The sequence below is a fragment of the Symphalangus syndactylus genome, chromosome 6, assembly GCF_028878055.3.
Source record: "Symphalangus syndactylus isolate Jambi chromosome 6, NHGRI_mSymSyn1-v2.1_pri, whole genome shotgun sequence".
NCBI classification, from domain to species: Eukaryota; Metazoa; Chordata; class Mammalia; order Primates; family Hylobatidae; genus Symphalangus; species Symphalangus syndactylus.
Window position 1 is genome coordinate 139,905,811 of NC_072428.2, and position 144,179 is coordinate 140,049,989.

A 144,179-nucleotide genomic window follows, 5' to 3' on the forward strand; every position below is an offset into this window, starting at 1 on the left:
CTAGTTCTTAAAAGGGAGAAGAGGTATGGCCTGAAAGCCAAGGAGCAAGGGAGATGCTAACTCTAACTGCGTTATTTTTTTGGAGACAGGGTCTTCCTTGGTCACCCAGGCTGGAGTGCAGTGGTGCAATCATGGCTTACTGCAGCCTCGACCTCCTGGGCTCAAGCGATCCTCCTGCTTCAGCCTCCAGAGCAGCTGGGACCACAGGTGTGCGCCACCACGCCCTGCCCCCAACCCCATTTTCTGTCCCTGGGGTGCATGGGGTGTGGGATAAGAAACAGTCCCCACTGGAGAGAGATTATTTAATCCTCATCCTACTCCCCAAGACCTTTACCGTTATGATCTTCCTTCTACAGACCAGGAACCTGAAGTACTTGGGGGAGGAGGTCACTTGCTCAAGTTCAGGCAGTTAGGAAGGGCAATGCAGAGGTTTGAACCGTGCCTGCACCTGTGAAGTTTAGAAACCATTATCACATTCCCCCAGGGGAATAGTCTAGGCTCTGAGTTCCAGTTTCTCCCTCTGAGGCAGTGGTCCCCAGGCACTGGCAGCAACGTGCGGCTGCTGGGGTAGGAGGCAGGTGCCTGCAGAGACTGTGCCTTCCCCTTGGTGCAGGCGCAGTGGGCAGCCTGCATGTTGCTGCTCTTGTGTCCGACTCCTTGGGGTTCTATTCTGGAGACAGAGCTCAGTGGACTCACAAGATGGTCACTTTCTTCTGTTGAGTCCCTGAGTTTATTTGATGAAATCCAGAACTGAAGTTCCTGGAATAAGTCATCTTACCACCAGTGTTTTGAATTAACGAACTCAAATGTCATTTCCTCCCACCCAAACATTTCTCTTTAGACATACAAGGATGAAGATGAAGAGAAAAAGCCAGGCCATACGCTGGGCTGTGGTGCAGATAACATTCTGTGTCCGGGGTGCTTGTTCGAATGTCCTATTTGGACGAGCTATTTGTGGGGCATAAGCAGAGAACCCAGACACAGATGACTTGGGAGGGGGCTCAGGACGGTGCAGTTTCTCCAGACACTCCTGGCTGTGCCATTGCTCTGCCCACTGGGAACAGTTTATATGATTCTCAGATAAGAACCATATCAGCAGAGAAGCCAAAAAGGAGATACGACCCTTGTTTCATTGTCCCTTGGTTCCAATTTCCTCAGGGGATTGGGCTACTCTAAACTTTTCTTGAAGTGAACAAGTCTTGAGATACATTTTTTTTTTTTGAGGTGGGGGGTCTCTCTCTGTTGCCCAGACTGGAGTGCAGTGGTGCAAACACAGCTCACTGCAACCTCAACCTCCTGGGCTCAAGTGATCCTCCCACCTCAGCCTCCCAAGTAGCTGGGACTACAGGCATGCACCACCACACCCAGCTAATTTTTTATTTTTTGTAGAGATGGGGTCTTGCTATTATACCCAGGCTGGTCTGGAACTCCAGAGTTCAAGTGATTTTCCTGCCTCAGCCTCCCAAAGAGTAGGAATTAGAGGCGTGAGCCACTGTGCTGGGTCATGAATATTTTTTTAAATGACATGCATTCCAAAACAGTTTCACAGGGCTATAAGGAAAAGAAGAAAATTAGGCAACTATTTTGTATACTGCTTATAAAACAATACCGTTGATTTTCCTTCCTAGGTGTAATTAACTTTTGAGTGGGAAAGCTTGTATTCCCACTTTGAAAATTCTATTCAAAGTCGAGGACAGTCAAGTACCTCACATTCTAGAGAGAACATCAACAGTCCTCTTGGCAGTTATTGAAAAGGGACAGACCAACTCTGTCACCCCACTCTCCCTTCATCAGCCCACACTCAATACCAATACCAGTCTGGAGTGCATACTTGGAAGACTTGGAGGGGGAAAAGGAGTGAGAAGGAGGGGCTGTTGGAACCTTGAGCTGTGGGGAAGAGAGGCTTTGCTTAGGTGCTGGGGTGACTCCGGCTCCCGCTTCAGCCCTGTGTCTGGGCCTGCTCCATGGTGGTGCTGAGGCCCTTCTGTTGCCTGTGAAGCTGGACTATGAGAATGTTGTCTTTCTTGTGACTCCCTTTTCCAAAGATCTTGAAGTTCAACAGGACACACAAGTCCTAGAACATTTAAAAACATAAGTAAATCCCCCTCCTCCTCCCACCTGGAGAATTTAGAATCTTCATGCCAAATTCTGGAGGCAATGGTCTTCAGATCTGCTTGGCTGTGGCCAAACTACAGGGTGTCATGGAGAAACATAGTCTGGTGGGAGGGGGCAGATGACGAAAGCAGAAGGCAGGAAAGACAAAGACTTCTTGGTGTTATCTTCCATGGTGAGTGTGCAGTTTCCATATTCTCCAGCTATGAACTTGAACTCAGTGGGAGAAATCTCCCAACAAGGTGTTATGTGGGTGGTGGTTGAGTAGGGGTGGGTTGGTTGCTGTGAACTGTCTGAGACTCTCCTGTCTCCCATTGGAGAAATGGGACTTGAAGAGGTGAAGCAAATTTCCCTAGATGACTTGGGAACATTGGGTTGTGGGGAGTTGGGTTTGAACTTGGACATTCAGTTTTGAATCCACGTGCTCATAGAAGGGTAGAGAAGGCTCTAGGGCATGAGAATCAATTACTCAGCAGAGAAGGGAAAGGGAGAAGATTTCACAAATTCCTGCCCTTCTGAGTTGATTTCAGTCCTATCTGGGTAATAGACATCATTATGGTTAATATTTGTCTCTGATTGGTCATCCTTGTTTTGATTCCCCCTAAATTAAGGATTCAAGGGCAAGTAGTTTATTTGAGAGTGGATCCCAAGAAACCCTGGTGGGGGAGTGGGAAAGTAAGAAAGAGAGGAGGCCACTGGAGGGTGACTGGTGAGCTCATTTCCACTTTGGGCCACTGAGATTGATCCTGCTGGGGATTGATCCACCTGGCAGGTGCGTCTCAGATGCCAACCATGGAGCAAGAACACAGGGGTGTTCTTTCCATCTGGCCTTGGTGGCAGCATCTCCCAGGGGCACTGTGTCCCTGGTGCTCTGGTCTGTGGAGGGTCATAGGTGCTCTTGTTAAGCATCTGTGTGCATGTAGACGAGAGTGCTTGGGAGGGATAGGGGGCGGCATCAAGGACATCTGCAAACCTTAGGCAGCTGGAGGATGGCCAGGTGGCTGCCTCTCTGTAGCTCGTGTCCTGAAATGTCTTTCTGTGCCCACTTATTTGTGCTCGACCTTGGGCCGCAAGTTTCTGGATAGTTACAGGGGGTGGCTCCAGTCACCCTGTTGGATTATCTCACCCCTGTCCAACCCCTGATCTTTATTGTGGACCAGGCTATAGACAGATCTTCATCAGCTGCCCCTGACAGTCTTCTGTGCAGACACCTTCCTGTGGAAAAGTTGGTCTCTGGTCACTGTTTCAAGTCTCTGCTGCAGCCACAGCTTTCTTATCTCTCACTTTGGGGATCTCAGGAAACGAGACACCAGGAGGTGTCTGCTGTACAAAATCCTATTTGCTCAAGTCACCTGCATATCTCAGCTCATGTTTCTTAATCATTTTTCTGATTCTAAAAAGTCCATGACAAAACTTCGATAGGAACACAGTTCTAGCATTTGGGATTGGAGGAAGAAGTGTATTCAGCATTCTGCCTTCTTCCCGATTCTGTGAGCTTAGACCTGCTTCCACTTTCAATCTCTCTCATTGCAGGCCGAAGAGGACTGGCCTTTCAGTGGCCCTCGTGGAGCGGTAGGAAGCTGAGCTGGACTCTCTGCCACATCGTTCGGTTCCCACAACAGCCTGGTAGGTCGGGGTAGTCACTTCCATTTGGGAGATGAGGAAGTCGAAGGAGAGAGCTAGAGTGAGTCAGAACTTAAGGCTGATCACAAATTGGATGAGTAATTGAGATAACTAGGATGGCCCCTAGCTAAGGCTGCAGGCAATGCCCCAAGGAGACAGTCACCTTTTTGTTACGATTTTCCAGGGTGTGATAGGACTTAGGAGGATGGTGTGTCTGTCCCTAGGACTGTAGGTTGTTCTGCAGAAAAACAAAATTTTAAGGACTTTTTCTTTATGCATATGCCTCAGGTAGGCATCATGTGGGCCTTGGCAATAGGACCTAGGAAGGAGACTCCCCTGTTCCCAGGCCTGCTGCTCCTACTCAGGAGGCTGAAGGTTCCCCACCCCGACTAACCACAGAGTCAGACGCATTCTTCGTAATACACCTTCCTCCCAACCCCCCAGCTTCCCTCTTTGTCACTGAAGTCATAGACTTTTTTTTTTGAAGAATTATCAACCTAAATAACAAACAGAAGCGATTCTCCAAAGATGATGAATTTATTTGGAAATGAGCAGCGTGATTGTGATGTGGAGTGCCCGTGCCACGGCAGCCGTGGGTGCATCCAGGAAGCTGAGGCAAGGGGAAGCTTTTAAGGGCACGAGGAAGACTGGGTGTGGTGACTCAGACCTTAATCCCAGCACTTTGGGAGGCTGAGCCAGGTGGATCTCTTGAGGTCCAGAGTTCAAGACCAGCCTGACAAACATGGTAAAACCCCATTTCTACTGAAAATACAAAATTAGCTGGGCATGATGGCACATGCCTGTAATTCCAGCTACTTGCGAGGCTGAGGCAGGAGAATCGCTTGAACTTGGGAGGCAGAGGTTGCAGTGAGTCAAGATCGTACCATTGCACTCTAGCCTGGGCAACAAGAGTGAAACTCGGTCTCAAAAAAATAAAGGCAAAAGGAGGAGTGCACAGGAGTTGTTGAGTTGTTTTTGAACAAAGAGAACATTGGTTACTGGGGCTCAGGAGTTGAGGTCGGTTTCTTAGTGGAGACGGCATGTGAGGTGCCTCCTGTGGCAGGCTGCAGTTTGGAAAGCCCTTGGAAATAGTCCTTATTACAGGCATATGTGTGTCACAGCCTTCAGAGAGTCTTTGTAATAGTTCTTTTTTTTTTTCCTTTTCTTTTTAGAAATGAGGTGTTGCCTTGTCGCCCAGGCTGGAGTGCAGCAACGTGATCATAGTTTACTGCAGCCTGGGCTCAACTCCTGGGCTCCAGTGATCCTCCCGCCTCAGCCCCGCAAGTAGCTGGGACCATAGGTGCGAGCCACTGTGTTTGGCTGTAATTGTTCTTATTGTAGGCGCATGTGCATGAGGACCCTCCCTTCTTAGGCTCCTGACTCTACTTTGCTTGGGTTTGACACAAGTGACTCCATCTTGAAATGGACAACTGGCACAGAATAGAGCATTTCAAGGGTAGATTAGATGGCAACTTAAAAAAAAGGTAAAGAAAAATTAAAGAAAAAATTAAAGGTAAGGAAAAATTTACACTTTCTAGGAACTTCAGGAAGGAAGGGAAACATGAGACCAAGAAAGAGAAGTGGTTATCAGAAACTAAACTGCATGAGGCTTGTGAGGTTTCTCATGTTCCTCCTGGAACTTCCTCATAGTCTGTATTCTGCCATCTACTCTGGGGTCATGAGGGAAAGGGCCCCTCTCCTTTCGTGGCCTAGAAAGTGTGGCTCTGAGCCATTCTTTGGGCTGAGGTAGGTGTCTGGGGTGCTGGTGGGGGCAGCCAGGCCCTGTCTTCCTGGGTACCTCTTGCTGCTTGTCAGCAGGCCCTGCCCTCCATACCATGAGGGATTGAAGGATTGACTCCAATTCTTTCCTGCCCTCCATTCATACCCATGCCATTGTTCATCTTGGGTGGACTGTATTTCTCTGCCCATTGAGTTTGGGTTTGGTCTTGTGACTTGCTTTGGCCACTAGAATGGGGCAAAGTGAGAGGGCTCCCGTTCTCAGCCTGCCTCTTCTAAGACCCTGCAGGCTTCTGCTGGCCTCCTAGGTTTCTGCCCTTGCCTGGGGGGTTTCCCTGGTTGACTTTGTTTCCTTCTACTTGGTACCTGAAATGAAGACACGTGGGACAAAGCCACTCCAGCTGACCTAGAGATCAACAAGATGAAGCCAGTGGACCCACAGATGACTGAGAAATGTGTTTATTGCTGTATCTGTGGATGTCAATTTTTGTGGTTGTTTGCTGTATGTCACTATTTTGGCAATAGCTATGTATTCCCTTTTCCTTCTTCTCTGTACTCTAGTCTGAATTAATGCCTCTTTATTTCATCTCATTTCCCATTGCTTTTCACTTTATTACAAAAGTATTGCAATTTATGCACTAAAGCAGAAAAGAAGGGTGGAATCCCCATAATTCCATACTCTTCTGTGAATACACTGGTGTCCAGACTGTTGGAATATATTCATTTATTCTCTCTTCATATGTACATTTAAAAGATGAATCAATTCTTTTTCTTTTTAAAAAGCAAATTGTTTCATTTAACAATACATGATAAATACACTTGGTGTTAGTGCTGTCCTCAGGGTTCCGTGGAGCGTTTTACAGCCTTCCTTTTAGCACCCTCCTAAAGATGTTGAAGGAGGCGGGTGATGGGGTCGCCTGACTCCTTCACCGGGAGCATCCTCACATCCATCTCTTTCACACATTGGGGTTTCACATGCGCGTTTATTTGCAAAACAGGGCTCTGCTACAAAAATCACCAGTTGAAAATTACCAATCTAAAAACTCCTTTGTATGTGTTTTAATGATATACCATGCAACATTATTATAACCAATGCCTTATTTGAAAATTTAGGTTGTTTTGGGTGTTATAACTAAAATCACATGCTTATGGCATATATTTGTGTATACTCTTAATTATTTCCTTACCATAAATTATTAGAAGGGGGCATATAATTTCTACAAGCGTAGGTATAAAATCCTGGCAGTAGAATTTCTAAAAGTGGAAAGCATATGTACACGTAAAGGCTGCTAAATTGCCAAAATAGCCTCCCAAAACCTTATCAGTTACTCTTCCACTGGCAGTGACGCCGGGTAGAACCTCTGACTGTTTGGCAAATGAACGTTTGTATCTTGTGGTTTTAAATTACTGTTCTTTACTAATTAAATGAGGCTATTTCTTCATATAGTTATTACCATTTGCATATCTTGTCTTGTGAATTTTTTGTTTATGTGCTTTGAGCATTTTTTTTTTTGACTAGGATGTCATCTTTTTCTCATTGATTTATAATACCACTTATATATGCTATGTTAGAAAGAGTGCTGGATTATAATTTGATGTATTAAGATGGTCTGGCTGGCATTACAGATTAGTAGAGAGTAGAGGATGAAATATTCAATAAGCAGTGCTAGGACAATTAATTATTTATATGAAAAAATAAAATTTTATATATATAATTTTTTTAATTATAAGTTTTATAATTATAAATAATAAAAATAAGAACACTCTGTCGCTCAGGCTGGAGTGCAGTGGTGCGGTCTTGACTCACTGCAACCCCCACCTCCCAGGTTCAAGTGATTCTCCCAGCTTAGCCTCTTGAGTAGCTGGTAGGTGTGCCCCACCATGCCCCACTAATTTTTTGTATAGAGAGGGGGTTTTACCCTGTTGGCCAGGCTGATCCCGAACTCCTGACCTCAAGTGATTCACCCACTTCGGCCTCCCAAAGTGCTTGGATTACAGGCATGAGCCACCGGGCCTGGCCATAAAATTACATTTTTATCTCACTCTATTCACAAAAAATTCCACTGTGAAAAAAAAATAAAGCTTCCAGAAGAAATACGATGAAGATTTTCAGTTTTTAAGGTACACACAAAAAGCACAAATCATAAGAAAATATTGATAATTTGTGCCAGATCAAAGTTCTGTATAACAGAAGACATTATAAACTACATCAAAATACAAGCCACAGACTTTGAAAAGACATCTGCAAAGCATAAAATAGTGAATTATTAGCACAGATGCTCCTTAATTTATGAAAGGATTATGTCCTGATAAACTCATTGTAAGTTGAAAATATAAATGGAAAAGGCATTTAATATATCTAACCTATGGAACATCATAGCTTAGCCTAGCCTACCTTAAACATGCTCAGAACAACCACCTGAGCCTATAGTTGGGAAATAGTCATCTAACGCAAAGCCTATTTTATAATAAAGTATTGAAAAATCTCATGGAATTTATGAAATACTGTGGAGCGTTATGAGAAAGTATTGTACCGCGTATTGCTAGCCTGGAAAAAGATCAAAATTGAAAATTCAAAGTACAGTTTATACTAAATGCATATCACTTTCTACTATTGCAAAGTTGAAAAATTGTAAGTCAAACAATCGTAAGTGTAAGTCAGGGACTATCTGTACATAGAACATAGAAAAATGGATGCGGTGGCTCACGCCTATAATCCCAGCACTCTGGGAGGCCGAGGTGGGAGGACTGCTTGAGCTCAGGAGTTTGAGATCAGCCTGGGCAACATGGCGAAAGCTCATCTTACAAAAAAATACAAAAATTAGCTGAGCATGGTGGTGCAAGCCTGTGGTCACAGCTACCTGGGAGATTGAGTTGAGAGGATCACCTGAGCCCAAGAGGCTGAGGCTGCAATGATCTGAGATTGCACTACTGCACACTAGCCTGGGCAGCAGAATGAGATCTTGTCTCAAAAATAAAAAAGAAGAACATATAAACATGTGGAACACAAAATATAGGATATAAGAAACATACAGCATATCAAATGCCTATAACTTAATAAGGAATGGGCAGACAACCCAATAAAAAATTGGGCAAAGGATACGAACAGGCAAGACACAGAAGACATTTAAACATTTAAAGGATGCTCAGCCTCACAGCTAATCAAACAATCTGATACCATCTCACACCCACCAGTCTGGCAATAAAGTCTGATAATACCAATTATTGGTGAAGATGTAGAGAAATGATAACTATCAACCACTGTCAAACAGAAATGTAAGTTTTTATAAACAAGACAGCAATGTGATAATATCCAGTGAATTTAGAAATGTGCATTCCCTAGGACAAAGACATTTAATTTTACAGTATGGACTCCAGGGGAACTCTCATCTGTATTTGTGTTAACTGTAACCTTATTTGTAGTAGCAAAAATTGGAAGCAGCCTGTAGGTTCATCACTGGAAGGGTATATAAAGGGCTACAGCTGTATCTGAAATATTTTCACTTAAAAAATCTGGAGCAAAATGACAAACTGCTTAGACTTAATGAGCTGGGTGTTGAGTACATGGGTTATTTCCCATGCTTGTTCACGCACTGTGCAATATCTTGTTTTAAAAAGATGATATTGTATTAGGAACCCAAGAGTACCCCGATCCAGCTCCAGACCACAGTCAATCCTCCTTATTTTGTCTAGGCTGACCCTGGGGCTGGAACCTGTGGCACCTTCAAAAAGAGTGATGTGGAGGGTAGAAAGAAGGGTCACCTGTGGCAGGAATTGCAGAGCAGTAGGAAAATGGCCATAGGGAAGTCTCATTTGTTTTATGACAGTTTTGAGATATAATTCACATGCCACAAAATTCAACCATTTAAAGTGTACAAGTCAATGGTTTTTAGTATATTCACAGATATGTGCAACCCAGCACCACATTCCACCTCATAACATTTCTATCGCCTTATACAGAAACTCTGTACCTTAAGGATCCCTCTTCATCCTCCCATCTCCTCCCAGCTCTAAGCAACCACTCATCTACTTTCTGTCGCTATAGATTTGACTAATCTGAACATTTGAAGTAAATGGAATCATATAATAGGTGGCCTCATGTTTTCAAGGTTCATCCATGTTGGATCATGTATCAGTACTTCATCCCTTTTTAGGGCCAAATAATATCCTCTTGTATGGAAATACTGCATTTTGTTTATCCATTTATCAGTTGATATTGAGTTGTTTCCACTTTTTGCCTACTATAAATAATGCTGCTACAAACATGCATGTGGTAGTTTTTGAGTAGACATGTTTTCCTTTCTTTTGGGTAAATACGTAGGAATGTCATTGCTGGATCATTTGATTATGTTTCACTATATGAGGAACTGCTAGACTGTTTTCCAAAGTGACCGCACAATTTTACATTCCCACCAGCGATGTATGAAGATTCTAATTTCTCCACATCCTCACCTCTTCCACATTCTCCCAATCCTCACTCTCTTGTTATCTGAACTTTCTGATTACAGCCATGCTTGTGGGTATGAAGTCATGTTCTCTTTTGGTTTTGATTTGCATTTCCTTTATGACTAATGATGTTACACATCTTTTCATGTGCTTATTGGCTATTTGTGTGACTTCTTTGGAGAAATGACTATCCATATCATTTTCCCATTTTAAAAAATTGGGTAATTTGTCTTTTCATTGTTGAGTCATAACATTTCTTTATATAGTCTGGACACAAGTCCCTTATGAGATACATGATTTTCAAATGTTTCTCCCATTCCATGGGTTGTATTTTCAGTTTTTAAGTAGTGTCTTTTGAAGTACAAAAGTTTTGATTTTGATAAAGCCCAATTTATCTATTTTTTCTTTTGTTGCTCATGCTTTTGATGTCATATCTAAGAACCTATTGTCAAATCCAATCATGAAGATTTGCCCCTATGTTTTCTAAAAGTTGTATAGTTTTAGCTCTAATGTTTAGGTCTTTGATCCATCTTAATTTTTGTATATGGTGTGAAGTGAGAGTTCAATGTCATTATTTTATATGTGGCTATCCCATTATTTCAGTATGATTTGTTGAAAAGACTATGTTTTCCCCCATTGAATGGTTTTGGCACTCTTGTTGAAAATTAATTGACCATATATGTGAGGGTTTATTTCTGGACTCTCAGCTCTATTGTACTGATTTATATGTTTACCCTTATCTCAGTGTCACACTGTCTAGATTACTGCTGCTTTGTAGTAAGTTTGGCAGTCAGGAAGTATGAATCCTCCAGTTTGTTCTTTTGTAAGAGTATTTTGGCTAGTGTAGGTCCCTTGAATTTTTATATGAATTTTAGAATTAGCTTGTCAACTTCTACAAAGAAGCCACCTGGGATTCTAATAGGGCTTTCTTGAATGTATAGATCAATTTTGGGAGTATTGCCATATTAACAGTCTTAAGTTTTTTTGATCCATGAATATGGTATATTTTTCATTTATTTAGACCTTTAATTCTTTCAACTATGTTTTATAGTCTTTAAAGTATAAATTTTAAACTTTTATTAAATTTATTTCTCCTGTTCTTTTTGGTGCTATTATAAATGGAATTGTTTCAACTTTATTTTCAGATTGTGCATTGTTTTGAGATATAATTGATTCTGTATATTGACCTTGTATCCTGTAAGCTTGATGAAATTATTTATTAATTCTAATAGTTTTATTTAGTAGATTCCTTAGGATTTTCTGTGTAGAAAATTTCTATGTAATCTGTGAATAGAGATAGTTTTATTTCTTCCTTTCAAATATGGATGCCTTTTTTTTGTGTGTGTGTGCTCAATTGCCCTGGCTAGAATATCTACTTAATGCTGAATAGATGTGGCAAAAACAGTCACCCTTGGCTTGTGTCTAATCTTGAGGGAAAGCATCCAATCTTTGACTATTAAGTATAATTTTACCTGTGTGTTTTTTGGTAGATTCCTTGTATCACATTGAGGAAGTCTCCTTCCATTCCTAGTTTATGAAATGTTTCATTACAAAAATCATTAGATTTTGTCAAATATTTGTTCTGTATCTGTTGAGATGATTATGCGTGTCTGTGTGTGTGTGTTCTTAGAAGTCTTTTGATATGGTGTATTACATTAATTGATTTTCAGATGTTAAACCAACCTTGCATTCCTGGGGTAATTCCCACTTTTTCATGGTGTATAATTCTTTTTCTATATTTATGGATTTGGTATGCTAGCATTTTATTGAGGACTTTTGCATCCACACATCTATATTCATTAGAGATATTTGTTGTTCCCTTCCCTTCCCCTTCTCCTTCTCCTTCCCCTTCCTCTTCCTCTTCCCCTTACCCCTTGCAGGTCTTCAGGAGCGCCTCTCACCAGTCCTTGGTCCCGGCCCATTGGCCTCTTGGGTCTGCCTTTCTTTTCAGCTTCCACAGGGAGCTTGGGGTGTGGGAATCTGCTCTGAGGCCCCTGTGCTGCCTGCCCAGGATCCCTGGGGAGCCACTTCTCTCAGGGGTCTCCCCAGCACCTTTGCTGTGCTGCTGGGAAGTGGGATGCGGCCCCTTCTCTCAGGGCTTCCTGGCCTGCCTCTCACTTGCCTTTCTCCTTCCATCAGGTATGTGGGTAGCAGGAAGGGGAAACTCTGGGGCCTGAGGGTACCCTCTACCTTCATCTTCCTGGCCATGTGTGTTCTCATATCCCCTCCTCCAGCCATCTCTCTGAGGCTGATGCTGTTGGAAACAAGGTCAAGGCACCTCTCAGGCCTTTTCTTCTTCTGATTCTATCCCTCTCTTCCAGCAAAGAGCAGGGGACTGCTAGTGCCTACATGGGAGGGCAGGGCCACCAGGGCAACAGTGTTGTGTGTGTGGGTGGAAGCCTCAACACAGCACTCGGCCGCACAGTGAGCTATCTACTGTGATGAACCCCAGCAAGGAGGGAGGAATGTGGCCACGAGCGATGCCTGGATTGCTGCTTGATTTTTCTAACACTTTCCTACTTCTCACCTGCAGATGAAGAAGCAGCAGAAAAAAATGGAAGCCATTTTGGTTAACAGATCACATCTTAGCAGTTGGCAGTGTAAGAAGGGGAAGGATCCACTGGTCAGAAATGGAGATTGAGGAGAAGCTGAGAGCACGGAGGGCTTCAGGGGAGATCCTGTCCTTTGGAAAAGCAGGCAGTTTGCACTCGTGGTAGATGAGTGGGGAGGCCGCTCAGTCTCTCTGCCCCTTTGCACATGCTGCACCCGTTTCCATTTTGATGTCGTGGAGAGCTCCCCCAGGCACGGGCTGTGTGAAAGCATTTAAAAGTTTGGGGGCATGGCTGGGGGTCCCCACATGAGGGGTGCTGTGTAGGCTCCCATCTTTCCTGCCGGTGATGCTGGGAGCCAATAGCACTGGCTCCTGACGTGGGGACTTGCCCTGTGCCATGACGTGGGGACTCGCCCTGTGCCCTGCACCCCGGTTCCTGCTGGTTCTGTGCATTCTGGACCCATTTCCTTTCCAGGGTCCGCAACTGCTTCCGACACGATCACTGTTTTGGCTGCGGTCACAGCTTCATCTGCTTCAGCTCCGAGATTTTCTCAGATCAGAGAGCACAGGGAAGCTGGGAGGAGTCCTCCTAGATGGGTAAGGACGGTATTTTTAGCAGCAGTTCTGGGGACCCTCCTTGATCAGCCTGCACTTCCGCCCTGGGTTGAGGGGAGCATTTCCAGCGAGGGGGTGAAGAGGTGAGAGCAGCTGGGGAGAGCCAGGGGCTGAGGGCCCCTTGCTTTCTGAAGCGTGGCGTTATCACGGGTGCTGAAGGAGACACAAGGTGGCTGGGTGATCAGTCTCTGCCCTGGAATCTTTGTGTTCAGCCCATGTCGTCTTCTCAGGAGTGATGGAAGCTCCCACTGGAGAACACTTTCTGGTCTTGAGCCCCCCAATCTCTTGATCCCTATGGCAGTGAGCCCCGACTCTTGCTCTGGTCGCCACTGGATCATCTGTGGGTGTTGGCAGGAACCTGAAGGTGTTGGAAGGGGTTGAGGGTAACACGTAGCCTGTGCTATAATATGTGGGGGAATGTCCACAGGAGACGGGATGGAAGAGAGAGAAGAGGACGCCCCTGCTTCCAGGGGCAAGTGGGCACAACCAGAGGATGGGACAATGTTCCCCTGGAGAATGGCCCAGGCTCTATCTAGACCTGGCTGGTCCCAGCCCCAGGCTTGTCCTAGGTCCTTGGCATCCATGCTGGTAGCAACCCCAGGGCCACCCTCAACGTCTCATGACTTCTACCCTTCTCTGGCCCCTGTAGAAATTATGTTCAAGAGAAAACACCAGGGGGTCACAATGGTAACAACAATAACACCACCACCTGTTCCCGGTGGATGTGAGGCTGTCATGGAGAAAGCAGATCTCCTGAAGGGGCCTCAGCTGAGAAAGGGCTAGAATTTCCTGTGTGGGTTGTGGGGAGTGACTATGGAATTCAGAGGCAGAGCGGAATCTACTTGGGCTATTGTGGCAGGAACCTAGACTCCAGAGGGACCCCGGTTAGGCTCTCAGAGGAGAAGGAGCCCCGGAAAGGGGCCAAGGAACAGGCCTTTGTCCCCAAGGCTGGAGCCACAGGCTCTGTTTCCCTGGCCAGAGGCAAGGGGGGCCCTTTGGGGTCTCATGGTCTCATCGTTCAGGTGGCCTCTTCTCTCTTAGGCCTCTTCCTCCAGATCCCCACTCACCCCACAGGGCACAGCCCCATGTGTGGAGTCGGCCTTGACTCTGCCATTCAGTCTCCCTGCCCAGAGCCGGCTGCACCGGTTGTCATTCCCCAGTCCCGCTTCCCGCAGGCCGCTACCCAGATACTGATGCTGTGGCATCCACCACCACATAGGGGACCCTGGGCAATGCGTTAGTGCTTGACAGACATTGGGTCCTCCGGTCCCCCTCCAGTGCAATGAGCTAACAGTTCTATCCCCATCACACAGATGACAAAACTGGGAGGCAGCATGGTTTAGGAGCTTGTGCAAGTTCACACAGGGCATGATTGATGGGGCTGGGATTCAGATGCAGGTAGGACACTGCCTTATCTCAGGCTCTGCTGCTCCCCAGACTTCTTGGCCCTGAGGCTCCTTTCGAGGTTACAGAACTCTCTTGAATGTCTCTGTTGGCTGCAGCCAGCCAATTAATTACCCTGCATGAATGGGGACTATGGGTGACAGTTTCCTCTGTCCCAAGTTCTGGCTGAAGTCTCCATTCTATTGGATTAGGGGCCAGATGCCTGAGGACCTGCAGGAGGCCAGGGCTGCATGCTGAACGAGAACTTTACCTGGGCCACCAAGTCCTTCTGAGCACAGGTGCTGCTCCCTGCAGTCAGGACATGCTGGCCGGGGTCTCTGACCTTCACCTGGAATGCTCCTGGAAGCCCCTGTGTGACAATCTCCACCACAGTGAGCTGCAGCCTCACAGGCCTTGTGTCATTTCCCGCTATAGGACCAGGGAACCAGGCTGACCAGAAGACCTACGAGGAGAAATAGAAAGCTGGGGAGGTTGAAGTGGAAAGCCAGGTGTCCATTTCTCTGCCTGCAGAATGAGTCCCCAGGGAGCCCAGTGGCCATGGCAAGGTGTCAGGGGCCCCGTCACAGCTGTGGGAAGGCCACATAGGGGGCAGCTGTGGGCATGGGGCCAGAGCCCAGGAAGCTGTGGCTCTGGGGGAGGGTTTGTGCCCCTGGGATGTCTGAATGCAGCTCTGGGGTGGGGCCAGTCTGGGCCTGGAGCTCCTGCAGGCTGGTCTAGTGCCAGGCCCAGGGGAAGGCAGAGTCAGAGACTGCAGGACTTTGCTTCTGCTTGCTGTGTCCCCCGTGTCAGGAGCTGGCTCAGGACTGGTTGAATGTCCACATCAGAAGAGGGGCTTAAGCCATGAGGATTGAGGCTTCCCTCCAGACCTGAGTGGGTGGGGAGGAGGGAGGGTGAGGGCAATGGCCACACCTGCTCCATCCACTCCCTGGAATAAAGGAGTGGTGGTGTTTTCATTCCTCACTCACTCATTCTTCCATCCCTGGTGTGCCAGGCCCCGTTTTGGTGCTGGAATAGAGTCATAAGCAAGACAGACATAGTCCCCACCTTCAGAAAGCTTTTGTTTGGTGCAATGGTGTGGAAATGCATCTTGAATATTACAGAGGAACAATTTGGAGCGGAGCTCAAGTCATTCCAGAAACTCTCACTTTTTAAAAATTTCATTTTATTTTGTATTTTCGTATATATTTTTTGAGACAAGGTCTTGCTGTGTTACCCAGGCTGGGGTGCAGTGGTGCAATCATAGCTCACTACAGCCTATGCCTCCTGGGTTCAAGTGATCCTCCCACCTCAGCCTCCCAGGTAGCTGGGACCACAGGTGCATACCACCAAGCTCAGCTAATTTTAAAACTTTTTTTTGTAAAGATGGAGTATCTCTGTTTCCCAGGCTGGTCTTGAAATCCTGGCCTCAGGAGATCTTCCCTTCTTGGCCTCCAAAAGTGTTGGGATTACAGGTGTGAGCCAACACATCCAGCTGTCCTCACTTAAACAAATTTTTTTTTTTTTTTTTTTTTGAGACAGAGTCTCACTCTGTTGCCCAGGCTGGAGTACAGTGGTGTGATCTTGGCTCACTGCAACCTCCACCTCCTGGGTTCAAGTGATTCTCCTGCCTCAGCTACCTGAGTACCTGGGACTACAGGAGTGCCCCTTTAAGCCCGGCTAATTTTCTATTTTCAGTAGAGACAGGGTTTCACCATGTTGACCAGGCTGGTCTTGAACTACTGACATCAAGTGATCCACCTGCCTTGGCTTCCCAAAGTGCTGGGATTACAGACGTGAGCCACCGCACCCAATCCTCACTTTTTATAGGTGAAAAAATATGGAGAATTTGGGAAAATCCCAGGAAGAAGAACCAGTAATGAGGTGCTGGGAAAACCCTGCGATCATATGAAGTTGCCGTGGAATTTTACAGGAATTGCCCCTCCCTCTCTGTTTGGGTGATCCTTCTCCTTTGGTGGATTTTTTCATTTCAAAATCAGGTCTCTTGCCAGCTTTTAACTACCATTGACTCATAGTTTTTACCTTCACAAAGATGTTTGCTACCACTATCAATCACTCAGAGTTTAAGAACTTTCTATTTCCACTCCTGATTATTGTTTGTGGGCCTCTTGTGCCTGCCTATATCTCTCTAGAATCTTCCAGAAGCAACTTGACTCTTTTAAGCCTTTGCTGCCAGCTAAGAAGGTGAAGAAAAGTCACCGTTGCAATAAAAAGAGGGCACTTTGTCTTACTTGGCAATAAACCACCAGCAGCAGCAGCAGCAATAGCAGCACCCCCACCCCCACCAAACCCAAAACAAACAAGAAAAGAAAAAGAAGGCCGGGCGCAGTGGCTCACGCTTGTAATCCCAGCACTTTGGGAGGCCGAGGCGGGCGGATCACGAGGTCAGGAGATCGAGACCACAGTGAAACCCCGTCTCTACTAAAAATACAAAAAAAAATTAGCTGAGTGTGGTGGCGGGCGCCTGTAGTCCCAGCTACTCGGAGAGGCTGAGGCAGGAGAATGGTGTGAACCCGGGAGGCGGAGCTTGCAATGAGTCGAGATTGCGCCACTGCACTCCAGCCTGGGTGACAGAGCGAGACTCCGTCTCAAAAAAAAAAAGAAACCTGTAAGCAAAGCCTGGGGGAGCTGTGTTGAATGTAGGTACAGAGTGGGGTTGAGGGCTGCAGCTGGGCACAGGGTGCCTGCGCTCCAGCAAGAGTACAGGCTGGAAGAAAGTCATTCTTTATTATCTCATTGGCCCTTGGATGGTGTCGAGAAGATTTAGACATATTTTTATCCTCTTTATTTTTAGCTGTTTTCAGTGAGAGCATTGGCATGAAGAATCCTTGGGACACAGGAATCAATCAAGACCTTTGGATGCCCCTGCCTGCTCTGTCTCTAGAAGCCTCAAACCCAGCATCCCCAACGCCGATGTGCTCATCTCTAGCAAAACACCAGCCTCTCAGCCCTCTCTCCATAAAGGCCACTAGAAAGTACTGTGATGCCAGGCTGCTCCACATCCAGGCAGCCTGGGTGACCATTGCCCTTTATGAGAATCAGAAAAAGGTGTCTCCCGAGTAGTTGGAATTACAGGTGCATGCCACCATGCCTGGCTAATTTTTGTATTTTTAGTAGAGATGGAGTTTCACTATGTTGGCCAGGCTGCTCTTGAACTCCTGACCTCAAATGATCCACCTGACTTGGCCTCCCAAAGAGCTGGGATTACAGGAGAAGCTAAAAGTTTTAAAATAAGTATATTATTTCTGAATTACTATAACAAACATGGACTCCATTTGAACAAGATACTTGATTCCATCAAAAAATTGTCAAAATATACAAATATAGTCACAAGACACTTTACTACCATCTGCCAAAGCTGTAGTAAACACACACATTTTCCATCTTTGAAATGAAACAACGTATAATAATGTTTTCCAAAATAACAAAGATGTCTCTGCAGTGAACAGCACTCCCTTTGATGTGGCAACTGGGCCAATCGTGTTAACAACTGTGAATTCATCTTTTTTAAAAATTCTTTTATTGTTTGTTTTCTTTTCTTTTCCGAGACAGTCTCACTCGTGTCGCCCAGGCTGGAGTGCAGTGGTGCAATCTTGGCTCACTGCAAGCTCTGCCTCCCGGGTTCAAGCAATATCTCATGCCTCAGCCTCCTTAGTAGCTGGGATTACAGGCACGCGCCACCACACCCAGCTAATTTTTTGTATGTTTAGTAGAGGCGGGGTTTAACCATGTTGGTTAGGGTGGTTTTGAATTCCTGACCTCAGTTGATCCGCCGACCTCGGCCTCCCAAGGAAGTGCTGGGATTACAGGCATGAGCCACCAGGCCCGGCCTTATTGTTTCTATTTTCTAAATTTGTAATAAATCTGTTCCCCTTGCTGCTGTCTCTGTGTTAGTTCTCCTCGTTTCTAGCTTGGGTGCTGCAGCAGCCTCCGACTGGTCCTTCCTCCAGCCTGACTGCCTTTACCCGCACCTGCGGGGCTGTCTTAGGGTCCCGATGCCGGTGGCGTTTGCCATTCTCCGTCTGCCTGAGGCGTCCTCCCTCCGTCATCTGACAGGCAAATGTTTACAGCCCTTCAAGACTTAGGCATTACCTTTCCCGCGCGGCCTTCCCTTCACTGTGCCTTACAATCTTCTCCATGGCGGGACATAGTGAAACTCCGTTCTCTACCACTCCATCAGGACCTGCCACAGGAAATGGCGGGTTTACGGATTTGTTTATAAGTTTATTTCCCCAGTTGGTTGTTTTTCCATCTTGCGAGGTTTACATCGTCTCCTCTTCACTTGCGTGGCAGCCTGGACGCATCTCTATCACAGCGCATTACCTCGTTTCGTGACCACAGCGTGGTCCCTTCCCCATCCTCAGACTGAGTTAGGGCCGCTTGAGTCAGGGATTTGCCTTGCTAATCTTTGTGACCTCTGTGTCTCATACGGTGCTTGGTCCTGGTAGATTTCTCCTTGCTTGCATAACATGTTTCTTCCTGGCTTATTCGATTTCTGGAAGTCCAGAACTTCTCCCCAGTGTTTCACCTGCCTGCTGAATCAGGGCTCTCAGCCCGCTGGGGAGCATTTTGCTGCACTTGTCATTAGCCACAAAGCCACTAGGGGGCAGGGAGCCCCCATCCTTCCTAAGATCGGTGCCAAACCAGAACCTGGCAGCCCGCCTTCTGCACGGAAATCAGTTCTCTAAGAGCTGATTTGCTGAAGGATCATTTTGCAAAATGGTCAACTCAGCAAATAATCGACTTGCTGAATCTTTGAGGAGTTATTTGTAGCTTCAGTTTTACTCAGAGCAATCCCTGGATGCTTAATATTTCATTTAAGAATGAGCGAGCCTTTTCTTCTCTATTTTGGGGAAAGAGTTTCTTGCTGAGCCCCTGCCTCTGTTTGTACCCCAGCGGGGATGAACTGCAGTACCTGCCTTAGGGTTTTTGTCTTTTCATTATCATGAGTTGGTTTGATGTGCGTTGACCTACTGTAAAGGAAGGGTGGGGGTTCTTCCAAAATAGATCCTCTTTTAATGAGGAGGCAGGTGGAGTGGGACATGGGAAGGGCTTTGTCAGCTTTCCCCATCAACATGTGTCCTGTGTGTCCCCAAACCTCTTCTTGAGCCATCCCAGCATAACCAGGGTTTCCCTCAGGTTCATAACGAGGTAGAGCAGTCCTCAAGGCTGGCGCATGAAGACCAGTCCAGGGGGAAGGTTGATCCCTCAGGATGTGATAGGCTGACAGCAGCTCCCCAAAGCCTGTGGTTTTGACTACTGTAGAGACTTCATATCTGAAGCATGCCCCTCTACTTCAGCCACCTCCACTGCTCCTCCTTCTTCGGGGTCCCTTTGGAAAGCTCAGCACCACGTCAGACATTTGGAAAACTGACGTGAGCTCCAGTCCCTCGAGGCCCCAGCCTCTGCATTCTGTGAAGAGGGCCCTGCTGTGCAGAGCGCAGAGGGTCCCGCACTCACTTGGATGAACCTCGAGGGCATTCTGCTCAGTCTCAGAAGGGCAGACACTGTGGGACTCCACTCACATGAGTATCTGACGTTGTCAAAAATCATGGAAACAGGCCGGGCATGGTGGCTCACACCTGTAATCCCAGCACTTTGGGAGGCCAAGGAGGGGGATCACTTGAGGTCAGGAATTCAAGACCAGCCTGGCCAACATGGTGAAACCCGATTTCTACTAAAAATACAAATATTAGCCGTGTGTAGTGGTGGGAACCTGTAATCCCAGCTACTCTGGAGGCCGAGGCAGGAGAATCGTTTGAACTCGGGAGGTGGAGGTTGTAGTGAGCTGAGATCACACCATTGCACTCCAGCCTGGGAGACAGAGCAAGACTCTATCTCAAAAAAAAAAAAAAAAAATCACATAAACAGCAAGTAGAATGGTGGTTACCTGGGCTGGGGTTCGGGGAGGGGAGTTGGGGTGTAATGGGGAGAGTTTGGGTGCTGCAGGATGAAAAGTTCTGCAGATCTGGCACACAACCATGTGAATGTACTATCTACTGTGGGCTATACACTTAGAAATGGTTAAGATGGTACATTTAATGTTACATCATTTTTACCCCAGTAAACATGTTTTAAGAAGTCTTCCTCCGTGTTTGACTTCCTTATGAAGTAGAGACCAGGGAGTTTGGACACTATGTTCTTTCACAAAAGGGATTTCATTTTGTGAAATATTTGAAAGCATCGAAGTCTAGCATTTCACGTTTTGCAAGCTGGGGAAAGCATTCATTCCCTGAGAAGCAGCGTTGATCTGTCAGGCTCCGAGTTCCTCGGGTTGTGGGTTTTAGGGAAGGGAAGGGAAACGAGGAAGGACTTGTTAGAGGAAGTCCTGAAGGCCACTTCAGGGCACACAGAGGCCGGGAGCTGGCTTTGCTCAGAGCCGGTAGCGGCGCCACAATCTCTGTCTTCTCAGGAACAGGAACCGGCTTGACATCCTTTTCCTGCCCTATCCAAGCCCTGTTCTTTTTTTTTTTTTTTTTTTTTATTATACTTTAGGGTTTTAGGGTACATGTGCACAATGTGCAGGTTTGTTACATATGTATCCATGTGCCATGTTGATTTCCTGCACCCATTAACTCGTCATTTAGCATTAGGTGTATCTCCTAATGCTGTCCCTCCCCCCTCCCCCCACCCCACAACAATCCCAGGAGCGTGATGTTCCCCTTCCTGTGTCCATGAGTTCTCATTGTTCAATTCCCACCTATGAGTGAGAACATGCGGTGTTTGGTTTTTTCAAGCCCTGTTCTTGCGGCCCTTCTGAAGCTCAGCCTGGCTCCTGCCCCGGCGCCCCAGCCCCTGGCCAAGCCTCTGCTGTCATTTCTCCTCCCACCTCTCAGTCTGCAGCTGCTGGACGGGCCGGGCTCCTCAGTTTCTGCTGTGTTGTGACCCCACAAGGCGCTCAGCACCCAGGGAAGGCGGGTGTGTCCCTGATGCTGGCTCCTCCCTGAGCCCCGATGGCTCTTGACGTTCTGAGCCTGTGGCCTGCACACGGAACTTCCTCTCCGACTGCATTTATGCCTCTGCGGATGTGAAGGCTGTTTCTAGAAATCTCTTCCTTTGCAGAAACACCCGAAACCCTCCTGCCAGGAGGACCAGGGCCTGGGAAGAGGGTGGCTCTCCGGCCGTTCTCCCCTCACCCTTCTCGCCTTCCTCACAACCTGTGCCCTGGGGGACTAGCAGCTGCTTCCACCCAGGTGAGAGATCAAGGGATTGCGGAGCCTCGGAGACTGTGGGACGCCATGGGACAGGACCGCAGTGCATGTGTGACATGTGCACACGTGTGTAGATGTGCGTGCGCTGATGCATAGCTGTGGGGGAGGATGGGCTTGGCACCGGGGAGGCAGCCTGCTCAGCCATGGGAGAGGAGGCTGCCTGTGGGATTGAATCGCAGGGACCCTGGGAAGCTTTCCTCCTGATCCAAAGCGTGTCTCCCCAGCCTGCTGGGGAGTAGATTCGGCAGGACGGGGACAGAGGCACATTCCCAGACATCTGTGAGAGTGGCTGTCCTAAGAGAAGGCGTGTCGGGGAGTGGGTGTGAGCCCTGAAGAGGAGGAGGGCTGAGACTGGCAGAAGGGAGGAAGAAGCAGGCGGAAGGAGCCTGTCAGAAGCCCCATGAAGCTAGATGGTGCTGCAGAGCAGCCCCCAGGAGGAAGCCAGCGGAGCTCCTCCCGCAAAGCGGGGGGTGGGGGATGCTGATTTTTCCACGTCTGCTTTTCTGATCTTTCCTGCCCCTTGCACAGTTAGGATTCTGTGAACTGGGCATTGGAGGGGTCAAGACCTTACCAAAAGCAATATTTCACCTACATTTCAGCCAACCTGGTCCTCAGCAGTTAACCCCTTCTCTTCCTCTTGATGGTTGCCCTGCTGGGCTGGGCCTAAGATCTTCCCCACGCCGGGCTCTGGAGGCATCTCCGACCACCCTGCTCTGTAAGTGGGAACTGCGATTAGATGTGGGATGAATCCTCGCACGGCTGGACCCTGTGCTCAGATGCCTGAGTCCACGTTTGCCTTGGGCTGTTTCCTGAGAAGGAGGCGGAGGCTGCCTTTACAGTCTTCAGTGAGTTATAGGAAGAACGCTGTCTTTTTCTCTCAGTTGCTCTGCTGGGGTCTCCAGAGTGGCCTGGGAGATTGAGCAGAGGGAAATGTGGACTGGCAGAGCGTGAGGGAGGGTGAGTTTGGGTTCCTTTTTGTCCTTAAGTGCACTTTCCACATGCTGGGGTGAAGTGCTACCGGCTGGGAAGCTGTATGTGTGGCAGGAATGTGAATGTGTGTGTGCGTGTGTGTGTGCGCGTGTGCATGCATGTGTGTGCGTGTATGCATGTGTGCGTGTGTGTGTGCGTGTGTATGCATGTGTGTGCGTGTGTGTGTGCGTGTGTATGCATGTGTGTGTGCGTGTGTATGCATGTGCGTGTGCGTGTGAGTGTGTGTGTGTAGGTCCTGACATCATGTGGAGCTGCAGGCAGGAGTCCAGCCAAGACTCATCAGTTTGGTCATACTCTGCCTGGGAACCATGCAAGGCTGTGTCGCTTAATTGAGAAAGAAATTTCTTTCTTCTTCAGACCTGTGGGAGGCCTCTGCTTCCTTCAGCTTGCTGTTTACTCACTAGTGTCTTTTTTGCTTAAATTAATTTGCAGAGACATCTCACTTCACTTGCATATATATATATGTGTGTGTGTATGTGTGTGTGTGTGTATATGCAAGTGGAACTACAGGCACCCACCACCATGCCCGGCTAATTTTTGTACTTTTAATAAAGACGGGGATTTCATCATGTTGACCAGGCTGGTCTCGAACTCCGATCTCGAGGGATCTACCTGCCTTGGCCTCTGAAAGTGTTGGGGTTACAGGCATGAGCCACTGCACCCGGCCTCCCTCTCAGTTCTAAAAACGGTTTTTCTTCTTTTCTTCACATTTCTGTCTCTCCTGTGATCGTTCATTTGTTTACCTCCACGTATTAGGCATATACTACATGCCAGGCACAATGTTAGGGCCTGGGGACACAAAACAAAACAGGCATGTTTGGAGTTTTAGCACATGCTGTTATGGAGCTTTGTACTGAGGGTAGTACAGAGAACATTTAGACATTTAAAAATAAAATTAATAAATAATTATAAAATATAAATAATATCAGATAGAATCAATGTTATGAAGAAAATTGAGGAGAGAGAAGAGATAGGGCATCAGTGTGAGGGCTTCTCTCCATAGGGTGTATCTGGGTGAAAGATGCTCTTAGAAGACGCCCGGTGCTGATTAGGTTTGAACCCACCGGAAGTATTTTTCCCATGGTGGACCAGTTCTGAGGTTCTGAGGTGTTTGAGGCTGCAGTGGGCTCTGCCCCGTGCTGTGCAGCCATCAAGATGATTCCAGAGAGAGGCCTCTGTCAAGGCCCTTGTAGGCTTCGGCTCGCCCTTTTCGAAAGTGGGCCCTGCCACTGCCTTTACTACCTCCCTGGGTCATTCCCTGCAGTGAAGCCTCTCCCCTGAGTGCCACAGACCCCATTTTTTGAAAAGGTATGAACCACCAAATCGCTGCACAGAAAAAGGGCTTTCCCACTCTTCACTTTCTTTGGCGTATCTGCTGCATTTTGCTTGTTCTTCAAGTCAATAACCATCAACTCGGAAACAAGTATTTATCAGATCCTTTATGTTGTAGATACAGTGGTGAGAAAAACAGAGCAAGTCCTTATTCTCATGGAACTCACCTGTAGTTGTGGGAGACTAAAAAGCACTAAGCAAGTAAACACAGATGTGAAGGGTGGCAGTGGTGGGTGCTGGGTATGGGGCAGGGGTGCCAGTGGGGCATAGACGGGTGGACAGCTCTTAGGGTGGCAGTGGTGGGTGTTGGGTATGGGGCAGGGGTGCCAGTGGGGCACAGAGGAGTCACGACTCATAGGGTGGCAGTAGTGGGTGCTGGGTATGGGGCAGGGGTGCCAGTGAGGCACAGAGGAGTCACGACTCTTAGGGTGGCAGTGGTGGGTGCTGGGTATGGGGTGGGGGTGCCAGTGGGGCATAGAGGGGTGGACAGCTTAGGGTGGCAGTGGCGGGTGCTGGTATGGGGCGGGGGTGTCAGTGGGGCATGGACAGCTCTTTAATAGCTGGTGGAGGCTGGAGAGGGCCTCCTGTACCAAGGGAACAGTGTGATAGAGACCTAAGGGAAGTGCTCAGGCACATGTCTTGCACATGTCTGCAAGGGACAATGCCCCAGTTCAGATGAACAGCAAGCATGTTTGAAGTATAGTGCAGGCTGATGTGACTGCGGCACACAATGTGAGGGGAAGGGGGTAGGAGATGAGGTCAGAGAGCAGCTGGGCGCAAGGTAGGGTCTCGTGACCACTATAAAGGCTTTGTCTTTTACGTTGAATGGGTGGAGAGTCACTGGGGGGTTTTAGAATGAAGCGTGACATTACCTGTATCTTGTTTTAACAGGAGAGGAGAACTGTGGCTATTGATGGACAATAGACAGCTGGAGAAGGGTGGAAACAGGGGAGCAGTGTTAATATTACTGCAGAAGTCCAAAGAAGAGCTGATGACGAGTTCAGTCTGGAAAAGTCAGGAAAGGCTTGACATGGAGCCTCAGAGTCCTTGGGCTAAGTGATGGAGAATGGGTAGGAATGTTCCAGGCAGACAGGAGGATGGGGTGCAGGCAAGGGTGTGCTGGACCATCTGGGAAGCTGTAGCTAAGGTGTCAATGGAGAGATGGGGCCTTGACTGTGGAAGGTACCACAATAACAGGCTGCACATTCTTTTTGAGCCTACAGGAACACTTACAAAAATTTCACTGAGCCAAAAAGTAAATCTCAACCAGTGACAAATAGTTTATACAGACATTGTTCTCTGGCCACAATGCAGCATTTGAAACAACAAGGTAGTCGATGTCTCAATACATTTTTAAATTTAGTAATCACTTCTCTTACCTTTGGGTCAAAAAGAAATCATAATTGAAATTAGAACATATTTAAAACTGGTCAACAGGCCGGGCGCAGTGGCTCACGCCTGTAATCCCAGCACTTTGGGAGGCCGAGGCAGGCGGATCACCTGAGGTTGGGAGTTCGAGACCAGCCTGACCAACATGGAGAAACCCCGTCTCCACTAAAAATACAAAATTAGCCAGTGTGGTGGTGCATGCCTGTAGTCCCAGCCACTCAGGAGGCTGAGGCAGGAGAATCGCTTGAACCCGGGAGATGGAGGTGGCAGTGGGCTGAGATCATGCCATTGCACTCTAGCCTGGGCAACAAGAGCGAAATTCCGTCTCAAAAAAAAAAAAAAAAACCCAAAAACCAAAAAACTGGTCAACAAAAAAGAATGGAGGAAAAGACAACAAAAAATGGAGGGAAAGACAACAACAAAGCTATACATGCAATGTAATGGCATTCAGCATTTCAACAGGACTTAAAGAAATTGACAGCTGATTCTAAAAGTCCTATACCAGATTAAAGAGCTGAGAGGAGCCAAGACAGTTTGGAATAATAGCAAGGTGTTGGGAGTTGCTCAATCAGTTAACTAAGACTTATTTTAATGTTATACTAAAGTTACACTAATTAAGTAATATTGGCGTTTAGAAATGAAGATGTTCTGGTTCAGGAATACACTAAGAGTCCAATGGACAAAACAGAGAACCTAGGGATAGAACTGTGGACCTACGGGCACTTGGCATCTGATAGAATCATTGGAGAAAGCGTGGACTATTCAGTAAATGGTGCTGGGAAGCTTGGCTCTTCATGTGGGATCATTTAGGAATGCTCATTTTTAACTAAAGGTGGCTTAAACCAGAGCTTGTTAAATTTGAATGCTCACTAGAATAACCTGGGTCTTGTTAAATTGTAGATTCTGATTCAGTACATCTGGGGCAGGGTCTGATTCTGCAGTTCTAATGAGATCCCAGTTCTTGGCGATGTTGCTACTCTGTGAATTGCACTTTGATTAACAAGCTCTTGAATCATTAGAATATTAAGTGCTCATTTAACAAAGAGTTGGTCTCCGGGATGTTCTGGGAGCTCAGTGACAGCAGCAGAAATCCAGGTGCCTTTTATGTTTCTGCTTGGTGGCACAGGTTGACTTTTTGTTTTAATATTTGTGACCTTATTGCCCCATACTATCTGCCACAATTCCGGATATCACACTTCAATCCCATGCAAGAAGGGCGAGGAGATGACAACAGGAGCTGTCTACTTGAGTCTGTCTCTATCACCAAGGAAATAGTACTAATATTCCCAGAAGTTGCAAGCAGACTTTCATGTAACTGTCATCTGATAGAGCTGGGTCACATAGACAACCCTAGTTAGAAGGGAAGCTGGGAGAGAGATTGTATTAGTTTCCTATTGCTGCTGTAACAAATTGCCACAAACTTAGTGGCTAAAACCCCACCAATTTATTTTACAGTTCTGGAGGTCAAAAGTCCTGAAATCAAGGTTTTCTGGGCAGGAATGTGGTCCTTCTGCAGGTTCTATGGAATAATCCATTTCCTCACTTTTTCCAGCTTCTAGAAGCCACCTGCATCTCCTCGACTCCTGGCTCCTGCTCCTTCCCCTGTCTTTAAAGCTAGCAATGTGGCATCTTCAAGTCCCTCTGTCTCTGTAACGTCTGCCTCTGTCCTCACATCTTCTTCTCACTCTCACTTTCCTGCATCCCCGTTATAAGGACCCTCCTACAGACCACTGAGCCCACCTGGATGATCCAAGATTATCTGTCTCAAAATTCTTAATAACATTGGCAAAGTCCCTTTTACCATGTAAAGTAACACAGCCACAGATTCTGGGGATTAGCACGTGGACACCTTGGGCGACCATTCTGTCTACAACAGAAAGTACTTAGATCCCTCTCTCCAGCATTTATAGTGGGTGATGTGTAAAAGAGAAGGGGGTTAGTTTGTTTAGCCAATCAACAATGTCATTTTTTTCAATATGGAAAAATGATAAAATTAGTTGCCTACCTCATACTATACACAAAAGCAAATTCCAGAGAGATTAAAGTTCTAAATTGAGTGAGAAATATTTAGAAGAAAATAAAGAATATCTCTTTGATATCATGATGAAAAAAAGAATTTTTAAATTAAAAAATGCAAATATGCCGAGACCAGCTCGGTCGTGGAGACTCCAACCCAGTGGTGCTAGAGGAATGAAGACACAGACACAGAAACAGAGAGCAGAGTGGGATCGGGGGCTGATGGCCTTCATAGCTGAGAGCCTCGAACAGAGTTTCACTCACCTATTTATTGACAATAATCCCGTGATAAATATCTTTTCTGCAATTTATAGATTAACTAAAAGTATTCCTTATGGAGAACAAAGGGACAGGCTCTGGCTTGTTATCTGCAGCAGGAACATGTCCTTAAGGCACAGATCGCTCATGCCATGGTTTGTGGTTTAGGAACACTTTGAGTGATTTTCTGCCCTGGGTGGGCCAGATGTTCCTTGCCCTCATTCAGGTAAACCAGCAACCTCCAGTGTGTGTGTCATAGCCATCACGAGCATGTCACAGTGCTGCAAAGATCTTGTTTATGGCCAGTTTCTCATGGCCTGTTTCTGGACAGGCTTGGGGCCTGTTCCCAGCAACAATGCTTAAATTATGAAAGAAAGGGTTGATAAGAGTGGATTAAAATTTAGTGTTTTTGTGTGTATGACAAAAGACATATTTAGAAACCTAAAAATAGGCCACAGACTGTGAAAAGATCTATGAAATGTGTAGAATCAACAAAGGTTTAGTAACCAGAACATATACATCATTTCTACAAATCAATAAATTATACTAAATATCCATAGGGACAAATGGGAAAAGAATATTAACTAAAAATTCACAGAAGAGCCAGTCCAAATAACCAACAAGCACATGAAAAAATGTAAAACATAAACTCTGACAGCTGAAGACATTTGTGAAATACTGTTTTACCCCTATCAGATTGGCAAGATCTTGAAGGTCTGATGAGATTAAGGTCTGAAGAGATGCAGACATCCTGAGGCCAAAGCCCCAGCAAGCCCCACAGGCTCCATCTTGCTCACGGGCAGTTCTTTGAGCTGCACTCGGCCACTCTCCACTCCAGCTGCACTGCCTTCCCTGCTCCTTCCCCAGCAGGCCCTGGCCTTTGAACTTGCTGCTCCCTCTGCCTGCAACACTCTTTCCTCAGAGAGCCATATGCCTGGCTCCTTCACCTCCTCACCACTTCTGTCTTGCTCAGATGTAAGGCACTGAGCACTTTAGCACCTTTCCCGTGTGTGTTAGCCAGGGTTCTCTAGAGAAACAGAATGAATGGTGTGTGTGTGTGTGTGTGTGTGTGTGTGTAAGATACTTATTTGAGGAATTGGCCTACATGATTGTGGAGGCTTGGTGAGACCAAAATCTGATGGAGGAGGCTAGCAGGCTGGAGACTCAGGAAAGAATTGCAGTTTAGGTCCAAAGGCAACCTGCTGTAGAACCAGGAAGAGTCAATGTGGCAGATGAAGTCCAAAGGCCATCTGCCAAATGATTTCTTCTTGCTTGGGGCAGGTAAGCCTTTTATTCTAATCAGGTCCTCAATTGATTGGATGAGGCCCACCCTCACTAGAGAGGGCAATCTGCTTTACTCAGAGTCCACTGATTTTAATGTAAATCTTATCCCAAAACACCCTCACAGAAACATTCGGAATAACGTTTGCCTAACTATCTAGGCTCCATGACCCAGACAAACTGACTCATAAAATTAACCAGCACATGTCCTCACCTTATCCATCTGGAATCCATACACTTCTCCTTAAACTACACTTAATCTCCCAATTAAATACAATAACAAGATCATAAATCCGTCTAACACGGTACAACTGTCCTGCATACAACTGATACGCACTAATTCCTTCTCCAGAAAAAGAAATAAAGTCCTTTTATCCTTCTCTTTGATATCCTATAACTTAAGTACTATGATGTAAAGTTAACCATACTTAAATATTATAATATAAAATCAATACGTCTTATGTTACAAATTAGAGGGATAAGAGAGGGAAGAAAACAGAGATATTTTACACACACACATTCATTATAAAATAATGAGGAAATACTCATAACAATTATAACCTTCATTCCTGTAACTAGTCATGTGGTCATAACTGGTATTGATAACTGCCTCCTTTTACCACCCATGCTGTTTTCCCTTTACCATCATCAATGAGCTCAGCTGGTTGTGATTCTTTATCTGGGGAGGTGGAGGGTGACCCAGACCTTTATTCCTTAAAAATCTGAGTTATTGGTAGCCCTGCCTGAATTGGGTTGTTGTAATTTTCCATTGACTTTAATCACAGGATGTGGCTACACTAAGAGATGCTCTAAGGGATTTCTTGTATTCCATATTCTTTCTTACCTCCATTGTGGAGTAGTAGTCCAGTTTCCCCTTGGTAGTAAGGATCAATCACCCCACCCAATGCCAAAACTCCCTTCTTGAGCTGTTGATTGAGAGTCATGAGTAGCCCAAAGTGGCCAGGTGGCATTCTTAACTTCCAGTTCAATGGAGTGATTGTTGGTATCTCCAAGTGGAAGCATTGTTTTTTTTGGAATTAAGACCTCTAGGCCAGCATAAGGCCTTCAGGACGGGAAGCAAAAATGCTGCTAGTGGGTCACTAGGAGTAATAGTGAGTGGTACCACTCCTGTTTCTACCCCTTGATTCCTGGATCCATGAATCTTGGCTATGGGAGAAACAGCATCATATATTGGATGCTGATTCAGAGCATATGGAGTCTCCTGGAGAACATTGCCCTAGTCCTACAAGGTGGTATTGTCACGTAACTGGTGCTATAACTGAATCTTCAGAAGGCCATTCTACTTTTTTTATCAATTCAGCTCCTTCAGGATGGCAGGGAACATGGTAAGACCAGTGAATTCCATGAACATGGGCCCATTGCCTCACTTTATTTGCTGTGAAGTGAGTTCCTTGGAGTGAGTTCCTGTGAAGTAAGCCTGTATGGAACACCATGGCAATAGGTAAGGCATTATGTAAGCCCAAGGATGGTAGTTTTGGCAAAAGCATTGTGTGCAGGCAAGGCAAATCCATATTCAGAGTAAGTGTCTATTTTGATAAGAACAAAACACTCCCTCTTTCATGACTGAAGTGGTCCAATGAAATCAATCTGCCATAGGTAGCTTGCTGATAACCCTGGGGAATGGTGCCATATCAGGGACTTGGTTTTGGCCTCTGCTACTAGTAGATTGGGCACTCAGTGGTGGCCATAGCCAGATTGGCCTTAGTGAATGGAAGACCATGTTGCTGGGCCCATGTATAATCTCCACCTCTGTCATCATGGCCACATTTTTCATGAACATATTGGATGATGTCAGGGGGGCTGGGGGAAGAGGCTGACTGGAATCCACAGAATGGGTCATTTTATCCGTTTGATGATTATTTTAATAAAATCTTCCTCTGCTGAAGTCACCCTTTGGCAAGCATTCATATGAGACTAAATGTCTTCATGTTTTCTTCATGTTTTTCACCCAGTCTGAGAAGTCTATCCACATACTTCTTCCCAGACTTCCTTGTTACCAATTTTCTAATCATGTTTCTTCTAGGTCCTTGACCATCCAGCCAAACCAACGGCTACAGCCCATGAATTGGTATATAATTATATCTTGCCATATCTCCTTTCAAACAGAATGAACAACCAGGTACACTACTTAAAGTTCTGCCCATTGGGAGGATTTTCCTTGACTACTGTCAAGGAGATTATAAAGAACCTTCTTAAGGGTGGGGGAGATTACAAAGTACATTGATCAGTTAGGGTGGGGCAGAAACAAATCACAATGGTGGAATATCATCAGTTAAGGCTATTTTCACTTGTTTTGTGGATCTTCAGTTACTTCAGGCCATCTTGATGTATACGTGCAGGTCACAGTGGATATGCTGGCTTAGCTTGGGCTCAGAGGCCTGACACATTGTTCCTTTATTTTACTCTTATTGTTTATCCTTGAAATTTGTTGGTTTTCTGTAGTAACAACATTTGATTCCTTTGCCATTCTTATTTGTATATCTGCCCTACAAATGAGTTTTGTACTTTGTGCATTTTCATGGTGGTAGATACTCTCCTTTCACTTTCAGATGTGGGACTCCATTAAGCATTTCTTGTAGGGCTGGTCCCGTGGTAATAGATTACCTCAATTTTTGTTTGTATGGGAAAGGCTTTATTTCTCCATCATTTCTGAAGGATAGTGTTGCTGGGTATAGTATTCTTGGCCACATTTTTTTTTTTCCAGTACTTTGAATCTATCATCCCGTTCTCTCCTGACCTGCAAGGTTTCTGCTAATAAAACATGGTGTTAGTCTGATGGAGATTCCTTTATATGTGACTTGAGACTTTTCTCTTGCTGTTTTTAGAGTTCTCTTTTTGTCTTTGACTTTTGACAATTTGACTGCAATATGCTTCAGAGAAGACGTTTTTGGATTGAATCTATTTGAGAATCTTGAATTTCCTGTGTCTGAATGTCTATGTCTCCCACAATACTTTGGAAGTTTTCAGCTGTTATTTATTACATAGATTTTCTGTGACTTTTCCCATCTTGTATCTTTCTGGAACTCTCAAAATTCAAGTATTTGTTTACTTTATGGTGTCCCATATGTCATATAAGCTGTCTTTATTCTTCAAAAAGTTTTTTTATCCAGACTGAATTATTTAAAAAGACCTGCCTTCAAGTTCAGAAATTCTTTCTTCTGCTTGATCCAGTCTATTTTTGAAGCCCTTGGTTATATTTTTTTTATTTTGTTCATTGAATTATTCAGGTCCAGGATTTCCATTTGGTTCTTTTTTTTTTTATAATATCTATCTCTTTATTGAAATTCTCATTCAGATCATGAATTTTTTTTTGATTTATTTGTATTGTCAATCTGTGTTCTCTTTTATATTGTTGATGTTCCTTAAGATCATTATTTTGAATTCCTCTTCAAGCGTTCCAAGATTTTCTTTTCTTTGGGATCTGTTACTAGAGAATTATTGTGTTCCTTTGGAGATATTATGTTCCCTTGCTTTTTAATGTTTCTTGTGTTTTTGCACTATGTGCATCTGGTGTAACAGTTGCTTCTTTCAATTTTATACATTGGCTTTCATAGGGAAAGACTTTTTTCTGTGCATATATCTCTAGTGTTGATTGGGTAGGGTGCTTTGGCTTTGATTCTGGGTAGGTGCAGTCGTGTAGTCTTCATATTTCTTTGGCTGTAATCAATGTCAGTGATGTCTGCAAGTTCCTCAGTGGTTTAGCTTGTGGTGTTAATGAAGGCTGTGGTAAGATTTTCCTGGGGATAGAGATACCAAGTGGGCTCACCCTTGGGCTCTGGGTGACGCACATGAGCACTAGTATTGGTGACTATGGGCTATGTGGGTCAGTACTCAGTCCTCTGGGTGGCATATACAAACACTGATAGTGGCAGGTGGAGGACCCGAGTAGGCCAGTATTTGGGCTCCCAGGTGGTGTGTGTTGGCCACAGCAGCAGGTTTGGTGGGCCAGTCTTTGGGCCCCTGGATGATGTATGTGGCATTGGCAGTGCCAGTAGCAGTGGTGGGCCAGCCCTTAGACTCCCAAGTGGCATGCATGGGCCCTGGTGGTGGCAGTAGTGGGCTGGGCTGGCTGGAACCTGGGCCCCTGGGCAGTGTGTATGGGTGTCAGTGGCAGCAGTGATAGGCAGGGTAAAGTAAATTATTTTACTACTACTTGTTATTTTCAATATTTGGAGTAATTTCTAGGGTAAACTTTCCTCATACAGAGTTTACATTAGCTTCAGCTGGACACATAAGTATGATAAAAAGGAAAAGAACCTAAAATGCTCATTTACATGTAATAAAAACACTACAAATTGATACGATTCTTTGTAGACGGCAGATCACTTTCCAATCACCATTTTGCTTATTTTCCAACTTATTTTAAGGAATATGTTATTCTTATTTAATGAAAATATATTTTATGAGAGAAGTTATTGCCAGATGATGCAAATGTATGTGTGTATGAGGAAATTATGGGCTGAACATGGTGGCTCATGTCTGTAATCCCAAAACTTTGTGAGGCCAAAGCTGGAGGATTGCTTGAGGCCAGGAGTTTCAGACCTACCTGGGCAACATAGAGAGACCCCATCTCTACCAAAGATTTTAAAAAATTAGTTGGGTATGGTGGTGTGTGCCTGTAGTTCTAGATAATCTGGAGGTTGAGGCAGGAGATGACTTGAGCCCAGAAGGTCGAGGATGTAGTGAGCTGTGATCCCACCACTGCACAACAACCTGGGCAACAGAGATAGACCTTGTCTCTAAAACAGAAAAAAAAGAAAAGAAATTATATGCATATTTTAACAATTTATGTTAAATATGCTATTTACGTATGATGGAGCCATAGATGGAGCCAGATTTTTTTCTTTAAAATTTTCTAAATATACCAAATTCTTTAGAATAAACACCAAACTTCATAATCAGAAAAATATAAAGAATGAAGAGGTTATGGCACAGAGTGATCAGATAATGAGTGTAGCCACATTGTGAATTGGCAGCTAAGGGATCTTTGCCCTCTGCTGGAGCAGTTTTGATGGAGTGGTACCAATCTGTCCCCAGTGACTGATTCCTCCCTGGACTCCCACAACATTGTCCTCATGTGTGTCACATTCTTCTTATCTGCTTGCTGCATCTCTGCCTTTTATTTGTTGTTCTTCAGTCTTTTCATACAAGTGACAAAAAGGATGCTGCAGAAGGCTTGGTGGGAACAGGAAGGAACCCATCAAGCGGCAGAGACACTAGAAAGGGTGTGAAATAAGATGAATAACTTTCTGACTTCACCATGGACCATGGAGGCGTGGCCATCCGAGAGGGTGCTGTATGAAGGTTTCATAGGGAGAGCCACTCTCTTGTAGATCTGCATAGGTAAACCCTCATGGGTAAACCCCCAGGTGAGGGCATCATGGCCAGCTTTGCAGTCTCGGAAACTAAGTTTTTAAGGAGAGGAACACAGGATCCCAGGTGTAACCCTGTGTAGGAATCACAGCTAATTGCTGATGTGCCCTAAAGGGAAAACCTGTGATTATGGTAGAGGGGAGTTTTTTCCTCACAGCGACAGTTTTGCCATGAATTTCCAGGCCTCACTTGATTTCAGGTCAGGGTCTCTTGAGCAATCCAGAAGAAATTGTACAAGGCAGGATGACTAAACACTTATGGCAAATCAGCTCAAAACATATGTCAAATAAAGTGAGGCCTGAATAAATAAATACAGACGAGTAGCTCACTTGGCTGGAGCATACGGTGTGTTGAGGAGAGTGGCTACAAGTAGAGCTGACTCTGTGGGCTGGAAACAGATTGCAAAGAGCTTGGCACATTAGCTCAACAGTTTTGGGCTTGACTTGCCTGGCAGGTGGAAGCCTTTGTAGGGAGAATATTAAATCCAAGCAGCACTATCTACATACTGAAATCGTACCACTTTGCATTTAGGTAATATGTGGAAACTCGCAAGGTACTTTTCTCATTTGTCATCTCATTTGAGTTTTATAAAAATATCCTTGAAGTAGGTAATACCGCTTCTGTCTTATGGATTAGGACACTGAGACTCAGAATGGTTAGGTGGCCTCTACAGATCTCAGCTAATGGGTGCAGAGCAGAAGGTGAACCAGGTCAGAGTCCATGACCATGGCCATACCCACCACATCATGCTTCTCTGTTAACTTCACCTGGCACTGGGTGCATCACGAGTCCCACAAATGAAGTTTTCTAGTTTGTCTTCTGTGAGATTATTTTCAGAGTATCATGTATACCATATATTATATTTGCTTGTATGCTCTAGACATTACTACTTCATTGCATTTTATAGCGCAATGCTTCCCAAACTTGGCTACTCATTAGAATTACTGTGACATTTGATGAGTACAGATTTCTAGGATCCTTCCTTTGAGATTCTGATTTAATAGGTCTAGGTTGGGTCCCAGAGATCTGTATTTTTTAAACATCTGACCATTACTATTAATGATGAGATTTCCTTCAACTTTGAAACATGCTTACGTACTATGGTTTCTAACATATCTGACTCCTTGTGGTTCCTAATGGTAAAAAAAAAAAAAAATTTAAGGAACTAAAAGAGATCTCTAGGTTTGTCTCAGAGATGAGGGAACAGGAAGATCCTGGGAAAGTGTTTCTTGTCCTAATCTAGTCTGGGTCTAGAACTTCAGTAGCTCAAATTCATTGGTGGCAATTTGAGTCAAAAAGAGAATGTCTTTTCTTGCTGTTTTCCTGTCCACTCGGTGTGGGAGTTGAACATTAATGTGTTGCTTTCTGTCCCAACAGAACCAGCAGGAGCCTGTGTCAGGAAAGCATGTCAGAGCAGAGCTGCCAGATGTCCGAACTGCGGCTCCTCCTCCTGGGGAAATGCCGCTCGGGAAAAAGTGCCACAGGAAATGCCATTCTGGGCAAAGATGTGTTCAAGTCCAAGTTCAGTGATCAGATAGTGACCAAAATGTGCCAGAGAGAGAGTCAGATCCTGACAGAAAGGAAGGTTGTGGTCATTGACACCCCTGACCTTTTCTCCTCAATATCTTGTGCTGAAGACAAGCAACGCAACATCCAACGCTGCTTGGAGCTCTCTGCCCCCAGCCTCCATGCTCTACTCTTGGTAATTGCCATCGGCCATTTCACAAGGGAGGATGAGGAAACAGCCAAGGGCATCCAACAAGTGTTTGGAGCTGAAGCCAGGAGGCACATCATTATTATCTTCACTCGGAAGGATGATTTGGGGGATGACTTGCTGCAAGATTTCATTGAAAACAACAAACCTCTCAAGCAGTTGGTTCAAGACTGTGAGGGCCGATACTGCATTTTCAACAACAAGACCGACAGTAAGGATGAGCAGATCACCCAGGTGTCACAGCTCCTTCGCAAGGTTGAGTCTTTGGTGAACACGAACGGAGGACCCTATCATGTGAACTTCAAAACTGAAGGCAGCAGGTTTCAAGTAAGAATTTTGTTAATATCTTGAAAGATCTCTATGTTGCTGAACTAGTGGGATGAAAATGGGTACAAATAAATGAAATATTGCATTGTGTGATGGAACATGGGTTTTGTTTAATATGATATTTATACATAATTTGCAGGAATAAGAGGTATCAGATTGTAGGGTACTTTAAGTATCAGCCTAAGGACTTTAGGCTTTATTAGCAAATTAATGGACAAATTTAAGCCTTTATCTTACTTGGTCCCTCATATTATTCAACATACAATGATTTGTTAGACTCTCTCTTCCCCTGACTTCAACATAATTGCCCTCTCCTTGTTCATTTGTTTTTTTTTTTTCCGTCTTTTTCTGGCTATTCCAAAGATCACTGAGTTCTTCTCTAATCTCTGACCTCTAAAAATGAACATCCTTAGGGCTTGGATCTGGCCTTCCTCAATTCTTTGTACTCTCTTCTCAGATGATCCCACACTTTTATGGCATTGAGCTTCTTCTACTACTAACGGTTTTCAAATGAGTAGTAACTCTAGTCCAAATCTGTCCTCTGAGTTCTTCCTCCTTTACACAATGGCTGCTTGGGATCTCCACTTGTCTCTCTTATACTTTCTCACACTTAACATGTCCAAATTTTTGATTTTCTCTTTTAAATCTATAAGACTTCTCCTTCATGCTTCAGAAAAGGGCTGTGCTGTTCACCATGCTCTTTGTACCCACACCCCAGTGTCAGCTCTGCTACCCTGGTAGCTCTCCTTGGAGAGCCAAGAAATAATCAGGTCTTGCGGGATCAATATACCCAGAATCCACCTGCTTCTCTCCATCCCACTCCCACCACCTGGTCCAAGCCTACATCATTTCTTGCCTATCCTATTTTAACGTAATGATTTTCTCCTTATGTATTCTTGGGCTTTATCCCGCAATCCGTCTCACACATTACAGCCAGGGTGATATTTTATTTAAGCTTTTGATGTGAAAGGAAAGTGTATTTGTAACTAAGGAAGATACAAACATGCAGTCTTTTGCCTTAGAGGTGCTTACACTTCAACTGGAGTGGCTGATGCATAAGAAGCAAAGCGCTCCTGGCTGAGTGTGAGGGGGATGCTAGCACAGAGGATTCGGCAAGGGGAAGCCCCAGAGGGTGTACAGCAGGCACACACTGAGCTTGGGGGACATTCTGGTCAGAGAGAGGCTGCTCAGAGGGAAAAGTAATAAGCCCAAGCAGCATGGAAATAAGAGAGAAATCATTTACTGTATGCCCACTAAATTCCAGACAAAGACAGGCCGGGCGCGGTGGCTCACGCTTGTAATCCCAGCACTTTGGGAGGCCGAGGTGGGCGGATCACGAGGTCAGGAGATCGAGACCACGGTGAAACCCCGTCTCTACTAAAAATACAAAAAATTAGCCGGGCGTGGTGGCGGGCGCCTGTAGTCCCAGCTGCTCGGAGAGGCTGAGGCAGGAGAATGGAGTGAACCCGGGAGGCGGAGCTTGCAGTGAGCCGAGATCACGCCACTGCACTCCAGCCTGGGCGACAGAGCGAGACTCCGTCTCAAAAAAAAAAAAAAAAAATTCCAGACAAAGACATAAACTGATTAAGCCCTCATGACAACCCTATGGACAGATGCTCTACACATGAGGAAACTGAGGCTCAAGAGGGCTGAAGACACTTGCTCTCTTATCTCCTAGCCTGAGTGCTCCCTCCTCTGTGACAATCTGTCTTTTCCTTGAGGGCTGCATGGAACAGGGATGTTAATAGAGAGAAGAATGGGCGTGTAGTAAGTTTCCTACAATGAAACCCTCTTGTTTAACATGCTCCAGTGACTTCCTGCTAATCATAAGGTAAAGTTCAGAACCCTTAATTTGGCTTGACTCCTTGCCCTGTGCTCCACTGTCTATGCCTTGGTCCTGCTGGCCTTCCTGTTTGCCCCTGAGTTACACTCACATCCACTCCTGAGCCTCAAGCCTGCGATTCTCTCTGCACTGACACTTGCCCTCCCCACTCCCACCCTGTACCAGGTTTGCTTTTATTTCTCCATCTGCATCAGCTAAAAGTCACTTCCTTAGGGAGTCCTCCCTGACCATCCTGGCTCTCAGGCCTTGGAATGAGCCCTACAGCTTCCTTTCCTCATGGCAATGTCACCACCACATCAAGTGATTTCACTGGTTGTCTCCCTACCAACTCCATGAGGGCAGAAGAAATCATATCTGTTTTGTTGACTATAGCATCTTAGTTTTGTCTTCTGTAAAGCAGAGATAATAATCACATGTATGTCAGGAATTGCTGTGAGAATTAAATGAAATGCTTACAAAGTTGTTAACAAATGCTTGAAACTTGGTAGGTGTTCAGTAATGCTGTTATTATCATGATGATGAAAATTCCTGAGGATTAAATAAATTAAGAAATCATTAAGAACTTTAACAACCCAGAGACTGAGTTAGAGCCATACTTTTAGAACTCTATGCCCTGGAAATAAAAAAAAATTTGTACACATAAAGATATATGTACAAGAATAGTTAGCACAGCATCATTTGAAACAGTAAAACCAGAAATAACCTGAAGATTGATCAAGGAAAAGATGGTTGCATCAGTTACGCATGTCTGTACTATGGAATAAATTCTATCTACTTAAAGAATGACGTAGTTCTATCTATACTGACTTCTACAGATGTACAGAATGCATTAATAAGCAGATTGTAGAACAAATAACTTAATAAATCTCCATGTGTTCATGTATGCTTGTATGTATTTGCATGAACACAGAAAAAGATAGAAGGACATATACCAGTTAACAACTGTTACTTTTCTGGTGGAGTGGGAATGCAAAGATCATTAATTTTTATATTATGGACCTTTACTTCATAATAATCTTTTGAATTTAGAGAACACTAAAGAATTTGAACTGGGCTATGTAAGGTTAAAGAAATCTGATAATGACAGCTAAATGGAGAGGATGCAGGGAGAGGGATGGTTGAGGGTATCAATGATATTGGGCAAAGCCAGGCAAGAAAGCAGAGGGAAGGTTTCCTTGGCTGGCATGAAGATTTAACAAAGATAAGGTTAAAATGAAGTCTAGGAAGCTTCTAAGACTAGCAGGTTCATCAAGATTGGATATTGTTTTTTCACCTCCTTTCTTGATTCCACGACAATAAACATTTTGGAACTAAGTATAAGGATTCCCCAGGCAGGAGAAGGGGATGTCAGTTATGTGTTTGGTTCTCTATCCTGTTGTCTCCATTTGCCAGACTTGGGGGGGTGGGGGACGGGATTCCAAATTATACTGGACAATTAACCTCAGGTTAGAAGAAGCTTCCTTTCCATACTGGGAGCAGTGAGGGAAGGAGACGTCGGAAACATCACCTTCTCTGAGAACCAGTCATAGCAGCATCAGGGGATCTAAGGATCCACTGCCATTGTGGACAGGTCCACAAAGACCAACAAAGACCATGACCAGGGCCTTGATTTGACCACATCTGACTCAGCAGATCACTCTGAATTAATACTTCAATTTCCTTTTTTTTTTTTTTTTAGTTTGTGGAACATGAGGTTTTAGATCTGTGTGCACTATTTTGTTCCTTTATTTTCTAGGATTGTGTGAATGAAGCTGCATCTCAAGAGGGAGACAAGCCACATGGTAAGTTGATCTTTAAGAAACATTAAGCTCACACTTGTATTCTTTCGAATGCATTCTGCAGCCAAAGTGAAGCGGAAACATTATCCATATAAACCAGAATAAAAATTCACCCTGGGGACCTAGCTGAGGTTGGTTCCCACAACCTATCCCCTAGGAAACTCCCAACACTCGTGAGTAGGTATAGCACCAGCAAAGTTCCTGGACCCAGCGAGGGTGTCCTTGGACTTTTCTGAAGTGTTACAGAGCTGGGCTTGCCTCTTGTATCTTCTTTCCTAACTGAGACTCTTCTTTCTGGCCTTGGATCCGGCCCTGCCCAAGTTTTGACTCCTCTTAGGAAAGCAGAAATCACTCCTTCATGGACAACACCAATTTGGAGAATTCTCTGATGGGGTGCAGTATTCATGTGATGATTGCCAGTAATGATAGGTCCTGCACATCTGCATAAGTCAATATGTATAGATCTACCTCTTTCTGTATAGTAGATGCAGTTTGTTTCACAATGTGGACACACACAACAAATGGAACCATGCCTTTACTGATGGATTTGTAGGTTATTTCTGGGTCAGCCCTGTGCAAGCTCTGAGTATCCAGTCGTGAATAAGATAGACAAGATCCTTTTCCTCATGGAAATCCCCCAAATAATAAAATCATAATTTTAATAGTATTGATAATAATTGTAGCTGAGGCTGGGTGCAGTGGCTCATGCCTGTAATCCCAGCACTTTGGGAGGCCGAGGTGGGTGGATCACTTGATGCCAGGAGTTCAAGACCAGCTTGGCCAACATGGCAAAACCCTGTCTCTACTAAAAATACAAAAATTAGCCAGGCATGGTGGTGTGTGCCTGTCGTCTCAGCTACTTGGGAGGCTGAGACATGAGAATTACTTGAATCTGGGAGCGCAAGGTTGCAGTGAGCTGAGGTCATGCCACTGCACCCCAGTCTGGTCAACAGAGCAAGACCCTGTCTCAAAAAAAAAATTGCAGCTGACATTATGTCCTGGGAAATAACTTTTATATATATGTAATTCAATCTTCATAGCATATTCATATATAATCCTCTTAAAATACACAGTTCAATTCTTATAACAGTCTTGTAAAGAAGATGTCATGAGCCTCATCCTCATTTCACAGCTGAGTGCACTCAGCCAGAAATACGTGTACTCAGGCAGAAGGGTTTCAAAATTCTGGCAATGCCCTTTGGCCAAGACCCCAGGAACACATGTGTGACTGAACAAAAATGCGTTTATTGACCTGTGGCTGTGAGGGCCCAGCACACCATGGGGAGTCACGGGGCTGTCAGAAAGAGGGGGCAGGAAAGGACTTTTTATAGGATGTGGGCTCATGTTAGGTGATTTTGAGGAAGGTTCCAAGAAGTGGGACTTTGCTCCAGGATGGATGAGCTTAGGAAGTGGGGGGTAGTTCCACAATGAAGTGTTTGAATAATTCTTCTGTCTAAGGTGGCAAGGGTGGAGCGAGGCTAACGCTATCAGGAGGCAGCTGTCATCTATTTAGCCAGTGCAGGGGATGTTTGGGCAATGCTGTCATTTTTGTGTTCTCAGACATGATTATAGAGTGGTTGTGGTTGTGGAAGACTCGTGTCTGATTTTCGGTAATACTGTGGAAGAGAGACAGGAGGGTGCCATGGCCTTGCTGTGGAGGCCAGACCAGCTCCTGGCTCTCAAGGGCTACTTATTATCCCTTTTCACTCCTACTTTTAACAACTGCACTGTGTGGTCCCTCTAAATTGAAGAGAGTCCATATTTGAAATAAATATAAAATTATTATTTTGGTAAGAATAGAGGAAATACACATGGCAGCTAATTTTTACAGTTTTGCGGGGAGCAATTTAGGTGAAGGTCTCTTGAAGAAGTTGTATTTGCACAGGAACCTGAGTAGCCAGCAGGAGTTAGGGCAGGAGGCAAAGTGCTGTCATATGGGCAAAAGTCCTGAAGGCTGTAAAGGAGAGTGGGGGAGAGTGTGAGGGAGGGAGGGGCGCTTCCAGGCCTGACTCAAATTCCTCCTTAACTGTGAAGCCTTCCATGCACACTTCCGTGCTGGTCAGGTCCTAAGAGCTTCACAGGCACTGTTTTCTTTAGTCTTTTCAACCTCAACATGGGCATTAGATTCCCGTTCTACCAACACGGAAACAGATTCGCAAAGCAGTAAGTTTTCCAAGGCAATACAGCAAGGGCCTTTGATGCTGTGTCCATCCCACCTTCCCAACTTGCTGATCAGACCCTTCCCATGAAGGCTGTTGATGACTCAGCCTCAGAGAACGCTCCCTGCAGTTGCCAACTCTCCCTTTTGCTCAGTACATAGGTCTGGTGTTGATGCTGCCTCAGCCAGGGGATCTGTGGAGAGATAGTTGTAGGGTGCAGGTTTGCAGGTTTTTACAGCAATTTATTGAGGTACGATTTACACAGAGTAAAATGCACAAATCTTAAGCAAACAGCTTGATGCCTTTTTCTATATCTATACATATGGGATCCCCATCTAGATAAAGATATAGAGCATTTCCATCATCTTACAGATTCTTGCTGCCCCTCGCCAAAGAGAAACACTGTCCAGATTTCTATCAGCATAGATTAATTTGGTCTGTTCTTCAACTTCATATGGTAGAATCATATAGTATGCAGTTTTTGCGTCTTGCCTCTTTTACTTAGTGTGTTTTTTGAGATCCATCTATACTGCATATCACTAGTTCACTTTTTTTAAAAATTGCTGAGTGTATTTGATTTTATACCACCAAGGGGCATTTGAAAATCGGATTTTCCCTGCTCCTGCCTTAGCCCCTGGGCTTACCTTTAGTAAGTATTTACCTTTGGTAGGCCCCAGTATTTACCTTTGATAACAAAATGAGGGGAACCCTGAGGACCAAGACCAACGAAGGCCAAAGTTGGCATGTTCATGTTCCTGGGGAATCTTAAGCTCCATGAATATCTCTTAGTTCACTCCTGCCCCTGTTTGTGGCGTTCACCTTGATGGAGAGCTTCTGGCCAAGAGTAGAGTTCTACTGTTTACAGTGTTGTTGCCATTCTCTATACAAGTTGGCAGGGATGACAAATCATAAAACCTGCCCACATCCATATTCAACTGCAGGAAGAGACTCTGAACTTGTCTATTTGTCCCACAGGCCCAAGGGAGAGGCAGCTGCAGTCCACAGGACCCAAGCAGAATCCGGGGACATCAGAACTGACAGTCCTCCTTGTGGGGAGACGCGGTGCTGGAAAAAGTGCAGCAGGAAACAGCATTCTGGGGAGACGGGCCTTTCAGACCGGATTTAGTGAGCAATCAGTAACCCAGAGCTTCTTGTCTGAAAGCAGAAGCTGGAGAGAAAAGAAAGTTTCGATCATTGATACTCCGGACATCTCATCTTTAAAGAACATTGACTCAGAAGTTAGAAAACACATCTGTACAGGCCCCCATGCCTTCCTGCTGGTGACACCACTGGGCTTTTACACTAAGAATGATGAGGCAGTGCTGAGCACCATCCAAAGCAATTTTGGAGAAAAATTCTTTGAGTACATGATCATACTTCTTACCAGGAAAGAAGATTTAGGGGATCGGGATCTAGATACGTTCTTAAGAAACAGCAATAAAGCTCTCTATTGTCTCATCCAGAAGTGTAAAAACAGATATAGTGTCTTCAACTACCGGGCAACAGGAGAAGAAGAGCAAAGGCAGGTGGACGAGCTCCTGGAAAAGATTGAGAGCATGGTGCATCAGAATGGGAACAAGCATTGTGTTTTCAGAGAAAAAGGTAAAACTGTGAATAGAATATATATTTTTATATATATCATTTAAAAATAGGTATAAAATACACAAGAACATTTTGTTTTCTAAAGGGCATAGAGAAGATAAAAAGGACAGGTCTTATGTTCCTGTGTTAATCTGCTTAGGATGACAGCCTCCAGCTCTATCTATGTTACTGCAAAGGACAGGATTTCATTCTTTTTTATGGCTGCCTATTATTCTATGGTGTATATGTACCTGCACCTAAAATAAAAGTTGAAATGAAAAAGAAAAGAAGTAGAAACTGGCAGAAAAATAAAGGAAGGATAGGTCTGTTCTATGGACTAACTCTTTTCTCTTTCTTTGCTTCTCAAATTGTACTGAAGTTATAGCCTTTCCATGCACATTCTCTTGAACTGGTCTTTAATTTTTTCATGATCCTTACTATCTCTTCAACTGGATGGTGTGGGTGTCTTGAGGAAAAGAGCTGATGCTTTCCAACCCTTTGTTTCCCCACAGTGTACTGTTGCCCAGAGCTTGGCACACTGCTATCTACTACTTAAGAAGGACTCCTCATCCTCTTAGTGCTCCACGTTCAGTTGACCTATGCTGAGGTCCTTCCCATTCTTACTCATCCCGTTTTTTCTCCTGCTTCAAACATCCTCACCCAGGAAGGACATAAAACCCAAAGGAGCATATCTTCTTATTGAGACCTCCTATAGAAGTACAGATACTTGGGAAAGTCAGGAGAGGCTGTGTGTGGAAAGCCGAATTTGAAACAGGTTTTAGAGAATGAGCAGGGATTAAATGGCTGAGCAGAAAGTTGGAAGATATTCCAGAGAGTACGCCAACAATTTGAAGCAAAGAGGTAGGACTAAGCATGTCACTTGTTAGGGGACAAAAAAAGAATAATCTTGGTGGAGATGGGGGTTCACAGCTCTAAAGGACATCGTCCAAGAACATTGAAGATTAAGACATTGAACATTAAGAACATTGAATTAGAGAATACGGGATGGGGAGTGAGGCTGGATTTCAGAGGTACATGAGAACAACACCCTCTGTAGGTACAGAAGTAGGGACTGAAATCTATGACAAATGCAGGAGTGCTGGAAGATTAAGCTATTGTTCATCTGCTGAACATAACTTTGAAGTTGAAGTTTCAGCATAAACAGGTTAATAATTTCCCCTTGAAGGAAGAGCATGAGATGTGCTTTCTTCCTCCTTTGCATTGAAGTAGATATTAGCTATTTGATACGAAATTCATAATGGAAGAGAACTATGAAGAGACTTGAATGAGCACTGGACTGTCACAGTGCAAGTGCAAAAGCATAAGAACAATCTCCAAAGAACGCATATTGTAAGGTCTCTATGCGTCTGTAAATTCCATTTATAGGGAAATTCATTCTCTTTCTCCATCATGGACACCACACACCCAACAGTGTTAGTGGATATTAATTATTATAACCATGCAGTTTCTTTTGACTCATCAGTGAAAGGCAATTAAGTTCAATGTGGTTTTAATGAGAAATGAATTTTTACATGTCCTAACTAAGGAAACTGGTAATCTATCAGTGGTATGTAGAGTTTCTTTTTCATGAAAGTCAATTTTACAGAATAGTTCTTTAAATACTGTAAGGAGATGCTGCTATAGTTAGCAGTAGCTGGGAGTGAGAAGATGTAGTTGTAACAGGAACAGAAGACAAAGGGATGAGATGTGTAGACGGGACCCAGCTGAGGGGAGTAGAGAGTAAGAAGGCCAGGGGACACTCGCAGGTGCCAGGGAGTCTGGAAGGTGCTGCAGAAAGATTCAGTGATAGGAACAGTGTCACACTGGTGGATGAACCCTGGACGGAGACTGTAGTCCAAGTCCTGCCATGAGTCCACAGACTGAGTGAACTGGGCCAAGTCATTCCTATGTCTGGAGATCCCCCTGCTTGGGTGAGAAGGAGGCCTTGATGCTGTTTGAACATCCTGTTTACTTTAGTGATGTAATCTTGCTTCATGGGATAACTTTAAAATCCGATTTCAGATCAGCCCATGGTCACAAATCTTTCCCACTTTCCTTTGACAGAAACCCTGAACATTGTCCTTGTGGGGAGAAGTGGGACTGGGAAGAGTGCGACCGGGAACTCTATCCTAGGGAGGCTTGTCTTCACCTCTCGGCTCCGGGCCCAGCCAGTCACCAAGACCAGCCAGAGTGGCAGGAGGACCTGGGACGGACAGGAGGTGGTGGTTGTGGACACTCCTTCCTTCAACCAGAAGCTGGATGTCGAAAAGGACCCACCCCGGTTAGAAGAGGAGGTCAAGCGCTGTTTGTCCTGCTGGGAAAAAGGGGACACATTTTTTGTCCTGGTGTTCCAGCTGGGACGATTCACTGAAGAGGACAAAATAGCGGTGGCGAAACTGGAGGCCATCTTTGGAGCAGACTTTATGAAATACACGATTATGCTGTTCACCCGGAAGGAAGACCTAGGGACGGGGAATTTGGAAGACTTCATCAAGAATTCAGATAACAAAGCCCTTCAGAGCATTTTTAAAAAGTGTGGGCGGCGAGTTTGTGCTTTTAACAACAAAGAAACAGGCCAGGCCCAGGAAACCCAGGTGAAAGCTCTTTTAACAAAGGTCAATGATCTGAGAAAGGAAAGTGGGTGGTCCGGGTATCCCCATACACAGGAAAACGTCAGCAAACTAATTAAAAATGCCCAGGAAATGTCCCAAGCCAAAAAACTCCTTAAAAATTTAAAAGGTATTTTACAATAGGTAGCCGAAGTGCCTGGGGTCTCTTCAATTAGAGACACCCTCAGGTTGGGGGGAGGGGCGGGGCATGGTACAACTTGTGGGAAGGGAAGAGGGTTCATGACTTTGAGGGCCTGAGAGGCAAATGCGTCCCGCCTTGTGATGTATCAGCTATTTGTAGATAAATAAATTGCAGGCGGGGGCGAATAGTAGGGGATTATAAAGGAGAAAGAAGATACAAGGTGGGGAAATCTGGAAAAAGGTTTCAGACATTAGGCTGATAATAAGTGGCAGAATCAAGTCACAAGAATCACCTCACCTGTGTAGGTAGGTTGGAATCGGGATAGACACCGTGATCAAGGCTGAGGCCACCTGGGATCAGAATACACATAGTCATACAACAACCTAGGGGATCCAGATGCATGAGACCAGGGCAGCGTTCAGCACACTCCTGGGCATGGCGGAAGTGGGAAGCAGACTCCAGAGGGCCTCCCTGTTGTCCAGGGCTGTTGGCTTCCTGAGCTCTCCTGTCTCCTTTGGGATGCGACTCAGGGCTAGAGTGTTCCTTTCTTCACATGGTAGCCATTCCTTACGGCTCTTCACGTTCCGCGCCTAGATGTGAAGTGGGACATAGTCTTCTATTGCTGGCTGTCCCTGAGGAAACAGACATGAGTCTTGGAGGTTCTGAATGATTTTATTGCTAATTATCACAGTGACATAGACTAGAACAGAAATTAGAAGCACAGTAAGATTGCCAAAATCAGGGAATCTTGCAAAGTTCTATAATTCTGAGTGTTGTTCTAGATTTCCTCTAGAGAAGGTTATTAGAATCTCCATTGTGTTTCTCTTTCTCCCTCTCTTTCCCCTGAGGTGAGGAAACAGGTTAAAACTCAGAGAACTCCAATAATAATGGTTTAAAAACATCAGGGGCTTCCTGTATCTCCTGCAGGAAGCCAAGGAGTAAGCAGTCTGGGGCTGGTGGGCGTCAACATCCCAGTTTTGTTCTATCTTTCTGTCCCACCTGCACTGGGATGTGGCTTCTACACTCGAGTTTGCTTCTTGATTTCAAGACAGTGGTGTTCTTTCCATAGCTGAGCAGATTATTTTGAGAGGTGGATGATATGTGAGAGAGAAATCTGGAACCTTCTTCTGGGTAGATACAGGGTAAGATGTTTTAAATGTTGAGCACTTTGTACATGCCTTGAGAGCATAATCTTTGTCATCTGTTTTTTTCCCCTAGACAATATCAGGTTACCGTCAACATTAATCTATTTAAAAGGGCATGGACTGTTGCCATTAATAATTTTGGATTCCATATAACCCTTAAGATGATAACTTCTAGAAAATGTGTATGCCATAGACACAAAGAAGGGAACAATAGACACCAGGGTATACTTGAGGGTGGAGGGTGGCAGGAGGGTGAAGATTGAAAAGCTGCCTATTGCGTGTTATGCTGGTTTCCTGGGTGACAAAATTACCTGTACACCACATCCCTGTGACACACAACTTACCCATGTAACAAACCTGTGCATGTACCCCTTGAACCTGAAATAAAAGTTGGAAAGTAAAAAAAAAGTGTTTAAATATATTTAGTTGAATCAAATAATAAAGATGAATCAGATTATGAATTCATATTCTCTTTCTGATTTCTATTTTTCTGATTTAGGGAAGGAGCATACCTTCATGAAGAGACAATTGAGATGTTTAGATACCTTGACTCAGGCGAGGTTTTTGTATCTTTGGTGCTTGAGGACCTTTATTTAGACTGGATGACAGCCATTTGGGTGGCAGGTCCCTGACAGTTCAGTTATCTTTCACTCTGGACATCTTAGTATAGCAAGGACAAATAAATGTAACCAGTATTAGAACCAGAAACATGGGAGGAATAAGGTCTGAAAGGCATCTTGTGCTTCTTCCTTGAGCTTCCCTTCTGCTTGAAGGCAGAAACAAATGCCAGTGTGCTACCTATGGGTGAGCAGGTGACACTGGGAGCTGCACAAGGTGGGTGATGTGTGGGCTAAGCAATGTGGCATCCTCTCACAGCTTGTCTCTAACATACCTTGCTGTTTTCCTTTAGGTCCAAGTCTGAGCGGGGCGGCAATACTGCTGTGTCAGTTTCTCTGAGAAGTACATGCCGAGAAAGAGTTAGGAGCACAAGAGGTTTATTTGTGGGGAACGCTCATGAAAGACAAAAGAGGGAAGAAGCCAAATTGGGCAGGGAAAGCCTTCAGACTGTCATTTAGACTGGACACTTGCAAGAAGAAAGTGGGGAGGAGCTGAGTTGGGCAGGGAGAGCCTGGCAAAGCCCAGGCCAACTCAATAGGGAATTCTGGGGCAAAGACAGATCAATAGCCAAGTCCTGCATTGGACAGACACTAGGAGCTCTGCTGTGCTCAGCTTTAGGCTGGGGACTGGCTGGAGAAAGCATGGCTTCAGCTCAGAAGCTCAGGTGGGGCCTGACAGTGTTGCAGGTGGAGCTGAATGGCAAGTTTCTTCTTGAAGTGAAAGCGTTCAAGAATGGCAACCCTTCCTCACTGGCATAATTGGCGGACATCCTCCATGTCTCACTGAAGACCCTCCTTGAGCTGGAAGTCCAGAATTGATATTCTACTCTCTCAAACATATGTGCCTTTCCAAGGCCACTATCATGCTGGCCACCTATTGCTCGTCCTGCCCCGTCAATGTGATGTCATTGAGGTAATGTGCTAGTTCTCAACTGGAAACAATTTTGCCCTGTAGAAGACATTTGGCAATTCCTGGGGAAATTTTTTTTTTTTTTGGAGACGGAGTCTTGCTCTGTCACCCAGGCTGGAGCACAGTGGTATGATCTCGGCTCACAGCAAGTTCTGCTTCCCAGGTTCACGCTATTCTCCTGCCTCGGGCTGCCGAGTAGCTGGGACTACAGGCGCCCACCACCATGCCCAGCTAATTTTTTTAAAAATTATTTTTAGTAGAGATGGGGTTTCACTGTGTTAGCCAGGATGGTCTTGATCTCTTGACCTCGTGATCTGCCCGCCTTGGCCTCTCAAAGTGCTGGGATTACAGGCGTGAGCCACCACACCTGGCCTCCTGGAGAAATTTTTAGTTGCCACAACAGGGAGTGGGTGCTACTGGCATGTGGTAAATAGAATCCAGGGATGCTACTGGACATCCTAAGATGCACACGACAGTCCCCCACAACAGAGTTATCTGGACCAAAATGTCAATAGTCCCGAGGCTGAGAGACCCTGATACAGTGGACCACTGTGATAGACTGCAGGATGTACAGATGGTCCAGACCTCTTTTGGTTAGAGAGGTAACTTCTAAGGAAATGTTTTTTGCCTATTTACAGTGCCTCTGTTTTGCTAATGCACTAAGAACATGCTTATTTTTCTCAAACGGTCCTCCAGCACCCCCAGCCTCCTCTCCTTCCTCATAGCAATCCCTTTCACTACATTTCTCTCTTTTCCTGCACTGAGAAAGATGTACTGAAGAACAAGGCTTTTGTGATGAACTTAGCATAAAGAGTAAAAAAAAAAAAAAATAGTTTCGTGATTCCATAACAACAGAAAATCCCATAAAATTTGGCTAAATTTCTGCAAGGGAGTCAGCTAAGTGGCTGACATGATCTGTGAAGCCTGCCAGCAAGCTCACTTCCCTAGAAGAATCCCCAGGCCACTTGGCTATGAGCCTCTTCTCCTCCTACCTCAAATGAAGCATCCACCTTTTCAGTAAAAACCCTCTCCTTCCTAGCCCATCATTACATTAGTTTGTTCCATGGGCCCATTCGTCCAGCCTCTACCACTAGCACACTATCATCCTCCCTAGCAGATGAAGGCATTGGCAGGCCTCACCTCCCATTCTCCCATGAGAGGCAGCTTGATGTTCATGAGAAAGCTCTGTGGCCTTCACTCTTGCACCTCTGTATTTCTGTGAATACACACAGGATGTGCTCAACAGACTGGTGTAAAATCTAGTTTGAACAGCATGATCAGCATGATACATTTTCCTCTTCAGCTACAAACAGTTCCTGTTTATTGCTCTTCACTTCACATCGTCCTCATGTATGTTGGTGGGTGGTAGTGTGGCGGGCTTGCATTTCCTGACCCACAGATTATAGGGCAGCGTGCAGGCTTGATTAAAAGAGTTCAAGACAGGGCCAAGGTGTCATGCCTAAAAGACCCTCTGGGAATATATTTGTAATTTGTCCTTCGAAAATCATCAGTAACCTGAAGTTTAAAATGACATCATGTCGACAATAATTATGAATGTTTTCCTAGCTTGCAACCCATCTGCTCTTGCAGCACTATGGGCTGCCAGCAAGTTCCTGTTTCCCCCCAGTTTATTTCTGAGATTTCCCAATGGATGAGTTACATTAGCTACCGAAAATTTCTGTCACTTGTCATGTGGTGTTTATCTTGGTTTTACTTTTGTCCTGATCCAAATCCTTCTCCACTGGGTGCTGCTTACTAGGCACTGTTAATTACAAAGTATGCCTTTCAATCCTGTTGGCCACCATAGCTTCAAGTCAACACTGCAAGGTCTACTGGGTATTGGAGCATGCACTAAATACCTTTGGTCTTTCTTCTATTTGTGTTTTCACTGGGTAATGAGGTTCTCACGGGCACCACTTTTGGCTCCACTGGCTGTTCATCCCTTCCTTCCTGGGTTTCCTGTTTCGCAAATGGTGCCATAATCTGTCCAGTTGTCCAAGCCAGAAGCCTTGACTGTTTGTTCCAATAAATAACAAAAGAGTTGTGTATTATAAAGGCTTCATATCTCTCTGGAGTATCCACTTTTTTTTTCCTTATCTCTACTCGAGTTATGGTCACCACCATTTCTGGACTGGATTGTTGCAACTGTTTCTTTGGATTGAACCTGTTTCGAGGCTTGCTTCTCTCAAATTACCTTTCACACTGCAACCACAATGCTATATATTTATAAGACAAATATAATTGTGAGATGATGTCAGTGGGAATAGCAGAATAATGCCCTCCAAAAATCTCCACAAAAATAGAGAACACTGTCAAAAAATAGTCAGAACCAACTCTTTTTTTTTTTTTTTTTTTCAGAACTCTGGGTATCAACCCAATGCTTGAAGCAATATTGAGAGTGATCATTCAAGAAAAATAGTAAGAATAGTGAGTTCTGCCATGTTTCAACTTGCCCCTTTCTCATTACCCCCAACTCTGTGGTAACCTTGAAAACCAAAAAACTAAAATCGCTATGAAAACTAGCAGCCTGGAAGCCACTGAAGGGAGCTGAACGGAGTTAGAGCCCCTTAAAAGTCCCATTTCTAGAAAAATGTCATTATTTGACCTGTCTAGTGGTGCCCTGGGAGATTCCACTTGCAATTCAGGAATGGAAAACCAAATAATGTATTTTCTCATTTCTTAGTGGGAGCTAAGCTATGAGGACGCAAAGGCATGAGAATGATATAATGGACTGAGGAACTGGGAGGGGGATGAGGGATAGAAGATGACACATTGGGTCCAGTGTACTCTGCTTGGGTGACGGGTGCACTAAAATCTCAGAGATCACAACTAGATAACTTATCCATGTAACCAAAAACCACCTGTACCCCAAAAACTATTGAAATAAAAATAAAAATTAAAAAAGGAACAAGGTAATGAAAAAGAATAAATATAGTACTAATTTAAAAGAAAGAAAAATCCTGAAATCCTCCCCACTGTTTCCAAGAGTTCCCTTTTTCCTCAGCCTTTTCTCTACCTCCTCAGTCCTACAGAATTATGCACTGTTTCTTTGCTGGTGCAAGACTCCAAAAGCCTAAAATTTGGTGTTTTTACTGTTACTTTAAAAAAAAACACACCCTGGTATTCACCCACACAATTATTCCTATTTGACTTTTTCTTTACTGTTGTTTCAGTTTCAGAAACTTTTACTGGAGTTTCTGCAGAGAACATGCAGAGTCAGCATGCAGCCTTCCTTCCTGATTTTGATCACTGTTACTTTTGCTCCTTCCTCTTTTAAAAAAGTGTAAGATGCTTTTATTTGTGTCTTTGAGAGACTGTTCTTTAGTGGATAATAATATCTCTTTTTTAGTCTGTCAAGCTTTGGTTAAAAAAACTCATTCCTACCCCCTTCCACATTATATTGAAAGGTAGAAAAAGTCCAGTTTAATAAACATTTAAAAACCCCACATATTCAGAATATTGGATACGTTATAAATGATCATCAAGTATGGGCATAAGAATGTTTAGAGTACCCCATCAGGCTTAACAAAAAGTTAAATTTATACTGATTTCTGGCATTCAATTTATGTTCTTTAAATATCTAAAAGACTCGTTTCTAAATCTTCTAGCTCCTGAAGAAGGGCTGTCTCTTTTTGAATTTTCTCCAGCTGCTTTTTTTCCTAGCTGTTTGCCGGTTGCTGCTTGTTATTTCAGTTGTTTGATTGTTTTCAGTTTCTTAGGTTCTCATGTTTTCCCCGCTATCTTAAAATCTCTCAATGTTGGCTGAGAGAAGATATTTTGGGGTGTGTTTCTTGTTTTGCAGCGACTGGCCTCATGCTTCCTTTGTTCTTAGGGGATGTTTTGGGAAATGGCTTATCATTTGCCCTTGTAGTTTCATATTCTCTGCGGCCCCTCCTCATGCAGCTTAAGATCAATGACTTGTTCATTTCTTCTAACTGGAGTTCTAAAAGTCATTGCGATATTGGCTCCTCACAGGGTACTTAGAACTGCTTGATAAGTTATTGATTTTATTGGAAATACTATGTCCAGAATTTTTCACTAAGGATTTCTGCATTTGATGGCATGATATTCTTGTGCAGGATAGAGCTAGTATAATGGAAAATCTCGCACCCATTATTAACACATAACCTGGGGGCACATGTAGTAGTTGTTGCAAGACAGGTTCAGTATACAAGTATCAGTCATGTATTACACCATATTAATAGAATGAAGGACAAAAATTGCATGATCATCTCACTGGATGCAGAAAAATCATTGTACAGCTCTTTCTCTGGGCACCAAGCAAAGTATGTAAAATTTGAAGCCTTAGGTTTGGAAATAAGTTTGTGGTTTTTAACACCCCACAATTTGTCTCCTTGATTTCCAAACCCCTACAGTAGTAATATGTATGAATACAGTGGTAATATGTATGAAGACTATAGTAGACTGTATGACAAGAGCCAGATTCAAAGTCAAGTTTACAATCACACAGCAAGTAGAGAATTGCTGCTTTGACAAGAGTTTTCCTAGAGGGCCCAACTCATTATAAATGGGATCACTCTTCAGTATTTACATTATAGCATTTTATTTGTTGCAATATAGAAACATGTTTGTTATTGCCAGTAGGAAACTATGGTTTTGTTGACATCTGCACTGCCTATTACCAACTCACCGGTAGCTTTTAGATTGTATTTTAGTTTCACTACTAATGTTACTTTGCCTCAAACCAGGAAACAGGTTCCTTCTCTTGGATTCCTAGATCTCCCTGCACCCACGTGTAGGTAGCCTGCCTGGGGCTTCCTTTTTCCATGTTATAAGCTGACTGGAGTAGGTCTATTTCGGGCAGATTCCAGCTCATCTTTCCTCTTCAGGTTTACTTTTCTCAGTGTACTGTGGTGTGGGTGTTAGCTGAGTTGTACTGTGGGCTCCTGCTACTCCATTTAGAAAGATTTGGGAAGCTTCATTTTGAACTTGGATTCTTGTTGTGTTCTTCACTCCAACATCTTAGAGGGCTCTGTGTTTTGGATGAAAAGGTCATCATTTGCCCAACCGACTCCATTCTTTATGTATATATGCTATTTTTTTTTTTTTTTTTTGAGATGGAGTCTCGCTCTGTCGCCCAGGCTGGAGTGCAGTGGTGCGATCTCGGTTCACTGCAAGCTCTGCCTCCCGGGTTCACGCCATTCTCCTGCCTCAGCCTCCCGAGTAGCTGGGACTACAGGCGCCCGCCACCACGCCTGGCTAATTTTTTGTATTTTTAGTAGAGACGGGGTTTCGCTGTGTTAGCCAGGATCGTCTCGATTTCCTGACCTCGTGATCTACCCGCCTCAGGCTTCCAAAGTGTTGGGATTACAGGCGTGAGCCACTGCGCCTGGCGTATATATGCTATTATTCAGAGCTATGGAGGAAAGAAGGGGCTCATCGGCACTCTGAATCTAAACAGTAACACCTGGAATGTGAACAGTGGTTCGAAAAGTATTAACATGCTTACTTTTTGGAATTTCTAAGCACATGAACATGGCTAAATTCTGTTGGAGGCACCCGTCTGTCCTCAGGTGAAATTAAGATATGTTTGGTTATAAAAGAGATGCCAAGAGAAAAATAAAGGTAATATTCACATTCAGATATTTTAAGAAAATGGCTTTGCATAAATCCAACAACATTGCAAGCCAAGATTTTGTCTAAGGATATCAACAGTCATGCCTGGTGGGGTAGACAATCTGTTTTTCTGTTTCACTCCAAGAACATACCAAAATATTTCAATCACATTTATCTTCCCAAAAACTACTCTGATATTAGCTTAACATTACAAACGATTTCCCCTTTTAATGAATGAATGAATCACCTCTAGCTACTACTAACTCTTACTACACAATTTTTAAAAACAATCTCTGGGGCTTCTGATATTTGTTTTAAGTTTTAATCATTAATGGATGACTGTTTCTGAAAATCCACTTTTCCCCTTACATTTGTGAGATAAAACAAAACAGACCGTAAACGTCAGATAAGGTTGAGCCAGAGAATTATGTTCTGTACAAATAATGGGACAACAGCAATCTTTGGTTGTTGGGGCAGCTGCAACACAGCACAGATGTTACCTTCAACTTCCTTTGTAAAAAAATAAAATAAGTTTAAGTGTAAAAAATATATTATGACTTTATGATAAGGAAGGCTGGGGACTCTTTTCACATCTAATTTTCGACTAAATAATGTATTTACATGATTCAAAAAAACAAAAGAATATGAAAAAGCTAATATTAAGATGTCTTGATTCCACCTTGCCTGCCCAGTTCTCCCACAGTTTTCTAAAAGTAAACATTGTTTCTTGGGTATACTTACATTGTTGCTTTCTAAAAATGTAAACAAATCACAGTACCCGTTCTTAATTTCTTTCTTTCTTTCTTTTTTCAGATACAGAGTCCCCTCTGTCACCCAGGCTGGAGTGCTGTGGCATGATCATAGCTAACTGCAGCCTTGAACTCCTGAGCTCATGGTCCTCCTGCCTCAGCCTCCAAGTAGCTAAGACTACCAGCAAGTGTCATCATGCCCAGCTGGTTAATTTTTTTTTTTTTTCAGAGACGGGGGCAGGGAGGGTCTCACTATATTGCCCAAGCTGGTCTTGAGCTCCTGGCTTCAAGCAATCCTTCCACCTCGGCCTCCCAAAGTGTTGGGATTATAGTAGAGCCCATGTACCTGCCCATAGATTCTTAATTCCTTCTCTCTCCTTTTTTCTTTTTTTAACATAAAAGGTAGCATACTGTTTATATATATGGCTCTGTGTCTTGTTCTTTTCACTTAACAACATATCATGGGAATTGCTCCATCTCAGTATCTAGAGAGTCTCCTTATTTGTTTTATACAACTATATAGTAGTCCTTTGTGTATCAATACCTGCATTTGTGTTAACCTGTTTCATTTGGGATATTTCTAAAACTTTGCATTTTCAAACAGTACTGCGTTGTTTGCCGTATTTCCCTCCACATTGGTTATGCCACTCTTTGTTTTCACTAATGAAGTGTAAAGGTGCATGTTTGTTCTCATATCATGGGTTTTGAAAATCTGATGGGGAGAAATCATATCTCATTGCAGTTTGAATTTGCATTTCTCTCCATGTGAGTGAGATTAAGCATCTTTTCTGTATGTTTAATATCAGTTTTTTCTGTTAAAATTTTTTCATATATTTTGTCCGTTTTTACAATGAATTGTTGGACTTTTGCACCTTTACAATCAGCAAACTTTGTTTTTTAGAGCAGTTTTAGATTCATAGCAAAATTGAGTGGAAAGCACAGAGTTCCCATACACTCCCTATCCTCACACATGCCCAGCATCCCCAGCTATTGACATCGAGCACCACAGTGATACATTGGTAACAAACAGTAAGCACAGCCTGACACTCTACACAGTAAGAGCTTAGTCACTTGTCTATTCTGTGAGTTACAAATATTATTTTTCAGGTTGTCATATTTTAGTTTGTTTTTGTTATGTAGAAGTGTATCACTATTACGTAGGCAAATTAATCAAATTATGTGTATTTCTGGTTTTTGAGTCATATCTTCCACATGTATAGATTTTAATGGAATTGTTTTCTGTTTCTTTCTAGGACTTAAAAAAATTTTTTCTAGCATTTAAATGTTTTATTTATTTGTAATTCATTCTGGTGTTTATCAAGCAATTCTTCTCCCTTGCCTGCATAAACTGTTCTTCCAGCTACTAAACAATTGAAGAGGAAGAGAATATCTTAATAAAAAATATTCTAGCTACTTAACAGAAAGGACATGTTAGAATATGATATCACCATTTTGCAATATACAATAAGGTAATGGATCTATACAATGCTCATGAATAACTGCTAACATAAAAAAAGAAAAAGCAAGGCATCAAGTGCCCCTGATGAAAAGATACAACATCATCTATGAGTTACATTGTCAGAAAATTGAACTTGATTGTGACCTCTCTGATCAAATCAACCACAGCTAAATTCCAGTTTATAAAAATGTATGAGACTGAGGAACATGGCAAGTGATATTAAACAGAAAAATTCAGAATGGAGAAAAATCAATAGTACAAATTATGTGGTTTTTTAAATAAATACATTGCAAGAAAAGAAATGGGGGAAGAATCTTTTGTTTCAGGCCATGATAAAGTAATGGGAATTGTTATTTACTCTCCTTCCATAAACAACCAGAAAAATGGTAAAATATGTAAAGGAACTGTTTCCAGACACTGGACAATAGGCTGCTCAAGACTGATCCACGAGATAGGTCAAGTGGGTGGAAAATGAAAATAGATGTCAACTGAGATTTCCACAAAAGAATAAGAGATCAAAAATAGTAAATACTTGGATAAATATAAAATATTCTTTTTATCATTTAAAATTTCTTTTCTTTTTTTAATTACACTTTAAGTTTTAGGGTACATGTGCACAATGTGCAGGTTTGTTACATATGTATACACATGCCATGTTGCTGTGCTGCACCCATTAACTTGTCATTTAACATTAGGTGTATCTCCTAATGCTATCCCTCCCCCCTGCCCCCACCCCACAATAGGCCCCGGTGTGTGATGTTCCCCACCCTGTGTCCAAGTGTTCTCATTGTTCAATTCCCACCTATGAGTGAGAACATGTGGTGTTTGGTTTTATGTCCTTGTGATAGTTTGCTGGGAATGATGGTTTCCAGCTTCATCCATGTCCCTACAAAGGACGTGAACTCATCACTTTGTATGGCTGCATAGTATTCCATGGTGTATATGTGCCACATTTTCTTAATCCAGTCTATCACTGTTGGACATTTGGGTTGGTTCCAAGTCTTTGCTATTGTGAATAGTGCCACAATAAACATACGTGTGCATGTGTCTTTATAGCAGCATGATTTATAATCCTTTGGGTATATACCCAGTAATGAGATGGCTGGGTCAAATGGTATTTCTAGTTCTAAGTCCCTGAGGAATCGCCACATTGACTTCCACAATGATTGAACTAGTTTACAGTCCTACCAACAGTGTAAAAGTGTTCCTATTTCTCCACATCCTCTCTAGCACCTGTTGTTCCCTGATTTTTAATGATCGCCATTCTAACTGGTGTGAGATGGTATCTCATTGTGGTTTTGATTTGCATTTCTCTGATGGCCAGTGATGATGAGCATTTTTTCATGTATCTGTTGGCTGCATAAATGTCTTCTTTTGAGAAGTTGTGTTCATATCCTTCACCCACTTTTTGATGGGGTTGTTTGTTTTTTTCTTGTAAATTTGTTTGAGTTCATTGTAGATTCTGGATATTAGCCCTTTAAAATAAAGAGCTTCTGCACAGCAAAAGAAACTACCATCAGAGTGAACAGGCAACCTACACAATGGGAGAAAAATTTTGCAATCTACTCGTCCTTTAAAATTTCTTTAGAAGACAGATGATAGGTTCTTGAAAGCATTTTCATTGAATTTACCTTTTATGTAAATGTAAAATGTTTGACAACAATAATGCAGAAGATGGAAGGAAGGGAGTGAAAGTATAATATAAAGGTCTTATAGATGAAGTGACATAATATTTACTTACAGTAGAATGTGATGTTACAGAGAATAAAATAAGGTGCAGATAATAAAGCAATAGTGGGAATAAAATGAAAATTTTAAAAGTTGCCATAAAAGGCCGGGCACAGTGGCTCACACCTGTAATCCCAGCACTTTGGGAGGCCAAGGCAGGCGGATCACCTGAGGTCAGGAGCTCGAGACCAGTCTGGCCAACATGGTGAAACCCTGCCTCTACTACAAAAAACAAAAACAAACAAACAAACAAACAAAAAACAAAAATTAGCCTGGTGTGGTGGCATGCTCCTGTAGTCCTAGCTACTTGGGAGGCTGGGGCAGAAGAATTGCTTGAACCCAGGAGGCGAAGTTTGCAGTGAGCTGAGATTGCGCCACTGCACTCCGGCATGGGCGACAGAGCAAGACTCCATATTAAAATAAACAAAAAATTTGGCATCAAAAAGAATAGTTGGAACAAATAAAAACAAATAGCAAAATGATGGATTTAAACACAACCATATTGATAATCATATTAGGTGTAAATTTCTAAATGCTCCAATTATAAGACACATTGTCAGATTGGATAAAAAAGCAAGACTTCACTGTATGCTATCTAAAGGAAAGTCACTTTAAATATAAAAATACAAATGGATTAAATGTAGAAGAACTGTAAAAGATATATATCATGCATACATTACACATACAAAAATGGCAATGGCTATATTAGTTATAAGACAAAGTGGGCTTTAGAACAGTGCTATCTCTTCAGGGATAAAGAAGAACACTTCATAATAATAAATAGTATAAAAATAATGCTAAAAAATTAATTCATCAACAAGACAATAATACTGGCTGTGCATCCACCTAATTAATAACTAACAGCTTCAAAAAATAACAGAACTTCAAAATTCAAGAAGTGAAAATTGACAGAAATGGAGAAACAGACAAATCCACAATTATAGTTGGAGATTTCAAAATATCTTTCTTAATAATATACACTGTTTCCAAACATCTATAAGGACCCTTTTTTTTCTTAAGATTGAGCACAGATGACCAAAGAGAAACTGTGTTTCATAATTCAGATTCCTGCACACCAACCTTTGACAGGAGGTTTCATTTCCCAATTTCCCACACTCTTATTACTAAGTAGGTGGGTTGGGATCTGAAGAGATGCATGAAGGGACAGAAGGAGAATGAACCATTTTAGATTAGGGTTCCAGAACTTGCACAGTGGGTGGCTTTGTTTATGCATCTAAGCTTCCTGGGCCTCAGTTTTCTCCTCTGTTAGAAAATAATAGTAGCCTCACATCACTGATGCAAAAATCATCAATAAAATACTGTCAAACCGAATCCAGCAGCACATCAAAAACTTTATCCTCTATAATCAAGTGGGCTTTATCCCTGGGATGCAAGGCTGGTTCAACATATGGAAATCAATAAACATAATCCAGCATATAAACAGAACCAAAGACAAAAACCACATGATTATCTCAATAGATGCAGAAAAGGCCTTTGACAAAATTCAACAGCCCTTCATGCTAAAAACTCAATAAATTAGATATTGATGGGATGTATCTCAAAATAATAAGAGCTATTTATGACAAACCCACAGCCAACATCATACTGAATGGGCAAAAACTGAAAGCATCCCTTTTGAAAACTGGCACAAGACAGGGATGCCCTCTCTCACCACTCCTATTCAACATGGTGTTGGAAGTTCTGGCCAGGGCAATCAGGCAGGAGAAGGAAATAAAGAGTATTCATTTTGGAAAAGAGGAAGTCAAATTGTGCCTGTTTGCAGATGACATGATTGTATATTTAGAAAACCCCATCGTCTCAGCCCGAAATCTCCCTAAGCTGATAAGCAACTTAAGCAAAGTCTCAGGATACAAAATCAATGTGCAAAAATCACAAGCATTCCTATACACCAATAACAGACAAACAGAGAGCCAAATCATGAGTGAACTCCCATTCACTATTGCTTCAAAGAGAATAAGATACCTAGGAATCAAACTTACAAGGGACGCGAAGGACCTCTTCAGGGAGAACTACAAACCACTGCTCAATGAAATAAAAGGGGATACAAACAAATGGAAGAACATTCCATGCTCATGGGTAGGAAGAATCAATATCATGAAAATGACCATACTGCCCAAGGTAATTTACAGATTCAATGCCATCCCCATCAAGCTACCAATGACTATCTTCACAGAATTAGAAAAAACTACTTTAAAGCTCATATGGAACTAAAAAAGAGCCCGCATTGCCAAGTCAATCCTAAGCCAAAAGAACAAAGCCAGAGGCATCACGCTACCTGACTTCAAACTATACTACAAGGCTACAGTAACCAAAACAGCATGGTACTGGTACCAAAACAGAGATATAGACCAATGGAACAGAACAGAGCCCTCAGAAATAATGCTGCATATGTACAACCATCTGATCTTTGACAAACCTGACAAAAACAAGCAATGGGGAAAGGATTCCCTATTTAATAAATAGTGCTGGGAAAACTGGCTAGCCATATGTAGAAAGCTGAAACTGGATCCCTTCCTTATACCTTATACAAAAATTAATTCAAGATGGATTAAAGACTTATATGTTAGACCTAAAACCATAAAAACGCTAGAAGAAAACCTAGGCAATACCATTCAGGACATAGGCTTGGGCAAGGACTTATGTCTAAAACACCAAAAGCAACAGCAGCAAAACCAAAATTGACAAATGGGATCTAATTAAACTAAAGAGCTTCTGCACAGCAAAAGAAACTACCATCAGAGTGAACAGGCAACCTACAGAATGGGAGAAAATTTTCACAACCTACTCATCTGACAAAGGGCTAATATCCAGAATCTACAATGAACTCAAACAAATTTACAAGAAAAAAACAAACAACCCCATCAAAAAGTGGGCAAAGGATATGAACAGACACTTCTCAAAAGAAGACATTTATGCAGCCAAAAAATACATGAAAAATGCTCATCGTCACTGGCCATCAGAGAAATGCAAATCAAAACCACAATGAGATACCATCTCACACCAGTTAGAATGGCAATCATTAAAAAGTCAGGAAACAACAGGTGCTAGAGAGGATGTGGAGAAATAGGAACACTTTTACACTGTTGGTGGGACTGTAAACTAGTTCAACCATTGTGGAAGACAGTGTGGCGACTCCTCAGGGATCTAGAACTAGAAATACCGTTTGACCCAGCCATCCCATTACTGGGTATATACCCAAAGGATTACAAATCATGCTGCTATAAAGACACATGCACACGTATGTTTATTGCGGCACTATTCACAATAGCAAAGACTTGGAACCAACCCAAATGTCCAAAAAAGATAGACTGGATTAAGAAAATGTGGCACCTATACACCACGGAATACTATGCAGCCATAAAAAAGGATGAGTTCATGTCCTTTGTAGGGACATGGATGAAACTGGAAACCATCATTCTCAGCAAACTATCGCAAGGACAAAAAACCAAAGACCGCATGTTCTCACTCATAGGTGGGATTTGAACAATGAGAACACATGGACACAGGAAGGTGAACATCACACTCTGGGGACAGTTGTGGGGTGGGGGAAGGGGGGAGGGACAGCATTAGGAGATATACCTAATGCTAAATGACGAGTTAATGGGTGCAGAACACCTGTATGGCACATGGATACATATGTAACAAACCTGCACATTGTGCACATGTACCCTAAAACTTAAAGTATAATAATAATAAAAAAAAGATTAAAAAAAAAAAGAAAATTTCCAAATAGAAGTTCCTTCTTTGGCATTGGTAGTTATTTAATGCTTTTAGGCTCTGGATTTCTTGAGCAAGCTTAGGAAGGCCTATCTGGCTAATTAAAACTCTTGTTGTATATATGTAAATAACCAAGCCGTACATAATAATGGCATTGAGGGATCAAGAATAATTGTTGGAGATTATGTATTATCACAAGGTAGAAAATGACATTAAAATGATCCAACATGTGGAAATAAGCAAAAGAGATTATTGGGTATTCTTTCTGTGCGATGCGAAGCTTGACTACTGTCTAAGATACTCAACTCTGTTGAGAGATAACTTGCAATTTTGCTTATAGACAAGTAAATAATTTTTTTGTCTGGCGGAATGTATACCCCAAAATTACATTTTATGACTGATATGGTTTGGGTCTGTGTCCCTGCCCAAATCTCATGCCAAATTGTAATCCCCAATGTTGGAGGTGGGGCCTGGTCGGAGGTGATTGGGTTATGGGGGCGGTCCTTCAGGAACTGTTTGGCACCATCCCTTGATGCTGTTCTTGCAATAGTGGGTAAGTTCTCATGAGATCTGGTTGTTTAAAAGTGTGTAGCACTGCCACCTTCCACTCTCGCTCCTGCTCCAGCCATGTAAGTCGTGCATGCTTCCCCTTTCCCTTCCAACATATTGAAAGTTTGCTGAGGTCTCCCAAGAAGCCATCATGCTTCCTGCACAGCCTGTGGAACTGGGAGCCAATTACACCTCATTTCTTTATAAATTACCCCGTTGCAGGAATTTCTTTATAGGAGTGCAAGAACAGGCTAATACAATGACCATCTTAGGAACAGTCATTAAATGGGCACACGGGAAATCTTATCTCCCTACAAATTACCCAAGATTCTCAAATGTCCTTTGAAGTAATTATAATAGCTTACTGGTTTTCTCATTAATCAATAAGTTAAGTAAAATCTTTTACATATATGTATTTTAAATTTGCATGAAAGTCATGACCTTGCTTTTTTTTTTTTTTCTAATTTTACTTTAACAGGAAACACAGAGAAATACCACAAGCAAAGCCTCAGTAGTGGGACTATGAGACACAGAGAAGATTAAATGACTTGAGGAGGGATCTGCTGGGATCTGAATGTTTGTGTATCCTCTTCCAAATTCATGTATTGAAACCTAATTCCCAAGTGATGGTATTAAGAGGTAGGGCCTTTGGGAGGTACTTAGGTCGTCATGGTGGAGCCCTCGTGAATGGAGTTAGTGCCCTTATAACAGGCTAGAGAGTGGCTCCCCGCACCTTCCACCATGTGGGGACACAGCAAGAAGGCACCATCTATGAATCAGGAAACAGGCCGTCACCAGATAACAAACCTGTCAATACTTTGATCTTGGATTTCTCAGCCTCCAGAACTGTGAGAAACAAATTTCTGTTGCTTATAAATTACTCATTCTACAGTATTTTGTTATAGCTGTCCAAACAGACTAAGACAGGATCATTAAAAGCATTTGCTGAGCACCTGTGGTATTTCAGAAACTGCCTTTATACCTCTGTCTCCTTCAGCTATGTAAAATAGGTATTAACAGGAACTGGGATTGGAATTTTAGGTAAGCAGAGCTCCACTGAAACATTGTGTTAAGTTGCCTCTCAAGGAGAGGAATAGAGGAAGATTTAGCCCAGAAAGAAAGATTGAAACACTGTAACAATAGCTGAATTCCAGGCTAAGCAATAAGGATGCTAAACCTTATGCAGTAAGAACTTCCCAACTACCATGACATGGACTGTCTGCATGGACATCACCAATTCATTGCAACTGGGACTGGAAAGGAAGAGATCTAGCGTGTTTCACTCTCAAAATGCATGCACTGTCCTTTTTTTTAACCACCAATTTTCTATCACAATTTAGAATTGTATCCACTAAAAGAAATGTTCAAGATCTAACCCCTAGTACTTGAGAATATGACCTTATTTGGGAATAGTCTTTGTGATGTAATCAAGTTAAGATGAGGTTTTGGGGCAAGCTCTTCCAGTCCAATGACTTTTTTTCCTTAGAAAATGAGTGAAATTTGAATAAGCACATAGGGGAGGAAACCGTGTAACTGTGGAGGCAGAGATTGGAGGGATGCATCTACAAGTCAAAGAGTAGCAAGGATTGCCAGAAACCACTAGAAGCCAGAAAGAAGCAAGGAAGTATCCTCCCCTAGAGTCTTCAGAGAGAGTGTGGCCTTGTTGACACCTTGTGGCCTCAAGAACTGTGAGATGATAATTTTTTCTTGTTTTAAGCTACCCAGTTTGTGGTAATTTGTTACAGCAGCCCCGGAAACTAATACAGACTTGATATTGGGAGGAACAAGTGACTGTTGCTTTGTATAGCAAAAGAGTCTTTGCAGATGTGATTAAATTAAGGCTTTCACAGTGAGGAGATTATCCTGGATTATCTAGGTGGGTTTAAATGTAAACACAAAGATCTTTCTAAGGGGGAAACAAGAAAGTCAAAGAAGGAAGGCGATGTGAAGATGGCAGCAGAGATTGGTGCAATGCGGCCACAAGCCAAAGAACACTAGTAGCATAGAGATGCTGGAAGAGGCCAGGAACAGATTCTCCTGTGGAGCCTCTAGAAGGTACCCTGCTAATTAGCCTGATTTTATCCCCATAACACTCATTTTGGACTTCTGACTTCCAGAACTGTAAGAGGAAAATTTTATGTTGTTTTAGGCCACTACATTTTTGGTAATTTGTCATGATAGCAATAGGAAGCCTATACTCCAAGGTTACATAGCTAATCTGTGTAAGAGCTAGGACAGTACTATACCTTTCATCTCCTGTTATTATTTGTGCACTATCTTAATAAGTTAAGCTTTGCATTTATCTGGCATCATGGCGGCAAAAGAAAAGCCCCGAGTTTTGTGCACACACACACATACACATACACACAAAATGAAAAACATAATATTCCTTTTTTATTTTTATTTTTAAACACAGTATTTTTTTTTATACATTTCAAGTGAATCATTTGATGTGAGTGAGGCTGAGTTAGATGTTACCCATAAGTATTAACAGAAGAAAAAGGGAAAGTAAAGACATTTTCCCTCTACCATAAAAGGGTCTGATGCAAGATAAACCAGCCTGTTGGCTGAACAATAGCTCACTAAAAAGGCCAGAGAATCTGGGAGAAGAAGATGTACTTGGAAGCACTATCCTTTGAGGGACCATTCCCAAGAGGACAGCAAAATACTGAAAAAATTAACTGGCTTGAAAATTATATTGAGAGATCAAGACAGTTAGCCACAGCTTAGAACAATTTCCCAAATAAATAACACTAACTAGCTAGATTAGTAGTTCTGATGTTTCCTTGGAGTTGTCACAGCACTCTGTGTGAACCAAAGGGACTACAAACTGATGCCCCTTTGAACAGAGTGATTTGAACAGACTCTCCAGTGCACCAACTGTATTTTCAAGTATAATTCTGGTATTTGTACCTAGCAATACAGAAGAAAAAGCAGCAAGGAGAAAGTGTCAAGTGTATAGGACATAAAATGATTTGCCAGCCCTAGAATTCCCCATATGAGCCTTTTTTCATCAGGAAAATCACATTCTGGCTCAGTCCAAGGTAACACCGGAGGCAGTGATATTGATGGCTTGTTATAAGCAGGAGGCAACAGTGAAAGTATTGAATCCTGGCTTTCTTCTTTCATCTGTTTGAAGAAAACATGGGACAATAAACTGCTTGCTGATGGCCTTTTCTCTGGATCTTGTTGCAAACAGAGCTGTACCAAGCTAAAGAAGGCAGGAGAGAAGGTTTTTGAGGATGGTGTGTGTAATCGGTCACTATTTACTGTGTGAGTTCCACTGGAGACAAGCACACTTGCTCCAATCCCAGAGTCTACACCTGACCGGGAATTTTTCATTTTGGATTCTGATTGAGGGAAAATACTGATATCCAATGGGCTATAAGGGGGACCTTTCAGTTTCTGTTAACAGCATCTGAGTTCTATGCATGTCCTGGAAAGGCACCTGCCCACTGGCTAATTCACGTGTTGTAATCCCAACACTGTAAATATCTGACTTCACATTATACCCATGTGAATCCTGTCTCAGTAGTTCTGGACTCAGCCACGGATGCACTGATGTGCTGAACTGTGGGAAATCGTACACAGCCCTATGCCTCTGTCCATGCTTAACCAAACTATGCAGATGGGACAGGCCAGAGAGGGTCACTAGGCCATCACCAGAAATGAGGATATGGCTGGCTTTAATACTCCTGTGAATACAGCCATATTGGTAGAGATAGTTCAATCCTCTCACTGCTCCAAAGAGAATGTTTCTTATTAAAGTTTTACTCATTCCTTCAGGAAAACAGGTCCTCAAGAGTTGACTTGCTGAACCATAGGCCATAAATGGAGAAATAACCCAAAGCCAGCTGCCAACAGTGAAAACTGTCCAATAAGTTGTAATATTGGGATGCCGGAAAAAGTGGGATAGAATCATGGCTTTCCGTAAAACTTTCAGGCGTTCTTCATTGCAGTTTTCCAGATTTGTAGTTTTTATAGTTACCAGTGTTCCCGTAACAGATGCCATGCAAGATGGACAGAAGTCAAGTTGTCAAATCCTCTTCCTATTTCTCCTTGGAGCTCATAGTGAGAAACGTTGGTGGAACATACTACTTCACTGGCTCTAGTGGATGGAGGCGACCAGGAAAGGATTGCCTTATCGACCAAGTACTGATGGATACTGGTTTCAGACTTGTTTTTCGTGTTTGAGTGATTCAATTTGTGTTCTTGAACTAAAGTTCACAGAAAGTGACAAAAATCCAAATATTCCAAAGAAGCCTTTTGTTTTATCTTCCTCTGAAGATGCAGATATATCCTACTTAGCAGCGACGATGGCCAGCGACTCCCTACAGGCTGCCAGTGGTGCGGACACGGGCGGGTGCTTGAGCCCGGATCACAGAGGGGCAAGGCGAGCGCTCTAGGCCCACTCCTGGTGCGGGGTGCTGGAGGGTGGCAAGGCCGTGACAGGGGCTGTGGGCTTGGAACTCTACACATAGTATTCTTATGTAGCCAAATGGAATATCTGGTCAACCGTGAGAGCTTTGGGAACCTGCCTCTCACCTCAAGAAAACTCCAGAGCAGATTGGAACTATCCACTGGGTAAATTCTGGAAAATCTGTCTTTGCCTGAGACTATGGTAGGAGGATGTGGGGTAGAGAGGAAGGTGGGGAAGGGATGTAGGATCTATTCCATGGGTGCATCTTTACTTGTTAGGTCATGCATATTTTCAAACTTGGAAGAATTATATGAAAAGCAACTAAAGAAACTATGTGGTCATGGGCAGATTATTTTTCCAGGCCTCACCTTCCTTTTTTTCCCTTGGTTCCTAATGATTTAGACTCTGCCTTTGAGCCTCAGTGCTGTTAACTTTTGAATGAGTAACTTGAGGCCTTCCTGAAAGACTATAATAAAAAACCCGTATTATACAATCACTAAGAACCCCCAGCTCTATGCTTGGAAATGGCAAGGTATATGCCTGTCTCCCTTCTTCCCCAAATCACCCCTCAGCCTCCCACTCCACCCAGGGAAGACAATCAGGTCCTGTGCCTTGTTTTCTAGGCAATATTTGGGTTATTTAATAAGGCTCTTTTGCACCCATCACTGTAACCTGAAGCAAAAAATGTAGCTTTGGAAATGGTGTTTATAGCAGGCCCATGGGCAAAAAGTTTCAACCTGGCAAAACTGAAGCACTCACCAGATTATGGAGCAGTATTTCTGTTTCTTTAAAGACAAATTTTTTGTGTGTGTGTGGCTCCACCCAGTCTGAGCTTCCTGACTGAGAGGTTTTGCTGGGGGTGCAGACACTTTTGCCTCACAATAAAAGCAAAAGCAACAGCTCAAGCAGCCTCCTTGGAGAAAACCTGAAAATTCAACTTGTTCAAGAGAAGGTGAGCCTGGCTAAGAAGAGGGCCTGGTGCTATTGGGCTGTGAAGGGCAGTGAGGACAGGGTGTGTGGGTGGAGTGGACTCTGCCCTTAGGAGGGACAAGGCACTGTGCTAGCAGCAATGCATAGAAGGTGCTGTGGGAGGGGTGAGTAGGAAGGGAGTGAGGAGATTTATTTGCACTTGAGAACTCAACTTGTTCAAGAGAAGGTGAGCCTCGCTGAGGAGAGGGCCTGGTGCTATTGGGCTGCGAAGGGCAGTGAGGACAGGATGTGTGGGTGGAGTGGACTCTGCCCTGAGGAGGGACAGGGCACTGTGTCAGCAGCACTGCATAGAAAGTGCTGTGGGAGGGGTAAGTAGGAAGGGGAGTGAGGAGATTTGTTTGCACGGAGCCCATGCATCTCATATGTAACAGGACACGCATGGCTGCATCGTGCACCCTCCACTCACTGGCTGTTGTGATAGACACAGAGTGTTGCCTGATAACCTTCATAAGAAATTAAGGGCTCCTAAGGCAGATTTGTAAAGGTGACAGGCAATTTAGAGTCCACCGGTCCAAGTCCCTCTTCTTACAGAAAAAGAATCAGAATCCCAATCTCAGAGATTTTGATGATTCTCCAAGGGGTACCCAGATCACTCATGGCAGAGGAACACTAGAAGTCAGTCTGCTGACTTTTTCCAGCATTAAGCGGAGACAAGCTGTGTCCCTAACAGTGTAACATGTGGGGCTGCTGCGCCACTCAATACAAAAAGAGTTGCTATAAAAGACCTTTATAGAAATCACTCGATGAAAGCCTAAGGACAACCCTGCAAGATTGGTTTGATTTTCCTTTTTTATAGCAGAAGGAACTAAATCTCGAGGAGCTATGAAATTTTCTAGAACCGGTGGGTCTGGCCACAGTTTAGAACTGTCCACCTCTGATGTAAATGCTTTTGTCACTTCTCAGCCTTTCTCTCAGCTGGAGGTCCTCTGGATCTTCCAAGAACCACTCGAGAAAGTTTTAAAGTGATATTTCTCACCATCTCTCCCACGTTTGGCTTCTCAATATGGGAGAGATGGAAAAGTCCATGAGAAATGCGGAGCCCTCCTCACGGTTCCCTTGTAACAGGCTGGCTCCCAGCTCACCCTTTTGCAGAAAGCGTGGATCATCTCCTTTGCCTTCCACTGGTCTATCTCTGTGCCATGTCAATGAAAATTTAGAATCATGGCCTGAGAGTAACCAAGAACAGGCAGTAGAGTGCACGGTTAAGAGTGAGCATGGTAGATTCAGACAGACTTTGAATCGAATGTCTTCTCTGCCCAATACCTACAACCACAGGGACCAGGGGCATGTTTCCCAGAATTTTTGAGCCACACCAGCTTCCTCATTTAAAAAATTAGTTTCACTGTAGAGTATTTTTGAAGAGTAAATGAGATATACAAAACCTGTTTTATCAGGGTGTTCTGATATGCAGTCTATGCTTGATAGTGGTTACACTATACATGGGTTAATTTTTTTATTTGTGAAAAATTTATACTTATTTGAAGGTAAAAATAATATAAGCAACTTCCATGTACCTATACCAAAATCTCACAGTTAGCAATTTATGCCAGCCTTGTTCAACTATCTGCTCCTATTCTCAACTCTATCACTGATTATTTTGAAGCAAATGTCAGATATTACATCATTTTTTCAGTAAATATTTGAATATGTGTCTCTGAAAGATAAAGACCATTAAAAACATTTCCGCAATTTCATAAATAGGCTTCAAAAGGCAACTATAAATTTTAATACTACCAATTGTATTCAGATTTCCCTGAAGATCTCATAATTTTTAAAATTGTTTGAGGTAGGATCTAAGTAAAATTCATACATTACAATTGTTTGACATCTCTTAAGTTTCACTTAATGTGTAGGTTTTCACCTTCCTTGTTTCTTTGTGTTAAATTTCTTTGTTTAAGGAAGGGAAGGTCTTTTGTCCAACAGAACTGGACAGTATTCATACTGCTGATTGCATTTTAATAATGTCATTTAACATTCCCTTCTAGCTCCAGTGTTTTGTGTGAATTTATATTAATGGGGAGGTTGGATCAGATTAAAGTTTGACTTTGTTTTTTTAGTGGGAATACTTCATAGATGCTATCCGAAACTTCTTTTTTTTTATTATACTTTAGGTTTTAGGGTACATATGCACAATGTGCAGGTTTGTTACATATGTATCCATGTGCCATATTGGTTTGTTGCACCCATTAACTCGTCGTTTAGCATTAGGTATATCTCCTAATGCTGTCCCTCCCCCCTCCCCCCACCCCACAACAGTCCCCGGAGTGTGATGTTCCCCTTCCTGTGTCCATGAGATCTCATTGTCCAATTCCCACCTATGAGTGATAACATGCGGTGTTTGGTTTTTTGTCCTTGCGATAGTTTACCGAGAATGATGGTTTCCAGTTTCATCCATGTCCCTACAAAGGACATGAACTCATCATTTTTTATGGCTGCATAGTATTCCATGGTATATATGTGCCACATTTTCTTAATCTAGTCTATCGTTGGATTCCCTATTTAATAAATGGTGCTGGGAAAACTGGCTAGCCATATGTAGAAAGCTGAAACTGGATCCCTTCCTTACACCTTATACAAAAATTAATTCAAGATGGATTAAAGACTTACATGTTAGACCTAAAACCATAAAAACCCTAGAAGAAAACCTAGGCAATACCATTCAGGACATAGGCATGGGCAAGGACTTCATGTCTAAAACACCAAAAGCAATGGCAACAAAAGCCAAAATTGACAAATGGGATCTAATTAAATGAAACTTGTATTAGAAGGCACATAATGCTTGAGTGCCTCTCTTTTTGTGATGTTAGCAGATGTTAATGATTGTCTAGAATGAATTTGTTTCATTAAAAGTTACCAAAAGATGATATTCTATCATTCTTTATTTATTTATTTGATGGAATAGTCATATACAAAGGAACTTTCATTCAGTGATTCTTTCATTTTTGTGAGATATAGTTAAAAGATGAGATGTATGAAAGACAAAATAAATGCTTCTTTCTCTTTAGTTGTCAATGTTCAGAATGATGAGTCACTTTCTTTTTTTAATTTTATTATTATACTTTAAGTTTAAGGGTACATGTGCACAATAGCATACTCCAAAGGGAGCAATTAACTTCTTTCAGGAAGATGGTGGTGTTACCAACTACTGGATTTCAATATATTTGGTATATTTTAATCCATTGGAATAATCTTTATTAATGATGCTCAAATTATTCCATCTTTGTCCAGTTGGAACCTCTTTAAGGTAGCTTCCAAGTCCTTCTGATAAAACTGAGTAATTTTTGATAGCATCTCTACTTTCTAGTATGAAAGATGTAGGCTAAACTTGTATGTTTACTGGCCCAGACCTGGAATCAGTACTTTTTCCTAGTAGTCCTAATTTCTTTCGTGGGAAATGCCATTTGAAGATCACAATCTGGGTATTAAGTGCACTCATTGCTACTTGGCTGACCATGGTTTATGCCTTCTAGATGGACTTCAAAACAGTACACACACACACACACAGTGAAATTATTAATACTACATTTTCAAGCCTCTCGGGACAAATCTTTGTGTGGTTCATCCTTGACACAAGATACAATTAGGTTTATTTGTTCCATTTCTTTTAACTTTTATTGGTGTTTGAAAATATAATTTTTATTGTATAATTATGTAAACTATTTAAATGTTCTCAAGATCAAATTTGCAAAAACAAAGGATATTCAAAGAAGTCTAATGACCATTTTCTGTTCCTGTCCCTTGTACCTTGTTTCTCCCATCTTCATATAAATAATTCTTTTGTTTGTTTAGTTTTCAAATGGTTCTGCCATTGTTTTTTCACATGCACATAAAAATTATTTATATATATATAACTAATATTCCTTGTTATTATATAAATGGTAGTAAACTATACATTATTTTCTTCACTTGGCTTTTTTCGCTTAACAGTATATCCCAGAGATCTCTTCATACTGGTATATAGATATATATCTCATTCCTTTTTGCAGTTGGATAGTACTTTTCTGTATGAATATTCCTTAGTTTATTCAACTGGTCCCCACTGATGGGCATCATTCCTTTCTGTATTTTTGTCAGTGCAGCTCTGGGATAAATCCTAAAATTGAGATTGATAATCAAAGAGTAAATGCATGTGTAATTTTTCAACGTATTTCTACCTTCTCCTCTATAGGTGTTAGGTTGTTTTCCCCTTCATGCTAGTCATGCAAGAAATTACCTGTTTTCCCCATACCTTTACCACCAGATTATGCTGAGAAATGTGTGGATTTTTGCCATACCTATAGTTGAGAAATAGTTATCTCTGAGAATTTTTTATTTTTTCTATGTTTTTAATTTATTATTCTCTATTGTGAATGAACTTGGATATCTTTTTATGTATTCAAGGATAACTTGCATTTTTTTTCCTTGGCCGTGTGTTCATATCTCATCCAATTTTCTATCAAGTCATTGGTCTTTTGTTTCTTTACTTTTAGATATTCTTCATACAATAGGAAAAGTAGCCCTCTTTGAGATAAATTGGAAAAATGTTTTCCTAGTTTGATATTTGTGTTTTAATTTGTCTATGGTGTTGTATGCCTTACATAATTTTTTAGATTTTTGTGTAATCCAACTTATCAGTCTTTTCCTTATACTATTTTAAATCTTAGTTATTAACATCCTCCCCACTCCCAGGTTACAAAGAATTTACCCATGTTTCCCTTATTATTTATATGGGATAGTTTTTACATTCAAATTTCTAATCTATTTGGAATTTGTATGACATGAGGAATTGGATGCAATTTTATCTTTAAAATTGCATCCAATTATATGGAGGTATAGTTATTTCAGTGTTGCTAATAAAAGTGTCCATCATCTTTCCCATTGGTATGAGGTGTTGCTTCACAGAATGTAAGTTAATGTAATTGAATGGAATATAAATGAATATAAAATGAGCAACGGCCTATTTGTGAATTCTCTGTTTCTGTTTCATGGCCTGTCTCTATTCACTCACCAATATCACACTGCTTTAATTATAGAGATTATAATATTTAATTGTCTGGTAGAGCTAGTCTTCCCCTGTTCTTCTTTTCCTTGATTGTCTAGGCTAACTCGCATTTTCCTTCATCCGAATGAACTTTATAATCAACTATTTTAGATGCAGAAAAAAAAGATGACAAAATTGAAAAAATTATATTTATATAAAATCATGTTAAAGAAATAGATATTTTTTCTGTTCTATAAACTACTGTAAACATGAATCAGTGTTAAATTTGGCCAAATATCTTTCCTGCATCTAGCTAATTTTCTTCTTAACCTATTAACGGAATGTGTTGTAACAATCAACATTCTCATATTGACCCACCATAGTATTTCTGAAATAAATCACACTTAATCACAGTCTATTATTTATTAGTGTCTAATAATTTATTTAGGATTTGTATATTAGTATTCACAAATGAGACACATCTGTAGTTTTCTTTATTGATAAAATATTTGTCAGCCTTTGGAATCAATATACTTGCTTCATAGAAAAAAAATGTAACTTTTTCCTTCTTTGTATATGGCCAGGAGCAGTTTTAGGTAGCTTTGAGATCATCAGATCTTAAAAGGTTTAATAGAATTCACCTGTGAAACCATCTATACCTGGTACTACTTTGTGGGGAAACTCTTTAACTGCTTTCTCTATTATTTCTTCCATATTAATCGGACTATTTCATCTTTCTGTCTTTACTGGGATTAATATGGATAATAGGATATTACAAATTTTCAGGAAGAAAGAGAAAGCAGAAAAGAAGGTTGGGAATGGATCCCACTTACTAAAACTGGCTTTTTTTCCCTATCTTCCCCTCCTTAAGGTCTTGTACGTGCCTAAGTTCCAGAGCCTTCTGACGTGAACATGGCTGAGAGTGAGGACTACTCCCTGAGGATCGTTCTGGTAGGGAAAACTGGAAGTGGGAAAAGTGCAACAGTGAACACCATCCTTGGAGAGGAAATCTTTGATTCTAGAATTTCTGCCCAAGCTGTTACCAAGACCTGTCAAAAAGCATCCCGGGAATGGCAGGGGAGAGACCTTCTTGTTGTTGACACTCCAGGGCTCTTTGACACCAAGGAGAGCCTGGACACCACCTGCAAGGAAATCAGCCGCTGCGTCATCTCCTCCTGCCCAGGGCCCCATGCTATTGTCCTAGTTCTGCAGCTGGGCCGCTACACAGAGGAGGAGCAGAAAACCGTTGCATTGATCAAGGCTGTCTTTGGGAAGCCAGCCATGAAGCACATGGTCATCTTGTTCACTCGCAAAGAAGAGTTGGAGGGCCAGAGCTTGGATGACTTCATAGCAGATGCGGATGTGGGCCTAAAAAGCATCGTCAAGGAGTGCGGGAACCGCTGCTGTGCCTTTAGCAATAGCAAGAAAACCAGTAAGGCAGAGAAGGAATGTCAAGTGCAGGAGCTGGTGGAGCTGGTAGAGAAAATGGTGCAGTGCAACAAAGGGGCTTACTTTTCTGACGACATATACAAGGACACAGAGGAAAGGCTGAAACAACGGGAAGAGGTTTTGAGGAAAATCTACACTGACCAGTTAAATGAAGAAATTAAACTAGTAGAAGAGGATGAGCATAAATCAGAGGAAGAAAAGGAGAAAAAAATTAAATTGCTAAAATTAAAATATGATGAAAAAATAAAAAATATAAGAGAAGAAGCTGAGAGAAATATATTTGAAGATGTTTTTAATAGGATTTGGAGGATGCTTTCAGAAATATGGCATAGCTTTTGGTCGAAATGTAAGTTTTATTCTTCTTAATTTACTGTGATTTGTTAATGGATGAATTGTATTTTGCAAAGATAATTACAGAAATACCTCCCTTCCCTTAGCTTTATTGAGGTATCATTGATAAATAAAAATAAAATATGTTTAATATGTATAATGTGATTTTTAAATATATATGTATATATATACATATACATTGTGAAATAATTAAATAAAGGTAATTAACACATCTAGCACCTCTCGGTTGCTATTTTCTTCGGCGTGGTGAGAACATTTAAGGTCTACTCTCTTAGCAAACTGCAAAAATGCAATACAGTATTATTAAGTATAGTCATCATGCTGTATGTTAGATCTCCGGAGGAGGTTATTCATCCTGCATAACTAAAGTCTTGTACCCTTTGACCAACATTTCCCCATTTCCCCCAACACCCAGCCCCTGGCAATAAACATTCTATTCTTTGCTTCTGCGCATTCTACTTTATCAAATTCCACATGTAAGTGAGATCAAGCAGTGCCTGTCTTTCTGTGCTTAGCTTACCTTACTTAGCATACTGTCCTCTGGGTTCATCGATATTGTTGCAAACGACAAGATTTACTTCTTTTTCAAGGTTGGATAGTGTTCCGTTATTAATGGAATGTTAATAATGCACCGCATTTTCTTTATCCATTCGTCTGTCCATGGACACACTTGGGTTATTTCCATATCTTGGCTATTGTGAATAATGTTGCAGTGAGCCTGGGAGTGCAGATATTTCTATAATAATGCTCATTGCAGCATTATTCACAATGGATAAAAATATATTTCAGTGGAATATATATATGCGTGTGTGTATATACACACACACGCATATATATATTCCACTGAAATATATTTATATATTTATATATATACACACACATATATATTTTTATATATATATACACACACATATATATTTATATATATATATACACACACATATATATTTATATATATATATACACACACACGCATATATATATAGATGTTTATAAGCCACCTAGTTTATGGTATTTTTATAGCAGCCCAAATGGACTAATACCTAAAGGAAATGAAATATATCTTTACCCACTGGAATATATATATATTCAGTGGAATGTATATTCAGGGGTCTCTCCAGCCTCTTTTATGAGGGCATTAATTTCATTTCTGGAGCTCCTGCCCCCATGACCTAATCACTTCCCTAGGGCCTACCTCATTATTCCATCACATTGGGGGTGAGGATTTCAACATTTTGGGGGGACATAATCATTTAGACCATAACATTCTGTTCCTGGTTCCCCAAAATGTATGCCCTTATCACATGCAAAATACATTACTTTCATCCTAGTATCCTCAAAAATCTTGTTCCAGCATCAATTTTAAAATGTAATTCCAAAGTCTCATCTAATTATCATCTAAATCAGATATGGGTGAGACTTAAGGTACAATTCATTCTGAGGCAAATTGCTTTCCAGTTGTAAATCAGTGAAATCAAGTATATTATGAGCACCAAACATACAATGGTGGGACAAGAATCAAATAGACGCAATAAAAAATGATAAAGGGGATATCACCACCGATCCCACAGAAATACAAACTGTCATCAGAGAATACTATAAACACCTCTACACAAATAAACTAGAAAATCTAGAAGAAATGGATAAATTCCTCGACACACACACCCTCCCAAGATCAAGATTTCCTTTTTTATTTTTTGAGACGAAGTCTTGCTCTTTCGCCTAGGTCAGAGTGCAGTGGCGGGATCTCGGCTCACTGCCAGCTCCGCCTCCTGGTTTCATGCCATTCTCCTGCCTCAGCCTCCTGAGTAGCTGGGACTACAGGCACCCGCCACCGCAGCCAGCTAATTTTCTGTATTTTTAGTAGAGACGGGATTTCATGATGTTCGCCAGGATGGTCTTGATCTCCTGACCTCATGATCCGCCCACTTCGGCCTCCCAAAGTGCTGGGATTACAGGTGTGAGCCACTGCATCTGGCAAGATTTCTTACCCATGTATGATTTTTATAATACTATGTATCGGGGAACCTGCCCCGATAATCACAAAGGTTCTTTTCTATATTTCCTAAGCATCGGCCGGCTTGAGAAATAAAGGGACAGAGTACAAAAGAGAGAAATTTTAAAGCTGGGCATCCGGGGGAGACATCACACATTGGTAGGATCCATGATGCCCCACAAGCCACAAAAACCAGCAAGTTTTTATTAGGGATTTTCAAAAGGGGAGGGAGTGTGTGAATGGGTATGGGTGACAGACATCAAGTACTTAACAGAGTAGTAGAATATCACAAGGCAAGTGGAGGCAGGGTGAGATCACAGGACCACAGGAGCGAGGTGAAATTAAAATTGCTAATGAAGTTTCAGGCACCACTGTCATTGATAACATCTTATCAGGAGACAGGATTTTGAGATCAACCAGTCTGACCAAAATTTATTAGGTGGGAATTTCCTCTTCCTAGTAAGCCTGGGAGAGCTATGGGAGACTGGAGTTTATTTCATCTCTGCAGCCTTGACCATAAGAGACGACCACGCCCCCAGGGGAGCCAGTTCAGAGACCCACCCCCAGGTGTGCATTCTCTTTCTCAGGGATGTTCCATGCTGAGAAAAAGAATTCAGCGATATTTCTACCATTTGCTTTTGAAAGAAGAGAAATATGGCTCTGTTCCACCCGGCTCACCGGCGGTCAGAGTTTAAGGTTATCTCTCTTATTCCCTGAACAATTGCTGTTATCCTGTTCTGTTTTCAAGGTGCTCAGATTTCATATTGCTCAAACACACCTGCTGTACAATTTGTGTAGTTAATGCAATTATTACAGGGTCCTGAGGCAACATACATCCTCATCGGCTGACAGGATTAAGAGACTGCAGTAAAGACAGGCATAGGAAATCACAAGGGTATTGACTGGGGAAGTGATAAGTGTCCATGAAATCTTCACAACTTACATTTAGAGACTGCAGTAAAGACAGGCACAAGAAATTATAAAAGTATTAATTTGGGGAAGTAATAAGTGTCCATAAAATCTTCACAATCCACATTCTTCTGCCATGGCTTCAGCCGGTCCCTCCATTTGGGGTCCCTGACTTCCCACAACAACTATGCATTGATCATTTGGAAATGCTGACTCAGTTATTCAGATAATCAAATAATGACAGATTTCATTATATACTTACAGCAGCTGACACAAGCTTTCTAAAATTTTTGCTTAAAATCTAGGAACTTTATCATTGACCATAAATACTACCACTATTTTCCCTAAAGCAAAGGCTCACTGTTTTCAAGAAAATGTCTGAAAAGGAAAAATAGAAATGAAGAAAGGAGTGACAGTTACCAAGCAAGTCCAAAACCCTATGGCTCAAGAATAACCTTTTATGGCTTGATGCTCTCAAGGCCCACTGATATGGAGGTCCTGCCTTTTGGACCCTTTTTGATGGTTGTCCAGCCTCCAAAGCTTGGCCTGTCCCCACAGCTTTGCTGTCCCCCACAGCACACACCACACCAGAGCCTGCCAGAGCTGCACCTAGGGGAGCCGAGCAGCATGGCAACAGAGTGTGGGGAGCAGAGTCCACAATGTGAGGTAACGCTGGGCAGCAGTGGCCCCTCCTTTGAAATTGTTCTGATCCTCTGGGCCCTAGCATCCTGTGATGGCAGTCAGCCCTACTGATTTCTGAAATGCCTTTGGGGTCATTTTTCCATTGTTCTGGACAATAGGTCCTTGCTTCTGTTTAGATGGCTCACTGCCTTGATCAATAGCACATGACTTCCATTGAGATGGCTGATCCATACTAATTTTCTTTATCAAATGATCAATAGGCCACATCATTTTCTCTTCTGAAAAAGCTTTCTTACCTTTTTCCATTATGGATAGACTAAGAATTTTCTAAATGTTTAAGTTTTACTTCCCTTTAACTAACAAATCCATTTTTATTTCTCTCTTCTCACATTTTACTATAGGCAGTGAAGAGAAGCCACACTGTACCTTCAACACTTTGCTTATAAATTTCCTCAGCCAGATATCCAATTCATTACTCACAAATTCTACCTTCCACAAAACACTGGAACAAGAACACAACACAGCCAAGTTCTTTGCCACTTTATAATAAGGATTTCTGTTCTTTCATTGTCCAACAACACATTCTTCATTTCTCACTGGTGAGACCTCATCAGAATGGTCTTTACTAGCCATATTTCTACCAATAACCTAAGTTATTGGTATATCTACTTAGGTATTCACTAAGAAAATTGAGGCCTTCTGAACTTCAGCAGAATCATCCTTAAAGGTCCATTCACAGCAATGCAGGATTTTTCTAGCACAAACCTCTCACTTCCAGCCTATACTTATTACCCAGTTCCAAAACTGCTTGCACATTTTAGGTATTTATTACAGCAGCACCTTCAGTTCTTGGTACCAATATTCTCTCTTAGTTTGGACTGCTATTACAAAATACTATAAGTTGTATGGCCTATAAGCAACAGAAATTTATTTCCTACAGTTCTGGAGGCTGAGAAGTCCAAAGCACTGGCAGATTCAGCATCTAGTGAAGGCCCACTTCCTCATAGACATCTATCTTTTCACTATAACCTCACATGGCGAAAGGGATAAGGGTCTTCTCTTGAGCCTCTTTCTTTTTTTTTTTTTTTTGTTATTTGTTATTTGTTTTTTGTTTTTTTTTTTGTTATTTGTATTTGTTTTGTTTTGTTATTTTTTAAACTTCCTATTGAGCCTCTTTTATAAGGGCACTAATCACATTTATGAGGTCACTACCCCCATGACCTAGTCACATTCCAAGTGCCCCAACTCCTGTTATCATCGTACTAAGCATGAAGATTTATCATCACATTAAACATATCAATTTTGTGGGAACATAAACAATCAGAATATAACAGATATAGACCCAGAAGCTTGCTGGATTATATGGTAGTTCTTAGTTTTAATTTTGGGGGGAACTTCCATCCTGTTTTCCATAATGGCTACACCAATTTACATTCCCACCAACAGTGTACAAGGGTTACTTTTTCTCCACATTCTTGCCAACACTTGATATCTTTTGTCTTTTTGGTAATATACAGGTATGGGATAATATCTCATTGTGGTTTTGATTTGCCTTTCATTGATGATTACTGATGTTGGGCATTTTTTCATATTCTTGTCATAAAGATATTTGTATGTCTTATTTTGAGAAATGTCTGTTCAGGTCCTTTGCCTATTTTTTAATTGGGTTGTTTGTTTAATTGCTGTTCAGTTGTTTAAGTTCCTTGTGTATTTTTGATATTAACCCCTTGTGAGATGTATGATTTACAGATATTTTCTCCTATTCCATAGGTTGTCTCTTCACACTACTGATTGTATCTTTTGCTATGCAGGATATGCTTTGTTTGAGATAACGCTGTTTGTCTATTTTTGCTTTTGTGGCCTATGCTTTTGGTGTCATAAAAAATCATCACCCAGATCAAGATTTTCCCCGTGTTTCTTCTAGCAGTTTACAGTTTTAGGCCTAACATGTAACTATTTAATCCACTTTGAGTTGATTTTTTTAAGATAAGGGCCCAATTTCATTCTTCTGTATGTGGATATCCAGTTTTCCCAACACCATTATTGAAGAAACTATCCTTTTCTCTTTGTACGTTCTATGTTCAACTGACCATAAATGTGTAGCCTTATTTCTGGGTTTATTATTCTGTTCATTGGTCTTTATGTCCATTTTTATGCTAGTAGCATAATTTTTGATTACTATAGCTTTGTTTTAATTATAATAGTATGTTTTGATTGCTATAGCTTTGTTTTGATCACCATATTTTGAAATTAAGTAGTGCAAGGGCCCCAGCTTATTCTTTTTGTTGAAGATTGCTTTGGCTACTTAGGGCCTTTTGTGGTTCCATACAGATTTTAGATTCTTTTTTACTCTTGTGAAAAATGGCATTAGAATTTTGACAGAATTTCATTGACTATATAGATTGCTTTGGGTAGTAAAGACATTTAACAATATTACTTTAATCCATAAACATTACACACACGCACACACACATATAGTATATATATATATTTGTGTTTATTTGTGTCACCTTCAATTTCTTTTATCAACGTTTTATAGTTTTCAGTGTATAGGTCTTTCACCTCCTTGGTTAAATTTATTCCTGAGTATTTTGGGGGGTAGCTATTGTAAATGGGATTGTTTCTTTAATTTCTTTTTTGTAGAGTGAATTGTTAGTAGATAGAAGCACAACTGATTTCTGTACTTTTTTTTCAAGTGGAGACTTTGGTTTTCTATGTATAACATCGTGTCATCTGTAAACAGAGGTTATTTTATGTCTTTCTTTCCAGTTTGGTTATCTTTTATCTCTATTTCTTGCCTAATTGCCCTGGCTAGAACTTCAAGCACCATGGTAAAAGTGGCAAGAGTGAGCATTCTTGTCTTGTTCCCGATCATACAGGAAATGCTTTCAGCTTGTCAACATTGAGTATGGTGTTACCTGTGGGCTTGTCATATATGGTCTTTATTATGTTGAGGTACATTCTTTCTTTTTTTCAACTTTTATTTTAGGCTCAGAGATACATGCGAAAGTTTGTTATATAGGTAAACTAGCATTTCTAGGTAAATTAAACTAGATTACTTCATCACCCAGGCATTAAGCCCACTACCCAATAGTAATCTTTTCTGCACCTCTCCGTACTCCCACTATCCACCCTAAAGTAGACCCCAGTGTCTGTTGTTTCCTTCTTTGCATTCATAAGTTCTTATCATTTAGCTTCCTGTTATAAGTGAGAACATGTGGTTTTTGGTTTTCTGTTCCTGCATTAGTTTGCTAAGGATTAACAGCCTCCAGCTCCATCCATGTTCCCAGAAAAGACAAAACCTTATTCTTTTTTTTTGAGATGGAGTCTTGCTCTGTCTCCCAGGCTGGAGCGCAGTGGCACGATCTTGGCTCACTGCAACCTCCGCCTCCCAGGCTCATGCCATTCTCCTGCCTCAGCCTCCTGAGTAGCTGGGACTACAGGCGCCCGCCACCACGCCTGGCTAATTTTTTCTATTTTTAATAGAGACGGGGTTTCACCGTGTTAGCTAGGATGGTCTCGATCTCCTGACCTCGTGATCCGCCTGCCTCGGCCTCCCAAAGTGCTGGGATTACAGGCGTGAGCCACCGCGCCTGGCCCAAAACCTTATTCTTTTTGTGGCTGCATAGTAGTCCATGGTGTATATGTATCATATTTTCTTTATCAAATCTGTCATTGATGGGCATTTAGGTTGATTCCATGTCTTTGCTATTGTAAATAGAGCTGCAGTGAACATTCAGGTGCATGTGTCTTTATGGTAGAATGATTTATATGCCTCTGGGCATATAATTAATGAGATTGCTGGGTTGAATGGTGGTTCTGCTTTTAGCTCTATGAGAAATTACCATACTGCTTTCCACAATGATTGAACTAATTTACACTCCCACCAACAGTGTATAAGCATTCCCTTTTCTCTGCAACCTCACCAGCATGTTATTTTTCTGACTTTTAATAGTAGCCATCTTGACCAGTGTGAGATAATATCTTACTGTGGTTTTGATTTGCATTTCTCTAATGATCAGTGATGTTGAGCTTTTTTTCATATGCTTGTTGGCTGCATATATGTCTTCTTTTTAAAAGTGTCTGTTCATGTCCTTTACCCACTTTTTAATGGGGTAGCTTTATTTTCTTGTACATTTGTTTAAGTTCTTTATACATGCTGGATATTAAACCTTTGTCAGATGCATAGTTTGCAAAAATGTCTCTGATTCTGTAGGTTGTCTGTGACTCTGTCGATATTTCTTTTGCTGTGCAGAAACTCTTATTTAAATAACTGGTTGTCAATTTTGCTTTTGTTGCGATAGCTTTTGGTGTCTTGGCCGTGAAATCTTTGCCCAGTCCTATGTCAAGAATGGTGTTGCCTAGTTGTCTTCCAGGGTATTCATACTTTTGGGTTTTCCATTTAAGTCTTTAATCCATCTTGAGTTGATTTTTGTATATTGTGTAAGGAAGGGGTCCAGTTTCAACAGTTTCAGTCTTCCGCACATGGCTAACCAGTTATCCCAGCACCATTTATTAAATAGGGAGTCTTTTCTCCATTTCTTGTTTTTGTCATCTTTGTTGAAGATCAGATGGTCTTAGATGTGTGACCTTATTTCTGGGCTCTCTAATCTGTTCCATTTATCTATGTACCTGTTTTTGTACCAGTACTATGCTGTTTTGGATATTGTACCTCTGTAGTATAGTTTGAAGTGAGTAATGTGATGCCTCCACCTTTGTTCTTTTTGCTTAGGATTGCTTTTGCTATTTGGGCTCCTTTTGGCTCTATATCAATTTTAAAATAGCTTTATTTCTAGTTCTGTGGAGAATGTTGTTGGTAGTCTGATAGCAATAGCATTTAATCTGTAAATTGCTTTGGGCAGTATGGCTATTTAAACAATATTAATTCTTCATCTTCATGAGGATGGAAAGTTTTTTCATTTGTTTGTGTCTTTTCTGATTTATTTGAGCAGTGTTTTGTAATTCTCGTTGTAGAGATCTTTCACCTCCCTGGTTAGCTGTATTCCTAGGTATTTTATTCTTTTTGTGGCAATTGTGAATGGGATTACATTTCTGACTTGACTCTTGGTTTGGATCTTGTTGGTGTATAGGAATCCTAGTGACTTTTGTACATTGATTTTTGTATCCTGCAGCTTTGCTGAAGTTGTTTATCAGCTCAAAGAGATTTTGGCCCAAGACTATGGGGTTTTCTAGACATAGAATCATGTTGTCTGCAAACAGACATAGTTTGACTTCCTCTCTTCCTATTTAAATGTTCTTTATTTCTTTCTCTTGTCTTATTGCTCTGGCCAGGACTTCATCTTATGTTGAATAGAAGTGGCAAGAGAGGGCGTTCTTGTCTTGTGCTTGTTTTTAAGAGGAATGTTTCCAACTTTTGCCAGTTCAGCAATGTTAGCTGTGGGTTTTTCATAGATGGCTCTTACTATTTTGATGTGTGTTCCTTCAATACCTAGTTGATTGACAGTTTTTAACATGAAGGAATGTTGCATTTTGTCAAAAGCATTTTCTGTGTCTATTAATTATGTGGTTTTTGTCTTTAGTTCTGTTTATGTGACGAATCACATTTATTGATTTGTGTATGTTGAACCGACCTTGCATCCCAGGAATAAAGCTGAATTGACCATGGTGGATTAGCTTTTTGATGTCCTGCTGGATTCAGCTTACCAGTATTTTGTTGAGGATTTTTGAATCAAAGTTCATAAAGGATATTGGCCTGAAGTTTTCCTTTTTTGTTGTGTCTCTGCCAGGTTTTGGTATCAAGATGATGCTGGCCTCATACAATGAGTTGGGGAGGTATCCCTCCTCCTTAATTTTTTGGAATAGTTTCTGTAGGAATGGTACCAGCTCTTCTTTGTACATCTGGTAGAATTTGGCTATGAATCCATCAGGCACTGGGCTTTTTTTTTTTTTTTTTGGTTGGTAGGCTATTTATTACTGATTCAACTTCAAAGCTCATTATTGGTCTGTTCAGGGAATCAACATCTTCCTGGCTCAGTCTTAGGCTGGTGTATGTGTCCAAGAGTTTATCCATCTCTTCTAGGCTTTCTAGTTTGTGTGCACAGAGGTGTTTATCGTAGTCTCTGATGATTGTTTGAATTTCTGTGGAATCAGTGGTAACATTCCCTTCATCATTTCTGATCGTGTTTATTTGGCTCTTTTCCATTTTCTTCCTTATTAGTGTAACTAGAGGCTTGTCTATCTTATTATTTTTTTCAAAAAGCCAACTCCTAGATCTGTTTGTCTTTTGAATTTTTTTTTTTTTGTGTGTGTGTGTGTCTCGATTTCTTCAACTTCAGCTCTGATTTTGGTTATTGTATTCTGCTAGCTTTGGGGTTGATTTCTTCTTGCATCTCTAGTTCTTTCAGATGTGATGTTAGGTTTTTAATTTGAGATCTAACTTTTTTTTTTTTAAGACAGTGTCTCACTCCATCACCTAGGCTGGAGTGCAACAGCACGATATTGGCTCACTGCAACCTCTGGCTCCTGGATTCTAGTGACTCTCCTGCCTAAACTTTCTGAGTAGCTGGGACTACAGGTGCATGCCACCATGCCTGGCTAATTTTTGTATTTTTAGTAGAGACAGTGTCTCACCGTGTTAGCCAGGATCATCTTGATCTCCTGACCTTGTGATCTGCCCATCTTGGCCTCCCAAAGTGCTGAAATTACAAGCATGAGTCACAGTGCCCAGCTGAGATCTAACTTTTTAATGTGGGCATTTAGTGCTATAAATTTCCCCCTTAACATTGCCTTAGCTGTGCCCCAGAGATTCTGGTATTTTGTATCTTTGTTCCCATTATTTTCAAAAAACTTCTTGATTTCTGCCTTAATTTCATTATTTACCCAAAAGTCATCCAAGAGCATGTTGTTTAACTGCATGGATTTAAGCAATTTTCTTGGTCTTGACATCTATTCCTATTGTGCTGTGGTCCATGAGTGTGTTTGGTATGATTTAAGCTCCTTTGCATTTGTTGATTGTTTTATGTCCAATTACCTGGTTCATTTTAGAGTATGTGCCATGTGGTGATGAGAAGAGTGTATATATATTCTGTTGTCTTTGGGTGGAGACTTCTGTAAATGTCTATTAGATCCATTTGATCCAATGTTGAGTTGAGGTCCTGGGTATCTTTGTTAATTTTCTGCCTTGATTATCTGTCTAATACTCTTAGTGGAGTGATGAATTCTCCTACTATTATTGTGTGAGAGTCTATATCTCTTTGTAGGTCTCTAAGAATTTGCTTTACGAATCTGGGTCCTCCTGTGCTGGGTGCATATATATTTCAGATAGTTAGGTATTCTTATTGAATTGAACCCTTTATCTTTATGTAATTCCCTTTTTTGTCTTTTTTGATCTTTGCTGGCTTGAAATCTGTTTTGTCTTAAAGCAAAAAAAAAATACATATTTGGTTAGTTTGTACCTTGCTAAACTAATTGATGCTAGAGAGGCAAAATAAAAAAACAAACCTGGACTCAAATAAAAATTTAGTTATTGTAATTTAAATGAGATTATTTACATATGCAATTCTACAAAATATTTTTTCTTAGGTAGACCAGCATTAACATTACTTAATAAAAACTCAGGTATAAAAGACTCCATATTTTTTCCTTATTTTTCATCTTCTTTTCTTCTAAATTGAAGTCAATAACATTTTCTTCTCACTAAAAAAAAAGAAATCTGTTTTGCCTGAAATTAGGATTGCAACTCCTGCTTTTTTCTCTTTTCAATTTGCTTGGTAGATTTCCCTCTATCCCTTTATTTTGAGCCTATGGGTGTCATTACATGTGAGGTGGGTCTCTTGAATTAGCATATCATTGGGTCTTGCTTCTTTATCCAGCTTGTCACTCTGTGCCTTTTAAGTGGGGGTATTTAGTCCATTTACATTAAGTTTAGTATTGATATATGTGTATTTAATCCTGTCATTGTGCTGTTAGGTGTTTATTATGTTGGCTTGTTTTTATGGTTGCTTTATAGTGGTCTGTGTGTTTAAGTGTGTTTTTGTATTAGCTGGTAGCAGTCTTTCCTTTCTATATTTAGTGCTAATCTCAAGACCTCTTGTAAGGCAGGAATGGTGGTAATGAGATCCCTCAACATTTGCTTATCTGAAAAGGATCTTATTTCTCCTTCACTTAGGAAACTTAGTTTGGCTGGATATGCAATTCTTGGTTGAAGATTTTGTCTTCAAGAGTGTTTAATATTGGCCCCAAATCTCTTCTGGCTTGTAGGGTTTCAGCTGAGAGATCTGCTGTTAGCCTGATGGGTTTCCCTTTGTAGGTGGCTTCCCTTTCTCTCTAGCTGCCTTTAACATTCTTTCATTTCGACCTTGGAAAATCTGACAATTATGTGTCTTGGGGATGATCTTCTTATGTAGATTCTTGCAGGAGTTCTCTGTATTTCCTGAATTTGACTGTTGGACTCTCTAGCAAGGTTGGGGAAGTTTTCATAAACAGTATCCTGAAATATATTTTCCAAGTTGTTTGCTTTCTCCCCTTCCCTTTCAAGCAATGCCAATCAGATTTGCCCTCTTTACATAATCTCATAATTCTCAGACATTTTGTTCATTCATTTTTAGCCTTTTATATTTTTTGTCTTATTTCAGAGAACCAGTATTCAAGTTCTGATATTCTTTCCTCAGCTTGATTTCTTCTGCTTTTAATATTTATGATATTATTGTATTATGTTATTCAGCTCTGTCAGATGCATTAGGTTCTTTTTTATACTGGTTATTTTGTCCTTCAGCTCATGTACTGCTTTATTGTGATTCTTATTTGCCTTGGATTGGGTTTTGCCATCCTTCTGAATCTCAAAGATTTTTGTTTCTATCCATATTTTGTCTCCTATTTCTGTCATTCCGGCCATTTCAGCCTGGTTAAGAACCCTTGTTGGAGAACTGGTGTGCCATTTGGAGGACATATGACCATCTGGCCACTTGAGTTACTGGAGTTCTTGCGTTGGTTCTTTCTCATCTTTGCAAGGAATATCCTGCTGAGCACAGTTCAGGATCCTGAGATCTTCCTGGGATATTCCTTCTTTTCCCAACTTCAACCTTCAGTCCATTCTGAGCACCATCCATTGTATAGGATAGCAGATATGGCCCCTGCATTCTAATCTTTCTATCCTGTGAAGTGACCACAATTATTTGTGATGGGTAAGTCAAAGGTGGAGGAAGTGGGGAAGGAAGTGGTTTTGGCTGAGGCAGAGAAATAGTGCTGTTGTACACAGGTAAATTTATAATCAACAATCTCATTCTCATAATATAAGAAGGTTCTGGGAAATGGGCCAACATCACTTGTAGACCACAGACTTCCTGGGGATGTGCTCTAAAAAGTCATCCTCTGGTCTCTTTACCATATGATTTGTAATAAAGTGGTACAGATATTTGTATATGCATGTGAAGGGAGTACAAACGTTGAAAAAAAAGATGTCAAATTGTAAAATAGAAGGAATAAATGTATAAAAGAATAGAAATTGGCAAAAACTAAACTGCAAAGCTTTTGAGAGCTGTATGGTGTTACTGAACAGTGATTTCTTTAATAATCAGTCCAGGTTCTGGCAGTACTTGGAAGATGTTGTTCCCACCATTCTAATCATTGAATGGCTAAAAATCCGTGAGCTCCTGTAATGTGTGGCAAAGTGAGGGAAGGATTTGGGAGACTCACTATGAAGGGGCTGTCTGGTTTGCTAGAACTCACAGTGCCTGTGCCTCATGGTGCCACCTGGTTGCTTGGTTATTCTGTGATGAATCAGGGTGCCAAATTTACCCTTAAGTGTCACTAATTTAACATTTTGCTGATGAACCTGGAGTCAAAATCACTCAAGATATAGGCTTGTACTTGTATTGCTCCCTATGCCGGGATTCCTAAAACCAAGCTCTCCATGCTCATCTGTCAGTGTCACTTCCTGGCCTGATCACTGTGATCCTGATCCTGACCTGATCATTATAAAATATGTAAATGTCAAATGTATGACAACAGTAACATAAAGTTCTAGAGGGGAAAATGAAGGCACATCACCACAAGGTTCTTTTGCTGAATATGGAGTGGCTTACTAGGACTCAAATGGGGACTATGATAAGTTAAAGAGGTATCCTACAAATCCCAAAGCAATCACTAAAATGCAAACAAAACAGAGCTGTAGCCACTAAGCTGACAACAAAGATAACAATGAAATCATAAACATATTCAATCCCCAAAGAAGGCAGAAATATAGGAAAAAGGAAACAAAGAACAGATGGGACAAAACAAATAGCAAGATGATAGATTTAAACCCAACTATGTCAGTAATCACACGGCATGCAAAGGATCTAAATACTCCCATTAGAAGCAGATTTTCAGGTTGGATTAAAAAAGCAAGACACCAACTGTATCTTGCCTAAAAGAAAGCCACTCTTAATATAAAAACACAAATAAGTTAAAAGTAAAAGAATGGAAATAGATACATCATCGTAACACTAATAAAAAACAGCCGAAGTGACTATATTACTGCCAAAGTTGATTTCAGAGCAAATATTACTAAGAGTAAAGAACATAACTTCATGATGAGAAGGGAGTTAGTCAAAAGGACATAACAATACTCAACTATTATGCCTCTAATAACAGAGGTTCAAAATACATGTAGCAAAATTTGATAGACCTGTAGGAAGAAATAAGCAAATCCAAAATACTAGAGATTTCAACACTCCTCCCTCAAACAAGTAGACAGAAAATTAGTTTATAGGAGACTTGATCACACTATCAACCAAATTAATCTGATTGATATTGATAGAATATTCCACTCAACAATAGCAGAATACCCATTATTTTTAAGTGCACATGAGATATTTACTAGGATAGAACATATTCTAGGCAACAAAAAAGTCCCAATAAATGTAGAAGCATCAAAATAATACAAAGCCTGTCCCAGACAATAACAAAATTAAATTAGAAATCAATAACAGAAAACATATCTGGAAAATCCCCAAATATTTGGAAACTAAGTTACATTTTCTAAATAATCTGTGGGCCAAAAACTAGGTCAAAGGAAAATTAGAAAGCATTTTAAATGAGTGAAGAACACAGCATATGAAAATTTGTGGGATTCAGCTACTGCAATATTAGAAGGAGATTTATAGCTCTAAATGCTTGTAATAGAAAAAAAAGAAAAATTTTATATCAATGACATCAGTTTCCACATTAAGAAATAAGAAAAAAGAGCAAATTAAACTCAAAGTAAGCACAAGAAATAAAGATCAACATGGAAATCAGTAAAATAGAACACAGAAAAATATTTTAAAAAATGAAAAAAATCCAAAGCTGTTTTGTTAAAAAGATCAATAAAATTGGCAAACTTCTATCCAGGTGTATGAGAAAAAATATGGAGAAAGTATAAAATATCAATTATTGCAGCACTACAGATTCTATATAAATTAAGATCATAATAAGGGAATATCATGGAAAACTTTAGGCCAATAAACGCAACAACTTTGATGAAATAGAGGAGTTTCTTGAAACTACCAAAGTTCACTTAAGAAGAAATACATAATCTGAACATTCCTATATTGTTAGGTGTCGTGGGAAGTCAGGGACCCTGAATGGAGGGACCGGCTGGAGCTGCAGCAGAGGAACATAAATTTTGAAGATTTCATTTTAATATGGACATTTATCATTTCCCAAATAATACCTTTATAATTTCTTATGCCTGTCTTTACTTTAATCTCTTAATCCTGTTAACTTTGTAAGCTGAGGATGTATGTCACCTCAGGATCACTGTGATAATTGTGTTAACTGTACAAATTGATTGTAAAACATGTGTGTTTGAACAATATGAAATCAGTCCACCTTGAAAAAGAACAGAATAATGGCAATTTTTAGGGAACAAGGGAAGACAACCATAAGGTCTGACTGCCTGTGGGGTCAGGCAAAAAGAGTCATATTTTTCTTTTTGCAGAGAGCCTATAAATGGATGTGCAAGTAGGAGACATATCGCTAAATTCTTTTCCTAGCAAGGAATATTAGTATTAATACCCTGGGAAAGGAATGCATTCCTGGGGGGTGGTCTATAAATGGCCGCTCTGGGAATGTCTGTCTTATGCAGTTGAGATAAGGACTAAGATACTCCCTGGTCTTCTGCAGTACCCTCAGGCTTACTAGGATGGGGAAAAACTCTGCCCTGGTAAATCTGTGGTCAGACCAGTTCTCTGCTCTTGAACCCTGATTTCTGTTGTTTAAGATGTTTATCAAGACAATACGTGCACTGCTGAATATAGACCCTTATTAGTTGTTCTGCTTTTGCCCTTTGCCCTGTGATCTTTGTTGGACCCTTATCAGTAGTTCTGCTTTGGCCCTTTGTCCTGTTCCCTCAGAAGCATGTGATCTTTGTTAGACCCTTATTAGTAGTTCTGCTATTTGCCCTTTGAAGCATGTGATCTTTGTACCTACTCCCTGTTCTTGCATGCCTTCCCCTTTTTAAAACCCTTAATAAAAACTTGCTGGTTTGAGGCTCAGTGGGGCATCATGGTCCTACTAATATGTGATGTCACCCACGGTGGCCCAGCTGTAAAATTCCTCTCTTTGTACCGTCTCTCTTTATTTCTCAGCCAGCTGACACTTAAGGAAAATAGAAAGAACCTACATTGAAATATCGGGGGCGGTTTCCCCCAATAGTTAGGGAAACATTGTGTTCATGAGAGAAGCATTCTTTCCTTGGGAACTAAGGCCAACAGAACCCAAAGCTGTGGGAAAGGGAAGCCACAATTTCACATGGCTCATTAGGATCAATAGTGGGAAGATCCACTCTGATATCAAACATTGGTTCTGCTCTTTCTATCACAGAAGTGGGACATGCCACCAGATGGCCAACTGATCTCCCTGGGATATGGTGTTGGATCAAAGGCTCAGTGTTAGTCTTAGCTCTTATTAGTTTGGTCACTTAACAGTGGCTGTAGCCAGCTTGGCCTCAGAGACTGGGAGTCAAAATTGCTGCATTCATGCAAAACCCCCATCCCTACCACCACATGATGAGCCTATTAAGCAAGGACAGGTGTGGCTGGGAGAAGAGGCTGGTTGACGTGCACAGAATTGGGTATATTAATTAATATCCTTTTCTGAATTCTCTTTAATGAGTGTTAATATGAGGTACACCTATCTGTACACTTCATGCTCTTCAGAGATGTCCATCTGCATCTCTGTCCTCAAAACTGCATTACTACAGTCCATTATCATCCCTTTTGTTGGGGTCCAGCCTCAACACTACCCACAGGTACCCAAAGTCTGGTGGCGACAAAGGAATGAGAAAAGACAATTTAAGATTTAAAGTAGGTCCAGGGGGCCAGTTGCTGGAGTGAAGGCTGCAAAAGGCCCAGAGCTCTGGCTGCCTGACAATTTATTGAGTACAATCTTTTGATCTAATAAGGGGATGGTATAGGGTGAAACGGTGAAGGAGGGGTACGTGTGTCATTCAGTTGTGAAAGATCTATAGCAGTGATGGTTATGTGAATTTCCTTTAAGCTAAAAGCATATGTCTAACTACTGAGATAATCTTTAACTTATTGGGCTGCAGCTGGTAGGAGTTGATGTTACAAAGAGTCAGGATGTCTGGTCACATTCCAGTGCTCAAGGGAGCGTTTCAGCCATGCTCACTGGCATGGGGACACAATGGCAATAAGGAGATGTTTCTCCTCAGGGGCCCCCTATGGTGTTCCACAGGTGTCCTACACAGGGGTGGCTGGCTAAACTGGCACCCCATAAACCCTTCCACCAGCACTTGCCCCCCCCCTTTTTATTAATAACTGCCATTGCTATCATGGCTTGCTTGTGGTGTCTGGCTTCTCTCCCGAGGCATCTTTTGCACCTGTAGACTAAAAATAAACAGCATAGAGAAACAGAAATTAAAGCAAAGTTTGTAGAAGTTGATTCTCCAATGGTTTTAATCCGTTTCAGAGGATTCAGGTCAGAGAGCCCATCAACAGCTCCATTAAGGTCATCAGCACCAGGTAAGAGAGTTAAGTGGGCTTGAGATGCCTCAAAAACTTGTTCCTTTAATTTTATTACATCCAGTGTTAGATTTTCCTCTCTTCCTTCTAGATGGCATTTAACCTTTTCCCAATGATGCACAGAGGCATTATAAGATTGAGGAGTAATACAAAAAATCAGAAGTATTCCAATCACACTGTATTTGTATTCTATGTTCCAAGTTTATAATTCAATCCCCCATTCATGGTACTGTTTGATGGAGATCATTAATCTGATTAGCTAATTTTTGATCAATTTGTTTCTGGGTATTCCAAAGCTTAGAAGAATTATTTTGCCACTGGTTAACATAATCAGCAGTTTGAACAGAAGAATGTAAAGCAACACCTGTGGCTGCTGTCGTGGCTGTTACAGCTATAGTACCCATAGTGACTGCAATAAGAGTGAAAATAAACCTTTTTGTTCAATTAAGCATTCCCTTTAGTATTTCAGTGACAATATGAATGGAAAGGGAAGCTTCCCAAGGTCTATTAAGGGCAACAGGTATCCAAACTCCCTCCCAGGCTCTGACAAGCAAGATACTATTATTCTTATCAAATGTAGAGTCAACGCAAGTGAAAAGATGACAGCCAAGACATGATATCGTTTGAAAATCAGGTAAAATATTGATCTGTCCTACTGCTGACATAAGAGGACGTTTAACACAACCCTGTAATGGGACATGTGATTAGAGGACTAAGCTACAACAAATTGAAGTTTTTACTATGGGTTTCTGTTTTATATTCTCCTTTCCAAAGCCATATTGGGGTTTGAACCATCATTAATTTCTACAGTTCTGGATGTTCTGAGCCTACTATTGGATCAATCATTTTAGGGCATGGAGGAGCCATATCGCTACCTTCCCAGACGATAGGAAAGTTGGCTTCTATTCTATACTTTTGGGTAGGTGCCTTTTCGGAATAGTCAATTGGCAAGCCGCGCTCTTGAAATCCCTTGTGCTGTCCAATACAATTTACTGCAAATTGCCCCTTGGGGGTCCAGTCAATAACGATTCCATAGGAGTTATTTTGCAGTACCACAGCACTATTTGCAATGCAATCTTCCCAGGTCAGCACCTCAGCTTCCTTAGACCATAATGTCAATTGTTCTGGGCACTTTTTCTTTCTTGGCCTAAATTGATTAGTAAGAATATTAGCTATACGATAGGAATTTCCTGAGGATATGTCTTTTGTTTTAGACTGAAAGCTCCTTCCACTAACTATATGAATAGAGGTCTCTGATCTATTACGTGCAGGGACATAAGCCATCCAGCTTTGTTTGTCATAATCTAAACATCCTGCTGCAGGCCCGAGACATATAGAAGGAAAGTGATACCAATGGACACATTTATTAACATACCTTCCTCCTCTGGTTGAGTAGGGCCTTGGTTATCAGTTGGTCCAGGCATCCAAACACTATCATTAACATAAACCTCAACTGGGGAGTCCAGCCAAGTAACTGGTATAATCAGTGGAAGGAATGGAATGTAATCTCAATAGGTATAATTTTGATCAGCCTCAGCTACAGGGAGACTCACTGCCAGGGTAATTACCACCATCATAGCTACCAGCAGATTGCAGGAGGTCCGTGGCTTGTCCTGAGACTTCAGGTCCTCTTCTGCAAGCTGGGTCAATCTCTTGATCTGCCCCCAGGTCGGTGGAGTTGTCTGGTGAGTCTTGCTGGTCATCCCCTACTCAGCAGAAATCTTCATTTGAGCCATCAGGCAAGTTGGGGGTGCAGAGAAGTTCCGAGGTCTTCTCCTCTTCCTGGGATTCTGACTCATGGCACAGCTTAAGATGTCTAGTGGGCACCCAGACAGGAAGCTGATTTTCTCCTGGTGAAATACAAGCAAACCCTCTACCCCATGTGATGATTCTCCCCTCTTCCCAGGTCTTTGTTCTGACATCTTTCCACCACACAAGTTTTCCTTCATGAGGATTTATTTTTTTGCCCTGTTAGATGCTGCTCTGCTGCAGTTGTAACCTGATCTCTGGACAAGTTCAAAAAATTTAAAATAATAAGAGCCAGTTGTAGCTGCATATAGGGAGTGGAGTATTCCCCCCCTTTGCCTTTTCTTTTTGTAATTGAGTTTTTAAAGTTCTGTTTGCAAGTTCAACAATGGCCTGTCCTTGAGAATTCTAGGATATGCCAGTACTATGTGGAACACTCCATTGTTGTAAGAACGTTTGTACAGATTTACTGCAGTAGCCTGGCCCATTGTCTGTGTTAAGTTCCTGTGGAATGCCCATAACAGCAAAACAAGAAAGCAAATGTCTTTTTATATTTGCTGTAGCTTCATCAGTTTGGCAGGTAGCCCATATGAATTTTGAAAATGTATCAACACTTACATGAACATAAGAAAGTTTACCGAATTTAGGAATGTGGGTAACATCAGTTTGTCAGATTTTGTTAGGTGCCAACCCTCTAGGGTTAACACCAGTTCCTTGATGTGGTAATTGTAACGTTTGGCACTGAGGACAATGTTGTACAAGGTCCTTTGCTTGTCTCCAGGTGATATGATATTTCTGTTTAAGTCCTGCTGCATTAACATGTGTTAAGGAGTGAAAGTCTTGGGTATCTGTGATTACAGGAGAAACTAATAAATCAACTTGATTTTTAGCCCTTACGAAGGGCCCAGGGAGATCAGTATGTGTTCGGATGTGTGTAATATGAAAGGGAAAACCTCGATGATGGACCACCTTCTGTAAGGAAGAAAACAGTTGGTAAAGTTGTTCATCAACAATGTACTTAATTAATGCAGTTTTTATGTTTAGAGTGGCTTGAACAACGTAAGCCGAATCAGAGACAATAGTTACAGGCTGATTGAAATCTTTCAACACAGTTATAATTGCGTGTAATTCAGCCCTCCGAGACGAATGGAAATTAGTATGAATAATTCTATTTTTAGGTCCTACACAGGCCGCCTTTCCAGAACTAGAGCCGTCTGTAAATACAGTCACTGCTCCTTCTAAGGGAGCGTTACGGGTGATTTTTGGCAGAACCCGTGTAGTTAATTTTAAAAACCAAAAAATCCTATTTTTTGGATAATGATTGTTAAGGCTTCCTATGAATTCAGCTTGCCAATTAACTTGCCAACAAATTTACTTGCCAATTAACAGAGTTAATAAAAGCCTGTCGAATCTGGTTTTTAAAGACCATCCAACTAAGTCCTCACTCTGAGCAATAACCCCTGTAGGTTAATGGAGAGTAGGGAACACAATGAACTGTAATAGTAAACTTGAATCAATCCTATTGACCTGAGCTTCTTGTATTTTTTCCTCAGTCATTAGTGCTGGTGGTAAGCTACACATTGTAACAGGGAATGAACATAAGGAGAATTTGGCCCACATTGTCTAATTGCTTGCTTTAAGTCTTTTAATATTTTAAAGGGGAATGGCTCCCAGTGTGCCTGAGCATGTCCAGGCTGCTTATCTGGTATGACAGTCACCGGAAACTGCCAAGCATCCAAGTCCCCACTTTCTCGTGCCTGATGAATGGAAGCCTGAATTGTCCCATATCTAATGTTGGGAGGAGCCTGAAGCATCCCTTTGGGATAATTAACAGGTGGACAAGCCTGAATTTTACCGTAATTAACTGGTGGCTGAGTCTGAATTTTACCATAGTTAACGGCAGGTTGTGCAACAACAGGCTCCGCAAAGGGCATCTCAGGCTCCCATGCCCGCAGTTCACAAGGCTTAGGCGGGGGTGGCCATTCCGGAGCTTCCCCTGAGGGTGCAGTAGGTTGAACTGTCTCTTTCATATGTTTTTGGAGGTTAGCATATATAACCTCCTGATTCTCCCCCTTTTTTAAACTGGAGCTAGATGTTGAGGTGATCAGGCGTGACCCCTTTAATGCCTGCATGATCTCGTTCCCATTCCTGACATTAGTAACTTATAGACTGTATGTTTTGCCCCTTTTCTTGATTTATGTAGATAGAGGCTTATCAATTTTATTAATTATTTCCAAAGAATTCATGTTTGATTTTATTGGTTTTCTCTATTTTTTTTTTCTGTTTCAAGATTTTTTCCCTTTAGTATTTCCTTCATCCTCCTTACTTTAGGTTCAATTTGCTGTTCCTTTTCTAAATTTTTAATGTGGTATCACAAATGAGTGTTTTCAGATTGTTGTCATTTCTGGATCTTTAACGTAGACATTTTTGTCTACACATTGCTTTATTGTTAAAGCATTTAGATGAAACCTGGTGCTCACTGCAAATGTAGTCCCTAACAGAGAACTTTCCTACTGCAGTGATCCCTATAACCCAAATAAAGATTCCCTAAGTAATGATCCAGTGCTTTAATAGTACTGAAAATAAATACTATATTTTGCATCAATTTCTGTAATTAAATAGAATAATATATACCTTCTAGCCAGGTTTAGGCTTCAGAAACAAAATATAATCCTAGTCTTTTTAGGTATCCCAGTTCAGAATCACGGAGATGCTTTCTCATGCTGCCTGTTCTTTTGGACTTGCCTTTGTTTGCCTGTCAAACCAAGGGATCAAGTGGTCTTTGTTATTTAAGTCATGTTGTTCTGGAATGTAAAGTATCCTTACTGTTGGTGCAAAATATATTCCATTGCCTTGTTCTGCTTTTTAGGGTAGCCATCCTGTGCTTGTATACCCAGGGCCAATCACATTCTATCCTCAAAGAAATGTATGTCTTGTCTCTTACAGTTCTCTTTAGAATTATTAGCAATTTTATAATTATTAAAGTGCTATGTAATTCTAAATAAGGTCTCAGCTGCGGGGTATAATGGTAAATTGAGACCCCTTTTATAATGGAAAAATAATTGGTTATACCAGTGAGCTGGGACCCCATTACAATACTCTCAAAGTTTCCATTTTAGTGGTAAGTAGTGTCAGATGTCAGTGTTTACAACACTTCAGTGGTTCCAGGACCATCTCAGGAGGTGAATTTGGGCCCATCCTAGTCAGTCCAGTGAAAGTCATTTACTCTCTTTTGCTTCTAGCAGATGACTCATGGACATACCCTGGAGATACAGGACACACTGTGGACTCAGAGGACATACCTGTGGCACTGGGAGAAAGGGGTATGGCAGCTCAGCTGGGAGGCCTGTTGTGCTGGGCAGGGGTTCAGGGGCTCAAGGGTCTTTCAGAATAACTGGTGACTCTCTGGTTTTGGCCCAGCAGTTTCTTCCAGAATGTCACAGCATGACCCATGTTTTTTGTCTCACTGCAGAGCCTTTGCAAGGTTCAGTATGGGAGCCACCAGGCATACCAAGCTGAATATTCCTTCTTTCCTTCTGGGGAAAATGCCTGGTGCAAGTTTTTCTGCCTGACTTCGCCTTTTAGAATTCTGACAATGGAGTAGCTATTTAACTTTAAATAAATTGAAACAAAATAAAATTTAAAATTCAGAACTGCAATCACACTCGTCATAGTTCAAGTGCTCAGTAGCCACATGTGGCTAAGGGTCGCCATCTTGGACAGCACAGAACAACCCCATCCCTGCAGAAAGTTCTATTAGAGCTGCTGATGATCAGGTGGGCAGGTCCCTTGCACAAGTAAATCTGGACAGCTCCTCCCCTCACTTCCTCTCTTTTCCTCTTTCTCAACGTCCTGGCTTAGTATTGTGTGCCAAATCAGAGAGGGGTGCAAGATCCTGATTTTCCAGGTAAGGGAATAAGGGTGTGCGTGGTGGGGGTCGGGACAAATATGCGATTTTGGTGAGGAGCGACCTGTATTTTAAATCGTCTGGTAAACATGTTTTCAGACGATATTCTCGTTGGTTCCTGTTTCCTGTCTTTGCTAATTTTAGGTTGTAATCTGTTTTGAAGGCTGAGCCCTACAAATTAATGCCTCTTTCAGGGGTTGCTGCTCAGAGGATACTTGCTTTACAAATAAATGTTTCCTTTCGCTGGTTGTGGAATTTATATAGAAACTTTGATTCTTCCAGGGATAAAGTTGGGTGAGCGGACAGGATTAGCTCTGGGGGAGCTGGTGGGAAGAAGACCGTTGGGGTGTGTAAGAGGCACAGCTCCATATGCGGCCCCACAAAGACTGTACCCAGGTCAGGATTGGAGGCTCTGCAGTCTGAGGTCTTGTTACAGGGTTAACTGTGTGCTCGGAGCTGCACGTTAGGGAAACTGCCTCCTCAGGGACAGTCCTGGGTTTACTTGGCATTGAGCTCCCTTTTAGCGGGTGGGAGGAGGGAGATGCCACCTGGTGTGACTCTCTACAGTTCAGGAGAAGCTGGGTTCTGATGGGTGCTTGTTCCTTAGGCACAGAGAGGAGAACTCAGCACCTGAGGCCAGCACCTACAGAAGCACAGTCTCCTGGCTTTGCCTCTGAGTTAGCAACAGCAGAGCAGCATTAAAGAGCCCACGTGCTAGAAGGAGGATATGAAGAAACACCCAGAGAATGTCACAAAAACCCAGAATGTCACAGTATTGTTTTCTTGTTGCTGGTGTCCTATCCTCTCTCCTAACACCAGCCACCAAAGCCAATTTTTAAAAATTCTATGATTTCTCTTGTTTACAAGAAGCTGTTTCCTATACCCTATTCTTGAAGGATAAAGAAATAGTCATTCTTTCAAAAGAAATGTCTGGCTTTTCACAGTGTTTCATATTTGTTGGCTTCCTATGAGGTGACTCTGTCTTTAACAACTACCATTTTCTGCCTGTTTTGGTCAAAGTCTGCTCCAATAAGAGTTCTTCAAATATCTTTCTCCATTGCAAAATGTTTGTAGGTAGCAATGAAATACAACATTTAAAATTAATACCATGTTTCTATAATACTACATATTAATTAATAAAGGAATGGATTGTCATTTTCACAGATCAGATGTGGGCTGGACATAATGATCAATCAAAGGCAAGAAGCAGGGAGATTATCCATTTATTTATTTAACAAACAATGATTGATAACCATTCTTTGCCCAGTATTGTGATTGTCCCCAGGGAATAGAGAAATACAAGACATATGTGGTTCTCCCATCACAAAGCTTGTAGTATAAGAGGAGACAGTAAAAAAATCAAACAACTAACTTCCTAAAGTAATACATATTCTGTAAGAACCCTCTGGAGTTCAGTGGATCATAACAGAGGGTGTTGCTGCTAGACAGTGGTGTTGGGGAAGACTCTCTGGAGAGCCAAGGTCTGTGGGTTGAGCAGGAACAAGCTGGGCACTAGGTTGGAGGGTGAGTGCTCCAGAGAGAAGGAATGATAACTGCAAAGGCCTTGAAGGTGGAAGGAGCCTAGAAGATTTCCAGGACATTGAGGGTAGTGTGGCTCACACATAGGAGAGAGGAGAGAGCTGATCACGCAGGGCCTACGGACCATTCTGAGGACTTCAGTTGGTTTGAAACCAATAGTAAGCCACTAGGAAATTTAAACAAGAAAAAATATCAAATTTTAGTTTTAAAATAACATCTGATTGTAGAGTAGAAAAGGGATTGAAGTGGAGATGATCAATTAGAAGCCTGTTAAGTTGCATACAATTGACAGTGGGTTGTATTAGCACAAAGATGGAGAGAAATGGGTAATTTTGAGTTTTTTGGAAGTAGAATCAATAGGATTTGGTGATGGGCTAATGAGAGAGAGAGGATAAAAGAGTTGTAGATGACCCCAAGGTTCTGCAGGAGCCACGGGGCTAGATGTTGGTGCCATCTGCTGAGGGGGGAGCCAGGAAGGCAGACAGGATGTGGAGGTCAGGGCTTAATTTTGGCCAGGTTCTGTTTGGGATGCCCACGAAATAGCCAAATGGAGTGAGATACAAAAGTTTGGAACTTTTTTAAGCCGAGTGAGATATAAAAGTTTGGAACTCTGAGGAGGGTGTTGGATACAGACCTCACATAAAGGCATCCAAGCCACGAATCTGTAGATAGAGGGGGGAGGGGGCCAGAACCAGTGTGAGGAAGCACTGGAAGCATTTACGTTTGTGTAAAGAAAAAGGAATAATCTGAAAATGAAACTGAAAATGGAGGGTTGAGGAGACTTTTGGGAAATGGAGCAGGAGAAATCAGTGTAGCAAGCTCATGGCAAAAAGAAAGTTGTTGACTACAGGCAGTCAGGGATTCTAGTTGCTTTCATTTCCCTAAAATGACATGGTTATGTTTCTCGATCTACAGGAGTTCAAGTGACAATGGCAGCCCAGTACGGCAGTGTGAGCTTCAACCCCAGCACACCAGGGGCCAGTTATGGTGAGAGGGCGTTCAGTGCTCCCCAGACCAGGCTGCAGGGAGATTAGCAAGTGGGGGTGGGGGATATGGGGGGGAATAGGGGTGGGGGTTCTCCTGCCTTGCCACCCAGTCCCCATTTGAGCAGGAGAAAAATATTTCTGACCTCCTTTCTCATTTTCTCCTCATTTGACCTGCTCTTTCATCTTTCTTGACCCTCTGCACTTTCTGCCCATGGTGTGGCTGTAGCAGCTAAGCAGAAGAGAGATTAAATATCCTCTGACTGACCCAGGGCTCGGCACAGTTTCTTACCTCCTGCTTCCTGCAGCATGGACACACCAGAACAGCTGGTTGTAGCCTCTCTGATTGTTTTTCTGCCCCTTTCTTCAGCCTGGAGGAGAACTGGGAATGAGGTATGCAGGAGTAATTGATCCCTCACCCTGGCGCCTAATTTCCCAGCTCCTGGTGGTCTCGCTATAACCAACAAATTAAACTGGCTGGCTCATTCAGTGTATCACATGATCCTACATTTTCTTCCTTATCCATAGAAATTGACTATATCAGTTGAGATGTTGCTGGTTTAATAAACTATCCCAAAGTTTCATAGCTTAAAACATCAGCCATTTAGTTGGTTCTTAATTCTGTGGGTTCACTGGGCCGTTCTTGGGTCTGGACCAGCTTGGCTCATCTCAGGCACTCGTTCATGCACCTGGGGTGAACTAGTGCCTGGTATGCAGCTGAGTGGTCTTGGATAGCCTTATGGACATGTCTGGTAGTTAGCAGGCTCTTAGACAGCAAGGGTAATAGGGATAACTGGGCCTTGTTGTTGTCATCAAGAAGGCTAGTCCAGGCTTCATTTTAAGGCAGTTGCAGGAGGAGCAGAAAGAAAAGGCAAGCCACAGCGCATAAGCACTTTTGGGGAGTCTCTGCTTGCACCAGGCTTTCTACTGTCCTACTGTCCAGAGCAAGTCATAAGGCCCACCCAGTTTCAACAGTTGAAGAGACAGATAGCATCTTGATGGGAGGAACTGCAAATCTACATCCCAGAGGCATGCATCCAGGGATGGGAATAGATTGTGGCTACATTTACAATCTCCTCTATGGATTGCCACCCATACGCTGTCAACACTGACTAACTGTTACAGTGTTGGAGCTGGCCTTTGGTGCTTTGTCATTTTGCCTCCCATGATTCTCCTACTTCCTTCCCTATGGCCAAAAAATGCCCTCAGGATATCCTTAGGACAGAGCCTCCCGCTGTGATGCTAACTAAAAATGTGAACGCCAGCCCACGTTTTTCCTTAGATAATCTTAGCCTTCCTGTATGCAGTGTTCTCAGTCATATCACTTTCAGAAATATGCTTCTTTCATCCCAGAATTCTGGTTATCAAACATGGGAAGCTGTATTTTAAGAATAATGATGAGTTGTATAACCCACTTCCCTGGCTTCTTAATGGGAAGAAGAAATACTTCATTTTGAATATAAATTGGGAAAATAAATCTCCACTACAGATACGCTAAAGTCAAATCTTGGGTTACCCCCTGTACGACCTTATTTAGAAAGAAACAGCTGGCTGGGTGCAGTGGCTCATGCCCGTAATCCCAGCACTTTGGGAGGCTGAGGCAGGTGGATCATCTGAGGTCAGCAGTTTGAGACCAGCCTGACCAACATGGCGAAACCCCGTCTCTACTAAAAATACAAAAATTATCCGGGTGTGGTGGTGCATAGCTGTAATCTCAGCTACTTGGGAGGTTGAGGCAGAAGAATCACTTGAACCCGGGAGGCAGAGGTTGTAGTGAGCCGAGATCATGCCACTGCACTTCAGCCTGGGCAATAAGAGTGAAACTCTGTCTCAAAAAGAAAAAAAGAAAAAAGAAAGAAACAAACAGATATTATTGGCAGCTCATAGTTCTCTTCTGAAATCATTTTATTTCTTCCTCTGGGCTACATAGCTACAAAAGATCAGACTAAGAAGCTCAAAGGAATCCTAAAAAGCAAGACTGAAGATAGGAGATTAAGGGAAGGGCCAGTTGCCCAAGTACTGCAAAATGAGCATCAGGCCCACAGGACTCTCTGAGTGCAGCAGTAACATCAGGAGAAGCCCCCACAGCCAGTAACAGAGGAGGGCACTGGGGGTGAGGACTCTGCAGGGGAATCTATTAGAGGTAGATTCTAACAGCATGGCTTTTTTATTTCTTGATGTCCCAGGGCCTGGAAGGCAAGAGCCCAGAAATTCCCAATTGAGAATTGTGTTAGTGGGTAAAACTGGAGTAGGAAAAAGTGCAACAGGAAACAGCATCCTTGGCCAGAAAATGTTTCATTCTGGCATCGCAGCAAAATCCATTACCAAGAAGTGTGAGAAACGCAGCAGCTCATGGAAGAAAACAGAACTTGTCGTGGTTGACACACCAGGCATTTTCGACACCGAGGTGCCCAGTGCTGACACGTCCAAGGAGATTACTCGCTGCCTTCTTCTGACCTCCCCAGGGCCTCATGCTGTGCTTCTGGTGGTTCCACTGGGCCGTTACACTGAGGAAGAGCACAAGGCCACAGAGAAGATCCTGAAAATGTTTGGAGAGAGGGCTAGAAGATTCATGATTCTCATATTCACCAGGAAAGATGACTTAGATGACATCAATTTGCATGACTACTTAAGGGAAGCTCCAGGAGACATTCAAGACTTGATGGGCATTTTTGGTGACCGCTATTGTGCGTTCAACAACAGGGCAACAGGCGCTGAGCAGGAGGCCCAGAGGGCGCAGTTACTGGTCCTGATCCAGCGCGTGGTGAGGGAGAACGAGGGAGGCTGCTACACTAATAGGATGTACCAACGGGCCGAGGAGGAGATCCAGAAGCAAACACAAGCAATGCAAGAACTCTACAGAGTGGAGCTGGAGAGAGAGAAAGCACGGATAAGAGAGGAGTATGAAGAGAAAATCAGAAAGCTGGAAGATAAAGTGGAGCAGGGAAAGAGAAAGGTGCAAATGGAGAAGAAACTAGCAGAACAGGAGGCTGTCTATGCTGTAAGGCAGCAACAGGCAAGAATGCAAGTGGAGAGTCAGGATGGGATACTTGAATTAATCAAGACAGCATTAGAGATTGCTTCCTTTATTTTCTCACGTCTGTTCGCGGAAGATTAAACTTAATGAAAATCTGCCTGTATTTTCTGCAGATTCTCTGGCAACTTTGCCCCATGCTTACTTATTTAGCATAGTCAGAGTGCTCTAGTTTCTGTCTCTCAGGCACTCATAACTAAGGACCACCACTAGCCATTGGCAGATGTTTGATTGACTTAACGAGAGAGGGACAAATTTTCAATTTGTGAAACTCCAAAGCAGAAAGTATTGGTGCTTGCTACCTTGTGAATTCTTCCTTACACATACAGAGAAAATGATGCAAGAGACCAAAGAAGATGGCTCCAAGCTATATCATGTTACCTCTAATAAAATCTTTTCTTCTAGATTCTTTCTATGTTAGCAGATGACCTCCCCTTGTAGCTTCCACTCACTTATTCTTGCTTTCAGAGTCACATTGATCATCTTACCCATGTGGTTTGTTAGAAAGAAAGATCAATTCTTTGTTTGCAGTAGGTAATCTTGGAGACGATTGTAGAATTATTTCTAGATGAGTGTCAATTTATTTAATTCCATTGTCATTTAAGGAGTCAAACTGTTTCTTATCATTTGTTCATTAAAGAACACAGACCTGTCTGGAAAATCAATCTCTACAAATTCAACTAAATAATGATCCCCAAATGCTGAAAGAGTGAAAGACAGCAATTCAATAGATAATAGAGCAATGTTTAGTATATTCAGCTGTATCTGTAGAAACTCTTTGACCAACCTCAATTTAACCAATTTGATGAATACCTAGTTCTCTTCTTTTCTGGAGAAAGATAGTTGCAACCTCACCTCCCTCACTCAACACTTTGAATACTTATTGTTTGGCACATCATCCACACACTTCTGCCCCCACTGCATTGAATTTTTTGCTTATTGTGTTTATAATAAAACTTTTCAATTATCTCATATTTGTGCAGAATTGGAACCTGTTTTGTCTTGGAAAATACTACTGCTACTTCTAATAATACAGGGATGAATTTCACTTTATGGTAAAAGTTCAAGATTATTTTGGAGCTAGACTTTTTCTACCCTCATGACATCCCTCCTTCCCCCTTTTCCTAGAAGATTTGAGCCACAATCTCAACCCATTTATCAGCCAAAGACCACAACTTCCTTGGATCTTCATTATGTGCTGATGGAAATTATGTGTAACCAAGATTTCTGAGACCTGTGTGGTTTTGTTGGTGTAAAAATTCCCTTTAATATAGAGATAGCAATAGTTGAAGTTCCTATCCCTTTTCTACTTTTCTACTGGGCTCTCCTCACCTAATAATTTCTAGAAATCCTGAAAGCATGTTTTCATGTTCTACCAGTATGTCCTAGAGGTCACATGTGACTTATGCCAACTTTCCGTGTTCTGCCATCTTGAAATTGGCTTCTCCATGCCGTAAATCATTTTGTCCAAAATAGGATACACATTTCTTCCTTATTTCCCCAAAGCACAAATAAGTTTAGATTGTACATTTAACAAAAGTTAGCAAAGGCTCAAAGATAAGAGAAGCACCACACAATGAAATGTGTGATTCCTTTAGAAATAATCACTCAGAGTAAGACAGCTTCTGCCTCTCACCTATTGTATTACAACTGTCTGTAAGCAAATATTTGAACAAAAAGCCACACATACCTCCCAAGAGAAAGTACATTCAGGTTTAATAGGAAAAAATCTCTAACTGCAGTGGTTATTATCAGTGTAACAAACACTCAATTATTCTTACCCTTGCATTCAGGTTAATGCTGCAGATGAGGCAAAGAAAAAGGTTCTGACTTAAGAAGCAGTGAGCAGATGAGAAGCCCAAGTGAAAAACTCTAAGAAGAGTGTTGCCTGTTTGCCTCCCAGGAGAGAAGGCAGACAGAAGGTCCTTGGCAAATTCTATGCATTGTGATTAATACAAGAGGAGAGTGGGACATGTTTCCTTCTCTCAAGAATTTTGAGGGTTCATACCTACTCACACACTCATTAACACTCATTGATTCCTTGTATCTCATGGTTGGTTCTAGAGCAGACACTGAGAATCTAGAGATGAGTAAAAGAAGTCCCGTTTGAGATTGGGTTCGTTCATCTCAGCATAATGCTTTCGAGAGTCATCTGAGTTGCCTGTTCTTTTTTTTTTCTGAGTAGTATTTTATCATATGGATGTTCCATAGTTTGCCTTTCTTTACTTGTTCTTGTGCACCTAATTGATTTATCTTGTTTGATTGCATTGGCGAATACCTCCATGATAATGTTGAGCAGTAGTGGAGATGACAAGCACACTTGCCTTATTCTTGGCAATGCCTCCAATGTTTCCCAATCAAACAAGTAAGGTTCTGGGTTACAGTAGTATCACTGCTCTGCTTTTCCTGTTCTTAAGATGGAAAGCTCAGATATTTGATTTTAGAACTCTCTTCTTTACTAGCATAAGTCTGTAAAGCTATAAAATTTCTCTCTGTTTATGTTTGTCCACATTTTTATTTGGAGAGGTGGTAAAGGAAAATATTATTTCAGTTATGCAAGCTTTTGTGGGAAAATTGGGGAAAAGACTGGATATTTAAATGTTTGCACAACATGAAAGATCTTCCACTGAGGCACCCATTTTGAATGAAACACTTTGAGTCCACTATCAACTCAGCTGGTAGCTACTTGCCTTGTCCCCAGCCACTGAGAGGACAAGGCAAAAGAGAACAGCAAGGAATTCTCCTGCATGGGTCCTTTCTGGCTGCCTCACTGTCAGGGCTCTGATGAGATGGATTGTGAGCACAGCTTCAACAATACAACCACATTGCAAAAGGTTAAGAGTTTTTAGTAATTATATACCCTGGGAAATATTTTGTTTCAAAATGTTTCCAAATTTATGAGAGGTGTTGTAAATTCAGGACAAAATATGAATTCATGGTATAGATGTTTTAAAATCATTCACACTTGTCAAGTAAGAATTCTAGCTAGATATTTGACACAAATTCCTTGTAAGCAGTCTCATTTTCATGTTTCATGACCCAGGATTAGTGGACCATGCTCTGTTCCATTTTTGGAACCCAACATGATTTTGCCCTGATTGCTCCCAAAAAGGATTTCATCTTCCTCCACTTATACAGAATATTTGATCAGGAAAGTTGAAGCATATGTAGGTATAGGTAGGATATATTTTCAAATCCAGGAATTTAGAGGCTGGCCCACCACTTGGAGGGCTGGGAATGCAGAGGTCTTGGAAGCTTGCTGATGCACAGAGCTTGGTGTTTTTGAGGCACTCATTTGCTGTGACATGCAGCTAGGTCTGCTCATTGTCTCTCTGTTGTTGCTGCCAGAGAATGGTCCTTCTTCCTTGTCCACCATCCAAATCTCATGTGAATGTCTCACCTTGATTTATTCTCACTTGGACCATACAGTGTAAGAGGTGATGAGAAATATCATTCTAGGCTCCCCCGTGATTCAGAAAAAACGGATGATGTTGGAGGCCGAAAGACTGAGGGTTGTGATCAATTCCATATACCACTGGGGCTATATGATTAGGCAGCAAACTGTTTCTCATAAAAGCAGAATGTTGGCAGACTGACAAACTGCATCTTCCATCCAGAAGGGATATTGAGGGCAGTCACGCCCCAAGTGCGATGTTGCTTGTGATTAGGTATATCTGAAGCTTGTTAGTAATCACATGAACCTGTGATCAATTAAGCAGCTGACCAATAGTTACCTCTTGCTCCCTAGCCATTCTACTCAATAAATATGTAGGGCAGTAGAAGCTCAGGGGCTGCTTTTGCTCACTAGAAGGAGGGAGCGCTATTCTTCTTCCCCAGTTCCCCTTCCTTTAAAACAGTTTCTTTTGTCTTAAGCTTTCATTTCTATGTTTGCCCCTTCATTCAGTCTTGCAATGATGGTCTCAAGTAGTAACAGTAGTAACTGTCATAGTGACAGTCTCAAGTAATAAGCGTAGCAGTCAGCCAAAAGTGGCACCCAAACAGGGACAAACAGAGACAAAAAGAGACCTGAAGGGACCTGAAGAGGCCTGCAGGGACAAATAGAGATAAATAGGGATAAATAGAGATAAATAGAAATAGAGACAAATAGGGACAAATAGAGACAAATAGAGATAGGTAGGGAAAGACGGACTTGCAAGAACTTGCAGGAACTAACAGGGACTACAGGGACTGAGAGGGACAGATAGGGATAGATAAAGGCTAGCAACACTTGCTGGGACAGATAGGGACAGTTGGGTCCTAAAGGCACTTGAATGAGGAAGGTCTGCTGGAACAGAAAAAGCTAAAGCCCAGAAAAAATTAAAACCAACCAGACGAATGAGAAACCCCGTTACAAGTCTGCCCGCAGTAACGTAAGGTCAGGGCTCTAAAAAGGTACTGGTCAGAGCCCTAGAGGTACAAAGAATGGGAAGTTTTTGAATCAGGGTAACATGGGGAAGAATTTGGCTATTTCTTTGCTCTTTTGTTTGGAGTTTGGTACATACTATCTTTTTGTTATTTCATAGTTTGAGGGAATTTTTTACCCCACCTACAGCACCTATCAAAAGTAGTGAACAGGAGAGGGAGAATGGAAATTGGCTTGTACCATCTTCTTTTGTGGCTACAGAAAGGCTAACTTTAGCTTTGGCTTTCTGGGATTGCAAACCTGCATTGGCACCTGTGAGATGTGCAGAGGACTTGGGAGGTTTTCTTGGAGCTTGTCGGGATGTGGGAACTGAGCTTCACTGCTCTGCAGTATTGACTCAGGCAATGGCTAATTTGGTAGCTGACACATCTAAAAGAAGCCAAGGGTCAAGCCCTAATGTGGGAAAGTGTTATAAGCGTAGAAAAATTGGACGTTTCAAAAAAGAACACTGCCAGACCTCTGGGCAAAAGGGATCTTGTAACACAGTTCCCCTCTTAACAGAAAAAATGCCAGGACTTGGCCCTCGTTGCAATAAAGGGAATCATTGGGCTAATCAATGCCACTCAAAGTTTCCTCAAAATGGCAGCCGCCTGTCGGGAAGCGAGAAGGGGGCCTGAACCTGGGCACCTCAAAAAATGAGGGCATTCCGCGTCCAGGCCACAGCTCCATTTCAGGGATGGGTTTCCAGAGGCACATTGATTCCCTCTCCCCAGGAACACCTGGAAGCGCAGGATTAGATGGCCCAGTTAGAGAACAGGTTACGTTAATTGGAAGAAACAAACTCTCTAAGATTCCCATTGGCATTTGGGTACCTTTGCCAACAGGATACACGGGATTAATTTTGGGCAAAAGCTGTCTTAACTTACAGGCCCAGGCGTTGTTGATTTGGATTGTGAAGGAGAAATTCAAGTAATGGTAATGTCACAAGATCTTTGGGTTTTTGAACCGGGAGAATATATTGCTCAACTGTTGCTTATTCCCTGTAAATTTTACCCTCTCTATGTAAGGAGAAGCAAGGAGGTCAGGGATTTGGAAGTGCAACTGGGAGAGAGACTTACCTATCACAACCCATGGCATCTAATAGACCCACCTGTACAGTGCAAATCAAAGGAAAGAAGTTTTCTGGGCTTATGGATATAGGAGCTGTGATGTGTCAGTGTGCCAGTAATATCTAAAAATAATTGGCCCCTATCTCAGCCCCTAAAACTGTCTTCTACATCCCTAGTGGGAGTAGGAGCAGCTCAAAGTGTTCAACAGAGTGCTGAGATTCTGTCCTGTCTCGGACCAGATGGGCGGTCCTGTTTTGTGTCTCAAGGTTGAAAGGAGTCTTTTGTCCTGCCCGCTGAACCCACTGGGGGTGGAGGGCAGGAGAGGGAGGATGAGAATTGGCCTGTACTACCCTTTTCCATAGTAGAAACACCTGTACTATCTTCTGAAGCAGAAATAGAGACCCTAATAATTAGGCAGGAATATCATTACTCCTATTCAGCCTGAAGAAGTTACAGAAGACAGATTTTCATCCCTCTGCAACTCTTAGGATTAAGGGTCCTCTTGGAAAGGGGGAGATATGTCAGAGGCATTCAAACCAGGGCCGTTTAACTTGTTTCTGGGACTTCAACAAGCTGTTCATTCTCATGCTACTCCTTTTCATGTTTCTCATGTTCACCCTCACACATGGCTCCCTGGGCTGCTCTCTTTGGGTGGTGATGGAACGAGAGACTGGAGAAGGATAAGCCTCGATTTGCTTTCTGTGTGCCTTCTGTTAATCAGAAAGAGCCTGCCTCTCATTATCAATGGAAAGTTTTACCCTGTGGTAATTAACCAAAGAGGCAGAAGCTGAGTTACAGCTTGTGGAGCAGACACTTCAGCAACGGTATGCCTCCCGGCTATAGCCACAAAAGCTTTTTGCTTCTGCTTTGCTAGGTTTACTAATGTGGGGACGAGGGTATGCTTGTGTTTTCACAGCAAATGAACAAACCATGTGGGTGCCCTCAAAGTGTGTACGACCATGGAACAGGAGACTGGAGGGACCCATGGATCCCAGCCACAGGCCTGGTTCACCCAGTGTGAGCCATGAGCCAGTTGAATCTGAATGTGAAGACGAACAAACCACCAACTGGCAATTGAAGGCTGCACATTTTGCAATTGCCTTATTCAGTTAATTCAAAAACAAAAAGGGAGAAATGTTGGAGGCCAAAAGATTGAGGGTCGTGGTCAATTCAGCATACCACTAGAGGCTATATGAGTAGGCAGCAAACGGTTTCTCAAATGCAGAATGTTGGCGGACCGACAAACTGCGTCTTCCACCCAGAAGGGATACTGAAGGCAGTGACGCCCAAGTGCAATGTTTCTTGTGATTAGGTACATTTGAAGCCTGTTAGTAATAATGTGAACCTGTGATCAATTAAGCAGCTGACCAGTCGTTACCTTCTGCTCCCTGGTCATTCTACCCAATAAATACGAAGGGTGGTAGAAGCTCAGGGACTGCCTTTGCTCACTAGAAGCAGGTAGCCCTTTTCTTTTTCCCCAGTTCCCCTTTCTTTAAAACAGTTTCTTTTGTCTTAAGTTTTCATTTCTACGTTCGTCCCTTCATTCAGTCTTGTAATGATGGTCTCAAGTAGTAACAGTAGTAACTGTCGTAGTGACAGGCTCAAGTAATAACTGTGGCAGTCAGCCACAAGATGATTCAGCACAGTTGAAGCATTCATAGAGCAGCATTCATCATCTATCTGACCTTTTTGTGGGAAATGTTTCCTAGTCCATTCAAGACACTTAAGCTCATTGAGGCTGGGTATACCCAGGACAGAGTAGTTTTGATCTTGTGTTTTGACTGCTTGCTGTGACTCCTACAGTTATGGCTGATGAATAACACTGCCTTGTTCACCATTGGATTCCAATATCCTGGAGTGTGTGAAGCACTCATTAAATATTTTTCACCCATTTGGCAGTGGCACATCCCCCTTGCCCTTGGAGAATGGTAAAACTTGGCTCAAGCTGCATTTCCACAGCACACAGAATCCAAACTCCCTCCTGCAGGGAGCTTTCTGCACTCACTTCCTCATCCTTCCCCTACTTCCTCTGCATGTGCCGCTGTCCTCTGTCTTACCCCATTTCATGCACTTGAAGTTCATTCACTTGAAGTTCAGTTTTCTGCCTAGTTTCCACCATCATAATAGTGATCAGCATTATATAAGCTTCAGCAGCTTTCCTAGAGATTTTGAGTTACAGGGGAAGGTACCGAAGACAGCACTGGGCATTTCTATACCGACCTCACTCTCCTCCCTCTGGCTTGGAAAGAGAAACTGTTTATCCCTCTACACCCAGGAGGAAGCAACTCTGGAGTTGCTTAATAAATTGTCGTCTTCTCAGGAATGCAGATGACTGATCAATTCCAGGATGTTAGAGAGCCTGACACCCACTGGACCACTTCCTACTATTGTTTTAACTTTCCAAAAACAGGAAGCAGACTATTCTTTCCCCTTTGCCCTGTGGTGATGAGACATGACCTTCGTTTTTGCTTTCTCTTTCCACTCTACAGTCACCAATGAAGGTCTCCTTCTGGCAGCTCTGCCTGGGTCAGATTCTGTTGGTTTTCTCTCCTGGGGCTGTCACTCTGGGGTTGTCAGGTGGCCCAGGATGGGGAATACCTCCCTTCTGTTCCAGTAGGAGGATTAAGACAGTTACTTTGAGATCTGGTCGCAGCTCTGGTCTCTACTCCATCTTTATTAGAATGTCATATCCTTCTGGTAAAAAGATGGTATTTTGCCTGACTTGACTGAGTTCTTTGTGTGTTCTATGTCCTTCAGAATCCTGCAGGGGAGAAGGGCCTTTGGCACCCTGTCATTTACTAGTAATGTTGGAAATAGGGGAAATGCCTTGAACATTAGGTGTTAGGAATGCCAATTCCCAGGTTCCACTCTACACCTACTTCCTCAGAAAGTTCTTATTTTTAACAAGCTTAAATGCATGCTAATGCTTGAGGTTTTTCGAGAATGCAATATTTGCTTCATAGGCATATAGAACAATCAGCTTCCAACATTCAAAAATATTAATAGAATTTTTTTCAGCCATGTTAGCCTGAGTACTTTCTTCAGAATGGATTGTCTGCATTTTATCATTTCTCCAATTTCCATGTCAAGGCCCAGGTTTCCAGGTTATTAAACAATAACATTTTATACAGAAGTCTAGGTAATAAGATATGGAAACCCACATCCTCTTCTAGGGGAAAAGAGCCAGAGAGGAATGCAGAAAAATAAAGAAGTCAAATGTGTATCCTGAGTTTTGTCTCTCCAGATGTTGGCTCAGGAAATAGATTTATTAGATACCAGAGTTCTACTTATCCCTTGAACCTTGGTCTGGGGAGTACTTTCAGAGTAACAGTCTTTCTAATGTGGCTGTGGCCACGTGTAGTTCCTCATTTTGAGGATCTAAACACCTTTACTTTTTGTCTGGTTTTCATCACTCTATGTTGCTTTCCAATATTTTATTCTTTTTTAAAAATTATACTCTAAGTTCTGGATACTTGTGCAGAACATAAAGGTTTGTTACACAGGTATGCACGTGCCATGGTGGTTTGCTACACCCATCAACACGTCATCTACATTGGGTATTTCTCCTAATGCTGTCCCTCCCCAGCCCCCCACCCCACAACAGGCCCTGGTGTGTGATGTTCCCCTCCCTGTGTCCATGTGTTCTTATTGTTCAACTCTCACTTATGAGTGAGAACATGCAGTGTTATTTTCTGTTCCTGTGTTAGTTTGCTGAGAATGATGGTTTCCAGCTTCATCCTTGTCCCTGCAAAGGACATGAGCTCATCCTTTTTTATGGCTGCATAGTATTCCATGGTATGTATGTGCCACATTTTCTTTATCCAGTCTATCATTGATAGGCATTTCGGTTGGTTCCAAGTCATTGCAATAGTGAATAGTGCTGCAATAAACATATGTGTGCATGTGTCTTTATAGTAGAATGATATATAACCCTTTGGGTATATACCCAGTAATGGGGTTGCTGGGTCAAATGGTATTTCTGGTTCTAGATCCTTGAGGAATTGCCACACTATCTTCCACAATGGTTGAACTAATTTACACTCCCACTCTTGGGTATACACCCAAAGGATTATATATCATTCTACTATAAAAATGAAAATGTGTTACTATTTCTACACTTTTACACTATTGGTGGGAGTATAAATTAGTTCAACCATTGTGGAAGACAGTGTGGCAATTCCTCAAAGATCTAGAACTAGAGTTACCATTTGACCCAGCCATCCCATTACTGGGTATATACCCAAAGGATTATAAATTATTCTACTATAAATACACATGCACACATATGTTTATTGTGGCACTATTCACAATAGCAAAGACTTGGAACCAACCCAAATATCCATCAGTGATAGACTGGATTAAGAAAATGTGGCCCATATATACCATGGAATACTATGCAGCCATAAAAAAGGATGAGTTCATGTCCTTTGCAGGGACATGGATGAAGCTGGAAACCATCATTCTCAGCAAACTATCACAAGGACAGAAAACCAAACACCGCATGTTCTCACTCATAGGTGGGAATTGAACAATGAGAACACATGGACACAGGGCAGGGAACATCACACACCGAGGCCTGTTGTGGGGTGTGGGGGGCGGAGGGATAGCATTAGGAGAAATACCTAATGTAAATGATGAGTTGATGGGTGCAGCAAAACAACATGGCACATGTATACCTATGTATCAAACCTGCATGTTGTGTACATGTACCCTAGAACTTAAAGTATACTAATAAAAAATATATATATATTTTTAAAGTGTTCCTATTTCTCCACATCCTCTCCAGCATCTGTTGTTTGCTGACTTTTTAATGATGGCCATTCTAAGTAGTATGAGATGGTATCTCATCGTGGATTTGATTTGCATTTCTCTAATGAGCAATGATGATGAGCTTTTTTTCATGTTTTTTGGCTGCACAAATGTCTTCTTTTGATAAGTGTCTGTGGATGTTGTTTGCCCACTTTTGGATGGGGTTGTTTGTCTTTTTTATCATAAATTTGTTTAAGTTCCTTGTAGATTTGGATATTAGCCCTTTGTCAGATGGATAGATGGCAAAAATTTTCTCCCGTTCTGTAGGTTGCCTGTTCACTCTGATGATAGTTTCTTTTGCTGTGCAGAAGCTCTTTAGTTTAATTAGACCCCATTTGTCAATTTTGGCTTTTGTTGCCATTGCTTTTGGTGTTTTAGTCATGAAGTCTTTGCCCATGCCTGTGTCTTGAATGGTATTGCCTAGGTTTTCTTCTAGGGTTTTTATGGTTTTAGGTTTTATGTTTAAGTCTTTAATCCATCTTGAGTTAGTTTTTATATAAGGTGTAAGGAAGCCATCCAGTTTCTGTTTTTTGCATATGGCTAGCCAGTTTTCCCAACACCATTTATTAAATAGGGAATCCTTTTCCCATTGCTTGTTTTTGTCAGGTTTGTCAAAGATCAGATGGTTGTAGCTGGGTGGCATTATTTCTGAGGCCTCTGTTCTATTGCATTGGTCTATATATCTGTTTTGTTATCAGTATCATGCTCTTTTAGTTACTATAGCCTGTAGTATAGTTTGAAGTCAGGTAGCATGATGCTCCAGCTTTGTTCTTTTTGCTTAGGGTGTCTTGGCTATGTGGGATCTTTTTTGGTTCCATATGAAATTTAAAGTAGTTTTTTCTAATTCTGTGAATAAAGACAATGGTAGCTTAATGGGGATAGCATTGAATCTATAAATTACTTTAGGCAATTTGGCCATTTTCATGATGTTGATTCTTTCTATCCATGAGTGTGGAAAGTTTTTCCATTTGTTTGTGTCTTCTCTTATTTCCTTGAGCAGTGGTTTGTAGTTCTCCTTGAAGAGGTCCTTCACATCCCTTGTAAGTTGTACTCCTAGGTATTTTTTTCTCTCTGTAGCAATTGTGAATGGGACTTCACTCATTATTTGGCTCTCTTTTTGTCTATTATTGGTGTATAGGAATGCTTGTGATTTTTGTACATTGATTTTGTAACCTGAGACTTTGCTAAAATTGCTTATCAGCTTAAGGAGCTTTTGGGCCGAGAGTGGGGTTTTCTAAATATACAATCATGTCATCTGCATACAGAGACAATTTGACTTCCTCTCTTCCTATTTTTGAATACTCTTTATTTCTTTCTCTTGCCTGATTGCCCTGGCCAGAACTTCCAATACTATGTTGAATAGGAGTGGTGAGAGAGGGCATGTTTGTCTTGTGCTGGTTTTCAAAGGGAATGCTTCCAGCTTCTGCCTATTCAGTATGATATTGGCAGTGGGTTTGTCATAAGTAGCTCTTATTATTTTGAGATACATTCCATCAGTACCAAGTTTATTGACAGTTTTTAGCATGAAGGGATATGGAATTCTATCTAAGGCCTTTCCTGCATCTATTGAGATAATCATGTGGTTTTTGTCATTGGTTCTGTTTATGTGATGGATTACATTTATTGATTTGCACATGTTGAACCAGCCTTGAGTCCCAGGGATGAAGCCAACTTGATGGTGGTGGATAAGCTTTTTGATGTGCTGCTGGATTCGTTTTGCCAGTATTTTATTGAGGATTTTCACATCGATGTTCATCAGGGATATTGGACTGAAAGTTTCTTTTTTTTCTTGTGTCTCTGCCAGGTTTTGGTATTAGGATGATACTGGCCTTATAAAATGAGTTAGGAAGGAGTCCCACTTTTTCTATTGTTTGGAATAGTTTGAGAAGTAATGATATCAGCTCTTCTTTGTACCTCTGGTAGAATTCAGCTGTGAATCTGCCTGGTCCAGGGCTATTTTTGGTTGGTAGGCTATTAATTACTGCCTCAGTTTCAGAACTTGTTATTGGTCTATTCAGGGATTCGACTTCTTCCTAGTTTAGTCTTGGAGGGTGTATGTCTCCAGGAATTTATCCATTTCTTCTAGATTTTCTAGTTATTTGCATAGAGGTGTTTATAGCATTCTCTGCTGGTAGTTTGTATTTCTGTGGGATCAGTGGTAATATCCCCTTTATCATTTTTTATTGTGTCTATTTCATTCTTCTCTCTTTTCTCCTTTATTAATTTGGCTATCAGTATATCTATTTTGTTAATCTTTTTTTTTTTTATTTAAAAAAACAGCTCCTGGATTCATTGATTTTTTGAAGGGTTTTTTCATGTCTCTACCTCCTTCAGTTCTGGTCTGATCTTATTTCTTGTCTTGTGCTAGCTTTTGAATTTGCTTGCTTTTGCTTCTCTAGTCCTTTTAATTGTGATATCATGGTGTCAATTTTAGATATTTCCCTTTTTTTCCTGTGGGCATTTAGTGCTATAAATTTTCCTCTAAACACTGCTTTAGCTGTGTCCCAGAGATTCTGATACATTGTGTCTTTGTTCTCATTGGTTTCAAAGAACTTCATTATTTCTGCCTTAATTTCATTATTTACCCAGTAGTCATTCAGGAGCAGGTTGTTCACTTACCATGTACTTGTGCAATTTTGAGTGAGTTTCTGAATCTTGAGTTCTAATTTTATTGCACTGTGGTCTAAGAAACTGTTACTATTTCCCTTCTTTTGCATTTTCTGAGGAGTGTTTTACTTCCAATTATGTGGTCAGTTTTAGAACGAGTGCAATGTGGTGCTGAGAAGAATGTATATTCTGTTAATTTGGGGTGGAGAGTTCTTTAGATGTCTACTAGGTCTGCTTTGTCCAGAGCTAAGTTCAAGTCCTGAATATTATTGTTAATTATCTGTCATGTCAATCTGTCTAATACTGACAGTGAGGTGTTAATGTCTACCACTACTATTGTGTGGGAGTCTAAGTCTCTTCATAGGTCTCTAAGAACTTTATGAAACTTGGGTGCTCCTGTGTTGGGTGCGTATATATTTAGGATATATTGGGTGCATATATATTTAGGATAGTTAGCTCTTCTTGTTGCATTGATCTCTTTACCATTATATAATAATATATAAGAATGTACAAGATTTGGTTGTGAGATTGTCAAAAGACATCACCTTAGTAGGTGAGATTGAGGGAGTTCCCAACAAAGTGCAGAGCAATTCCACCCAATCTGTGCATGGCCCATGCTACTAGTTATGTGCTTACCATCCATTTTCCCTTTCCTCCTTACTAACAAAACTACAAAATAGACATCTTTAAGAAGCAGGAAATATGAAACAATACCCATATCAAAGACAATTATCAGAAAGGAAACAGACCTGCACAAATGTCCATCATGTCAGAGAAGCATCTAAAGTAATAGTGATAAATATGAAAAAGAATCCTCATGAAAAGATAATCATAATGTGTTTAAGAATGTAGAGTTTCTGGTGGAGCCAAGATGGCCGAATAGGAACAGCTCTGGTCTACAGCTCCCAGCCTGAGCAACACAGAAGACAGGTGATTTCTGCATTTCCATTTGAGGTACCAGGTTCATCTCACTAGGGAGTGCCAAACAGTGGGTGCAGGACAGTTGGTGCAGTGCACTGTGTACGAGCTGAAGCAGGGCAAGGCATTGCCTCACTCGGGAAGCACAAGGGGTCGGGGAGTTCCTTTTCCTAGTCAAAGAAAGGGGTAACAGACGGCACCTGGAAAATCGAGTCAGTCCCACCCTAATACTGCGCTTTTCCAACGGGCCTGGAAAACGGCACACCAGGAGATTGTGTCCCACACCTGGCTCAGAGGGTCCTATGCCCACGGAGTCTTGCTGATTGCTAGCACAGCAGTCTGGGATCAAACTGCAAGGAGGCAGCGAGGCTGGGGGAGGGGCGCCCACCATTGCCCAGGCTTGCTTAGGTAAACAAAGCAGCCAGGAAGCTCCAACTGGGTGGAGCCCACCACAGCTCAAGAAGGCCTGCCTGCCTCTGTAGGCTCCATCTCTGGAGGCAGGGCACAGACAAACAAAAATTCAGCAGGAACCTCTGCAGACTTAAATGTCCCTGTCTGACTGACAGCTTTGAAGAGAGTAGTGGTTCTCCCAGCATGCAGCTGGAGATCTGAGAACGGACAGACTGCCTCCTAAAGTGGGTCCCTGACCCCCAAGCAGCCTAACTGGGAGGCACCCCCCAGTAGGGACAGACTGACACCTCACTCGGCCAGGTACTCCTCTGAGACAAAACTTCCAGAGGAACTATCAGACAGCTGAATTTGTGGTCTCATGAAAATCTGCTGTTCTGCAGCCACCACTGCTGACACCCAGCCAAACAGGGTCTGGAGTGGACCTCTAGCAAACTCTAACAGACCTGCAGCTGAGGGTCCTGTCTGGTAGAAGGAAAACTAACAAACAGAAAGGACTTCCACACCAAAAACCCATCTGTACGGCCGGGCGCGGTGGCTCACGCTTGTAATCCCAGCACTTTGGGAGGCCGAGGCGGGCGGATCAGGAGGTCAGGAGATCGAGACCACGGTGAAACCCCGTCTCTACTAAAAATACAAAAAAAAATTAGCCGGGCGTGGTAGCGGGCGCCTGTAGTCCCAGCTACTCGGAGAGGCTGAGGCAGGAGAATGGCGTGAACCCAGGAGGCGGAGCTTGCAGTGAGCCGAGATCGCGCCACTGCACTCCAGCCTGGGCGACAGAGCGAGACTCCGTCTCAAAAAAAAAAAAAAAAAAAAAAAAAAAAAAAAAAAAAAAAAAAAAAAAAACCCATCTGTACATCACCATCATCAAAGACCAAAAGTAGATAAAACCATAAAGATGGGGAAAAAACAGAGCAGAAAAACTGGAAACTCTAAAAAGCAGAGCACCTCTCCTCCTCCAAAGGAACGCAGTTCCTCACCAGCAACAGAACAAAGCTGGACGGGGAATGACTTTGACGAGTTGAGAGAAGAAGGCTTCAGACGATCAAACTACTCCGAGCTACGGGAGGAAATTCAAAACAATAGCAAAGAAGTTAAAAACTTTGAAAAAAAATTAGACGAATGGATAACTAGAATAACCAATGGAGAGAAGGGCTTAAAGGAGCTGATGGAGCTGAAAGCCAAGTTTTGAGAACTACGTGAAGATTGCAGAAATCTCAGCAGCCAATGCGATCAACTGGAAGAAAGGGTATCAGTGATGGAAGATGAAATGAATGAAATGAAGCGAGAAGGAAAGTTTAGAAAAAAAAGAATAAAAAGAAATGAACAAAGCCTCCAAGAAATTTGGGACTATGTGAAAAGACCAAACCTACGTCTGATTGGTGTACCTGAAAATGATGGGGAGAACGGAACCAAGTTGGAAAACACTCTGCAAGATAATATCCAGGAGAACTTCCCCAATCTAGCAAGGCAGGCCAACATTCAGATTCAGGAAATACAGAGAATGCCACAAAGATACCCCTCAAGAAGAGCAACTCCAAGACACATAATTGTCAGATTCACCAAAGTTGAAATGAAGGAAAAAATGCTAAGGGCAGCCAGAGAGAAAGGTCAGGTTACCCACAAAGGGAAGCCCATCACACTAACAGCTGATCTCTTGGCAGAAACTCTACAAGCCAGAAGAGAGTGGGGGCCAATATTCAACATTCTTACAGAAAAGAATTTTCAACCCAGAATTTCATATCCAGACAAACTAAGCTTCATAAGTGAAGGAGAAATAAAATCCTTTACAGACAAGCAAAGGCTGAGAGATTTTGTCACCACCAGGCCTGCCCTAAAAGAGCTCCTGAAGGAAGCACTAAACATGGAAAGGAACAACTGGTACCAGCCACTGCAAAAACATGCCAAATTGTAAAGACCATTGAGGCTAGGAAGAAACTGCATTAACTAACGAGCAAAATAACCAACTAACATCATAATGACAGGATCAAATTCACACATAACAATATTAACTTTAAATGTAAATGGGCTAAATGCTCCAATTAAAAGACACAGACTGGCAAACTGGATAAGGAGTCAAGACCCATCAGTGTGCTGTATTCAGGAAACCCATCTCACGTGCAGAGACACACATAGGCTCAAAATAAAGGGATGGAGGAAGATCTACCAAGAAAATGGACAACAAAAAAAGGCAGGGTTTGCAATCCTAGTCTAGGATAAAACAGACTTTAAACCAACAAAGATCAAAAGAGACAAAGAAGGCTATTACATAATGGTAAAGGGATCAATTAAACAAGAAGAGCTAACTATCCTAAATATATATGTACCCAATGCAGGAGCACCCAGATTCATAAAGCAAGTCCTTAGTGACCTACAAAGAGACTTAGACTCCCACACAATAATAATGGGAGACTTTAACACCCCACTGTCAACATTGGACAGATCAAAGAGACAGAAAGTTAACAAGGATATCCAGGAACTGAACTCAGCTCTGCACCAAGCGGACCTAATAGACATCTACGGAAATCTCCACCACAAATCAACAGAATATACATTCTTTTCAGCACCACACCACACCTATTCCAAAACTGACCACATAGTTGGAAGTAAAGCACTCCTTAGCAAATGTACAAGAACAGAAATTATGATGAACTGTCTCTCAGACCACAGTGCAATCAAACTAGAACTCAGGATTAAGAAACTCATTCAAAATCGCTCAACTACATGGAAACAGAACAACCTGCCCCTGAATGACTACTGGGTACATAATGAAATGAAGGCAGAAATAAAGATGTTCTTTGAAACCAATGAGAACAAAGACACAACATACCAGAATCTCTGGGACACATTCATAGCAGTCTGTAGAGGGAAATTTATAGCACTAGATGCCCACAAGAGAAAGCAGGAAAGATCTAAAAGTGACACCCTAACATCACAATTAAAAGATCTAGAAAAGCAAGAGCAAACACATTCAAAAGCTAGCAGAAGGCAAGAAATAACTAAGATCAGAGCATAAGTGAAGGAAATAAAGACACAAAAACCCTTCAAAAAATCAATGAATCCAGGAGCTGCTTTTTTGAAAAAATCAACAAAATTGATAGACTGCTAGCAAGACTAATAAAGAAGAAAAGAGAGAAGAATCAAATAGACGCAATAAAAAATGATAAAGGGGATATCACCACTGATCCCACAGAAATACAAACTACCATCAGAGAATACTATAAACACCTCTATGCAAATAAACTAGAAAATCTAGAAGAAATAGACAAATTCCTCGACACATACACCCTCCCAAGACTAAACCAGGAAGAAGTTGAATCTCTGAATAGATCAACAACAGGCCCTGAAATTGAGACAATAATTAATAACTTACCAACCAAAAAACATCCAGAACCAGATGGATTCATAGTAGAATTCTACCAGAGGTACAAGGAGGGGCTGGTACCATTCCTTCTGAAACTATTCCAATCAATAGAAAAAGAGAGAATCCTCCCTAACTCATTTTATGAGGTCAGCATCATCCTGATACCAAAGCCTGGCAGAGACACAACAAAAAAAGAGAATTTTAGACCAATATCCTTGATGAACATCAATGCAAAAATCCTCAATAAAATACTGGCAAACCGAATCCAGCAGCACATCAAAAAGCTTCTCCACCATGATCAAGTGGGCTTCATCCCTGTGATGCAAGGCTGGTTCAACATATGAAAATCAACAAACGTAATCCAGCATATAAACAGAACCAAAGACAAAAACCACATGATTATCTCAATAGATGCAGAAAAGGCCTTTGACAAAATTCAACAATGCTTCGCACTAAAAACTCTCAATAAATTAGGTATTGATGGGATGTATCTCAAAATAATAAGAGCTGTCTATGACAAACCCACAGCCAATATCATACTGAATGGACAAAAACTGGAAGCATTCCCTTTGAAAACTGGCACAAGACAGGGATGCCCTCTCTCACCACTCCTATTTAACATAGTGTTGGAAGTTCTGGCCAGGGCAATCAAGCTGGAGAAGGAAATAAAGGGCATTCAGTTAGGAAAAGAGGAAGTCAAATTGTCCCTGTTTGCAGATGACATGACTGTATATCTAGAAAACCCCATCGTCTCATCCCAAAATCTCCTTAGCTGATAAGCAACTTCAGCAAAATCTCTGGATAGAAAATCAATGTGCAAAAATCACAAGTATTCTTATACACCAATAACAGACAAACAGCCAAATCGTGAGTGAACTCCCATTCACAATTGCCTCAAAGAGAATAAAATACCTAGGAATCCAACTTACAAGGGATGTGAAGGACCTCTTCAAGGAGAACCACAAACCACTGCTCAATGAAATAAAAGAGGATACAAACAAATGGAAGAACATTCCATGCTCATGGGTAGGAAGAATCAATATTGTGAAAATGGCCATACTGCCCAAGGTAATTTATAGATTCAGTGCCATCCCCATCAAGCTACCAATGACTTTCTTCACAGAATTGGAAAAAACTACTTTAAAGTTCATATGGAACCAAAAAAGAGCCCGCATTGCCAAGTCAATCCTAAGCCAAAAGAACAAAGCTGGAGGCATCATGCTACCTGACTTCAAACTATACTGCAAGGCTACATTAACCAAAACAGCATGGTACTGGAACCAAAACAGAGATATAGACCAATGGAACAGAACAGAGCCCTCATAAATAATGCTGCATATCTACAACTATCTGATCTTTGACAAACCTGACAAAAAGAAGAAATGGGGAAAGGATCCCCATTTAATAAATGGTGCTGGGAAAACGGGCTAGCCATATGTAGAAAGCTGAAACTGGATCCCTTCCTTACACCTTATACAAAAATTAATTCAAGATGGATTAAAGACTTACATGTTAGACCTAAAACCATAAAAACTCTAGAAGAAAACCTAGGCAATACCATTCAGGACATAGGCATGGGCAAGGACTTCATGTCTAAAACAACAAAAGGATAAGACTAATAAAGATGGAGTGGAGACCAGAGCAGGGACCAGAGCCCAAAGTGAGTGTCTTAATCCTCCTACTGGAATGGAACGGAGCTATTCCCGATCCTGGGCCACCTGACAACCACAGAGTGACAGCCCCAGGAGAGAAAACCAACAGAATCTGACCCAGGCGGAGCTGGCAGAAGGAGACCTTCATTGGGGCCTGAGACAATTTATTAAGCAACTCCAGAGTTGCTTCCTCCTGGGTGTAGAGGGATAAACAGTTTCTCTTTCCAAGCCAGAGGGAGGAGAGTGAGCTCGGTACAGAAATGCCCAGTGCTGCCTTTGGTACCTTCCTCTGTAACTCAAAATCTCTAGGAAAGCTGCTGAAGCTTGCATAATGCTGATCACTGTTATGATGGTGGAAGCAGGCAGAAAACTGAACTTCAAGTGAATGAACCTCAAGTGCAGGAAATGGGCTAAGGCAGAGGACAGTGGCACATGCAGGAGGAATTGGGGAAAGGATGAGGAAGTGAGCGCAGAAAGCTCCCTGCAGGAGGGAATTTGGACTCTGTGTGCTGTGAAAATGCAGCTTGAGCCAAGTTTTACCAATCTCCAAGGGCAAGGGAGACGTGCAGCTACTAAATGGGTGAGAAGCATTTAATGAGTGCTTAATGCACTCCAGGACGTTGGAATCCAGTGATGAACAAGGAAGTGTTCTTCATCAGCCACAACTGTAGGAGACAGACAGCAAGTATTTAAAATACAAGATCAAAACTACTTTGTCCTGGGTATAGCTGGCACTGATTAGGTATCTTTTTTGAGAAGGAAATGTTTCCACAAGAAGATCAGATAGAAGGCTATTTAAAATGGTAAACTGAGGCACAATCCGATTATATAGTGTTTATTTGAGTAACAAGCAATTCATGAATTGGAAAACACAAAACCAAAAGAGGGTTAGTGTTTCAATGACAAAGAATCAGAGGCAAAGATTTATAGGATGAATGTGGAAGCAAAATAAATACAGCATTTGATTGTTTGCAGCTATAATATCATCTTTTTTGGTTTATGTTGTTGGAAATCCCTAGACTCATGATCATATATTAGTCAGCTGCTTATGATTGGCTGAGATTAAGTTTCATTTCTGTTCAACATAAGCATTTACCAGAAATGACCCAAGTTAAAGTTTTGCTTATGTTTGCAGTTTATGCAATGTTAAGGCTATTTTTTTCATTGGTTTTGTTTGCTCAGCAATGTTTAGGCCTGGTCTCCATTTTAATTGTGCTTTAACAATTTTCCCTTTTTAGTTATTTCTTCAGCAAGCTGACAGTGTAACCAAATGGCATAGCATTACTCTTAATTACCAATGTTGATGTAGTCTTTGGAAAGAAAAGTCAGGAAGATGTTGTTGTCATCATTAATCATTATGCTGGGGTTCAGAGTTACAAAGCTACTGTGAATAATTACATGGTCCATGTTGGTTTCCTTGAGTTGGCTGATCCTAAGGGCAATCTTTTGACATGTGAGTGGCCACTGGAAAGAATAAAAACCCTTGAAAGAATGTAATACACCAGGGGGCAAACACAATAACTATAAGGAGAATAATAGCCAAGGATTGAAAAATTCCTCTGAACAAAGATTCCCAGGAGTCAAATTTAATCAACTAAAGAAATCAATGCCCATTCAGTATGATATTGGCTGTGGGTTTGTCATAGATAGCTCTTATTATTTTGAGATATGTCCCATCAATACCTAATTTATTGAGAGTTTTTAGCAAGAAGGGTTTTTGAATTTTGTCAAAGGCCTTTTCAGCATCTATTGAGGTAATCATGTGGTTTACATCGTTGGTTCTGTTTATATGCTGGATTACATTTATTAATTTGCGTATGTTGAACCAGCCTTGCATCCCAGGGATGAAGCCCACTTGATCATGGTGGATAAGTTTTTGATGTGCTGCTGGATTCGGTTTGCCGGAATTTTATTGAGGATTTTTGCATCGATGTTCATCAGGGATATTGGATAAATCATGCTGCTATAAAGACACATGCACACATATGTTTATTGTGGCGCTATTCACCATAGCAAAGACTTTGGAACCAACTCAAATGTCCAACAATGATAGACTGGATTAAGAAAATGTGGCACATATACACCATGGAAAACTATGCAGCCATAAAAAATGATGAGTTCATGTCCTTTGTAGGGACATAGATGAAGCTGGAAACCATCATTCTCAGCAAACTATCGCAAGGACAAAAAACCAAACACCACATGTTCTCACTCATAGGTGGGAATTGAACAATGAGAACACATGGATACAGGAGGGGAACATCACACACCGGGGCCTGTTGTGGGGTGGGGGGAGTGGGGAGGGATAGCATTAGGAGATATACCTAATGCTAAATGACAAGTTAATGGGTGCAGCACACCAACATGGCACATGTATACATATGTAACAAACCTGCACGTTGTGCACATGTACCCTGAAACTTAAAGTATAATAAAAAAATCAATGGAGAAGGCAAGACTTGTCTGATGAAAGATTTATATTTGTTTCTTAAGATCCTTTAAATCGGAGACAATAATTTCTAATTTGTTAACCTAGAAACATCTTTATCACTATAAGCAGAATCTTCTTTCACAATTTTTTTTATTTGTACAAATTTATAGGGAACACGTGAACTTTTGTTACATGTACATAATTCACAGTGAAGGGTATTTAGGGTGTCCATCACACAAATACGGTATATTTTTGTTTAACTATAGTCAGCCTACTCTGCCATCAAGCACTGAACTTATTACTTCTATCTAATTGTATGTTTGTACCCTTTAACACAATTCTCTTCATTCACCCTCTACTTTCCCAGTCTCTGCTATCTTTTTACTCTTTTTTACTTCCATGTGATCGAATCTTTCAACTTCCACATATGATATTTTAACTCCCACATATGATATTTCAACTCCCACATATGATATTTCAACTCCCACGTGTGATATTGTTCTTTTTGTGCTTGGCTTATTTCACTTAAGATAAAGACCTCCAGGAAGATCTGGCAAGATGGCCGAATAGGAACAGCTCTGGTCTGCAGCTCCCAGCAAGACCAATGCAGAAGACCAGTGATTTCTGCATTTCCAACTGAGGTAACCTATTCATTTAGGGAGTGGGTGCAGCTCAAGTGTTGGGGTTACTGGACCCAACAGCAGGTCATGGGGGTGACGAAGTCTGGTGGAGTCAAAGGAATGAGAAAAGACAGTTTGAGAGAGAAAATGGGCCCAGGGGGCCAACGTGGGTATGGAGGCTGCAAAGGTCCCAAGCTCTGGAAGCCCAGACTATTTATTGGTGATCAAACAAAGAAACATGTGGTGAGAATGTGGGGTTGAAAGAGAGTGTTGCATTAAGCACATGATTTACAGCTATGATGGTTTAGCATATGCTCTGCTACTTAAGATAATGGAGAGAAGGTTCTTGTAACTCAAGATACAATCAATCCTGGGAGAGCAAGAAGCAAGGAGCCAGCATCTAGACACATTCTAGAGGCCGTGAGGGGTTTTATGCCCTGAGCCCTGGATTCTATCCAAGCCACGAGGGGTTTTATCCCCTGGGCTTAGATTATGGTGCATCAGGGTAGCCTTCCACCCTTTAGCACAGAGCTTGGTGTTCCAAAGGCCAAGAGACGTTTTAGACCCTGGACCCTGGACAGGTCCCAAGGCTCTTTTACATTATGTCAGACATGCAAGCCCTGCCTCAGTTTTTCCCAACGCTCAGCTTTTCCCAACATACCCCCCTTTTCTTTTTCGTAAAACCACCATAGCTATCATTGCTTGTTCTTGATGGCAGCTTTCTCTTCAGAGGAGGCTTCCTCTTCAGAGGCAGCTTCTGCATCTGCAGACTAAAAGGAGGCAGCACAAGCACACAACCACCAGAACAAAACCCACAGATGTAGAGCCTCCAATGGCCTTCAACTATAAATCTTTTGGAACGGGATAAGGGTTTTTCAAGGATCTCAGTTACAATATAAATACATGGTGATGTTTCCCATGGTCTATTTTAGAGGCAGAGGGATCCAAACTCCTTCCCTGGCTTTAATTATCAAGACAGTTTGATTTTTATCAAAGGTTGAATTAATGCAGGTAAACAAGCAACATTCAGAGCATGTAATAAAGTGTGTATTATATCAAGAGTAACATTTCCTATTGCTAGCACAACTTTGAATCCAAAAGGTCCTGCTGGAGAGAAAAGAAAGAGCATTTTTATCCTTACCTCCTTCCCCTCTATTCCTTTTATATTTGCCCTCTCATATTTTGATTGGACTTTGTGCCATAGCTAATTTCCATAATTCAGAATGTTCTTGTCTGTCCCTGCAAATCTCTGCTTGTCTTTGCTAGTCTCTACCTTTTATTTTATTTTTTATTATTATACTTTAGGTTTTAGGGTACATGTGCACAATGTGTAGGTTTGTTACATATGTATCCATGTGCCATGTTGGTTTGCTGCACCCATTAACTCGTCATTTAGCATTAGGTATATCTCCTAATGCTGTCCCTCCCCCCTCCCCCCACCCCACAACAGTCCTCGGAGTGTGATGTTCCCCTTCCTGTGTCCATGAGTTCTCATTGTTTGATTCCCACCTATGAGTGAGAACATGCCGTGTTTGGTTTTTTGTCCTTGCGATAGTTTACTGAGAATGATGGTTTCCAGTTTCATCCATGTCCCTACAAAGGACATGAACTCATCATTTTTTATTTCTGCATAGTATTCCATGGTGTATATGTGCCACATTTTCTTAATCCAGTCTATCATTGTTGGACATTTGGGTTGGTTCCACGTCTTTGCTATTGTGAATAGTGCCGCAATAAACATACGTGTGCATGTGTCTTTATAGCAGCATGATTTATAGTCCTTTGGGTATATACCCAGTAATGGGATGGCTGGGTCAAATGGTATTTCTAGTTCTAAGTCCCTGAGGAATAGCCACACTGACTTCCACAATGGTTGAACTAGTTTACAGTCCCACCAACAGTGTAAAAGTGTTCCTATTTCTCCACATCCTCTCCAGCACCTGTTGTTTCCTGACTTTTTAATGATGGCCATTCTAACTGGTGTGAGATGGTATCTCACTGTGGTTTTGATTTGCATTTCTCTGATGGCCAGTGATGATGAGCATTTTTTCATGTGTTTTTTGGCTGCATAAATGTCTTCTTTTGAGAAGCATCTGTTCATGTCCTTTGCCCACTTTTTGATGGTGTTGTTTTTTTCTTGTAAATTTGTTTGAGTTCATTGTAGATTCTGGATATTAGCCCTTTGTCAGATGAGTAGGTTGCAAAAATTTTCTCCCATTTTGTAGGTTGCCTGTTCACTCTGATGGTAGTTTCTTTTGCTGTGCAGAAGCTCTTTAGTTTAATTAGATCCCATTTGTCAATTTTGGCTTTTGTTGCCATTGCTTTTGGTGTTTTAGACATGAAGTCCTTGCCCATGCCTGTGTCCTGAATGGTATTGCCTAGGTTTTCTTCTAGGGTTTTTATGGTTTTAGGTCTAACATGTAAGTCTTTAATCCATCTTGAATTAATTTTTGTATAAGGTGTAAGGAAGGGATCCAGTTTCAGCTTTCTACATATGGCTAGCCAGTTTTCCCAGCACCATTTATTAAACAGGGAATCCTTTCCCCATTTCTTGCTAGTCTCTACCTTTGTACCTCTTTAGGGCACTGACCAGTACCCCTTTAGGGCACTGACCTTATATTGCTAGTCTTTGCTTTTGTACCTCACTGACCAGTACCTCTTTAGGGCACTGACCTTATATTGCTAGTCTTCATCTATCCCTATCTATCCCTGTCTGTCCCTGTGATACCTGTTAGTTCCTGTGAGTTCCTGCAAGTCCCTGTCTTTTCCTACCTATCTCTACTTATCTCTATCTCTACTTACTTATCTCCATCTCTATTTACCTCTATCTCTAGCTCTAGTTATGTCTATCTCTATCTCTATTTATCTCTACCTCTATCTCTATTTATGTCTATCTCTATTTATGTCTATCTCTACTGACTTATCTCTACTTACTTATCTCTACATCTTCCTGGAAACCTTTTTTATGACCCACATCAGCATCATCCTCAATTTCCTGGAATGAATTGTTGATCATGGCAATTAACATATTTAGCAAAACAATGACCATTGTAACATTATAGACTCCATAAAGAACATAACCAATGTTTTCAATGAATTTGTGGTTATAGTTGATGATCACTGATTTCACTTCAGAAAGTCCAAATATAGCCCAGAACATTGTCTTAAAACTCTCTTCGACCGTTGTGAAGGCTTCATTTTGTTTTGCAGCAATGTAGCAGGAGTAGAGGTTGAACATTCCAATCATAAAGGCCACAAACACCGTAATGAATATGACCATGAACCTGAAGATGTCTTTGACTGCTCCTCCAAGTGACATCTGCAGAGGTCCAAAGCTTTCATTTGCTGGTAAAATACAAGCTATCCTAGAGAAACTCAAAACCACAGCAACTGCACAGAGACCTTCAGACACCATCCAAGGATCAGAGGGGACCCACTCCTTCCTGGCCAAATTGTAGTATTTCACATTATCTCCCAATGTTACTTTTGTCAAGTCCTTCAAAGTATCATTTGCATCAATGATGCTTTGGGCTTTGGAAGCATGCCAGAATACCCTGAATCTTGCAATGAACAATGCTGTGAAAATCGCTAACATACCAAAATCAAGCATATTCCACAACTCAAACAAATATTCCTTGGGGCCTTGAGTCCAAATTTCTTTACATTCAGCCCATATCATGCCTCTGTGCTCATTAAATCTGTTTTTCTCTAGCAGAAGCAGGTTAACCATGAAACTGAAGCTTCAAGATGACTTTACTTGCCCAGACTCCTTCTAAGTCCTCACTTTGTCTTCTTTTTCTCTAAATGGGGCCCTCTGAATAAACAAGCCTCAGATTCCACTGGGTCTTACCCCATGCCTCACCCTCTTCATAATAAGTACCTTAAGAAATTCAAGTAAGCAGAATGTTTGCTTTCACTTTGTCCCATTGTTACCCTGTTTCTTCCAAGTGCTCAGCTTTCCTGACGAGCTTCTTTCAGTGGTCCTCAGGTGTCCTTTGACGATGCATCCTCCACTTTCACACACTCTAGCATTCCTTCACCAGGGTCTTTGTCACCCCAAGTTGGGCAGCCAGGAATTTTGGGGTGATTGGACCCAACACCTGGTCGTGGGGGTGACAAAGTCTGGTGGAGTCAAAGGAATGAGAAAAGACAGTTTGAGAGAGAAAGTGGGCCCAGGGGGCCAACGCGAGTAATGGAGGCTTTGAAGGCCTTGAGCTCTGGAAGGCTAGACTATTTATTGGTGATCAAACAAAGAAACAGTTGGTAAGAATGTGGGATTGAAAGGGAGCATTGCGTTAAGCACATGATTTACAGCTATGACAGTTTAGCATATGCTCTGCTACTTGAGAAAATGGAGAGAAGGTTCTTTTAACTCAAGATACAAGTGATCCTGGGAGAGCAAGAAGCAAGGAGCCAGCAAGTCTTGACACATTCCAGAGGCCATGAGGGGTTTTATGCCCTGAGCCCTGGATTCTATCCAAGCCACAAGGGGTTTTATGCCCTGGGCTTACATTATGGTGCATCACGGTAGGCTTCCACCCTTTAGCACAGAGCTTGGTGTTCCAAAGGCCACAAGAGGTTTGTCCAGACCCTGGACAGGTTCCAAGACTCTTTTACATTGTGTCAGACATGTAAGCCCTGCCTCAGCTTCTCCCAACACTCAGCTTTTCCCAACACCATGGAGGGTGAGCAGAAGCAGTGTAGGCATCACCTCACCCAGGATGTCCAAGCAGCCATAGGCCTCCCTCCCACAGCCAGGGGAAGTCGTGAGGGACTGTCCTATTTGGCCCAGATAGAACTACACTTTTCCCATGGTTTTTGCACTTCACAGACCAGGAGATTCCCTCGTGTGCCTACACCACCAGGGCCCTGGGTTTCAAGCACAAAACTGGGTGGCTATTTGGGCAGACACAGAGCTAGCTGCAGGAGTGTTTTTTCATACCCCAGTGGCACCTGGAACCCCAGTGAGACAGAACGGTTCACTCCCCTTTAGAGGGGGCTGAAGCCAGGGAGCCAAGTGGTCTCACTCAGCAGGTCCCAATCCCTTGGAATACAGCAGGCTAAAAGCCACTGGCTTGAAATTCTCACTACAGCACAGCAATCTGAAGTTGACCTGGGATGATGGAGCTTGGTGAGGGGAGGAGCGCCTGCCGTTACTGAGACTTGAGTAGGCAGTTTTCCTCTGACAGCGAAAATACAGTCATGTATCCTTTAACAGGGATACCTTCTGAGAAATACATTATTAAGTGGTTTCATTGTTGTGTGAAATCATACATACAGAAATGTAGATGGTACAGCCTACTACACACCGAGGCTACATAGCCTACTCTTGGGTATAGCCTATTGCTCCTAGGCTACAAATCTGTACAGAGTGTTGCTGTACTGAATACTGCAGACAATTGTAACACAGTGGTAAGTATTTGTATATATAAACACACATAAACACAGAAAAGTACACTAAAAAATATGGCATAAAAGATAAAAAATTGTATACCTGTATAGGTCACTTACCATAAATGGAGCTTGAAGGACTGAAAGTTCCTCTGGATGAGTCAGTGAGTGACAGGTGAGTGAACGTTAGGGCCTAGAACATTAGTGTACCCTACTGTAGACTTTATAAACACTGTACATGTAGACTATATTAAATTTATAAAAGATATTTTCTTTTTTCAATTTATTTTATTTTGTTTTTTATTATAGTTTAAGTTCTGGGATACATGTGCAGAACATGCAGGTTTGTTACATAGGTATACATGTGCCACGGTGCACCTATCAACCCCTCATCTATGTTTTAATAATATTCATTGTGTTATAAATTTCCCTCTTAACACTGCTTTAGCTGTGTCCCAGAGATTCTGGTACATTGTCTCTTTGTTCTTATTGGATTCAAAGAACTTCTTTACTTCTACCTTAATTTTGTTATTTACCCAGTAGTCATTCAGGAGCAGGTTGTTCAGTTTCCATGTTGTTGTGCAGTTCTGAGTGAGTTTCTTAATCATGAGTTCTAATTTGATTGCACTGTGGTATGAAAGATTGTTTGTTATGATTTGTTCTCTTGCATTTGCTGAGGGGTGTTTTACTTCCAATTATGTGGTCGATTTTAGAATAAGTGCTATGTGGTGCTGAGAAGAATTTATATTCTGTAGATTTGGGGTGGAGAGTCCTTTAGATGTCTATTAGGCCTGCTTGTCCAGAGCTGAGTTCAAGTCCTGGATATCCTTGTTAATTTTCTGTCTCGTTGATCTGTCTAATACTGACAGTAGGGTGTTAAATTCTCCTACTGTTATTGTGTAGGAGTGTAAGTGTCTTTGTAGGGTATCTAAGAACTTGTTTTATGAATCTGGATGCTCCTGTATTGGGTGCATATATATTTAGGATAATTAGCTCTTTTTGTTGCATTGATCCCTTTACCATTATGTAATGCCCTTCTTTGTCTTTTTTTATCTTTGTTAGTTTAAAGTCTGTTTCATCAGAGACTAGAATCGCAACCCCTACTTTTTTTTTTCTTTTTTTGCTTTTCATTTGCTTGGGAAATATTCCTCCATCCCTTTATTTTGAGTCTATGTTTGTCTTTGCACTTAAGATGGGTCTCCTGAATACAGCACATTGATAGGTCTTCACTCTTTATTCAGTTTGCCAGTCTGTGTCTTTTAATTGGGGCATTTAGCCCATTTACATTTAAGATTTTAAGCCCCATGTGCTTTAGGTATTTCTTCTAATGCTATCCCTCCCCTTGCCCCACACCCCCTGACAGGCCCCAGTGTGTGATGTTCCCCTCCCTGTGTCCGTGTATTCTCATTGCTCAACTCTCATTTATGAGAGAGAACATGCGGTGTTTGGTTTTCTGTTCTTGCATTAGTTTGCTGAGAATGATGGTTTCCAGCTTTATCCATGTCGCTGCAAAGGACATGAACTCATCCTCTTTTATGGCTGCATAGTATTCCATGGTGCATACGGGCCGTGTTTTCTTTATCCTGTCTATCACTGATGGGCATTTGGGTTGGTTCCAAGTCTTTGGTATTGTAAATAGTGCTGCAATAAACATATGTGTGCATGTGTCTTTATAGTAGAATGATTTATAATCCTTTGGGTATATACCCAGTAATGGGATTGCTGGGTCAAATGGTATTTCTTGTTCTAGATCCTTGAGGAATCACCACACTGTCTTCCACAGTGGTTGAACTAATTTATACTCCCACCAACAGTGTAAAAGCATTCCTCTTTCTTCACATCCTCACCAGTATATGTTGTTTCCTGACTTTTTAATAATCACCATTCTAACTGGTGTGAGATGGTATCTCATTGTGGTTTTGATTTGCATTTCTATAATGACCAGTGATGATGAGCTTTTTTTCATATGTTTGTTGGCTGCATAAATGCCTTGTTTTAAGAAGTGTCTGTTCATATCCTTTGCCCACTTTTTGATGGGATTGTTTGTTTTTCTTCCTGTAAATTTGTTTAAGTCTCTTGTAGATTCTGGATATTAGCCCTTTGTCAGATGGATAGATTGCAAAAATTTTCTCCCGTTCTGTAGGTTGCCTGTTCACTCTGATGATAGTTTGTTTTGCCGAGTAGAAGCTCTTTAGTTTAATTAGATCCAATTTGTTAATTTTGGCTTTTGTTGTCATTGCTTTTGGTGTTTTAGTCATGAAGTCTTTGCCCATGCCTATGTCCTGAATGGTATTAATAGCCTAGGTTTTCTTCTAGTGTTTTATGGTTTTAGGTCTTATGTTTAAGTCTAATTCATCTTGAGTTAATTTTTGTATAAGGTGTAAGGAAGGGGTCCATTTTCAATTAAATTAAACTTAGGTTATTGTAACCTCTTTATTTTCTAAACTTTTAATTTTACTTTTTAACTCTTGTAATAACACAATTTAAAACACAAACACATTGAACAACTGCACAAAAATTTTTAAAATATTCTTATTCTATAAGCTTTTGTCTTCTACTTTTCAAACTTTTTGTTAAAAACTAAGGCACAATGACACACATTAGCTTAGGCCTACACAGGGTCAGGATCATGAATTTCATTGTCTTCCACCTCCATACCTTTTCCCACTGGAAGTTCTTCAGGGGCAATGGCACACACTGAACTGCCATCGTCTGTGATAACAATGACTTATTCTGGAATAGCTCCTGAAGAACCTGCCTGAGGGGCTATTTACAATTAACTTTTTTTATAAGTAGAAGGAGTATACTCTAAAACAATGATTTAAAATATAATAAATACATAAACCAGTAACATAGTCATTTATTATTACAATCAAGTATTGTGTACTATAAATAATTGTATGTTCTATATGACTGGCAGCTTTTCACACCAACATCACCACAAACATGTGAATAACGTGTTGCACTATTACATTCAATAGCTACAGTGTCACTAGGTGATAGGAATTTTTTAGTTCCATGATGACCTTATGAAGCCACTGTAGTACATGCAGCCTTTAATTGATCAAAGTGACATGATGCAGTGCATGACTATACTCAGTTTATATGAGCACTTATTTTTCTCTAGGCCAATTAAATATAGTTACTTTAATATTATTTCTAATAATACTATCCATAGGCAGAATAAAATTACATATAAATAACATACACATACGTAGACATATATAAACATATGAACAGATGCAAATAGAGTCATGGCATCTGTTCTAAAAGTTTAGTCATGTATCAGGCACAATAATGTAAAACTCATCAATTGGGTTCAAACTATGTTCTTGACAGTTAAAGTTACCTGTTCAGATGGCTCAAGACTTTAATTAATATTTATATAAAGGGCATGAAACGTTTACTATTTGTCTGTTTATGTCTAAAAGTTTCCTCTTTTTTTCCTTACTTATGAATCATTTCTCTGATGCTTGCATTTAGAAGATTTAGACATCTCAAAGGCACAGAGAAAGGATGTTATGTTTTCTCCAGGAGTTTTGGGACATACTTGCCTATTATCAGAAGTCGATCTTATTGAGACTGCAGATTACATTTTACGTGAGTGACTGAGGAGACATCCAGTGTATTTCCAATTAGTCTTTCTTCTTTTTCTTCTTAGGTGGATGCTTTTACTATAGCTTGGGAGTGTGTATGAGACCAAAAGTTAAATTTAATTGTTCTAGATACCCCTGACTCATTTGAAGATCTAATTTTTTAAGGAAGTTGGTATTGATGAGGTTCCGATGGAAAAGACAAGAGATCAAAGAGGTTAGTAGGTTCAGAATAGTTTTCTATTAGCACACTGCAAAGATTTCCTTAAAGGGCTATTTTCTGAGTCATTCTGTCTTTTGGAATCCTTTGTACACAAATCAAAAAATGTATCTCATTGTATTTGAGCCATTTGGGACTCCCCCCCACTTTTATTCCTAATATACCCATAGATAAAAAATTTCATCTACAATAAAACTTTCCCATTGTGGCCACTGTAACTCTAAGTTATCTTCCTGAGATGCACCCATTTCTCTAGAAATGCACAGGTTCTGGGTCCATAATTTTTAAACCTAAAATGCATTGGAGTTACAGACAGAGGAGTCCCAGACTCTTTAGATTTTGATGAACACATAATTATCTGTTCTAAAATTCTACTTACCAGAGGCCCTTAACTGGACCCAGTCCAGTTGCTGTTGAACACACAGTTCAACCTTTGAAATCCAACCAGATTTTGGTTAGACCTAGTCTGGAAGCTAGTGTACACTATACTGGACCTGGTCCAGTTCCTGTCAATCACTCAGCTCAACCCTGGATCCATTCAGAAACAAAACTTCTCAAATAAACATGGAGAGCTCAGGATGCAAATGCAGGATGTAAAATGCAAAATCTGAGAAGGACTTACCCATAACCTCTAGATGCAGCAAGAAATTAGCACAATGGACTCAGCAAGTACCTATGCCTGGTTACTTACTGCATCTGGGGATTATAAGGGGATCCTTCAGATCCGATTTCTGACACCAAACTGGTAAAAACCAAGGCACAACAAAATTTTCAAGTTTATTTGAGTAACAAGCAATTCATGAATTGGTAAACACACAAACCAAAAGAGGTTCAGCACTCTGATGACAAAGCATCAGAGGCAAGTATTTATAGGATGAATGCAGAAGCAGAATTTAAAAATTATTTGATTGGTTGCTGTTATGAATTTACCTTTTCTCTTTACCTTGCTGGAAAGTTCATAGTCACATAACCATATGTTGATTGGCTGCTTATGAATGACTGAGATTAGGTTTTGTTTCTGTCTAAGAAAGACAGAAATGACTCAAGTTAAATTAATTTACCAGAAATAACCCAAGTTAAGTTTTGCTTATGTTTTGAATTTAAGCAACATTAAAGCTATTTTTAATGCCTAGTTGGTTGGTTTTGTTTGCTCAGAATATTTTCAGGCCCACTCTCCCCTTTAACTTTGCTTTAACAAGATGAATGTTGATGTTAAATTATTTAGCTGTGCCAAAGTGTCTGTTATAAATGCAGTATCACTAATTCTCTTAAGTTCTCTGAGTCACAGAGAAAGAGCCTGGGATGACATTTCTTGTCATCCCTTTCCCCATATGGACCATATGAGAATCAGCCAACAAGAGGCACTCAGGTGAGATTTGGGAGGTGGATGAGAAGGAAGGAGAATCATTCTCTGGCAGTGACAGCAAAGAGACAATGGATGAACCACAGATGCATGTTACAGCAGACGAGCATCTGAAAGCCACCAGCTCCGTGCACCAATGGGCTTCCCCAGGCCTGTGCATCCCCAGCTCTCCAAAGCATGTGACAGTCTCTAGTTCCCTGGACGGAAAGTACATCCTACTTTTAATACCTAAATGTGCTTCAGTTTTCCTAATTGACTCCTCTGTATCAGCAGAGGAACATGAAATGCTCTTTGGAAACAATGGAGGCAAAATAATTTTCAGAAATAACAGATCCCAGTAGTCCTGGGTTATAAAATATGAAAATGAGACTACTTATATCACAAGGGATTTGTGCCAAATATCGAACTAAAATTCTTATTTGACAAGTGTAAAAGACTTTAAGATAATCCATACCACTAATTCATATTTTTGTCTTGAATTTACATCCCTAATAAATTTTGAATATTTTGAGGCAAAACATTTCCAAAGTCTTTGTAAGACAGTGTCTTATATCACACTTCTCATCTAGTGCTCAAGAAAAATACTTGTGAATTTTCCAACGTTAGGTCAATTAGTCTTTGTTATTATTTAAAAAGTCTTGCCTCTATGGGCGTTTTTTGGTGCCTTAATGGAAGATTTTTCATGTTTCCTATACATTTAATTTTTAAAGTTTTTTTCTGTCACGTTTTCCAACAAAATTTTCTGTAACTGAAGTAATAATTTATTTTACCTTCTCTCCAACTAAAAATGTTGTTTTGTGTGTGTGCAATAATCCAAGTTTTATTGCTGTCAGTCATAAGCTCAGATCCTGTTAAAACATCTTTAGTTTTTTGTTGTTGGATGTTTAATTCTGGTTCCAGGTGACTAACTTTGTCAATTCTGTTTTTGCTTGTTGAGAGAAAGCTTTTTATCAAGCACCCTATGTATCTGCTGAAAATGTCTCTTCATAATAGTACACTCCATTATCTTTCCAATTTTTTGACACAACAAACAAGGTGTGTGTTTTCTTTTGCTGTACCGTGGCATATTACAATTACTATTAATCATGAAATTTGCAACATATCTTCTGCTAATCTGTAGTTCTCTTTCCTGTTCTAATTGTAGCACTAGCTTAATCATCTCCATTCAATTCTTCATCAGCATTATGTCTTCACTTCAAAATTAAAAACTTGGCTATACTTATTTTAAGCTAAAAAGTAATTTCATTGTATTATAAATAAAATAATAATTAGCATTTAATTTTAATTATCATTTACAATATAGATAGGTGTAACTATAACTCATGCTGTCTACATAAAATATTCAAATAAAGATATTATGTCCTGATTAAAAAATTATTCAAATTGAATCAATCCATTGACACTGACTAGATCAGGGATATATTTATACATGGTGCTGAAAACAATCCATGTGGCAACACATTTGCAGTCCAATACAGATGCATCTCTATTTTCAAATTATTTCTTCTTCTTCTTCTTTTTTTTTTTTTTTTTAAAGAGATAGGGTTCCACCATGTTGCCCAGGCTGGTCTTGAAATCCTGGGCCAATTATCCTCCAGTGTTAGCCTCCCAAAATGCTGGAATTACAAGCATGAGCCACCATGCCTGGCTCAGATGCTTCTCAACTTACAACAGAGTTACGTCCTGATAAACCCATTGTAAGGTGAAATATTGAAAGTCTAAAATGCACTCAATAAACCTAACCTGTTGGTCATTATAGCTTGGCAACACAGTACACTGTAGGGTAGCAGTTGTTTACCAGAGTAATCGCGTGCTGACTGGGAATTCCAGCTCACTGCCACAGCTGAGCTTCGTGAGAGGGTATCACATGGCTTTCTACTGCATGCACAGAACTTTCACATCATCATCAAGTCAAGAAATCCTAAGTCAAACCATCATAAGTCAGGATGATCTGTAATATCTCAAGTGAGGCAACAGTTAGAGGTAAATGTATTTCCACCAAAACAGTAAAGTTGTGTTTCATGGTAAAATATTTTACACTGTTTCAAAATTTAAAAGTAATGACAACTGAATAAAATTTAAAATTTAGTTTCTCAGGTGTACCCTATAGATTAAGGGCTCAGTAGCCACATGTGGATAACAGCTACCTTATTGGATACTGTCATTTCTAGAAAATACTCAAACGTGGAATTTTAACACACACTTCTACATAATCCATGAGTGAAAAAAGACAGCACAAGAAATATAGAAAGTATTTTAAAAGAATGATAGTGAAAATAGAATATTTTAAAATGTGGGCCAGGCGTGGTGGCTCATGCCTGCAATCTCACCACTTTGGTAGGCTGAAGCAGGAGGATGGCTTGAGCTAAGGAGTTTGAGACCAGCCTGGGCAACAAAGTGAGACCCCATCTCTACAAAAACTAAAAAATTAAGCTGGGTGTGGTGATGCATGCCTGTGGTCCCAGGTACACAGGAAACTGAGGTGGGGGAATTGCTTGAGCCTAGGAGGTTGAGGCTTCAGTGAGCCATGATCATGCCACTGCACACCAGCCTAGGCAACAGAGCAAGATCCTATCTCAAAAAAAAAAAAAAGATAAAAATGTGTGAGATATAGATAAACATGCACACAAGGACATTTTATAGCTCTATATTTATATGTTTGAAAAGAAGAATTTTCAATAAGGTAAAGGATATTGTAGGTAATATGTTGTAGAGGCTTTGGATATTATATCTTCTGCAGAATATTGAGTTTGTTCCAACGGGCACTTAAATTACTGGCAGATCGCTTTTGCCTTGGGAAGGCTTGATTTTAGACATCATTAGCAAGGGTTTCCTGTAATTTGCTCTTCCTTCTAGGGCAAGTCTCTTAGTGCTGAGATGCAGTACTTACTCCTAAAATGTGATCCTTTTTGTATTTCAGTGGAAATATGCAAGTTTACCACGGTCTTCTAACTTGATGGACTGGAACTTGCAATTCTCTTTGCTACTGTGGGCAACTGCTGACATCTCTGATCAGCTCTTTCAACCTCCACAGAAGTTTTCCTGGGATCCTCTGGAGAGTGCCCTGTGCTTGTACAGTTCAGGGTCAGCCAAGGATTTGAAGAGAGAAATGCAGAGATTTTGGTACCCAGCCCACAAATCCCCACCACTCCATCTCCCCGCTCTGCAGCTCTTTTATTTTGGGGAGCTCCCATGTAAATTTTTACCTGCTCTGGTTGTCCCAGGCTCCACCCTCCCACCCTGCAGGCCACTGTGAACATCTGGTGTGTGCTATTTCTGCATCCACACGACTGAATACTGCCTTAATGTGAAAAGTCACATCAAGATGAGACCAGTGTGGTCCCCTCATCTTAGGGGTCAGGTTCTCTGCAACAGTGTCTACCTGCATTTGGCCATTTCCCATGCCTTCAAAGTTATTTTCTTAGTATTATAATTTTGAATTTTCTATACACTTTATAAATGTTATCACAAAAAGGTTACAGGCTGGAACCTTTCTGTAACACTCCACACCTGCTTTGATCCACCAAGGAGGAAAAACCCTGTACTGACTTAGCTCAAATTCTCCAAATCCCTGTTTTTCATCCTTCACTTTAGTGTAGAGATATTTTTAACAAACTCTAAAAGCTGCTATTATCACAGCTTTGGCCAAGATAACCCTCTCTCGTCACCATCACCCCCCACCACTAATTTCTTACTGGTTGACAGACTAAAGTTTCTAGAACATACCCACACATGCTTTCCCCATTCTCCTCTGAAGCTGAAAGAGTGAGAGCTATGCAGAGACATCTATCCCTATTCCTGAAATGTCATGGGAGATATCTTTCCTGGTGCTTAGCAATAAAAGAGAGAAAACACCATATTCGAGGTAATTAAAAACAACATTTAATGAATGACATGTTTTGAGTGCCTTGCCAGTTAGTCGCTGAATGGATCTCATTTGGTCAAATGCTTGCGTTTTCTATTATGACATTACTTAAGCTAATAGAGTTAAAATAATAGCATCAAAATTTACAAAATTATCTCCTATCTGAATGAAAATGCAAATGATTCTAACTTTTACTTCAGTAGCTCTGGAGTTTAAAGTCTGTTCACTTAGAAACAAAATGGCCTTGGTTAACTTATACTTGAACTACCAATTCCCTCAAACTTAACATAAATGTAAGACATTGCCAACTAGAATACCAATATGTTTTTTTGGGGGAAATTACACAATGATTTTAACTTTCACATAGAAGAAAAAAATGCCTGAGAATAACAAGGTAAATATAAAAATGAAGGCTGAGGCAAAAATTGGCTCCCATATTATAGTCAAAGCCATTGTAATCAAATCAATATTTTATTCATAAAGGAGTAGAAAAGTAGAAGACATGAACAGAAATAAAAATTCTGACACAAATCTTAAGGAGTGTGAATGAGAATTGAATGTATGATAAATGTTGCATGTTCAGTTCAATGGGAAATTGATCGCTTATTTAATAAATGATTGTGGCACAAAGGCTGTCTTCAGCAAACACCAAATAACTCTGTGCTCTGCTTTGAGACACTTTTCTGAATCTGTTAGCAAGAGAAATGCTGAAGCTTTCTCAGATGTCTGCTGTGTCTAGGGAAGATGGGGGATGGCTTCAGAGCAAGAGGCCACAGGTTGACTGTGAGCATCCGTGTCTGGCTGTTGAGCATCTCCAACAGCGGATGAGTGTCCAGGTAGACCTGAGGCTGTGCCCTGAGATTTCTGATCATCTCCCAGCACTGTCCCCACCAGCTGTACTTCCCGCCCCTCTCAGGAGAAACTAGCTAAAGACCCCCTGCCACGCAGCCTGAAGAAAGGAAAAGAGGAATATATTGGGGAGCAGTTTCCCCATTGCCTCCTATTATCTTCCCAAATGTCGGTCAACTCCCCAGGAGCATCTTGGACCTCAAAGAAGCTGGGGTGCACCGAAGGCACATCAGTCTCCTCTTGCAGGCAGGCAGCTTCCTATCTAGGCCTGTGTCAGGATGACATCCTACTCCGTTCTCATCCTGTCCAGTATCAGTTCTTATAAACCCTGTCTGTAGGAACAGGCTTCCAGGAAAACATCATGGGCTTCAGAGTTCTCCCATAAACCAGGCAGGCTGCCTCGCAAGATGTTTAAGTCACTCCACTGCTTCCTTTGCAGGCCCCCTTTCTTCCCTGCCTCCTTGCATTGGACCCCCACAAATACCTTGCTAGGGAACCCGTTTGCACACGCAGACACTCACCCCATCCACATGCTCCCATTATCAAGGGAGAAGGGAGGGGTGGCAGTGAAGGGTGAGGCAGGTTGAAAGTAGTCTGTGCCTTCTAGGAGCAGAAGGCAAATATCATGAAGGGCCATGAAACCCAGGGAAACAGGGGAAGTAACAGATGCAAGTCGTCTCTAATCTAAGTCTACCTTGGTGGGGTGGTGTGACCTCCTCTGCCCAAGTCCACATGCATCTCTAGGGGCTTCCATGTTCTGTAGCCAGGACAAGGGATCACCTTCTTGACCACAGTCTGACTTCTTGGATACCCTGCCCCAAACTTCTCCCATCATTCCCACTAGGAAGTTCCAATGGGGCTTGTTTGTTACAGTTCAAGAGTGAATAAAAAGGCTGCTCCTCCTGCCTCCATCCCTGTTCCTGCTTGCTCTCCTCTCAGCCCAGTCTCTAACCCTCCCCATGTCTCAGCACCACTGCTATGTTCAGCCACCAGGCACAACAGGCACCTTAAACCGTCATGGTGTGGGGAGAGATGAGAAGTCATCTGGTCAGCAGCTTGCATGGAGTTGCTGCACCAAACGTGACTGCATGACTCCAATGCAGTCAAAAGCTGTGGAAGTTACACAGAAGTAAAAGATACTGGCCTGCCCTCAAGAAACTTTGGTTCTATCAGAGTATAGACAAGTAACCCATGAAAGGCAATGCCAATGAGATAGAAGGTCCAATAGGAAGACAGCGTGCTGTTGGGGCACAGAGGAGGGAGGACCCAGATGTTCTGGAAGAAGGAATGAAGGAACCGGGATGTGATCTGGGCATGCTGGACCCTATCCTCAAGCCCCATGGCCCTCTTCCTACACCAGACATCATGATCTGGAGACTGGGAAGCACTCCATGGGATGGAAAGAGAAACAGAGGCTGGACACAGGGGTGCAGGGGCTGATGGTGTCCTTGGCTCAAGTCCAGCACAGGCTCAAAGGTCAGCCCTCCCCAGCAGGCATCTGTGGGCTTCCTCAGATTCCTTCTGGATCCGGGACAGTCCTTCCAGCCACGACTCCTCACCAGGCACGTCCTCAGAGCCTTGGCCCTGGGTTACTTGCCTTTCCTGTAGTTCTTTTGGTCGAAAGTTTTGTTGGGTATATTGGTAAGCCTTGTTGCTGTAATAATCTCCTTCATTTTCCCACAGAATGGCTTCAACTTTCTCCATGAGCTCTTGCAGTTGGGCCTCCTGCTCCTCCCCCTGTGCCCTGTTGTTGAAGCTGCAATGGCGCCGTGCAAGGGTCACATCCAGCCAGGCAAGGGCCTGGTTGTCGGTCTCTCGCACATAGTCTTCCAGGGAGCCGCCGGCCAGGTCTTCCTTCCGGGTGAACACCAGGATGGTGTGACCCAGAACCCCCACCCCAAAGACCTCCTGCAGGCGCCTGACCACCTGCTGATCCTCATCCGTGAACCGGCCCAGTTGTGTCACCAGGAGCACGGCGTGGGGCCCTGGGGCGGATAACACGATGGCTTGGCAGATAGTGGCTGCCACCTCTGGCGAGACCTGGGGGGACAGAATGTCGGGTGTGTCGATCACCTCAAGCTCCTTCCCAGCCCACTCTCGGCTCTGTCTCTGGGAGGTCTTGGTCACGGGTCTGGTGCTGAGTTTAGACTCGAAGACTTCCCTGCCAAGGATGCTGTTTCCTGTTGCACTCTTCCCACTTCCTGTTTTCCCCATGAGAATGAGCCTCAGTCTCCTTGGGGTCTTCTGTTCTTTCTCCCTTAGACCTAGAAATATCCAAAGAAAGCAGAAGGAACTGGGGTAAGGGCCCATGTACCCCATCTTGTCCTCACCAGGAGCCCCTAGGTGTATCCCCAGACTGCAGGGGCAGATTGTCAAAGACCAACATCTGCCCTGAAACCAGCGCTGGGCCACCATTCTAGGCCCACATCCTTGAAGGTGGGGCTGAACGTTCTCTCCCAATACAAGAGAAGAGCCTAGAGAGAAGAGCGAGACTTGGCCAATAGAACACCAAGAAACCCAATACCAAGGTTTTTAGATATGACTGGGGAAGAAGGCAGGAAGGGAATTCCCTTCTCCTGGCCTTGCAGGTCCCAAGACCCAGAGCACATAAAGAAGTGACAAGTAATAGCTGGTTTCCCAGTCTTGTCCCCACTGAAGACATTGATGTATCTCAGATGACAAAGCATGAAGCTGGCATGTGGCAGCATGGGCACGGTCATCTCCTGAATCTCCTGGGCACCAACAG

General features: G+C 41.8%; 4 protein-coding genes and 1 pseudogene across 14 annotated transcripts in view; 3 read left to right on the forward strand and 2 right to left on the reverse strand.

The window, feature by feature from the left end:
• The first annotated feature begins 21,169 nt into the window (after positions 1-21,169).
• GIMAP8 (GTPase, IMAP family member 8) lies at positions 21,170-48,119 on the forward strand. Of its 5 annotated transcripts, XM_063642347.1 has the most exons (7): positions 21,829-22,411; positions 30,284-30,424; positions 31,007-31,102; positions 35,734-36,397; positions 39,976-40,021; positions 43,153-43,779; positions 45,823-48,119. In XM_063642347.1, exons 4-7 carry the CDS (start codon positions 35,762-35,764, stop codon positions 46,509-46,511), a joined length of 1,998 nt encoding a protein of 665 aa, XP_063498417.1. In that variant the 5' UTR covers positions 21,829-22,411; positions 30,284-30,424; positions 31,007-31,102; positions 35,734-35,761; the 3' UTR covers positions 46,512-48,119. The 5 variants fall into 5 exon arrangements, with proteins under 5 accessions (XP_055140479.1, XP_055140477.1, XP_055140480.1 ...); XM_063642348.1 differs by lacking the exon at positions 30,284-30,424; XM_055284504.2 differs by lacking the exons at positions 30,284-30,424; positions 31,007-31,102 and having other exon boundaries at positions 21,170-22,411.
• On the reverse strand, positions 46,893-69,497 carry LOC129485494 (STE20-related kinase adapter protein beta-like; annotated as a pseudogene).
• On the forward strand, positions 68,280-75,366 carry GIMAP7 (GTPase, IMAP family member 7). The gene is made up of 2 exons (XM_055281486.1): positions 68,280-68,353; positions 74,223-75,366. The coding sequence occupies exon 2, from the start codon at positions 74,264-74,266 to the stop codon at positions 75,164-75,166; it is 903 nt and encodes a 300-aa protein (XP_055137461.1). The 5' UTR covers positions 68,280-68,353; positions 74,223-74,263; the 3' UTR covers positions 75,167-75,366.
• A 22,737-nt stretch (positions 75,367-98,103) lies between these two features.
• On the forward strand, positions 98,104-104,843 carry GIMAP4 (GTPase, IMAP family member 4). Of its 5 annotated transcripts, none has more exons than XM_063642349.1 (4): positions 98,197-98,315; positions 98,923-100,012; positions 100,770-100,841; positions 103,024-104,843. In XM_063642349.1, exons 3-4 carry the CDS (start codon positions 100,784-100,786, stop codon positions 103,953-103,955), a joined length of 990 nt encoding a protein of 329 aa, XP_063498419.1. In that variant the 5' UTR covers positions 98,197-98,315; positions 98,923-100,012; positions 100,770-100,783; the 3' UTR covers positions 103,956-104,843. The 5 variants fall into 5 exon arrangements, with proteins under 5 accessions (XP_055140481.1, XP_063498419.1, XP_063498421.1 ...); XM_063642351.1 differs by lacking the exon at positions 98,923-100,012 and adding an exon at positions 101,067-101,230 and having other exon boundaries at positions 98,202-98,315; XM_055284506.2 differs by lacking the exon at positions 98,923-100,012 and having other exon boundaries at positions 98,104-98,315.
• Positions 104,844-140,578: 35,735 nt separating this feature from the next.
• GIMAP6 (GTPase, IMAP family member 6) overlaps positions 140,579-144,179 on the reverse strand; it is a 7,312-nt gene continuing 3,711 nt past the window's right edge. The window contains exon 3 of one of the 3 annotated variants that reach the window (XM_055284510.2): positions 140,579-143,697. In XM_055284510.2, coding sequence (XP_055140485.1) covers positions 142,904-143,697 — 794 coding nt within the window. In that variant the 3' untranslated portion in view covers positions 140,579-142,903. Of the gene's footprint in view, positions 143,908-144,179 lie in introns of all 3 variants that reach the window. The other 2 variants (XM_055284511.2, XM_055284509.2) reach the window with 2 other exon arrangements.

What these genes read in the sequence shown, in the direction of transcription:
- GIMAP8 (XM_055284504.2), top strand. Translation starts at nt 35,762, where the DNA reads ATGTCAGAGCAGAGCTGCCAGATGTCCGAACTGCGGCTCCTCCTCCTG. An exon ending in CTGAAGGCAGCAGGTTTCAA is followed by an intron (nt 36,398 to 39,975) that starts GTAAGAATTTTG and finishes TTTATTTTCTAG; the next exon opens with GATTGTGTGAATGAAGCTGC. An exon ending in TTGTGTTTTCAGAGAAAAAG is followed by an intron (nt 43,780 to 45,822) that starts GTAAAACTGTGA and finishes TTCCTTTGACAG; the next exon opens with AAACCCTGAACATTGTCCTT.
- GIMAP7 (XM_055281486.1), top strand. Translation starts at nt 74,264, where the DNA reads ATGGCTGAGAGTGAGGACTACTCCCTGAGGATCGTTCTGGTAGGGAAA.
- GIMAP4 (XM_055284506.2), top strand. Translation starts at nt 100,784, where the DNA reads ATGGCAGCCCAGTACGGCAGTGTGAGCTTCAACCCCAGCACACCAGGG. An exon ending in CACACCAGGGGCCAGTTATG is followed by an intron (nt 100,842 to 103,023) that starts GTGAGAGGGCGT and finishes TTGATGTCCCAG; the next exon opens with GGCCTGGAAGGCAAGAGCCC.